Here is a 117,877-nt window from a genome sequence, read left to right on the forward strand (position 1 = left end):
ATGAGTCTAATGGGTTTTGGCAGTAAATGGCATTCATGGATTATGGGATGTTTTTCGATTGACCCTGTCTCTACCTTGGTTAACGAATCTCCCACCAAGTACATTCGTATGAAGAGCGGTCTTAGGCAAGGTTGCCCTCTATCACCAATGCTTTTTGACTTGATCATAGAAACCTTAGTGCCCTTATGTCTAAGGCGATTAATAGGCAACTCATTAAAGGGATTGATGTTGGCCTTGTCAGTATCTTTGTTTCTCATCTTCAATATGTGGATGACACAGTAATTTTCTATGATCCTAACCATCCTTTTCTTTTAAACACTAAAAGGTTATTATGATGCTTCCAGGTAGCTTCTGGACTCAAAATCAATTTCCAGAAAAGTTCTCTATGGAGTAAGGGTGGACCCGAATCTTGTCGCCATTTGGGGTAATATCATCAATTGCAGAGTTGGCAATCTGCCTACTGCTGTTCAATTTTTTACCCACGCAAGTATACGTATCGTAAAGATAATATAGTGATGAGTAGAGTATCGATCCAATAGAGAATTGAATTAATTCTTATTATTAACTACTAAAATTAACACACCTTAATTTTATCTAAACAATTAAAATTAAAATTAAAACTAATAAACTAATAACTAAGCTAAAATATATCAGCAAAATTATTTTATTAACTTCTAGTGGTTACCAGACCTAAGATTATGATATCTCTCAATACTTCATCTGAATATTGTCTTTTTCTCTTAACTCAGTTTAATGGATTAAGTTGTTAACCTAGAGTCCTAAATTATTTACAAGTCTCTATTGAGTTTCTCATAAAAATATCTCTCTCAATTAATTTACTATATGTTTATACAAATTAAATTGAAGAAAGATTTATTAAGTTCGTGCTCTAATTTAGGCTACGTATGGCTTATAGATGTATGTCTACCCTATACGCAAATTAAATCACCTAATCAACTAAGTGCATTCGATCATATGTTATTCTATTCAAGGTCTACCTAAATCTCCTGCATCAAGGTTTAACCTAGTTTTTCAATTTAATTTAATTGGTGGCCAGTTAATTAGAAGTATTAAGAATAAAATAAAATAAACAACTTAAATCCATCTAACATAAGTAAAAGAGAGATAAATATATCAGACTACGTATTGAGTTCCATCATAATCTTAAATTAATAATTTAGTTTCCCATCAAGTCACACATCATCATTAAATAAATTTTAACAGTAAAAACAAAACCAAGAAAATAAGAGAATAGCAAAAAGATAGATAAAACCAAGGATTGTAATCTTGATCTCCAAATCTCCTTGAATCTTTCAAATTCTTCTTAACTTTAATGACTTTGTAGTTTGACTCTCAACTGTCAATCTGGTGTTCCGTTCCCTCCTAAAAGTCTTTTGAAAGTTATTTTTTTAAGGCTTTGAAGTTACGCCAAGTTGGATGAAGAAATAAGTCAATTCCAATAAGGATTTTCTTATCAGACTACGTGGGTTGCGGCCTACTACCTCAAAGTCACGGCCTGGACCATTTAAATAGCATAAATCGTAATTGTTCTAAGACTACTGCAGTGCTCCAACATCGACAAGATTTTTTACCACCTTTCAGGTTAAAATGGGTGAAGTGGTAAACATAAAAGTTGTAACTTTTTCGCTTATCTTTCCAATGGTCTAAGAATCATTTCATCTAGAGCATTGTAGAGAGTTATGGTCAAAATAACGAAACATGTGCAATAGAAGTCTGCACCTTAAAATTGCTCTCCTTCTTCCATTAAAATTCTTTTTTCGTCAAACACCTATACAAGTACAAATAAATCAATAACAACCTATCTTAATCACATTACACCAAATTAAATATAAAATTAACTAAAATTAGATTGACTCACATAAATTAATTAATTTAAAATAATTAAATAAAATCTACTAATTTTTATGGATTACTACAAGAACTAAGCTAAATTATTATCAAAATTAAATCTAAATAACTCTATATTAGAGAGTTATCACTTGCCACCTACCTTGGGCTTCCACTAGGGGCTATTTTCGGGTCCTTTAGTGCATGGCAATCGGTCATCAAAAAAGTTAAATGTAAACTCCCTTCATGGAAAGCTAAAACTCTCTCGATGGGTGGTCGTATTACGCTCCTCAAAACTATTTTAAATAGCCTACATTTATTCCACATGTCGCTGTTCCAGACGTCAGTCAAAGTCAAAACAGCGATCGAAAAAATCCTCAAAAGATTCTTGTGAGGTGGTCTTAACTTGGTTCAAAAACTCCATTATATCAGCTGGGATGCTATTTGCAATCTTGGTGTCTTTGGTGGTTTAGGGCTGGTTGACGTTGGACTGAAAAATAGAGCCTTCTTGAACAAATGGCTATGGCATTACGATAATGAACCAAAGAGCATGTGGAGACGAATTGTTGTTATTAAATCTGGTTTGGATCTAAAAAAAATCCTGCTTGAGCGAGGTGCCCTGTGTAAAGCCTCAAGTATGTGGAAAAACATTACCAAACCTCCTTGTGGCTCCTACGATTATAGTTCTTTTGTGACAGAAGGTATAGGTCTATCGTTAGGTACTGGTTGTCGCATTGACTTTTGGAACAACGAATTGGTTCATGGTGTCATTCTCAAGCGTGACTTTCCCGAATTTATAAACCTGCTTCTGACAAAGATGGTTTCATTGATCAGTTTGGTGGTTGGATTGATAATAAATGGCGTTGGAATATTGAGCTTTGTAGGAATATTTTTGGATGGGAGCGTGATCAGTGGGAGAGCTTTAACAACCTGATCAATGTGCAAACTCTTAATATTAATTTTCAAGATTTGCTTATCTGGAAAGGCAGCCCTTTAGGCAATTATTCTCCCAACTCCTTTTGTCGACAAGTCCTCACATCCCAATCTCATCCTACTGAACATTGGAAACATATTTGGTTTGGCCTGGCACCCCTCAAAATTGAGTGCTTATGTTGGCAAATTCTGCATGGGCGATTGGTTGTGAAAGATGTCCTTACCCGACGTGGTATTATCGGAGTGGATAGTGACGTGCCTTCTCTACTAGGGTGAAATCGAAATGGTGAGTCACCTTTTTTTCAATTGTGGCAAGTCTTGGCTCTTGTGGCAGTATTGGGGTGCCCTTTGGAATATTCATTTGGTGTATCATAATGATCCTCGGATTTGCTTTTTGTCATGGTTAGATGTGGCTGGCTCTCTTAATAATGGGCTGATTTGGCGAATGGCTTGGTATGCAGTCTTATAGACCATATGGACTACCAGAAATGAAGTAATATTCAAAGGTAAAATGTGGGATGATGAGCAGTTTTTTGAGTTAACAAAGCTGTGAGTTGCATGGTGGGCTAATCCAAAATGGCCTAATCACAATATCTCCATTGGTGACTTGGCTAGGTTCCAGAATGTGGGAACTACTCCTGCTAGATGTAAGCAAACCTCAAATACAATATCTTGGTCCAAACCACTAGTGGGGAGTCTCAGTTTTAACATAGATGGAGCTTCTCGAGGTTGTTCGGGAGACTCAGAAATTGGAGGCATCTTGCGCAATGAGCACGGGGATGTCCTTATCCTCTTCTCAAAATCTATTGGGGTGTGCGATTCAAACAAGACTGAGCTAATGGCTGTTAGGGAGGCCGCTCTCATTTACCCTGCATCTAGGTGGTGTACTTCTCATTCCCTTTTTATTGAATCTGATAAACAAAATGTTGTTAATTGGATCACTTCCCCTAACAAGGTGCCATGGAGACTAAGACAGCTGATTGCTCAAACTCTCAATATTCTCGGCAAAATTAAGAAGTGGGACATTAAGCACACCATGGGTTTAGCAAATAATGAAGCAGACACACTGGCTAAAGAAGGCGTTCTCAGGACAGTTGATTTTTCTTTTTTGAGCCTTGATGTTGGATCTGCACAGGAGATTGAGGTAATTAATCCGACTTGATTTTTCCTTGAATATTTCTGCTTTTATTTGTCGGGTACCTCAGGATGTTTGGATTGTTTTGATGGTTGAATGTTTGCCTTTTTATGAGACTGCTGCTCCTCTGGACTACTACTTAAGATCCATCTGTTGATATTTCTTGATTTTCCTCCACTAACTTGCCGAGTGTACGGTTCATGTATAGGTGGATTGTGTTCCCTTGCAACTTTTTGTCTACTGCAAGTTTTTGTAAAAACGTTATGGGATTTCTTGTCCCTTTTATTTAATTATTTCATCTCTTGACTTTAAAAAAAAAAATTCTAAGATTTAGGAAAAAAATATTGTGAGATAGAAAAGAATATAAGTTTTGTGCTCTATAATTTAAAACAGTGAAAAGAATGTTATGAAACGTTTTTTTTGACAAAAAAATTAACACATCATCATATTCAATGCTACATCAATAAAAAAATATTATATTAACATGAATATGAGAAAAATTTTAATACTGTTAATGATTGAACTAACATTATTAATTTAAAAAGTATAAAGATTCAATTTTTACAAATTATTATACATGAACTAAATCTATCACTTTGATAAAGTATAAGGACTAATTTCATAATTTAACCTTCCATATTATACAATGCAAACAATGAACATTCCTCTTGAAGTTTGTATATAAATTGAGTCTGCTTGCCGTAATTTTTGATGGGGTGGAGATGTAACCAATAAGAAAGTTCATATGATGAGTAGGAAAAAGGATTGTAAACCTAAAAATGAAGGTGGCTTGGGTATTAGAAGTTTGAGAAAAATGAATGACGTTTTTATGAGCTTTATGAGAACCAAGTATAATCTAAGTTCCTCTTTTGTTCCTGATGACCTTTTTTGTTTAGGAGCTTTAACTTTATGGACTTTTATATCTCGACTATGGGAAATATTTAGAAGAAATATTCGATGGGTGGTGGGTGATGGCGCCCGTGCGACAAGATTCTAAGAAGATATTTGAATTAGTGATCGTCCTTTAGGTGAGGTTGCCAAGACAATGGGAGTAGACATTACTAATCAGAGTTGTATTAAGGAATTTATTCTTCCCAATGGTCAATAGGATTTCGGTCGAGTTGGTTATGCCTTACCAGTGGAGGAGTTTAATTTAATTTTTAATTGCATTATACCTGGTGCCTCGTCCATGGTTGATGAACCTTATTGGGCGTTATCATCTTTTGGTGAATTCATGGTGGCTTTGGCTTAGGACCTGTTACGGGGCTGTATGGTTATTGATGGTGATGAAAATAGGGGTTTGTGACGCTTAATATGACATTGGCATGGACCATAAAGAGTTAAAACCTTCCTTCTTCATAGCTTGAAAAATGTCTTCTCCCTAATATGGAGAGGGTGCGTAGACATTTGTTTAATGAAGGATTATGTCCTCAATGCAGAACTGGTGATCGAGTCAATGCTTCACGTGTTGAGGGATTGTCCAACGACAGTTGAAACGTGGAACCGAATTGTTCCCCATGGTGAGGTTCCTTGTTTCTTTATTTCATCTAAGGTTGATTGGATTATATACAATCTTGGCAATAACAAGTTGAAATTTAACCATATTCCATGGAACGTTGTGTTTGGAATTGTTTGTTGGTTTATGTGGAAGTGGAGAAACTCATTAGTGTTTGGAAGAAAAATGCTTGCTGCTGCTGGTCGCTTGAATTCGATTATAAGTTTGCCACTATTGTTCATAATGCTAACATGGTTAATTGAGGAGATGTTGCTTTAGCTGCTTTTAGACGTCAGGAAAGTTCTATAGGTTGGTACCTTCCAAGTGATAGCTGGATCGTGTTAAACTAGGATAGTGCTTATAAAATGTCTATGGGACAAGCTACTGATGATGACGTTTTGCGTAATGCTTCAGGTGGCTAGCTTGGTGGTTATACAATGCGGTTAGGTGCTTGTACAACATAAAGAGTTGAGCTCTGAGGAGTGTATAAAGGTTATTGCTTTCATGGGAGTTGGGCTTTAAAAGAATCTTTGTGCAAGTAGATAATTTGTAAGTAGTTCGAGCAATTACTTCTTCTGGTTTACACCCATGTCAAAATTCCAATCTAATCAATGCAATACGTAGCTTGATGGAATGGGAATGGGAGGTTGTCATTAAGCATATCTACAGAGAAGGAAATTGCCTAGCTGATTTTATGGTGAACTTAGGCTTTTCGCTCACTGGATTTACTCTATTTTTAATTCTCCTCCTTTCAAAGCAAGTGATCTTATGATGTATGACATGTTGAGTGTTAGCTTCCCTCGATTAATTAGAGTATAAAGAGTTTATTTTTTCAAAAAAAATAATATTATATTGTAAATTATCTTAATACATTATTTATTTTTGACATGACAGATTTTTTTTAAGGAAAAAAATTTTATTAATTAAATTCTAATTAGACAGGAAAAACATATCCTCAACATATCGTTTATCAGAAAGTTCCTAATATTGAGTGGAGGAATATCATAGAATACATAATCATCTTCTATATCAAAACCCCTGTTAGCCATATAATTGGCTAGGGTATGTCCTTCCCTAAAAATATGTTGCATTCTAACATCCCATTGATGCTGAAATAGTTGTTGAATGGCTTGAATAAGATCGGAGTTAAAACATGGATGACAATTAGACGAAGTGATGGCCCGCAAAGCTAATTTGCTATCCACTTGTAGCTCGATTTTCTGATAACCCCTTTTGTTAAAACCTTTGAATATTCAAAGGATGAAGATGATGAACAGGGGAGAGAATAGTCAAGAGAGAAGAGAGAGAAAAAATATTCTTTACTCAGAAAAACGGCTTCTCCATTACGCTGCATTTTTAACAACCAATATATGCTGTTCAAGGAGAGAGAACATGAAAAAAGGAAATAGCAAACCAGATGAAGCCATCTGGCATTACAAAGACTAAGTGTGCTAGAATGAAAAACTTCCTGGCACAATGACTCGTACACTACCAATACGACACAGCTTCACTAATTCAAGCAGTCAAATTTGACTTTTCAACCAACATAAAATAAACAATAAAAAAACAAACAAATAAAATTGAATCTGACATCTTATTCTTCTTCCTTTTAAGCTTCAAACTCGTGAAATCACCATTAGCTCTTCCTCTGCAGTAGCTTTATTTGCATATAAAAAGACCATCAATATTCAACACACCTCCTTGGTGTTTGAACTGCAAATCCCCAACTCATATCTCAAAAACATGAACTGATCCTTACTTAGACTTTTAGTAAAGATATTTGCTAACTGCAGTGTAGTGCCATAGTGTTGAATATCAACTTCTTCATCTTTCACAGCCCTTCGGATTGCATGAAACTTCACTTTGATGTGTTTTGTCCTGTCATACTACACAGTGTTTTCAGCAATTGAAATAGCAGATTTGTTGTCAATGAATAGCAGTGTACCCTTCTCATAGTTATACCCCAGATCATGAAAGACTTTTCTCAACCAAATCAAATGATTTGTAGCAGCAGCAATATATTCTGCTTCTGCTGAAGATTGAGCCACCACCTCTTGCTTTTTTGAATTCCAACTAAAAACTGCACTGCCAAGTGAAAAACAATAACCAGATGTGCTTTTAAAATCATAAAGACTTCCTGCCCAGTCACTGTTACAATATCTCATAAGAACAAAGCTTTTCTTCTTCTCAAACTTCAAGCCTAAATCTACTGTTCCTTTAATGTACCTCAAAACTCTCTTAGTTGCTGCAAAGTGAGTTTGTGAGGGACTTTGCATAAATCGAGACAGCAAACTAGCAGAGAACATGATATCTGGTCTTGAAGCAGTTAAATAAAGTAGACTTCCAATGATGCTTCTGTACATTAAGCTTTCTGCACTTGGGGTACCATCATCCTTGGTTAATCTATAGTTTGAAGCTAAAGGAGTATCCACAGCTTTACATTTCTCCATGTTAAACTTCTTCAGAATTTCATCTGCATATTTACTTTGATGTATGCAAATATAATCTGACCTTTGAATGAATTGTAACCCCAAAAAATAGTGCATCTCTCCCAAGTCAGTCACTTCAAATTCTTTCATCAACTTGTTCTTAAAATCACTTAAGGAACTAACATTTGAACCAGTAAGCAATAAATCATCAACATATAGAGAGAGAATTACCTTGACTGAAGTTGTAGGGCTGCTCACATACAGTGTAACTTTTGAGCAGAAGCCTAAAATTTAGGGGTCCAAGACTTTTATAAAACGTTTTTGGCGAAAAAAAATGTGAATGAAAAATCCCATTTAGCTTAATTAGATCCATGAATCTACGGGATATCATTTACCACTAACTTATAACGAGATAGATTGAAAGATATCAGGTAATTTATGATAACTCTAATACCATATTTAAAATAAAATTTTGTATTAGATAATTTATACAATCATCTTAATATCGATAATCAAGCTATTAAAAATTATCAAAAAAAAAAAGAAATTCATGTTTAGAATTGTCCTAACTCGTAAGAAATCTAGTTTTGCTGCGGACCATGTCTTCAATCTCGATGGTAAATCCGTTTAGATTTTTGTTAGAGTTCTTTTAGGTAACCTTGATGTCAAATCGGCAATCCAATCAAGAAGAAGAAAGATATCGGTGCTTTGTTTCCTGATATAAATACGAATTCTTTCAATAATTCAATAACTTTCCAAAGTCAACATGTTCATTATTTTTCAACTGCCACTCATCGTCAGGCTGTTTTCAATATTTATATACTTCGCATGAATGCCTCAATTTAGAGGTAACGCATTTTCAAATCGTTTTCTCTCTTTAATCTTTATTTATTTGGTCAATTTGTAAACATAATACTACATAAATTTTTTTGCCTTAAAAATATTGTAAAAGCATATTTCCCTTTCTCCCATATATAAAATTCATTAATTTATCATCTCGGGTCCATATTTGTTAACGTCCATGCTATGATAGGGCTTCATCCATTAACATTAGATATTTTCATATAGCATATCAATCAACATTTAATTTAACCAAAATTTTAAGCGTTGATTTGTTTTTCCACATGTTAATAGTACTTTCTTTTTTTTTTTTCCATAAACTCAAAAAAGAAAAGCTTTGCGTTAACATCTTCCAATCAACTTGATTTTTTTTTTTTTTTTGCATTGAATGATGACAATTTGAGGTTATATTAAAATTGTGATATACAAAATATTTAGCGTTTTTCCCCTGCGTGATGAATTATTATTCTTTTAAAAAATTGAAATTTAAGATTTTAATTCAGATTTTCTTATACTTAAAAAAAAGAAAATTAAGACTATTGACAATATCAATATATCTATAATAAAAATATAAAATTCACAGATGATATCCTTTTATTTATTAAAATTAATTGAATCATTGATAAAGTTTTAATTATCTTTTATCTACTCGAGTGTATATGTGTGTGTGTATATATATATATATATGTTAGAAGATTTTAAAAATCGACAATGGTTAATTCAGTTGTCTTTCTGCAAAAGCAATAGATGTTGTTGTGGCTGTTCTTGCGGCCAAGCGTCCATATGCATGAATCATGCATCTTGCTTTGCTTCCTTCATCCAAAAGAATAAATGAATGAAAGAAAGAAAAAAATCATTAAAAAATTAAGAGGATCCTACATGGAGAAAGCTTCACCTTTGACATATGAAGAGTTGATTAATAGCATGATGTGCCTGCTAGAAAAGGAAAAGAAATGAAAGGGGAAATTAAATCTGGTAGGAAATGTATACTATGTATAGTGCTCCTATTTTTTGTTTGGTATAAAGGAATCACTAAAGAACAAGAGAAATTAAACCTATGTTTAATTTCGCTAAACTCGTGCTGATCCACAAGCATAACCTGCTTTGGGTCGGATTTGTTATAAGCTCGGAGCTGAGTCTGAAATCTATTATTTCATTGAGTAAATAATTAATAAATATTTATATTATCGACTCAATGATCCTGTAAGTTGTTAGAGTACAGGAAAAGCAAAAAGTAAAAGCAATAATTTAAATACTTTCAACAAATGTTTGCTTTGATATATAATTTTGATAGATTTGTTAATTGTTTATATAGCACATAAACAAGTCCATTGCACGTAAATATGTGTTATTAATAACATTTTTTATAATATTTTGAAGTATAATTGTAAGTTTTTATTTTTTTTAATATAAGTAATTCAATAATAGAAAATTCAAGAAGCATACATAGAATAAAATTAAAATTTTATTATCTAGAAAAAAAGAAATTATAAATATTAGGGTTAAATACTAAACGAAAACCCTGAATTATAGTATTTTACGCGAAATGACTATTATTCTTAATTTTATTATACCTAAAAAATCCTTATTGTATGATTTGTACTTATAAAAACCCTTAACCCTAATCTAAAAAATTGACAAACACTATACTCAATGTCAATTGATATTTTTTGTTAACATGATGTATTATGTGGTTATGTGGTAATTGATGTAGCCACGTCAGTTACCATGTGACGAGCTAGCCACATCATTAAGGCATGTCATGTGCCACATACATAGAAAATGTATGTTAGTATTTGGTTTGACTATTGTTAATTTTTTTTTTAAATTAATGGTTTGTGTGGTACAAATTAAAATATAAAAATTTTCTATGTATAATTAAAGAATATGAGCTTTTTCACATAAAATGCAACAATTCAGAAGTTTTTTTATTTTACCATTTAAGCCTAAATATTATAAATAATAGAAACTCACTTTGAATTGGATTAGAAATATATATCTAACTCAAATACTAATTTTAAAATTAATAAGTTTTAGATTTTAAATGCAAATGCTTTTAAATATAAAATTTAAATTGTATATATAAATATTTTTATTATATTTTCAAGCAAGTTTTGATATGCCTTGTTGGAGTTTGGATATAAAATTCAACTATCTTAATGGTTTTTAATCAAAAGTAAGAAGTAAATGAAATTATAGGAATCTTTAACTAATTAAATTAGTCTACATATTTTTTATTATAAAATTAAAATGAAATTTCTCAAATAATGTCTAAAATTACAAGGAACTAAGAAGAAAGAAAGGAAAATTATTGAATATTTTAAAAATAATTTATAATTTATTTAAAATATTCAAAAATTTTAAATATGTTTTTATTGATCTGAATGACTGAAAGATTAATTGAATCAGTAATCCAATAATTTGACATTTTGAACAAATCATTATTCGGTCTAATGCTAATGACTATGGTATAAAGTCACATTTGCCTCTCAAAATATAGGAGAAAGAGCATAAATCACATGAAGAAGCCAATGATGTTAAAACGTCTATCTAACTATTGTTAGAAAATGAGTTTTGTTTGTACATGGAGATGTTTTTCATTGTTTAAGTGGACTCCTATTGCAGGGAAGAAGATAATCACGTGTAAATCTGTCACGAGATTCATTAGTCGATGCGACACCATTTTTAATGTTACAAGTTAATATATAAAATGTATCTCTTTAAAAAAGAATACATTCATTGATTGTATTTGGGTCAAAATGGTACTTTAAATCTCATGTTTCATTTTCCTATTGGTTTAAATTGTTAATTTTTTGTCAAGGATTTTCTCTTTTCCTATTGGTTTAGATTGTTAAATTTTTATCAACAGTTTTCTCTTTATAACTATATGATAACCAATTATTATCTTCTGAAAAAAACAGATTTATGATGAACATAGATATTATGTTATTTTTAGCTTCACTTTCCTTTCTCATTATCTCTTTATCAAAATTTCTGATTTGTTATTAACATAATAAATTTATCAAAAAGCAAAATTTATCAACTATTCTCTTTCCTATTAGCTTCTGTAATGGTCTGTTTTGAATCTGCTTCAATTGCTAACTTGTGAAGCCCGACGATGCCATTTGAATTCCAATTCTCAAAGGCAAATAATTCAGCAGTTGAAGCCCCAAACAAAGAAGGCTGACATGTAACTGCACTAAACATCACCTCACCAAAATGGTCGTGGGCCATCACTCTTAACCTGGCATATAACTGAATCAGAATATCCACACTGATTTACAATACCCTCCATTTGCAGAGTCCACATTGTTTTCTTCCTAGTCTTTTTCTGTGCTGCAGCTCTAGTTCCATGTGCTGTAAAATGTAATCTTGCAGCCATAAGAATGCACATACACTAGCTTTATCAATGGTAAACATTTTCCTCCATGCAAACAATTGTTCCTATTCGTCCGGATCGTCCAAAGCAATAAGTAAAATGAAGTCAAATCACTTGCTAATCTGAACATTGCTCTAAAATGTTTTATCAGGAAACACTGCTTGCCATAACTGTCTACGAACGAAGTCTCATAATGAGAACCACATGCACAACATAGAGTAGTCGATCTGTAGCTCCATACCACATCTCTCTAATGCATCCCGCGTGGTCAAATTATTACACAGTGAGCGCCATTATAATACAGTTTGACTTTGAGAAGACTTGAGCATGCCATATATCCTGCCAACTAATTCCACTTATTGGTTTGCATCAGTTAAGCTTTTCGCTGAATGGTAAGCTGATCCGCAAGCACGACCTTCCTTGGGGTGTGCACTTGTTCAGCTCCATCACCTCAATCAAAATTTATTATTTTATTTTGAGTTAGAGAAAAAGGATTTGAATCTTGTAAGAGATCAAATGTTCAAATGTTAAATTTATTATTTGATTAAATAAATAATTATTACTAATTCATATATCAACTCAATAATGATATAAGTTTATGTAACATAATAGTCTACCACATAAAGTGCAAATTTGAAATAATAATTTAAATTTTTTACAACAAATGTTTTGCTCAGAGATTTAATTTTAATAGATTTATTTGTCAGATAGCACATAATCATGGGCATTACACATAAATATATGTGTTATTAATTACTCTCTGTTAAAATATTTATTTTGAAGTATAAGTGAGTTTTTATTTTTCAATGTAAGTAATTCAATAATAACAAAATCAAGAAGTAGACTTAGAATAAATATAAAATTTTGTTCTCCAGAAGAAAAAGAAATTAAAAAAATTATGAATAATAGAAAATCACTTTGAATATAATTTATCTAACTTAATTGCTAATTTTATATTCATAAGGTTTTTTATATATAATTTTTTACATTGTATAAATAATTTATTTATTATTATATTTCAAGTAAAATTTGATTTGCTTTATTGTAGTTTGGTAGATAAATTCAACTACCTAAATGGTTGACGCCGAGGCGTTGTAAAGACACTTGGACGTTGTGAAAGGCACAAATCGTGACGAGATTGAAAACCCCACTAAGGTGAATCATCAATTTTGGCAAAGTTGAAAACCCGACTAAGGTGAAAAATAGCTAAAATCTCACTTTGACTGGCTAAGCCAAAGATATTAAAATCTCTTATTCTTTAGAAAGAGCTTAGAGAAATAAGCACTCCTTCTTAAAAAAATTTTATTTATTAACTCTTAACTCTGAATATCTCATAACTAAGCCTAAGGGTCCTATTTATAGTATTATAGGCCAAAATCCTAATAAAACTCTACTCTTAGTTGTCTAATACAACTAGAATAATTAATAAGAAATTTAAATAAAATAGTTGTTATATTCTTAAATAGAACATGACTAGCTTAAAATCCTAATACAAATAAAGGAAGAATTTTAATATACCTATAATTCCTAAATCAACTAAAATTAACAAAAATTAAATTAAATAAAATATAATCCTAGACGCTCCTACGTCATTCTCCTCGAGTCATAAGAACTCGGCTCTGAAAAGTAGGCCTTAACATACTCCATGTTTGGATCCACATACTGTCATAGTTCATACCAACTATTTGAATAATTCATCCATTGTTTTGAAGGTTGTTTTTCATTTATCTCCGAGTTGTATTCGAATTTGATGATATCCTTTCTTCAAATCGATCTTTAAAAACACTCTAGAGCCAATGAACATGTCATCCAATCGAGGGATAGGAAAATCATACTTAACTGTAGTCTTGTTAACAGCATGGTTGTCCACAAAGCTTCTCAATAAGTTTCCCGAACTTTGGTTAACCAATTTTGTTTGACCATATATGGGTGAAGATACTTCATTCTCCTTGGAGACTAATAAGAGACATAAATGGTTTGACTCACAATAAGCTTTGTTTAAGCCAGACATAGTGAGAAGTGTTTTATCTTCCTCTTGTCTCTTTGGTCGGTCTTCTAGCTTTAATGGAGTTAACATAATTTTTACTCCATCCTTAATGAAGGAATAAGTATTCTTGTATCCATCATGGTGAGCTTGACGATCATATTGCCATGGGCGTCCTAACAACAAGTGGCATGCGTCCATTATGATATAACATCACACCAGACTTCATTTTCATATTTATTTCCAATAGAGAATTGAACACAACAGTGCTTTGTTACCTTAACTTCGTTTCCTTTTCTCAGCCATTATAACTTGTACGGATGAGGATGTACTTCAGTTGGAAGTTTCAACTTTTCCACCATGTAGTTGACAATAACATTCTTACAGCTTCCACTATCAATAATGACATTACAAACCTTCCCTTGGGATATGCACCTTGTATGGAATATATTATGACAGAGCCAACTTTCATCTTCTGTCATCATAGCAGTGTTAAGGTTACGACATACAACAAGTTTTTCTCCATGGTCAGCAGAAACTTCTTTTATCTCTTCGTTGTTGAATATTTCTAACTCATCATCTACTTCTTCTAGGCTAGATTCTTCCATGACTTCTTCTTCAACTAAAGAGATAATTCCTTGATTCGGACAATCAGAAGCAATATGTCCAAATCCTTGGCATTTGAAGCACTTTTTGTTGACATTAGAAGCACGAGTAGAAGTAGTCTCTTTATCGTTACTACTTGCAGTTTTGGAAGAGTTTACCTTTGGAGGCGGAATGGTTACTGAACTCTGACTTCCATCATTTGAGGTAGATTCTTATTGTCTAGATGAACTCATTGACCTTTTTCTTGATCGTTGTTTTGCAACCTTTAATGCTAATCTGATGACATCATTTAGGTTCCAATATTATTGTAGTTGAACAACATCTGCAATTTCAACATTGAGACCCCCAAGATAACGAGCTATAGTTTGTTCTTCAAGCTCATGGACATCGCACTTCATGAGAAGTTGTTCGAACTCCATTGTATATTCTTCCACCGACATTATTTTTTGCCTCAAGTTATGAAATTTGATAAAAATTTCTTGTCAATAATGTTCAGGAATGAACTTACGCTTGAGTTCTCGACGCATCTTATCCCATGTTCTGATCTTGTTGCGCCCTTCTCTTTCTCGTTGCCTTTTGAGATTTTTTCATCAAATAGAAGCATGCCTCTTCAATTTAATTGCCACAAGTCTCACACGTTTTTCATCGAAAATATCTTTGAGTTTGAAAACTCTTTCCACTGTGTAGAGCCAGTCAAGGAAGTTATCAAGATGAAGTCTTCCTTCAAACTCAAGAATGTCGACTTTGATTCTCAAATCTCTGGTAGCAGCAGTTCTCAAGCAACGAATAGGTATTTCTTCATCAGAGGACGAATTTTGATGAAATGGGTTAGTGTCATTCTCTTCATCACTAGAGCTGTTATTATTGATTTCAGCATCACGTCTTGCGAGTTGCTCTTGTAATTCTTGAATTTGCTGACGTAGTTCTGCAATCTCAATCTCGTGATCATCTCTTTGACGATTTTGAGATCTTGGTGGCATTTTATTGTATGGTGATGACGATGTGGTGGTGTAAAGAAAAAAAATGATGATATAACTATAAAGCAATAAATAAAATTACCCGAACATGGAGTATAGAAACTCGACAGCAATCTTGAACTTATGCAACGAACAATGATCCTCTCGCTTTGATACCAAACTGACGTCGGAGCGTTGTAAAGACACTTGGGTGTTATGAAAGACACCAATCGTGGCGAGGTTGAAAACCCCACTAAGGTGAATCACCAATCTTGGCAAGGTTAAAAATCCGATTAAGGTGAAAAATAACCAAAATCTCACTTTGGCTGGCTAAGCCAAAGATACTAAAACCTCTTACTCTTTAGCAAGAACCTAGAGAAATAAGCACTCCTACTTTAAAAAATATTATTTATTAACTTTCAACTCTAAATATCTCATAACTAAGCCTAAAGGTCCTATTTATAGTATTATAGGTTCAAATCCTAATAAAACTCTACTCCTAGTTGTCTAATACAATTAGAATAATTAATAAGATATTTAAATAAATTAGGTGTTCTATTCCTAAATAGAACATGACTAGCTTAAAATCCTAATACAAGTAAAGGAAGAATTTTAATATACCTATAATTCCTAAATCAACTAAAATTAACAAAAATTAAATTAAATTAAATATAATCCTAGATGCTCTTACGTCAATGGTTTTTAGCCAAAAGGAAGAAGTAAAATGAATTAAGGATCCTAACTCATTAAATCAGTCTACATATATGTTTTTCAAATAAAAAAAATAAAGATGATATTTCATGAGTATGTTTTTTTATTACAGTGAATTTAGGGGGGAAAAAAAGGTAACTTATTGAAAAGTGTCATTTGGAGATGCAAAAATTGTATCGATTGAAGAGCTTTTAAGATAATGTTGTTGTTGTGTTATCCATAGACGATAGATGTTAGTATTACGTACACGCATTTCACAGGTTTCTACTTCTGGCATTCACATTGCTAAGGATTAATTTGTGCAATAATTCTCGTTAAATTTTAAATAATGTTGTCATCTTAATCACAAACATATACCAATTAATCTTCAATATTAATTTGTTACTCCATCCGCAATTTGCACAGTACTCTTCACACTTTGAGCTAAAGCATGGCCACTAACTTCACTGAGCAAGGAACTAACCAAGGAAGTCAGATAAGTCACAGTCCAAAAATCATACAAAGGAAACCCTCTTGTGTTGAATTTTAGATTGACTAGAATTCTAGATCTTATTTGATTAGGATTTTTATTTGTGTACAACATTAAGTAGTTGTATGGTTTTAAACTTCTTATTCCACATCGAGTCCTAATCACATTCTACTTTGCACTTTTATACTATAAAAGTGAATCTCTAGGCTTTAAAATTGCAAGTAGTGTTTTGAGAGCTCTAGAGAGGTTATTGGGACCTTGTAACTCTGTCTTTTGCTCTAGGTGGAGCTAAAGTGGTTTGAGTGAGTGTTCTTGGGAGGTTATTGAGAAAGAGTGTGCGAGGGATCTTGGGTTAGTTTGGGGAACCATAGAGGTTAATTTATTGTACTTTAATTTCTCAATAATAAAAGAACAGTTTCACTCTGTGGAAGTAGGTAAATAAATGCTAAACCATGTAAATTCTTATGTTTTTCTGTTTGCTTGATTTCTCTGAGTTTTATCTTTGTTGTTTTTTGGGTAATTTTTATAATAAACTAGTATTAAAGCTTCGGGGTTCGATAAATTTAAGATTCAACAAAGATGTCGAAAGTTACTAGTTTTATGAATTTTTCAATTGAGAAATTTGATAGGAAGACTAGTTTCACACGTAATGGCAGAGAATGATGAAAGATTTCGTTGTGCAGCAAGGTTTAATACGCCCCTTGCTAGGAAATGAGGATGGGTAACCAAATGACATGAAGGATGTTGAATGGGTAGAGTTGGAGTAAAGGTATGTGAGCACTATTCGGCTTTACATTGGAGATAATGTGTTTAACCATGTTATTGATGAGGATTCTGCTCCAAGGTTGTGGGCAAAGTTAGAGAAGATTTACTTGACGAAAAGTCTTTCCAACAAGTTGCAACTTAGGTGAAAGTTGTATCGCTTAAAGATAAAGGAGAATGGAGACCTCATGAAGAATATGAATGAATTCGATGGGATCATTGATCAGTTGAAGAAGGTTGATGTGAAAGTGGAGGAAGAGGAAAAGGCACTGTTGTTCCTGGCTTCACTTATAAACTCCTATGAGATATTTGTGGAATCTCTTATGTGTGGGATGGATACAATAACGTTAGAACAAGCACAAGCAACGTTAATGTCTCGCGAAGCCTTAAAGAAAAGTAAGGAAGGGGATAGAGATCCAAGTGGCTTGGCATTAGTAACTGAGGTTCGTAGGAGAAAGTCAACCAGTATGGGATTATCCAACAATGTTCAGTGCTTTCAATGCAAAGGGTATGGACATATTAAAATGGATTATCCTACAAAATGAGATAAAACTAACGAGAACAAATGTGAGTGTGCTTTCGTTGTTGAAGGTGATGATTGTGATGTCCTTGTAATCTTAGAAAATATAGATGCAAATTCTGATTGGTATTTAGATTTTGCTACTGCCACTCACGTATGTTATCAAAAAGATTGTTTTGATTTACTTCAAGAAGGGGTGGCTGGGAATTTGACTTTGAGTAATAAGTCAATAGTGAAAGTCATGGGTCTTGGAGTGGTGAAAATCAAAATGTTTAATGGGATTGTGTGCTCTTTGGGTGGTGTGGCCTATGTCTCAGAGATGCGTAAGAATCTAGTATCATTGAGCCTGTTAGACTCCAAAAGGCATGGATATTCTACTTGTGATGGAGTGGTAAAAGTCACACAAGGCAACATGGTCCTAATGAGAGGGAATTTGTATAATGGCTTATATTGTCTAGAATGAAAGGCCTTGAAGGGATGGGAACAATGCACAAGAGATGGTAGCTACCAAAGTGAGATTTCATTTGCTGAGGAGGTGATGAAAGGTTCCCATGGTGTAGACGATGGTGAAAGGACAAAAAATCTTATTAGTAATGAGTTGGAAGGGTCGTCGAGGTCCCTTTTCGAAGTCAATTAGTGCCATTGACTTGATGACTACATAGGTGCATTACCTGTTTTGTGGAATCGAGTGTTGGACCATACTTGATTCGATATGTGTACTCATGGTAATTATAAAGGTCAATGATTTGGAAAGTCTTATTCTTGGAGAGTTGTTCAAGGTGTTGGAAAGTAGGTGGAGTTAGAAAGTTGCAATCAGGTGCGACTGGTGGAAAAGGTTTAAAGAGTTTGAATTCAAGTCAAAGGTGGAGATTTGTTGAGTTTTAAGTTAACTAGAATTCTAAATCTTATTTGACTAGGATTCTTATTTGTGTACATCATTGAGTAGTTGTATGATTTTAAACTTTTTATTCCACATCGAGTCCTAATCACACTTTACTTTGAACTTTTATACTATAAAAGTAGATCTCTAAGTTTTAGAATTGCAAGTAGTACTTTGAGAGCTCTAAAAAGGGGACACCTTGTAACTCTATCTTTTATTCTAGATGGAACTAAAGTGGTTTGAGTGAGTATTCTTGAGAGGTTATTGAGAAAGAGTGTGTGATGGATCTTGGATTGGTTTGGGAACCATAGAGGTTAATTTATTATACTTTAATTTTCCAATAATAGAATAACAGTTTCACTTCATAGACATAGGCTCGCTGAATCACGTAAATTTTTATATTTTTCTATTTACTTGATTTCTTTAAGTTTTATCTTTATTATTTTTTGGGTAATTTTCATAACATCTTGTGATTCGTTAGACTTCGAATCCGTCGAAGTTGCTGGTTCTTATCAGGGCGACGGCTTCAAGGTGTCTTTTTGCCCACTTTTATGTTGTACTAGTGAATAATGAAAGAATAATATGTAATTTTTTTTTTTTTAATTTTTGGGTTTTGATTTAGCGCGGGAAGGATGTGAGCTGGTCTGTGATCTTGAATCCAGCGTTCCAGAGCTTGGGAATTGTATATGGAGATCTTGGGACTTTACCTCTGTACGTTCTTCCCAGCACTTTCAATGATGGAATCAAGCACAGTGATGATATTCTTGGAGTTTATTCATTGATCTTCTATACCATCACTCTCCTCCCTTTGGTCAAGTACATCTTGATTGTCTTACGTGCCACTGATAATGGAGATGGTACGTATATTCCCGAGTTTTGTATCCACAAATAGAATGTAAGTTTATGTAATACATACAATGAGAAAAGGTCGTTCTAGTACAAGAACTAATTACTTATTTAATAATGTAAAACTGGACAGGAGGGACATTTGCTCTGTACTCGCTCATATGACGATCTGCGAAAGTGAGTTTGATCCCAAGTCAACAAGCGGAGGGTCACGATGTTTCCAATTTTCAGATCGAGTTGCCAAGCAGGCGGCTGAAAAGGGCATCAGCACGCAAATCTAAGCTAGAGAAGAGCCAATATGCCAAGTACTTCCTATTGCTTTCCACCATGATTGGAACTTCTATGCTCATTGGGGATGGCATCCTCACACCTTCCATCTCAGGTTTAATAATAATATTTTCCATTCATTGCCTACTATTTCTTTTGTTTGGTGCGCATGGTTTTCTGGCTTTCAAGTCACTCTTTTGCTACGACTTGAATTGTAGTATTATCAGCAGTGGGTGGCATCAAGCAAGCTACACCTGCAATGGCACAAGGTTCTATCCCATTTTGTGTAACATATTGCCAATTCTTGTTTCAACTTACAAATGACTATTTCTTCATTTCTTTATCCCTAAATTTCGTTTCTGGCAGATATGGTTGTTTGGATATCAGCAGCTATCTTGGTGTTCCTCTTCATGATTCAAAGATTTGGGACTGACAAAGTGGATTATAGCTTTGCGCCTATAATGTGCGTATGGTTCATGCTTATTGGTAGGATTGGCGTCTACAACTTCATCAAATTTGATCCACTAATTGTCAAAGCTATCAATCCACAATACATTATAGCCTATTTCAGGAGGAACAAAAAAGCTGCTTGGATTTCCCTTGGTGACATTATCCTTTGCATAATAGGTTCAGATCTTTTGTTCCTTTTTTTATGTTCATGTATGACCTGTTTGTATTGAGAAGGTGAAACTGAAAATTTAAGACTCATATTGTTCGTTTTAATGCAGGAGCTGAGGCATTATTTGCTGATGTTGGGCATTTTACTGTTCTATCCGTACAAATAACCAGATGTACTATTGTCTATCCAACTATTTTGTTGGCGTACACTGGACAAGCCTCCTTCCTTCGCAAGCACCAACACTGTGGTGCTGATGCCTTCTACAAATCTGTACCAGGTGAATAATAATTGCCTATTTGACAGTTTTGTTTTCCTAACAAGTAGACAAAATTTATCTACTGAACATAATTCATAGTTGCAATGCAGGCCCTTTGTATTGGCCAATGTTCGTGGTAGCTGTGTTGGCTGCCATCATTGGGAGTCAATCATTGATTTCAGGGACTTTCTCTGTAATGCAATAGTCACTTTCACTAGGATGTTTCCCTCATGTGAAAGTTATACGCACAACAGCCAAGTACCAGGGACAAGTTTACATTCCTGAAATCAATTACCTTCTTATGCTAGCTTGTGTAGGAATTACTCTTGGCTTCAGGACTACAGACAAGATTGGCAACGCGTATGGTAATCCAATGGCCTTGATAATATTTTATCCTTTCCTCTTCAATGGAGAAAAGATTTGTTGCAGTCGCATCTTGAATTTTGTCAATCTTTTAGTAGTTTGATAATCAACATTGAAACTAATTAATGACTATTTTTGCTACAGGGGTTGCTGTGGTTTCTGTAATGGTACTTGCATCTTCCTTGTTAGTACTGATAATGATAATTATACGGAAACCCAACATTCTTTTCATAATCTCTTATGTTCTTGTCATCGGCCTACTAGAGCTAACCTATTTGAGTTCAGTCCTCTACAAATTCGAAAGTGGAGGGTACTTACCATTAGCTGTGGCAGCAGTTCTAGTGACCGTGATGATTGTTTGGAATAGCGTGCACCGGAAAAGGTACTATTATGAGCTCCAACACAAGATTTCTGTTGCAAAGCTACCAATGATAACCATGGACACAAACTTGTCTAGAATTCCTGGGCTTGCCTTGTTTTACTCGAAGGTTGTTCAGGGTATTCCACCCATCTTCAAGCACTATGTGTCTAATATACCAGCACTGCACTCAGTTCTTGTTTTTGTCTCCATAAAATCAATGCTCATTAGCAAGGTTAGGCCAGAAGAAAGGTTCCTCTTCCGAAGGCTAGAACCGAAGGAGCTTCGCATCTTTCGATGTGTTGTTAGGTATGATTATAAAGATGTACAGGATAAGCAAAAGCCGATTGAGAATCAGTTGGTTGAAAAGCTAAAGGAGTTTATAAGAGAAGACTTTCTGTTATCGCAATCTCAAACAGCGCTGAATGATGGGGACAACCAACGAGGATGGAGAGTTGCAAAGCGAGTTAAGTGGTAAGAAGGAAGAACATGAGAATTTGGCAGCATCAGATCAAGATAAGCTACGAGAGGCTGTGGAAGGAGAAATTGAAGTAGTGAATAGAGCATCGCAAGCTGGGGTTTTCCACTTGATTGGTGAAAATGGGGTGAGTGCTAGCAAAGGAGCAGGTATAGCAAAGAAGATTTTGATAAATTACGCTTACAATTTCTTGAAGAAGTATTTGACGCAAAGCGATAAAGTACTTCAAATTCCCCGTGAGCGGATGCTCAAAATTGGGATGACTTATGAGCTTTAGAGTATGTAACTAGAATTGCCTGCTCAAAAGAGGAATATGAACATAGAACCTGCTCCAAATTCTTAACTCTTTCTTTCCTAGTATTTGTTGAACTGATGATTAGTATAGGACTGAGAGAAGATCGCATGTAATTCTTTTTCTCTTTTTCTGGTTTTCCCTGTTTGTGAAAACGTAGGAGATCTATGTAGTCGATTGATATAGCAATGGAAGGAGGTTATTTTAAGTACAATGGATTACCATTAGCATTGCCGATATTTTCTCTATTCCTGAAACCAAGAGTTGATTCCCACACAAGCTCGCATAAGCAGGCAAATGTATAATCAAGTAGACTTAAATATAACTGCTGCAAGCGAGGACTAGCTCGAAAGAGAGCAGGTCTTGTGACCAGTGATAGGCAGAACCATCCTACGAGGTCCAGGGGGAGAGCCTCTGGCGCTTGAGTGGGAAACATTCTGCACAATGTCCCTTGAATTATACGGTCAATCATAGTGAATGGAACTAACCACTTGGCAAGCATTTTTCTTAAACACCACTAAAAAGAGAATCAGATTAGAAAGATAGAAACCTTTTTATTACTTGAAGCAAAATTGAATCTTTACATCAGAAGAAAAGGGTTGAGAGTTTGTTAAAACATCTTTGGTAAAAGTGTTAAATGAAAGCAGCACCTACATTTACAAAATGTAATACCAAAAAGTGATGAACACAGCAATGCCGCTTAAGATACAAAGTCTGTCTAACCTGCTTTCATTCCTCATTTTCTCCTCTTTTAACTCACTCTGTACTTTAGAGTACAAATGACAGGACTCAAGAACTTCACTGTAATTTTTGCTGCGGTGGCAGCTCAGAGCTTCCTTCAGAATAAGCAAACTGTTTCTTCCATTAACATGTGCACCTTCCATATCTTCCAACTGCATGCTCAGCTCTGTCAATTTGAGAGTTGTCTCTATACCTTCGCCCTCTGTGTGGATGACTCTGAACTTCATGATAAGAATGCACTCTACTACTTGACATGGAAGGACGTCTTTGGCAGGAAGAACAGACCCAAACCTTATCACAAAATCCTTGTCTGTGGGCCAATGCCTCTGTCCACCAAGAGGGCTCCAACTGGCAAGATTAGCAGCTTGCTTAACTTTTCTGTTTACAACAATCCAACTAAGGCGGAGGCCATCTCGGAGCTCCTTCCACAGTTTCCCATCTTTCCGTTCCTTTTCCATAGAGATAATTGGTGGCAGACCATCAGAAACTGAAAGGGTAACCTCACCTTCATTATCATCATCTCTAGCAGCATATGTAAGAAGATCAATCCGAAATGGGCAGTTGTAAAACCAACTATTGGACCCATTTGCATTAGGAATACCCCATAGGACTTTTGAACAGATTGTTTTATCTTTATACCTGATATCTACAATAGAAACAAAATCTAATGGTGAAATACTTTCAACCCCATCGGTGTCACCATAATATTCAGCTTCAGTCCATTCTTCAGGGTACTCAAGATAGTCATTCCACTGATACTCTGTTACTTCCTTATTAACAATAAGTGGGAAACAATCTGCGTAGAACTTTCTGAATCCACCAATCGAAGAAATCAAACTTTTAACATCTTCTCTGTTCGTTGAACGCCACATAGTAGAACAAACATTTTCCCATAGTCTCTCCTCTCTTGAGATTGAACAAAATGTCGCACATGCACATGCTGCAGTGGCCAAAGTTGGGCCATCAAGACGCCTCAATATGTCGTAGAAAAGATCACTACTCAAGGATGCCATGCTCTCAATGGTTGCTACCGACATAGCTCCCAACCTCTAATCTACATCAAAACACATTAAATGGAATTATTGATAATTACTCAGCTATATAAGTTTAGCATTTGAGTATGCACATGACAAGGTTATGTGGCACAGTCCACACTAACCTGCAAAGCATTGATTTGATAATTACTCAACTATATAAGTTTGGCATTTGAGTATGCACATGAGAAGGTTATGTGGCACAGTCCACACTAACCTACTTTAGTTGTAAGTACACAACCAATGTGGGATTCATGGTCTACTATCCTTTGGTTGCAAGTACACAACCTATGTCCAATTCATTTAAGTACACAATGTATGTGGGATTCATTTAAGTACACAATCGATACGGGATTCATGGTCCACTATCCTTCGGTTGTAAGTACACAACCAATGTGGGATTCATGGTCCGATGTCCTTTGGTCCACTGTCCTTCAATTGTGTAAGTACACAACCGATGTGGGATTCACGGTCCAGTGTCCCTGAAAAGGTGCTCTAATACCAACTGTCATGATCCACATCAAGTTTTTTTTTTTTTTGAAAAGTAACAAATTTCATTCAATCAGGGAAGTAAAGCTCCCTTGCCAAGAATAAAAGGAGGATTTAAGGGTGTTGTGCATCTCACTAGCATAACAGCCTAAAAACCTCACCATTCTCTGTACAAGAACAATATCTCTCATGACACAAAATAACTCATCAATCACCAAAAACAAAAAACAAATCCCCCTCCCTCTTACATACAACAGCGTACCCACCCCTTTCAACACAAAGGACACTATTTAAGTCATCAACAAAGCTGAAAACCTGAAGCATCAAAATCTCATCCAACAATCAACAAAGATAGAACCAAGGGATAAAACATAGATAAACTCATAGAAAGCAATAAGTGAGATTCCACTTCCCTCGCCAGTTCCTCCATCCCGATCAAATTCTCCCCATCAGCTTAATCAAAAATGTGAAGGAGCTCCTCTTGTCGGTTAATCCCAGCTTTAGCAAGGTTGTCAGCCATTTGATTTTTCTCTCTATAAATGTGTTTAACCTCCCATGCATTAATTTCCTTCTTTAATCTCTCAATGTCAAGGATCCATTTCCGCAACCTCTAAGGCGCTTCTTCTAGTCTATTAGCCCACTTCACCGCGTTTCTAGAGTCACTTTCCACAATTAATAAATGTGATTAATCCCATTTTGATGCTGAAAACAGAAGGAAAGCTTCTCTAATAGCTCTAATATCAGCAATGGTGGAGTCCCCCACCCCAATAGACATGGAGAATAAAATCTTAACATGCCCATCTTTGTCCGTTAAAACCACTCCAATTCCGGCCTCACCTGAACAGCCTTTGGCTGCCCTGTCGACATTAAATTTCAATTCTCCTTGGCCTGGTTTACTCCATCTTTCAGCCACTCTCTCCTTTTTTGCATTCTTTACAATAGCTCCCAGAGTTGGGTCCCTAAAAGTGTCCAAAACAGTATTGTATTCAAAGTGTCCACACCAATCTACAAGTTGAAATAGTGTGAAAACTTCAATACCCAGTCTCACTTTAGTACATTACAGATATGGGATTTCATAGCTCCCCTCTGGACCTTGACACTATGCTTCCAATTTGGCCTAAAAAACTCCACAATCAAAAATGACCAGATTCCTCATTCCACTCCAAAAAGCATACACTCTAGAGTGCTATTCTAACTCAATGAGTTTTGTACAAAACTCTAGTCATAACTGAAGAAAGAAATACTGTTGCATCCTTTGATCGAAGCAGCAAATAAGTCCAAAAAGAGGCTTACTCAACATTCAAGAAAAGGTTTTATCACTTAACAAAAAAAAAAAAAAAAAGCTTTTCTCTCCAAGATGGCAGTGTTTATTCTATTCAGATAATGTTAGTAATATGGTCCGAAAATATATACGAAGCAAAAAATGAAACAGTCAGGATTAACTTCTCGTTGATTTGAGACATTAACTCGGTGAAACCGAACTCCTCAAGAGCATATAATATGGCTAATGCAATAACATACAAACACCCACAAAAATTATAGAACATCCACATAACAAGTCAAATAAGTAGGCTTCAAAAATGTAAAAGTTATCCCAAAATCAACTCGACTTGCATAACTATACAGGGTAACAATATTACTCAAGTATACAAAAATAAATGAATAAATAAATAAAGACATCTATTTTACACATGTGGAGTAAGAACCCAGATTCCCAAACTCTATTTCAAATGATCAAGACAGATCAATCCACAGATACCAACACATGTAACGAAATCCAATCATAATCACAAAAATTTAACCTTTATTGGGGCAGCTGGGGACCCCCATTAATTTTTTACCCAACCCAGAAAAACAAAAAATACCCAAAACAAAAAATAAAAAGAAACCAAGGAGATTACCTTAAATTGGACGGGGAAATGTATGATACATGATGGTGAAGCAAAACTAGAAAGGGAAGTGACAGACGGAAACAGGAATCAGAAGAGGTTGTTGTTGTTTTGAAGTAGTTGGAACTACGAAACAAGCAAAATAACAGGAAAGAGAAGATCTAAAACGATATGGCGGATTGTGGGCTTATTTGGGTTCTGATTTTATTGTGAGATCAAACGGTTTTGAGGTCATTTTCCGCTCTGCCTTTTTGGAAGCTTGCTTAGGTACTGTGCATGTCTGTACCTTTGAAGTTCGTCACGATTAGGATTTGTTGTCCTTCTTCCTCTGTTTTCTCCGGTTCTCATGATCCGGTTCATTACTTTCCACGCATATCACGCCACGTCATTATCTGATTTTTTTTTTTTATTGGATAGAACCCAAAAAATCATATCTTAGGCGTTAAGGACCAGGTCATCCCATGTCCTGCAAAAACGTTCCATGTCGGTCGTGTAGATACATGCGAATTAAAATTTTTTTGTTTTTTATAAAATTAAAAAATTAATAAGTCATAAAAATATTAATCGAACGAAGTGTTACTTGAAGAATAAAAGGAAGAATCCGTTCGAAAATCTTAAACTATTTTTTTAAACAATAATATGTTGTTTATCTATATTATTTTCTTACATTACATACTCCTTTAATTCTTAGATGATATGGTGGGAAAAATAGAAACTTTTCTTCAATTCTAATTCAGATTTTTTTTTCCTTTTTGTTGATAGTGTAGAGAAATTTAACATTGGTTGTTCATATTATCTTTTCTGATAAACTTCAAATATTTCTGACCTGAGCACCCAATGCAATTCCTGTCCCATAAATGTGTGATCTGAACTTCAAAACCATTAATTTATTCTGTCAATGTGAATTAGATAAAGGCATACTAAAATTTTAGGAGGTTGCTGTAACATAATTAAGAATAAAAACAAGAGGACTGGAAGATAATGCAGAGCTCATTCTGAAACCTTAAAGTGGCAAAACAGTTTATATTTTGGTGTTTCCTATGTCATTGTTAGCAGTTTTCCTTGGACAGCTATGCATCGGCAGGATGTGGATCAAGCAGAGTCGCGGAATTTGCATTCAACCCCATTGGTTCGGCCCTTTTGGACCTTCTAAGAAGGACCCAAATGGGAGAATCTTTGACAGATGATTGCTCCTAAACGGCTAATGAAGCTTGGACGCTTTCTCTTCCTATGTTTATCCTCAAAACTGTTTCCCACAATCTGAATATTTTAACCCAAAATTAGAGTCAAAACATGTGAGTGTATATCTTATTCAAAACCTCTTATAGAATTTGCAGTATTTGTTCCATCAACATCTTTAGTGACATTGTATTATTTTCTGAATTGGCATTACTTTTCATATTTTCACAAGGGCCACCACCACCCTGAAGCAATCTGCATCCTTAATTATTCATCAACACAGGATGGTTATATTGATTACTCCTCCTAAAAGGTTTCTTGGAAGAATACCATTTTGAACATAGGAGGACCTAACGATATTAAAGAAGAAAAAAAAAAAGAAAATCATTGAGCACAAAGATTTCGATTTATGCAATGAAAACGACCACAGGTTTGAACTTTTTAATAATCATTAATGGGGGCTAGTACTAAAATGGAAGACATTACAGGAGTTTGGAAATGAAGCACACCGCCCTGATTTGCGCGATTTTCATCATCGATTATAGTACTGACTGGGAGGAGCCTATTCAAGAAAATGACTCAAAAACAATAAATACCCAGATGAGCTGTAAGGTACGGCTTCTACTTTTTTTGTGAGGTTGGGAATTAAATATATAGGAAAGGAAAGCTGCAGGTAACCTAAATTGGGAGAACTAGCATTAACATAATAGACTGGTCATAGATAAAAAATAAAAAAAGAAACAAATGGCGTAAAAGGGGGATGGTCACTAATTTACTCCACCCCGATGGCCCTGCCTGATGCGGTGCCATTGGCACCTGGCGGTGGAAAAGGACATTCCTATTCCGGGACAATGTCATCTGATTACATTGTTGCATTGTAGCAGTCCACCCATGAAAAATTAGACACATTAACAAATGGTTGCACCTGTCACCATAAATTATAGCAGAAATTCAAACATGTCACGCACTCTAATTAACCGACTTCTGCTTCATCTTCAATGCGCTGTGACTTAAAATTGTAAGGTTGAAAGTTGATTAGCCAGACGTGTAAAAAAACACCGTCCCCAACAAGCGAAGCTAAGGTTTTAGGTGTGGTGTCCATTAACTTGGGCTAGAACCTGCAAACATCACGACAATTATTTATGATCATAATCATGATGGAGAGAGTTTCAGTTCAATTAAAGCAATATTAATCCGAAAATGGAGATTACACCAGTTCTTTATTACTAATCTTTAAAGAATTATCGTTTATTTTTTTTTTTTTTATTTGGTTAAATTCTTCAAGGAGGGAAAGAGGCGACAAGCCGATTACTTGTTATTATTACTAACCTAGAAATCCGAATCCAAAAAATTACTTGCAAACAAATAGGACAATTAAGCGAAAAAGGCCTGTTCACACTTGTCAGAAGTTTAATCTTCCGAACTTTATATTTAGTAGATTTGTAATTTCTTCCATTAATCTTTTTTTTAACTATTACGAATATTTTGTGAATATTTATTTATACTATTTATATCTAAATTTTGATGTGAAATAGATTAGATTAAGATTAGAATTTAATCTATTCATCTAATCACTTAATATTTTTTTCATCTGGTAAATTCTATCTAAATAAGGAGTTATCAGCCTCCTTACTTCATTTATAAATACACATACTTTCTCTTCCTCTAAGTACTTTCTTTTATATCTATCATATAGTTGTTATTTTAAATTATATTTCATAACATGTTATCAAATTTTGATGTCATTTTGTTTTCATCATCTTCTAGCTTTAAAAGAATTTCAATAGTTGGTTTTTGATTTCTGGTTTGAACAAATCAAGTAAATGTTGATATTATTTTATTTTCATCATCTCCAAATGTCAAAAAGATTGCAATAGCTGGTCTTTGATTTTTTATTTTAACAAATCAGGTAAGTGGTCTCTTTGGTGTTTTCATTCCCTGAAAATCAATCTTAAAGTGAATTTTGCTATCATGTAGTATTTTTATTATTGAGCAAAATAACAAGCTACTGATGACAAATTATGAATCTATACATTCTCTAAAGTAAATGTGACATCATTTAATAAGTATGGTCATGGTCATGGTCATTAATCCATCCATTCCCTAAAATGAATATAACATCATAATTTAATAATTATGATCATAGATATGGAAGAGGTTGTCGTAATAATTTACACTATCACTGTTCTAATTTTAATAATAATTTTACCCACTAGAAGTATATGGATAATTTTACTACAAAAAGTGGATAGATACTCACCAGAAGTGCATAGATATCTTAACCCACTAACCCACCAGAAGTGGATAACCCATCAAAAGTGGATGAATACCTGCAATCCATCCAAAATGAATATATACTTTTAACCCATCAGAAGTGGATGAATAATGAAAAGATAAAAATAAATAGAATAAAAAGAATATAGAAAATGTTTTGATGTGATATGAAAGACCATTGATCACATACCTATTGTACGTCAAATTAAAACATCTTGTGATGATTTTAACTATGACCAAGTTGATATAACACATAAGACATTGTTGATTTTCTTATCCACACTCAAAGAGAAATTGATCATTTAATTGGTAATGGAAATATCCAAGAATAAAATTTTTTAATAGTTTATTGATATATTTTAGTATAACTCTATTCTTAAGATACGTTTATATGTTTTCATTATATTTAAATGATATGTTCTTATTATGAGTTTTAATTCTATATTTCATGTTCTTTTATGTTAACTTGAAATGTGTATATATATACATATTATTGAAAAAAAATATTAACATCCATCTTGTTGGATCTAAGATCAATACTGCAAATATGTCTAGCAGACAATGCTACAACACACATTACATTTAAAGGTAAGAAATATTTTTCTACTTCACAATGGAAAAAGCTAATGTCAATATAATATTTGGTAGTCCAGGATTAATTGAAGGTTTCAAAAGAGTGAATATTTTACAACACAGAGGAACAAAGTTTATAATAGAGAATGCATTATTTTCTACTAAGTCTCAAAGAATCTTATTAAATTTTAAAGATATTTGTCTGAATGAATATCATATTTAGACAATGAATGAAAGAGACATTGAATACCTTTATATTATATTTCTTATCTTGCGTAAAAAGTGTGTATTAAAAAAATTACCTGCTTTATCCTCTGAAATGTACTACACAAAAATTAGAATGATTGAAATTTATATTATAGTAAACCAGAAGCTTACTAATGATTTTAATATTTGACATGACCGGTTGGATCATTTTGGATCAATAATGGTGCGAAAAATTGTTGAAAATACATATAGTCATCCATTGAAAAACAAAAAGTTTTTCAATCTAATGAATTCTCTTGTGTTGCTTTCTCTTAAGATAAATTAATTATAAGACCATCACTAGCTAAAGTTGAATCTCTTACATTTTTTAAACATATTCAAGGTGATATATGTAGATTCATACATTCACCATATGGACCATTTAGATATTTTACAATTTTAATTGATGCATCAACTAGATGGTCACATGTTTGTTTATTATCAATTTGCAATTTAGCATTTGCAATCATTTGTTTGCAAGCATATTTTCCTTATTATACAATTAAAACTATTCATCTTGACGATGCTGATAAATTTACATCTCAAGTTTTTAATAAATATTCTATATTAGTTGCAATAACTATTGAAGAACTTGTTACTCATGTTCATACACAAAATGATCTAACAAAATCGTTTATCAAACACTTTCAACTAATTGCAAAGCCATTGCTTATGAAATATAAACTCTCAATTTCTGTTTAGGGGTTGGCCATTTTGGATGCAGTAACACTTGTATACATTTGGCCAACGAGTTATTATAAATTCTCTCTTATACAATTGGTTTATGGTAAAAAACAAAATATTTTTCATCTTAGAATTTTTGAATATGCAATATATGTTCCAATTGCTCCACCACAATACATAAAGATGAGTTCTCAAAAGAAGGTAGGAATATATATTGGATACGAATCTCTATTTATAATTAAATATTTGAAACCATTAATATAAGATTTATTCACTACAAGGTTTGTAGATTATTATTTTGATGGAACAATTTTCCCAACATTAGGGAGAGAAAATAAGCAACTAGAAAAGAAAATTTCTTAGAGCCTGTTTGGCTTGGCTTTTTTCTAACTTAAAAGCTATTATGAAGCTCTTATGAAAAATAATAGCTTTTAAAATTAAGTTAAAGTTGTTTGATAATTTTTTTTATAAGTTTTAATTTTTGTTAAAATTATCATAGAAGGTATTTCTTTTTTTTGATAGGGAAATATTGTAATTATTTTTAACAAATGAGGATATTTTTGGAACAAACATAAAAATTTTCTTGTATTTTTAAAAGAAGAAAAGAAAAAGCTCCTCCTTGGAGCTTTTTTTTAAGCTCTTTTTTTAAAAAAATTTGTTCTTAAAAAAAAAGCTACTTTTTTTTTAAGAGCTTATCAAAAGATCATGTTTGGCTTGATTTTTGCTTTTAAGAGATAAATAAGCTGAAAAGAAAACTAGGCCAAATATGCACTTAGAATGCATTATCATTATCTAGTATTGATCATCGCACAAATCAATCTGAACTTGAAGTTCAAAAGATAATTCATTTGTTAAATATAGCAAATTAGTTGCTAAACGTATTTATTAACCTAAAAAGAATAAGTAAATCTCATAGACCAATTGTAGAAGCTACTATTAGAATTGATGTCTTTGTAGGACAAGGCATGCTAGAAGCATGGAGACCAATTGATTCTAAAGATAAAAATTCTCAAAAAAAAAAGGAGCAAATATTCAAGATGGTCAAAAAAAAGAAATAGAAATTTTAGAAAAGACTCTTGACATAATTAATAAAATTCTATAAGAAATTTAGGTACTTGAAATAATTGAAAATGAAGAGATCTCAATCAATTATTTTATGATGGGAAAATATAAAACCAGAATGAAATAAACGTCCATGATATTTTTGCTTATAATATAAATCTCAATATTATGAAAGAAAATGAAAATCTTGAACTTACATATATTAAAAAATGTAGAAATAGAAAATGATTGGCTAATATGGAAAAACGTAATTAAGGTAGAATTGAATTCACTTGTAAAACATAAAGTTTTTGGATTTGTAATCCGTATACCAAATGGTGTAAAACCAATAGGATATAAATGGGCATTTGTGCAAATATAAAATGGGAAAATTGAAGTTATGAGATATAAAGCATGACTTGTTGTACAAGATTTTACCTAAAGCTTGGTATTGAGTATGAAGAGATATATTCTTTGTAGTAGATGCAATTATAATTTTATATTAATTAGTCTAACAATACATGAAAAAATTGAAATGCGTTTAATAAATGTAACTATAGCTCATTTTATACGGCTCATTAGATAACGATATCTATATGAAAATCCTTGAAGGATTCAAGTTGCTTGAAGTATAAATTCAAATTCTCAAAAAATTTATTCGATTAAATAAAATAAATCTTTATATGAATTAAAACAATCCGGACATATATGATATAATCGCCTTAGTGAATATTTATTGAAAGAATGCTATAAAAATGATCTTATATTCCCATGTGTTTTTATAAATAGATTCAGATCTTAATTTGTCATAATTATCGTTTATGTTGATAACATAAACATTATTGAAACTTTTGAAGAATTATCAAAAGCTGTGGATTACTTAAAAAATAATTTAGATGAAAGATAGTGAAAAATGAATTTTTATTTAAGTCTTCAAATTGAGCGCTTGACAAATAGAATTTTTATCCATAAATTTAATTATATAGCAAAAGTATTAAAATTATTTTATATAAATAAAACATATATATTGAGTTCACCAATGATTGTAAGGTTACTAGACGTGAAAAAATGTCGTTTCTGACCTCGTAAGGATGATGAAGAACTTATTGGTCTTGAAGTACTATGTCTTATTGCATTGGAGTATTAATATATTTTGCTAGCAATACACAACTTGATATATTATTTGTTATAAATATTAACACGATATAATTCTTCTCCAACTCAAAGACATTGAAATGGAATTAAACGTATACTTTGATATCTCCAAGAAACAATAGACATAGATTTATATTACTCAAATGTATCAAAATTACATTTAATTGATTATGCAAATGTACAATATTTATTTGATCCACACAAAGCTTAATCTTAGACATGTTACTTATTCATATGTGGAGCTATGACTATTTCATAGCATTCTGTAAAACAAACTATAGTTACTACTTCTTCTAACCATGCAAAGATTTTAACAATTCATAAAACAAGTCATAAATGTGTTTGGTTAAAATCTGTAACTCAATATATTCAAGAAACATGTAGCTTGTCAACTAAAAATGAAATTCCAATAACATTATACGAGGATAATATTGTTTGCATAGCATAGTTAAAAGAAAGATACATTAAAAATGATAAAACAAAACATAAGTTAGAAAAAAGGTAATGTTAGTGTTCAACAAATTTGTTCAAGTGATAATCTAATTGATTTATTCACCAAAGCCCTTTGTATTGCAACATTTGAAAAGTTGATATAAAAGATCAAAATGCGTCATTTTAAAGATGTCAAACCCTGCTTTGTAAAATAATTATAATGTCATTCACATGCTCGATAGAATGTTTCTATATTTAGGAAGTTCGAGAAATCGTTAAAAGACAATATTGCCCCTAATGGTATCATTATGTCGATTAAGCCTCGAACTATTCAAATAGGAATTTTAAGGTGAAATTAAGAGTTTCACAGTTCAAGGATGACTCAAAACGTTAATTAGGAGTTCGGGGATCAATTCGGAGTCAAACCGAAATTTTCACTATCTAGGGGCAAAATTATAATTTTTCCACTCGCGGACAAAATTTGAGATTTTAAGAGAATTTAGATCACATTTGACAAATTGGAGAATGGTATGAGTATAAGGGATGAAAAATATGTCTATGGGCAATTTTTCAGTTTTTGGGGTAAAAATGTAATTTTTCACTTTACGGGGGTAAAAGTGTAATTTTTAAAAATTTGCTCCACCAAAACTTTGAAAAAGTCTAGAAATTTCATGGACATGGATAAGTGAAGAGGATTGAGTGGTAGAAAAAGAAAGTAAAAAAGATTGCTAGAAAAAAATAAAATAATAAAATATTCAAAAGGTAAATAAAATAATAATATTTTATTAAGCCTATTAAAAGGCTTGAAAGTTCCAGAATTCTTCATTGGGATGGTCAGCCAAAACCAGCAAGAGAGAGAGAGAAATAAGAACAAACCCTAGAGTGAGAAAATTCAAAGAAAAAATATGATTTTTCAAGGAATCAAGTGTTTAAAGGTATGATTTTTCAAGCTTAGCTTAAGATTTATCATTTCCATGCATTTCTCATCATTTTCCATGGTTGAATCATGTGATTTGAGGATGAATTCAATTCTGAAAAAATGAGTTAGGAGAGAGAAACTTGTTAGATTAATTTGATTCTAAGTTATGTTAGTGTTTTAAGTTAGTTTAGCATATTTAGAAACAAAACAACAAGAAAAGAATTCATTTTCCTCCATTACCATTATTGGCTGAATTTTTTAGGGGAATATTGGCTGATGATCTTGATGTTTATTTGAGGAATTATGATGAATAATGATGAATTATGAGTCTAGAAAAATAATGAAAATTTTCGAAGCAAAAATATGAATTTTTACCCATTAGGGGTATTTTCGTAATTTCCTATCGAGACTGATAATTTGCTCCACACTGAGGAACATTAAGTCAATTTGGGTGCAATTGAGGTATAGAAACTGAAAAAAATTAATTTAAGATTAAATTGGACGCGTTAGTAATTTAATCGGGTAATAGGCCGAATTAGGTCAGCACCGCATTTAAGCGGTAGTCGGATAAGTTGCATGTCATATCATGCATATATATCGAGCCTGAATTGATTTTATAATGGTCAAGCATTGATGTGGTGAATTATGTATTGTACATTGTGGATAGGTGGTGAGCAAATTACACTGGTAAAAGTATCAAAATTGTGCTTGAAGACTGGGATTAGGAGTACATCGACTGCTAAAACTGTGAGTGGACAATTTATTGTCTTAAATATCTAGAGTAATTATACTTGTTTGATCCTTTTATTGAATGGTGAGTTTAAATTATAAAATATTATGTTTTCCAATTAAAATGTTTTTTAATAAAAATGAGATTTATACTAGTTTTGAAATCAAATATTATTTTGGGAAAATTGAGTATATGGAGACTGTGTTGAAATTTATGATTTTATATGTTATTGAAATTGTGGCTTATGACACTATGGTAGCATGATGGCTAAATTTTTTTGGGTTGGCATGAATATATGAACAGTTTTGGATTGGTCTCAGTAGACTGAATTACATTTTATTCGCCATATTATGCTACTGAAATTTTTATGGGTTTGGTGGTATATTAAACAGTCACTACAGTGGTGGGGGTTTTCGTGGACTGCCTATGAGAGGGGCACGGTAACCCAATTATATATTTACCTCCGGGGAGAGATGTTGGATGAAGTATCTCCTGAGGTAAGATTTGAATGCACCTCACGGTCACTGCAGTGGTGGGGGTTTCCGTGGACTGCCTATGAGAGGGGCACGGTAACTCAATTATATATTTACCTCCGGGGGGAGATGTTGGGTGAAGTATCTCCTGAGGTATGATTTGAGTGCACCTCACGTTCGGGCCACCACGTGAGAGTGAGACTCAGCCAACGCCAAGGAACGGCTGTGTGTTAGATGTGAAAACATGTTTATGGGTATGGGTCATTGAACAGCCTTGGCGGTCTTAGTGGGATACCTTGACGAAGGTACCTGCGAGAATGATTTTGGTAGGGGCCAAGTTTAAGAAATTCATAAGCCGAGAAATTTTGATGAAAAGAAATTGTTTGGTATAGATTGAAACGAGTTTTGTGTTATGAACATTATTGAGATATAACGTTTTTATATTGTCTCCATCTACTCGGCTTTAGATGCTTTTGATGGTAATTGTTTACTCACTGAGATTATTTAATCTCACCCCTCTTCCTATCCATTTTTCAGGCTCAGGACAGTTTGTTGATAGTTGATTAAGACGAGAATTAATCTCGAAGTTGCATCATAGGAAGTAAGGGTTCGTAGCTCTATACTTTCTTAGTTAGTTGGGGGTCCACGTGTCACTGTAAACGAAATTTCATACTTTAATTATCTTTATTACTATATGAATAAATTTATTTTACTCTTACGCTACAAAAGTTATTTTAGGAAGACTTTGAAAATATTGTGTTTTAAGAAAATAGAATATTTTATTTAATATTTTTATTATATTCAAATAGCTATAATTTTACTTTAAACGAATGTTTTAGACTTCAAAATTTAATTTAAATCATGAAATATGTGTTTCTACTTACATATTACATTTTTTCGGATTTCAAAATTTTTAAAAAAAATTAACGAAAATGCCCCTGTGAGTTAGAAAATAATATTTTATTGTTTTGAGTTGGAACCAACTTATGTTTTCTTGAAATGCGAGATTTAATAACTATCGCTCACCGGGGAGATGCGGAAGTTGATGCTAAGCCTTGTGGGGTTTCGATCGGCATTCGGGGTAATGAGTGCTTATCGGGACGTCGCGGCGGTTGTCACTGGCTCGATGAGAGTTTCGGGTCGTGACAAAAGATCTCTATAATGCAATCATCAGGAGAAGTAAAATATATACTGTGCTTTTTTCCTTCATTAAGGTTTTTCCCACTAAGTTTTCTTGATAAAGTTTTTAATGAGGTAGTATTTCAAAAACGTATTTTTAAAAAGAATTATGTACTTTTTTTCCTTCACTCGAATTTTTTTCCTATGAGATTTTTTCCTAGTAAAATTTTAACAAAGCATCTTCTTAATACAATAGATATTAAAAGAGTGTTATGAATATTTTTATGAATATCCATTTATATTATGTATATCTAGATTTTAATGTACAATAGATTGTAGTAAGATTAAAATTTAATCCATCTATTTAATCCCTAACTATTATCTTCATATTTTATATTCTATTTAATATAAGGAATTATTAACCTATAAATAGGCTCATCACTTCATTTATAAATACACACTTGAATAAAATTTTACTCCTCTAAATACTTACTCTCCCTTCAAATACTTTCTTTTATAGTTGTTACTTCAAGTTATTTTTCATAACAAATTTTAATTTATTATCACATATTTTATATGTGATATTTATTTTTAAATAACAATTTATATAAAATATAAAGTTAATTGTTTATAAATAAAAATAATTTTAAAAGACAACTATATATAAAGACAATTAATATTTTAGAATTATGAAAAATATATTATGTATTTAGCTTGACATCTATAATCTTGTTGACTTGAATATTGGGTAGATTATCAGATTAGCATTGAAGTACTAACCCCATTCGGATGGATTAACCTCCAGTTGAGACTTGTAATCTGCTATCTTTTACGAAGACGGAAATAGAATCAAGTCTAAGATGTAAAACCGTAATGGTCAAGTTGATGGAATTTGAGATGAATTTATTCATATGAAGATCTTGTGGATTTTTAGCTATTCCATTTCCAAATAAATGAAACACTTTCTATCAATGGCAGAGCTAGAGCATTTTCAAAGAGGCGGCCAAACAGAAAAAGACATTAACAGTTAAATAGAATTTTATATATAATTTAATTATCATATATATAAAAAATTAAATAAAATTCATAAGACATTAAACATACAAAAAAATTCAAATTAATAATAATGATGGTATCATTTATATATATGATTGAATGGAATTATAAACGGAATCATTCTCACACTTTGCGCACTTGACTGAAAGAAAATAATTTTTTAAACTTAAATAAATTACTTCTTTACTTTGTGTGTCTTAACTCACCTCTTATTTTCTAATTGCCTCTTAAATTGCTAATTAACATATTGAGTTATTGAATTGAACTATTAAGATATAATATGTTATGATAAACTATTAGGTTAGACTGTTAAAATATAATAGATTATAATAACTTTATATTTATATTAAAACTTAATAGGTTTAGAGTAGTAGACTCACTTTTATTTTTTTGTAAATTTGATAGGCTTAACATATTAGTTTAGAATTTATTTATTAAGCTTAACTAGCAATATGCTAATAATAATGACTCTTATTTTATCAAGTAGTTTGAAGAATAAAACTAATTATTAAATAAAAAATTATTTTGAGAGCCATTAAAAATAAATATAATAAATAAAATTGTATTGACAGAAATATAATTATTTCATTCTATCAATTTTTTTAATGGGAGGAAGGAAAATTCAAACCTTGCTTTTTAAGCAAGAGATCATACACCAACTAATAAGTCAAATGCTCAGGTGTATATTCTATCAATTTATATGTATATTTTTGTTATTTAAAATTTACAACATATATGCTAGAATACATTAGTTATTCTTAATAAAAAATAATATATAAATGAAATTTTAAGCAACAATACAATATTACAACTTGTATTTGAGAATTACATAATAATTTATTTATTTTTAAAAATTAAAATTATAAAAAAATAAAATCTACATAACAAAAAAAAAAGAAAAACATGACAAGTAGAAGATAAAATTCACATATGACATAATAAAAAAAAATATGATTGATGGTTCATATAAATTTATGAAAGAAAATTTATACAAATTTAAAACATATGAGTAAATAGAATAAAAATAAATAATAATAATAATAATAACATAAATTGAAAATACTTAAAAATTAAGTCAAACATACGAAATCATTTTATTATTTTTTATTTATATTAATTATTAAATAAAAATTTATTTTAGAGGTTCTACTAAAAAAATTTATAAAAAATTAAAAAATTATTTAATATGTAAAAAAATTTTAAAATTTTGGGAGGCCATGATCCCCATTCCATTAGGAGGCTCTGCCCCTGCTTTCTATCTAATAAAGCCTAATATGAATTTATATATATGAAGAATTTGGAGTCAGAACCAAACTATATATCAACTTTCCTTTATCTCTGGGAACATGTTATTCAAAATGGATTTTAAAAAGAAAAACACACAACAACCGAACAAGACACCTGTTGTTATCGATTATCTAAAATAAGAATGGTAATGAGTACTCTTTAATTGAATATTTTCGAATATTTGTAAAATATGAATATTTTATATTTAGATTTAACACGAGTTTGAAAAACAAGTATATACTTGAAAATTTGAAATTCAAAAATTTGATGTTTCTATCTAATTTTTCAAAAATAAAAGAAAACAATCCATAAGATTTAGACAAAATAAAAAAATACAGTAGTGGCAGAAAAAGCAGGAATCAAATACTAACATACTATTAACTTAAAAATATCTTTAAGCAAAAAGTAGAAGCAAGCAATTCGAAATTGAAAATACGTCTACGATCACATTAATAATTTCACTAATCCTAAAACATCCAAAGGTACTTTAATTACTTCGACAAAACCCCAAAGATCTTGTTCCTAAGCTGCACCTTACTGTTAGGATTATGCCAGTGGTGAGTTCTTGGCGACGGCATCAGCATAAGAAGTAGGCCTCCTACAAGGAGATTCATCCCCCCCCTTCACGACATCGTCGCTTTCGCGATCAGAAGCGTTGTTGCGCACGGCGATATCGTCGGGATCGCGATCCGGGTCGGACTTGTCCATGGCGGCACGAGCCTTGTCCAGGATAGGCTTAAATGCCATCTCTATGGCCAGCCACCCAAACGCTAGCGCCCCGAAAACCACCGCCGCTTGCTTCATAGCCGTTGATTTTCCCATTTTCCTTTCTCTTCCGACTTGGCTGCTGTTCTGATTTAATTAATTTGGCTTTGCTATTGCCAGTCCTCTATAACTTTTAGTTTGCTCCATGTCAAATTGTCAATGAAGGAAAGGGGCTAAGGAACCATGTGGGACCCACTAAACAAAGTTGTCCCTGATGAACGGTCAAGATTCAAAATTAGGGGATTATTGGAAATATTGATTCAAAACGCGCCAGTTAGCCGCTAGTAAAAACAAACTGAAATTTAAAAATTTTTCGATCAAATTTATTAAATAAAAGAAGACAAAAAACAAAGTGATATGAAGGGGCATTCCCTGGGTTTCACTCGGGAAATAAAATATTTTTATTTTAAAAAATTAATACTATTAAAACAAATAGTTTTGATACGAGAAATCAAATAAATTTGTTTATCTTCCAATCAGGAAAGAGAACAACTAATCATATGCCCAATTCCCACTGATAACAAGCAGCATACATCTATCAAAAATGTTCACAAAGCTTAGGAAAACCAAAATATCCCAATCAAAATCTGTCAGTCCAGGATTGTCAAGATCAGCTCCTGCACTCCAAGCACAATTTTGGACACAAGAAATTCTCCTCAAATTCAACAGACAATTTCATCCTCCAGCCTTAACTTCATCCTTTAACTCTGAAATCACACACACGTATTCTTCATTAAAATTTATCACATGCCATGGAGGTGGATAAAGGAGGGTGATTATGGAGGTTCTAATCTGGTATGGCTTGAGGTTGGGATAGATAACTTACATTACAATTATGGAAAAGGGGGAGACGTGTGGTCGGAAAGAAGATTGAAAGAGGACATGGAGATTATGGAGCTAGTGACGAGTATCGGATGGTAGAAGGTTTGGATTAGTGGGTTTTCACTCTGAACGGGTTGGGTTGTTTATGCTTAGCCAAAGACATCGTCTTTCGGTTTGAAAAAAGGGCATACAATTTCCTTACTTTTTGCCTTGATTTTCAGTTGACTAGCAAGATCTTTTCCTTTGACCATATTCATAAACACCAGAAAATAAGAAAAATTAGCTTCCGTAAGCCAATTTCCTGATTAACAGATACAGCCTTGATTTTTTTTCCCTGTTCACTTGGACCTGATGGATAGAACAAAACCTGAGAGACTAGGATTACGACAATATCATAAGAGTACTAACACTAGCAATCATCTAAGTAGCAGGCTCAACTTCAAGACTAGGTTTATGACAATCCATGTCCGCGTTCCTATTTTTACTATTTCTCTTTTTCAAAAGCAACAAGTGGACAAAGGAATAGATCATATGCTCAGCTATCAGCTTTAGATCAAGTTATCCGATGGTTGTAATCCCAGAATTCACGATTAAGCCACCCAAACAAAGGATAATAATCACACAGAAAAGTAAAATACCAATACAACTTTAATATCCATTAGCATCAACGGCCAATTCTCCCTACAACAAAGGTGTCTACGCATCCAGCTGTCCCAAAAATTTGAAAGGAGGGCAACATATTTAACGGCCTCGACCACGTCCACGTCCACGCCCACGACCCCGACCGCGTCCCAAAGGCCTCCCTGAATTTGGAAAAGCATTTGAAAGATAAATACCAACAATACTTCATGAAAACAAGCTTATATAAGTAGGACATTCAAATAGGAAAATGGCATACCAGCTGTTGGCTTCTTGGGTTTCACCCTAGGTGTCTCTTCAACCAGCAATGTCTCAAGATTTAAGCTATCAGGTAGGATATAGTAGCGAATATTGTTACCCCTCACACTAAGGTGATCCAAGCTCACTGGATTTTTTCCCTTCAATGTAAGTTTCACTGTTTTCAGATGCGTGTTCATACTGATATCCACACCTAAAACAAACCAGCAAATCAATCAGTCAGAAAGTTGCATGCCAACAAGTGTATCTTGACTCACAAAATCACCCAAAGTCTATTTAGTCAACCTTAAACTCTAATATACATGTGTCAAACATGTAAAGAAGCTTCGAAACATGTAGACAAACTTTTGATGATAAAATTAAGATATACGAAAGAATGAGAGACATAGCACACACAAGTGACCAAGCACTCCAGCAAAGTAGACAACTAAGTCTGTTACTGCCACGTGTTATAAAAGGGGACCTAGACCAAAAGTTCAAGCTAAAATAGGCAAACATGTCTATGTGTCTGTCTATCCATGTACGTGCTCTTTGAAATTAATGTTTCCTCTTTGTGAGATAACATCACTATATCTCCACCTATAGAAACCATCATGAGCTTAAAGTGCCTTAAGTGGTGATCAGTTTAGAAAAACAAAACCTTTGTATCTTTCACAGATGGAGATCTGAGTTCAGAGTTTGCGTCATTATCAACAGAAAGAACAGTAACTATACCGTTCTCATAACGTAAAAGGCAAAAGTAGATTCCTAATATGAGATTATGAGGTGGTAATTGGTAAGAAGCTAATCACTCACCCCCTCCCCCAAACAGAACAAATTTCCCAATCCACTTGTTCATTGAACTAGGAAAGCAAGCATAAATCAATCAATGCAATGTAATACAAATAGACAGGGTGTAAATGTCCAAGAAGAATTTGGTTTCATATAACCCTTCCATTACTCAGCAAACCACAGGGTAGAAAACAAGAACTCAATGAGAATAACCATTTTCTTTATTGAAGGCACACAAAGTCATCCAATAATAACAAGATGAATAGGAATTGCAGGCATACTAATTGTTTTACAACATAAAAACAGGTTCACAAATAACCTTAGCTGATCTAGCATGAGGAACTAATTCAAAATAAGATATTATATATGCAATTGTTCAATAAAATGAATAATTGAACGATTGTGTAAGCTGCCTTTCAGAAATGTTTCACAGTCAAACAGCACACTAAGTCCAAAACCAGTTTATCTTAAAAGGTAATAACAAGTAATATCGTGCAATGCATCATCAATTTTAAAATTAAGAATTTAACCAGAAGGTTACCGAGTGAATACACATTTGGGGTGGGAATTATGAATATAGTTGGCATAACTCATTTTAGGGACAAACGAGAAAAAAAGAAACCGATAAAACAATAAACCCTAATAACTACATAACAATTACAAGAAATCTTTGGGAAATGGTCCTTAAGCTCTTATAACTTGGCTAAACGGAGGGCTAGGGTTTAGCAAAACCCTAAATGTTGGGGAAAAAGAAGCAGAGATGGGAAAGAGAGGAACCTGTGATGGTGCCGTGAACAACGGTTCCGTTCTTGAGCTCAATCGACACCGTCTCGTTGTTCAACTTCATCAAAAACCTGCTCATTATGTTTCAAATCAAAACCATTAAATGAAAATCCAAAACATTTTTCCCACATCACCTATCAAACACAAAGAGGAGAAAATAGATTTTCCTATCAAATAGTTAAGAGGGAAGAGAGAAACAAAAACTGACCTGACGAGCTTCATGTTGAGAAGGGGGAAGCGAGGTAGGGCTAGAAGCAAGCAAAGGCGAGAGAGCCAGTCGGAAGGAAGCGGGTGGAGAGGTACCCGTTTGTTGCCAGTGCCAGGGTTGCTGTGGAGGGGTTTTAGGGATCGGGCCGCTGCTAAAAAGGCCCTTTTTAAGTTTATGAGTTTACGAAAACGACGACGTAGCTGCACTGGTTGTAGTACACTTGGGCCAATCCGAGCACTTCTCCTCCAACTAATATTTAGTCCAAGAGGCTAATGTACTGATAATGTAATAAATTTACTTTCTTTTCATTAATTTGAGAATGGAATAATCAAAATATATTTCATAATTATAGCGAAATGAAGATTCCACTTTACCCACTAAGCTAACGTGGTGAAGCTTATTTGATGTTCATCGTGAAAGTACTTTTTGTACAACTACCAACTAAATTTCAACTCAATCATTTCTCTTCTAAATTTATCAATTCTTCTATAATTTTATTATGATGTACTAATGTAAGATGTCATAATTTCTTCGAAATATATCAAATTAAATTATATTAAAATATTTATTTTGAAATAAATGAACGTAATAAAAGATTACACCGTAATCACATTACTATCAATAACTATAAAGTAATTGCATTAAAAAATCAATGTAATATTATATTACAACTTAATTTGCAATGTTGATTTTGATATTTTCACTTTTTTTAATAAATAAAATTTTAAAACTTAATTTTTATCATTTTAAAAAAATTTAAAAAATTATAAAATATTTTCAAATTTTTGAAAAAAAATCTATGAATTTTGAAAAACATAAAAATAATTTTTTAATTTTTAAAAATTCTAAAAAGTGAAAGAAACCAAAAATAATTTTTAATTATCCAAAAATTCTAGAACAATGAAAAATAGAAATAATTTTTATTTTTAAGAAATTAGAAAATATTTAAAATCCATAAAATAAAAAATATATTTAGAATTTTTTTAAAAATAGAAGATATTATTTTTTATGCTCATAATTTTTTAAAACTATAAAAATTATTTCTTTTTACTTTCAATTTTTTTTAAAAAAAATCCTTTGGTTTTTTATTTTTTTATTTTTTCTAAAAAGAATTATTTCCATTTTTGATGTTTTAAGAATACTTCAAAATAATAATAACAATATATTTTAAAATTTTCAAAATTACTAACAAATAAAAAGTTATGTTCTAATTAATATTAAAATAGATTTGCTCGATACTTGGTTATTTATTGAAAAATTTATTTAAGAGATAATATCATATAAAAATTTACAATAAAAAATATAAGTTTATTAAACTTCCATTTTAATGCATAGAAGTAATTTTGAAAATTAATATTATATTTTTAATAAAGTGTTTGTAAAGCAAACGGTGTAATGTTATATTATCGATATTTTAATCATACTTTCCTTAGTACATCAAACGTTACAATATTATTTTACCTTGCAATCACATTCTTTGTAATGTAATTGCATTGTGAGGTGCCAAATGCAATTAATCCATTTTCTTGTTTCCATTGATCCAATCTGTTTATGTATTTTAATCCATTTTTTTCCTTTCCATGAATGGACCGCAAAATTTTAAGTGAAATTGATAGCCGTTTCTATGTGTTTGGAAAGATTAGTTCCTTTCTTTCCTTTTTCAGAAGCTGTGAATACATTTGTCTCCTGTGTTTGGTTAAATATTAGGACAAGAAAGCAGCAAGCAGTGCAAATGTAGAAAGAATGGCGAAGTTGGAATTGATCTCCACATTTTATTAATGAAAGAAAAGGCGATTATCTTTCATCTTCCTCAAAGAGAAAGAAGTAGAGCATTTCATGGATGGACAAGTCAATAAGTCATGACATGCTTTATTATGAGATTGTAAGTTACTAATTTGATACGGCTGCAATTGAAAGTTCTCACTCAAACCGTTTACAGTGACATTCAGACGCTAAACCCAAATTAACAATTTCAAACGGTTGAAGTACGTCTCCCTGGCACCCCCCCGGCTTTGATCCCCTGCCACCTCTGCAACACGGGGACTTAATTTCTACTCTCTGGCTGCGAGAACCGCTGTTCCTTCCACCTGAAAAATTAATTACAACCTTCACATAATTTAAGCAGTTAAAACAATATGGAACTGAAGAGTTGCTCTATCTGGAGCTTGATTTGGCAAGTTCCTTATGTTCCTATCCTACATGGCTAGACCTAGATAGGTTTAAGTTGAACCATAGGCAGGCAGGACATCTTGAGGGTGATTCTTGTTCATAAAATCTTATGGGTCAGTTAATTAAGTTGCTTACTCCACTCCAAAAGTGTCAACTAGCAATGTTGTTTATCTGGTAAGTTTAAAGACTCAATTAAATAGCAAATGCCAAATTTGTTACCTTGAATGTTGCATCCCATACCTCTTCCTCAGCTGCAGGAATGGCAGTGATCTTGTTCTTCGGATTCTCATAGCTTATTAACCCGCCTACTGCAGTTGAGAAGAAGCACCCTGTAGACCATTGGAAGCATCCGTATCAAACAATAATGTCATTACTGTTAAATAAATAGCTTTTTCTAAACTATCAAAAATTGCGACACAAGTGTAATTATTAACGAAACTTAGCAATCATTTTCTGAGGGTTTTGTGGACAATTGGCTATTCTCTAATAAGGAATTTCAAAAAAGAGTGGAACTATTGTGGCATCTGGGGTAGATAATCTATTGTAGCGTTAAAACACCAAAAAGGGGGAAAATGATTATACCCTTAGGAAAAGAAGCAAGTGACATGCCACATGCACCTTTGAGCATCTCTGCATCATCAGAAAATGCCACAAATCCGTCAGCAGTAACGCCCCAGTACAGGGGAACCCTGCCAGACCGATCCTGTCGAATTATTAACCATGTTAAACAGACGGATGAGTCAGTAATTGAGGCAACATGCGAGCAAACCTACTCGTTTTCACCAGGCATTTATATACCAATTACCAAAATAACTTACAGAAGCCGCGAACAAAGTGGATGTGGTCTTGTCAAATACTACAAACGCAAAATTGCCAGCAAGGTGGCCAATCACATGGCTCGGAGGGTAAGGGGCTCGGTCACGCAACGCTTTGTAAGCTTCAATCACCAACATCACCCCATCTGCAGACTTGGCTAGACCATATTCTTGTCTTAGGCTACCTAAGTTATCAAGCATCCCTTGAAACAAGCAGAATATATCATCTTTGACTCCAAGTGATCTGCACCCATTATAATCCCTCCAAGGTGATCAAAAACATTTTTATTAATTTATCGTGAATGATGAATCTGACCACAACGATCAAAATTCATGCAGTCATTTTTATGTTTGAGGGAACTAATTAATTTATACGGTTTATGATTTTTTGCGTTTGTTGTATGAGTTGATGTTGTATCTTACCTTGGCTGTAGAAGAGACTCATTCTGGCGAGAGTAAGCCAAGTTAACTTGGTCACCAATCTGTATGGAAACCGAAGAGAGGTTACACTTGATGAAACGTTTGAGCAAAGCCAAGGCGGTGGTTCTTGGGGATGGACTCCGGTTTCCTGCAGCCACCAGCTCCTCCGGTGGCGTGACAATCTCACGGCTAAAGACACCTAGCATGGTATCTACTTCTCTCTCTGGAGTTATGCAAATGCAAATTGCTAGGAATGAGGGCTGGTAATAGGGAAGTGGCGTTGTCAATTATCATGCCACCATTTATAAGAAAAAAAGTAGACAAGGTTAGAACTGTATTTTCAGGAAATTGTCCTTTCTAAGCTAGTTGATTCCTTTTAGGCTGCTGGTTAAATTAATTAGGCCTAAGTTGCCGTGAGAAATGGCAGCAAATTTAAGATGATTAAACTTCATTTATGATCCAATTCCCAAGTCGTATTCAGAGTTTACGTTTTTAACTGAGAACCAATTTGTAATTTCATTTCAAGTCTGTATATTTATGTACTTTGGTTCCTTCAAGGAGGTAATTGCCATTAAAATTTCAAGCGCTTGGTGCAAACAAAAGATAGGCTTTCCATGGATCAGTGTCATTACAGAAAAATAAAAGTAACATAAAGAATGAAAGAAAGTGTAAGCAAAGTGGGAATCTGATCAGGAATATACAGAATCTAATTAAACTATCTCAAAAGGAAAATGGAATCTAATCTGAAAGGGCCAGAGAGCGACATCCCCATTACGTGTATCAGCCGGCTGAACATGTAGATAATGCACTTGTCCTGGGAGGTGAGAGGATTCCTCTCAGGTATTTGAACAAAAATGCTTTATCTATGGAGCCATTTCTATCTGCAACATTAGGTTAATGAATTTCGCCATGGGATCCACGTATACATTTTATAGTTAAAGCGATTCTTTTGGTTTTTTGACATCTTTTAGCATTATGACAAATTCTCTCATGTAAACCTCAAGGATCCTACCTTGATTAACTTGCCTAAACATGGTTAACTATATATACATCATTGTAACGTAAGAAGATTGAAATTTTTGGTTGACCCGGTCTGTATTTTGCATAAATAAATCAAGATCATTGCTCATCTGCCAATGAAGATTTTATCTCCTCTATTCATGATTTGATATGTTTCACAGTCCGTTAAACAGGAAGATATAATTGAGGCTTTACATTAAATGCAATCCAATACCCATGTGCATTTAATCAAAACGGTTGTTCATCCAATCTCATGAGCAAAATGGTTTAGGGTTTTTTTAAAGCATATTTTTAATGTACATATACATACAAAAAAAAAAAGCACCTTACTTTTAATTTGCACTTGTTTCTTCTTCACCTTCTTCTTCCTTTTTTGTCCTTTGACATTTTCCATTAAACCAAGTATTTCCAAAATTTATTGACCAAAACCTTTTACTAGTTGAGAGAGGCTAGAAGGTATTGTTGGATTTATCTTTTTCTTTTTTTTTTTATGTGAGAAACTTCTATTTTTACCAAAATAATCTTATATCATAGGTTTTTAATGCCAATTATTAATTAAAATAATGTGAAAAGTGATAAATTATAGAGCAAACCTTTCTAGTCTTTCCAGCCAACTTGGCAAATAGCCCACCTTTTTTGATAATTAAAATATATAGCTAGTGTTAAGAATATTTATGTATGAACTAAGAGTTCAGATCTAGTCAAACAATCCAATATATTAGACACAAGAAATGTAATTTTATTTGATTATGTATATCTAGATTTGATATAGATTACATTAGATTAAGATTAGGATTTGAGAGGTTATTAGCTTATAAATATGTTTCTTACTTCATTTGTAAATACATACTCTCAAACAAGCCCTTCTTACTTTATTAATACTTTTCTCTTATAGTTGTTCTTTGTCTTTATATTTTATAACACATTATCAGCGCGATTCTCTAACCTCTCAAGTTTTTATATTATTTAGTTTTCATGAGCATCTCAAAATCGAAGTTTCAGTTATTTCAAGCTTCAAAAGGATTTCATTAGTTGTTTTTTTTTTTTATTTAAACGAATAAAGTAAGTGACTTGATATATTTTTATGTTTTCATCCCTAAAAAATTAACTTTAATGTGAATTTGCTATTATGTAATATGCAATATATTTTGTGTCTTGATTTATTAAATTAGAATATGAATTGGCAATTATGTAATATGTATCATATTTTTTTTTAATTTATTAAACGAATTGAACATGCAAATATATATAATTATATACAATCTCTTTATTTTGGTATTGAAATATGATTTGTTCAATATATGATTTATTTGTTGAATTTCGACTATAGTCTTGCTTAACATATGTAAATATATCTTTGATATTATGAGAGTTTGCATAAGACATTTTTGAATTGAACATATGAAATTGACTTTATATGATATCTGATTTTGTGTGATATTTATTTTGTAACAAGTAAAAAATACTATAGTTTGGATAATCTGAAAATATATTTTGTTTTAGATTTCATGACTTTTTGTGATTGAGCAAAATAACAAGCTATTAATGAAAAATCATAAACCTTGTCCATTCATTGAAGTAAATGCGATATCATTTAATAATTTATGGTCATGAACGTGAAAAAAGTCTCCATAATTATTACAATTGTGATGGTTACACTAATAACTATTCTAATAATAATAATAATAATATCTTTATTCACTAGAAGTGGATAGATATTTTTAATTAGTAAAAGTGGATAGATACTTTTACCCATCAAAGTTAGATAGATACATTTACCTACTAAAAATGGATAGATACTTTTACCCACTAAAAATGAATGGATACTTTTACCCACTAAAAATAAACGAATGGATACTTTTACTCATAAAAAATAGATAAATACTTTTATCCATTAAAAATGGATGAGTAGTGAAAAGATATAAAAATAAATAAAAATGGACAAAATAAAAAAAATAAAAAAAATATTTGTATTGATGTGGCATGAAAGGCCATTGGTCGAGTACTTGTTGTACGTAAAAACATTTTGTTAAACTTTATCAAGCATTACTGAAAGACAAAATAAAAAAAAATCAAAATAAATTTGTTCAAGATGATTTTAACTATGGCCAAGTTGATATAACACATTTAGATGTTTTTTCCTGTCCACCTTAAAAGAGGAATTGATTATGTTTTTGGTGATTAAAATATACAAGAATAAAATTTCTTAAATAATTTATTAGTATGTTTTTGTATAATTTTATCATGAAATGTTTTTATATATTCTCATTATATTTAAATGATATGTTTTTACTATATGTTTTAATAGTAAATTATATATCACTATAAAAAAAGAACCTATTTCCAACGGAATTTTCTGTTGGAAAAAAAGCTAATTTTCATTGGAAATACTTTTTTTCAACGAATTTTCAACGGAAAAATCCGTTGAAAATTCCATCGATAATACTTTCCGTTGGAAAAAATATGATTTATGTTGGTTATCCCATTGAAATTACGTTGAAAATAATTCCGTAGGAAATGAATTTCCAATGAAATTTTCTGTTGAAAATGCTTTTCTTATGAAAAAAATATTGAAATTCCGTTGGAAAAAAAATTCAAAAGGAAAATTTCATTGAAAATTTCCAATGAAATTTTCTATTGAAAAAACATTTCCCATAAAAAATTCAATTAGAAATAATTCCGTAGGAAATTAAGTTCTAACGGAATTTCGTTAGAAATTTTCAATAAAAATTCCATCAAAAATGCTCTTCCAATGTAAAATTGCGTTGGAAAAGCATTTCCAACGGTGCATTCTTAATTTCTTCACGTATGCATCACTAAGGCATTTGAATCAGCAATAAGACTAAATTGCTAGCGGGAAGAAAGTCACCAAATTCTTGATATCTATCGAATTGCTTGCTGATAGATTGATGCAGATCCTCAAAGAAGTACAACAATTTCATGTTTGCACTCATCGAAATTTTGAGTGAAAAGTTCAGGTCTTTCTTTGTTTAGAAAACAAAATAGTTATAATATCACATAGAAAATCAACAAAAAAATTCCTAGTTAACAGAATTATATGTATAGCATAAAATGTTAATAACAAAACAACCATACAAAGTTGCATCTAAGCTAATTTTATCAGTTTCAAGGTATTTCAATCTGATTAAAAATACAAGTTACACAAACCTCTGCTTCTTCGATAGCGTCTTCTCCAATGCCCCATGAGATACCATCAGCAAGAGATGCTTCTGCCCTTGCTCGACGAACTGAAGCTTCCTGATCTAACATCTCTTCTCAGATCTTAGCTTCTCTCATGATTTTTCAAGTCTTTTTCCTACAACAAAAAACCATTAGAAATTACAGCAATCAAAAACAATAAATACAATTGCATCAAAAAAGAAAAACCAAAATTCTAATGACTGACAAAAAATATCATTTACGGGACACAATTGTGAGATAGTTAAGGCATGAGTAGCTTAACCATAATCAGGGGAAAAAGACAAAGCAAGACATTGAATATTAGATACAATGCCTAATTTGGACAACAGTTACCATTCAGTAAATATCAAGTCTTTTTTATCAAAGGCAAAAAGCTGACAAACCCTATAATTCATCTTTGGACAAGAAAACTCATACACTTACTAATTTTCTAATTTGTAATTTAAACAAAAGCATTGCTCCAGTCCACCCAGCATCATATTATCAACTATCAAGAATGTGAAATCTTGTAATTTAGATGATAACATTATAATTTTTATTATTTCAGAATCCAGTAGTTCAAATATTTTCTTAGACATGCAGCCATCAGGCAATTAATAGGCATATATAAAATCAATTAATAAAGAGGCACACAAAGATGACAGAAATTTTCTCGATAATGTAAAATTAGATAAAATCACACCTCATCATTTAAAGCAGCGTAAACTGTGCTTAAACTATCAGCCTGTGCTAAAAAGTCATCGAAACCTCTATTTCCATGGAGAGAGGAAAATATAGAATGGCGAACAGTAACATCAGCATCTGCAACAGCTGCAATGAGAATCTTCTCCACAAGCTACAGAAACCCAATATCAATTTATGAGCAAGCATAAAGCATCAGAAAGATTCTGACACAGGTAAAATCCAATACATTAATCTCATCACAACACTTAATAACTAATAATTAAAAAACAAACAAACAAACCTCCTCAACAAGATGCCTTCATTTTCCTCCAGCTCGGTTTGACCGACTGGAACTAAATTGCATGCACACAATACCGGAAAAAGAATTTGTAACTAATTTGCAACAGCATAAGGCAACATCTTTTCGTGTGGCTCCATCCTCATCATCAAGATACACAACAACTGATTCTCTTGCAAACTCAAGGAGTTCATGTCCCTAAACCATAGAATAGATTTAGTGCTCCATTACAGTTTTCATCATACATCCAGTATAATAGAGGTACACACACCCTGAAATTAAACCGAGCAAGAGTCTGCAAAGCAAGTTGAACCAGGGCTGAACCACTAAGCTCAGACACTGGCTGAGGAATATTTGCAGCAGTGCCTTGAACCAAGGCAGCAGCTGGCCTTGCTTGAAAATATGGGGACTTTGAAAGAACCAAGGATATGGAATCAAGAAGTCGATCTTGAATAGTGGGTAGCAAAGATGGAATGCTGAAACAGAACCAAGAATTTGTGAAATTAACACCCCTCAATTAGTCTCTAAAAGCATCTAAATACAAAGTCATGATTGCCCACATACCTCATAGTTATTTGCTCAAGTGCTTCAACAAGAGTAGGAGAAAGACCAGCAGAAAACATAACATCAAGGAGACAACGGACATGGGACTCCATTGCAGGTCCCATGGCTCTTGCAATGTTTCCAACACAAGCCAAAGCTTCAAGTGAGGGTCTACCTCTGCGTGGAGTAATCTGCAAATAAAAAAATATATATGCAAACAGTTAGACACCTTGTTCTTTAATAAATAAAAATAGCAGAAACTTCAAATTAAAATATCCAAACCACAGAAAATACAACTTAAAAAGGGAAATAATGAGACTTATGAGACTCAAAACAAAAGAGAAAAAAAGGTGACGTAATGTACAATGTTGGGGTTCTCGTGAGGACCTGTTTTATACATTTCAACGTATTTGCCCTTTATAAAAAGGAAGCGAAAATGGCAATACTCGTGGCCGATCAAGTTGACTCCTATATGATACACCCACCTTAAATATTCAAAAATCCCCTTCTCGTCCCCGCCATAGCTGATGCTTCGGCTATACCCATGTTTACGATCGTCGTTATTGTTGTCATTAATGTTGTTTCCAGTGCTGCCATTCGACCCTTCTTCCTCGTGTCCTCCCTTGCCTCCCGTCTCCTTCAACGACCCAAATAGAAGCCTTTTTTCCTTAAATCATAAAATTAGATTTCTTTTGATTTGATTGAGAGCAGATCTAAGGGAGGGAAAGATAAGCAGAGAGAGACCAGGAAGAGGGAGGAAGTAAAGGCAAGGCAGGGCAAGGGGCGGCAAGGCATAGGGGATGAGACTAGGGCGGGAAAGATTAAAAATTTGGGAAAAGATTTGGGGAAAGAGTTGGGCATGTAGGCCTAGTTATATAGTATTTGATATGGGTTTTTTATTAGATAGTTAATTATTTATAAAAATTATTGGTAAAGTTGGTAGATTTTTAGAATTTTCATTTTCAATGTTTGAGTTCGATTCTTATCACAATCAGTTGATATATATATATACATATATATATATATATATATATATATATGTATATATATATATATATATGTATATATATATATATATATATGTATATATATATATATATATATGTATATATATATATATATATGTATGTATATATTATTTAATGCACTATTAGTATTAATATACTTATTATATATTAATTAATATTATCAAATATATAATATTATTTTGTTGTTTATATAATATATATTGTTTATTAGTTATTAAATAAGTATATTATTTGTTAAATGTAAATTACTTCAATATCAATATATATAAGTTATATATTTATATTACATAGTATATTATTTAATTTAAATTTACTATCAATTCTTCTTAATTTATATTAATTAATATTAATATACAACTTTAAAAAAAAACTAATATTAGTATACATCAAGTATTATTATTTTTGTATACCTTATATGATTATATATTATATAGTACTCATCAATTCAATTATTAAAATTATAATATGAAACTAATCGTAAAGAATGAGGCACTTACTCCAATTTAGAATTATCTTACATGAATATAATCAATGTGAAGCATAATGTTATATTACTTTATTATATACATATTAATGATACAAATTATATGTTATAATATTATATATATTACAAAGTTTGTATAACTAATAACTAATTGCAAACAATATGTTATAAAAATTAAACTAATAATTACTAATAAAGTTATTAAATGTAATCATATAAATAAAATTTATTATAAGCTAACATACAAAATATAAGTGTAATAATTATAACATATTAATATATATGTAGGATATTTAATATCTCATATATATATATATATAAACTTATAAAGTTATATAATTTAAAATAGATAACAGTTAATTTCATATTAATACAGGTTTATATGTAGTTAGATATATATATAATTTGTATACATATAATAAACTAATATATTTTAAATATATTATACTAATTATAAGTTTATTATATATATAAGTCTTCTTATAATTTATATTAACTAATATTAGTATGTTTCTAAACTATTATTAGTTTTTGTTTAATATATTTTTGGATTTTATCATCTATTTTTATAAAATTAAAAATTTATTATGTAATTTTTATAAACATTTTAATTTTATAACATTAATGAATTTGGAGCAATTAATTTATTTTTATTATTTTTTGATTAATTTATTATTCTATCTTATCATGTATTTTTATAAAATGAAAAAATTTATTTTGTTCTTTTTATCAATTTTTTAATGTTATAAAATTAATGAATTTGAAATTATTAATTTATAATTTATGATTCAATAAAGTTTTCAAAATGTAAAAAAAAAAAGCAAATGAAAACATATTTAAACATTTAAATATTATAAACTTCAATACATATATATATTTACTTTTATTAATATTTTATATAGAGGATTAATAAAATTTATAAGAAGTTTAAAATATTTGAGGACAAAAAATGCAATTTTACTATTTCCAATGAAATTTTCCAATGGAATGTTCTGTTGGAAAATTTTCGTTGGTAACAGCATTTTCCAATGAAAAATTTCGTTGGAAACTTTAACGGGCTTTCAAAATTTTCAAGTCTTTAAACTTTCCGACGGATTTCCAATAGATAATTTTTCGTTGGAAAATTCCAACGAAAATCCGTTGGAAATTCCGTCGAAAAATTTGGTGGGAGAAATTTTTTTTTGTGCTAAAAAATTTTCCGACGGATTTTCAATGGAAATATTCTGTTGGTATATTTCCGTTGAAAATCCGTCGAAAATCTGTTGGAAAAAGTAACAACATTTTTTTGTTACAAATCCGTTGGAAATTTCCAACGGCATTTTTTCTATCAGAAAAAATCTGTTTTCTTGTGGTGTATTTAATGTTATCTTATGTTAACTTGCAAGTTTCTTACTATATATGTATCTTATTTATTAAAGATAAATACGGATATTCATCTGAATGGTATTACACAAGTATTAGAATGATTGAAATTCATGCTATAATAAACCATAAGTTTACTAATGATTTTAATGTTTGGCATAACTAATTAGGTTATCTCAAATCAATAATATGTGAAAAATTATTGAAAATTCATGCGGTCATCCATTGAAAAATCAAAAGATTTTTCAATTTGATGAATTCTCATGTGTTGAGTGCTCTAGGGGTAAAATAATTATAAGGTCATTACCAGCTAAACTTAAGATTGAATTCCTTACGTTTTTGAAACGTAATCTAGGTGACACATATGGATCCATACATCCACCATATCGATCATTTAGATATTTTATTATTTCAATTGATAGATCAGCTAGATGGTCACATGTATACTTATTATTAACTTACAATTTGACATTTGTATGATTACTCGCCTAAATCATTCATTTGCAAGCACATTTTCCTAATTATGTAATCAAGAGTATTCATCTTAATGATGATGGTAAATTTACACCTCAAGCCTTTAATGAATATTGCATATTAGTTGAAATTAAGGGTGATTACGATTCGGTTTGGTTGATTCTCAGTTCGGTGTTCACTAGAATTGTCCAAAAAAAAAAAAGTGCTCTCTAATCAACCAAATTGAATCAAACAAGGGTCAGTTTTAGCCAACCAAAACCGACCTCAATTTAGTCAGTTTTGATCGATTTTTTCCAATCGGGCTTAAATTATTTCAAGTGGGCTAATAGTTGGGCTTGGACTTAGAATATTTTATGTATAGCTTGGGCTTTTTTATGTAGCCCTTTGCAAATGGCTACTTTGGGTCTATTATATCTAAATATATATGTAGCCCTTTGGGTCCATTTATTTTTTTAAATGACTAATAATATTAATCTTCATATAATAAATAAACATTAATCTTTATACAATAAATAAACATTCGTTTTAAAAGTTATGTAAGTTTAAGTCAATTAATTAAATATGATCACAAAGTAATTAACATTAATCTTCATACAATAAATAAACAAAGAAGAGATATCCTTCATGATTTTGATTTTGGATTAAAAGTTACACAACTCAAAGTTCCACAACATAAATTACTAAATTTCAAAAGATGGACCTCTAACTCCAATTCAACGATTTTGCAGAACATGCCCCTAAAAAGGTTAAAAGTAAATATATAATTAATGTAAATTATTGCGGTAATATAACCTAAATAAATTATAAATGTAATGCAAATATGCATAATACCTAATGATAACATTACCTAAAAAGTGCAAATAGCCAATAGAAATAACACGTTAGTCTGACTCAAGCTTAAACTCAGCTATTGTCTCTAATGCAATATTTGTCAAATCTAAAAAGTAAAATAAAAAATATGGCAAACTGATATTTAAACATATGCAATATTTGACAAATCTAATAAATTAAGTTACAAATAAAACTATAAAATAATTACCGAAATCACATTTATCGAGCTCATCCAAATCATCCTCAATCAAATCCGGATCACCATGTGCCAATCCATGTAACCAATCTTGAGCACAAATAAGTACTTGACCAACCTTAGGAGTCAAAGAACTCCTATATGCATCAAGCACACGTCCATCGATACTAAAAACAGATTCCAAAGCAATCGTTGATACGAAAACTACCAATACCTCACGAGTAATAGTGGCAAGGATAAGAAACCTAAATTGATTGAGTTGCCACCACATGAGAACATCAAACTCATCATCATCATAACCCTCATCATCCATTAGCTTAGATAAATATTTTTCCAATTTCGTTTTCAACTCATTTGCCCAAGTGTTTAACGTGTGCTTCTTAAACCTATCCAATATTTTCTTAGCATGTTTTGTGCCCTTACCAATCAAAGTTGAAGCAACATTATCACTACAACCACCATTAGTGCCTTGTCCCATGAACGTTGGGCACTCTTGACCACTTTCACCAACATGATATAGAGGTTGTAACATATTTTTATAACAACAAAACAACTCATCCATTATTTGCCTTACCAAAGAAAACATCATTAAAGGTTATGTAGGAGGATACATTTCTTGCAAAGTAAATTCAACATAAGAAAGCTTTTTCCTCGGATCAAGTATAACGGCAATGAACAACACCAAATTCATTTTGTCTACGTTCTCCCAATACTAGTCAAATATCTTTTCCATTTTAATTGCCATAGACCGTAAATCAATATCATCACCATTTTTTCATTTAATCAAAGTGGTATCCACATCAAAAATGGAATCAAGAAAATAATTAGTAGTTATGTAAGATATGCTTGAAACACTCAAGGTTAAATCATAAAATTCTCTCAAGAAATGAAAAATACTCTTAACATTTGCCCAATCTTTGTCATCGGCACCCTATCTCCCAACCTCAGTGGCTCAGGAATGTAGTTATTATTACATAACTCAAATGATGCAAAAGCCCTCTGAAATTTCAAAACTGTATCTAACATAAAAAAAATAAAATTTCATCTAGTGCTCACATCCAAACACAATAAGCACTTGTTTTATACTCTCGCACTAGCAGCACACTCATTAAACTTGACTAATCTAGCATGGGATTGTCAAACATATCTCACTGCCCTTTTAACAAGAGCAATTGAGGTTTCAATATCCTTCAATCCATCAAACACCACAAAATTAATAATATGAGCAATGCATCTCACATGAAAAAAGTTACCTTTTAAAATACTAGTTCCGGAAGCATTAAATTTTTTCTTCAAATGTCCTATTGCAACATCATTTGAACTAACATTGTCAACAATGATGGAAAAAATCTTTTGGATCCCTCAATCAAGCAAACATTTACCAATTACCTTCCCAATGGCTTCATCTTTGTGAATAATAATAGGACAAAAGTTTAAAATCCTTTTTTCCAACTTCAAATCATTATCAATAAAATGGGCAGTCAAACACGTATAATTAATTCTTTGTACCGAAGTCCATATGTCAATGGTGAAACTCATTCTACTAAGACATGATTTTAATAATCTTCTCATCCGAGTTTTTTCATTAGTATAAATCTTATAACAATCTCTAGCAATAGTCAATTCTGATGATATACGAAATCTAGAACATGCTTTGTTTATATGTTTCCTATATCCTTAATTTTCCAAAAACTTAAAAGGCAAATCATCTAAAATGATTATCTCGGCTAAACTCCTCTTAATTGCCTCTTGATCAAACTTCAAACTACCCAAACCATCTTCTCCTGAAGCAAAAACTAATTCCATTGACTTGTTCTCCTCACTAGCACGGACAAATTTCAACTTTGAACAAACTTTAATATGATTATTTGATAACTATATTTTGTAGAGTTATTTGGTCTTAATTTTTAATATATTTTATCTAAGTTCTAGAGATTTAGCTTAAGTATTAATTATTTTTAGTTGTTTTTAATTATTTATTTATTTTAGTTAACTATTATGGGTTCGATTGCATTAGGCTATTTTATGTTATTTTGATTTAATTTTAACTATTATTTAAGTTAGTTATGTTTTTGTAGGTGTGCTTTAAAAAGAAAGCCTATTTTGTGAAGGAGATGCATTTTAGGTGCAGACTTTAACTGCTCATGTTTTAGTATTTTGAGCATATCTTTCACTACAGAAGTCTAATTGACATAATTTTTAGACCATTGGAAAGATAAAAGGTAAAGTTACAACTTTTATGTTTATCACTTTACCCCATCAGCATCGAAGTAGGATAAAATGGCTTCCGAAGTGTGAGACATTTCACTACAAACTCTGCTATGTCTCGTTTCATACCCGGCCACCAATAACTTTCCTTAATAGTCCGATACATCTTGATGCTTCCGGGATGTAAAGCGTAGGCAAAAGAATGAGCTTCCTCCAAAATAGCTCGTCTCAACTGATCATCCTTAGGGACACAAATTCGGTCTCTAAACATCAGAGTACCATCATCACTGAGTCTAAACTCACTAGTTCCTCCATCTTGCAGCTTTTGAACTTCCTATTTTAACTCATCATCAGATTTCTGCAATTCTCTGATTTGATCCAACATTGAAGGTCTCACAACGAAACTAGCAAGTAGGGTTCCATCCTCGCCATTATTCAACTGGATCCCTAGAGATTTCATTTCCAGTAACATCGAAAAATAAGAACTTCGAAGTGTTGCTAACGACGATGAGGATTTGCGACTTAAGGCATCCGCTACAACATTAGCCTTCCCCAGATGATAATCAATCACCAAGTCGTAATCCTTAATCAACTCCAACCATCGTCTCTGTCTCAAGTTAAGCTCTTTCTGGGTGAGCAAATACTTCAAACTCTTATGATCAGTAAAAATTCGACAACGCTCACCATGTAAATAATGTCTCCAAATCTTTAATGCGAAGACCACTGCTGCTAACTCCAAGTCATGAGTAGGGTAATTCGTCTCATGCTTCTTTAACTGTCGGGAAGCATAAGCTATTACTTTCTCATCCTGCATCAATACACACCCTAATCCCAACTTAGATGCATCATTGTATACCACAAATTCTTTTCTATTAACAGGAAGTGTTAAAACTGGAGTAGAGGTTAACTGATTCTTTAGCTTCTGAAATCGATTCTCACAAACATCATCCCATTCAAACTTAACTCCTTTACGAGTCAAACGAGTTAGATAAGCTGCTATCAATGAAAATCCCTGAACAAATCTCCGATAATAACCAGCTAAGCTAAGAAAATTACGAATTTCAGTTACCGTTCTTGGTTGCTCCCATTGTAAGATTGCCTCAATCTTCTTGGGATCGACATAAATTCCAGCTCCAGACACAACATGTCCCAAGAAAACCACTTCCTTCAATCAGAACTCACATTTAGAGAACTTGGCATAGAGTTGTCTCTCGCGCAAAGTTTGCAACACAATGCGCAATTGCTTAGCATGTTCATCATCATCCCTTGAGTACACCAGGATATCATCTATGAACATTATCGCAAACTTATCCAAGTGCGGATGAAACACCCTATTCATAAGATCCATAAAAGCTGTCGGGGCATTAGTCAAACCAAACGACATCACCAGAAACTCATAATGCCCATAACGCGTCCTGAAAGCAGTCTTGGGTACATCCTGCTCCTTAATCTTCAACTGATAATACCCAAACCTCAAATCAATCTTAGAGAACACCATAGAACCTCGTAATTGATCAAAAAGATCATCAATCCAGGGTAAAAGATATTTATTTTTGATGGTCACTTGGTTCAGTTGACGGTAATCGATACACAATCGAAGAGTGCCATCCTTCTTCTTTACAAATAGGATTGGTGCTCCCCAAGGAGAAGTGCTAGGGCGGATGAAACCCTTATCCACCAACTCTTGTAACTGAACTTTCAGTTCTTTCAACTTTGCTGGAGCCATTCTATATGGAGGGATAGAAATAGGTGCGGTACTTGAAAGTAGCTCAATAGGGAACTCAAGCTCTCGATCAGGAGGTAGTCTCGGTAACTCATCAGAAAATACATCAGGAAACTCACTAACTATTGGGACATCCTCTAACTTAGGTTTCCTTTTTGAAGTATCAATCATGTGAGCCAAATAAGCTGGATACCCCTTCTGCACTAGTTTCAAAGCTTTAATGGCCGAGATTACACAAGACGGTAATACTCGATGTTTCCCTGCAAACACAGTCTGTACTCCCTCTGAATTTCGAAGAACAACTTCTTTCTTAAAACAATCCACATTCGCTCGAGGTGTAGCTAACTAGTCCATAAAGGTGATAGATTTTTATCAAAGAAAGATGCAAATGCCGTGCTCACATAAGATCTATCTGAACCAGAATCAATTAAAACATGAGCTTCTCTGTCAAATACAAACATAGCACTTGTCACAACACTAGGTCGAACTCGGGCTTCTTCCTTAGTCACTGCAAAAACTCTCGTTGGAGTATGAGCTTGTGGTCTAGAGGATGGACGTGCCAGGGTATTACTCCCCACGTCAGATCGTATCACAACACCCTGTCGTGGCTGTGACCCAGAAAAATCTCTTCTCTATGTATCGGTACGAACCGGAGGAGATGAAATAGCTGTAGTAGCTCGCACTAACTATGGACAAGCACTCCTTTTGTGACCTTATTGTCCACGTTGAAAACATCGTACAGGTTCTCTGCACAGTCCGAGATGAACTTTTCTACAATTTCGACATTTGTCAAAACTTTCAAAGCTCTTCCCAAGAGCACTCGTGGCTGACCTACTGAATCTAAAAGGCTTCTGTTGCAACTGCTGAGATGGGGGTCTGGTAGATGCTACTGAAATCGTGGTGGTACTCCCCGAAGTAAATAAATCCCTACCCTTCTTCGAGGGTTGACCGAAATATATATTCGGATTCCTCTTTTTGACAAACTCAGCCCGGATTTGCCTGTTCTCAGTTGCAAGTTTCTCAGCCAGCAGAGCCATCTGCACAACCTCTTTATACGGCTCCTTACCTGTCACTGTCATCCGGTCTCGAATTTCATTCCGGAGCCCTTCCTCAAAATAAGTAGCCTAATCATGCTCAGTCCTCACCAGATCGGGCACATAAGACATTAGCTCGTTAAAACGAGCTTCATACTCTTCTATCGTCGAGCTCCCTTGTTTCAGGCTTAAGAATTCCCACTTCTTTTCTTTTTGATGAAAATGAGTATAATACTGATCGTAAAACTCTCGCAGAAAATCTGACCAGGTCGGAGGAGTAGTAAAACGAGACTTCACTGAGTTCCACCAAGTACGGCCCTTTTCTTAAGCAATCTAGTGACCACCATCAATTTTATATCATCATCTAGTCTCATATCATTAAGTGTCTCCGATACCTGAATGATCCAATCTTTAGCTGCGGTTGCGTCCAGATCACCCGTAAAAGAAATACAACCGAGTTGCCTAACCTTCTTAAGTTTCTTAGAAATGGAGACATCGGGTACCTGTGGTGGGACAGGAGGTGGAGGTGGTGGTACTGAAGGAGCAGTCGGAGAAACAACAGGAGGAACTTGACTAGCTTGGGCCTGGCCAGTAATAGTAGTAAGAAAAGTCGTCAATGCCTGTACTACCTTAGGAGACATGGCAGGGACACTAGGAATATTGGTAGGTGGTGGAGGATGTGGAGGAGTCTCAGTTGGTTCAGCAGCAGGTGCTGCACGAATAGTAGACGCAGTCGATTTCCCCTCTACAAGATCTGGCTGATTATGTGGAGGGCGACCTCTTTCCCTCCCGACTGGTCTAGAGAGAGGTGGGCATCCACGTCGAGGAGGCATGATGATCTATAAGAAAAGACAGAACAAACTTAGATGACTTTAAGTTCTATATGCAACTATATGCATTTATCTTAATCTAATCTACCTTGGGGCCACATTGACATTATAGTTTTTAAAATAACTTTAAAACCAAAAGCTCTGATACCACATGAATTGTCACGACCCGACACTCCCTTCGAGCCCGTGACAACCGCCGCAAAGTCTCGATAAATATCCATTACCCGGTATGTCAACTGAAACCTCACAAGGCTCTTGCATCAGTTTTCCACTTTCCCTGTGAGCAATAGTTACTAAATATCGAGGTTTAAGAGAATATAAACTATTTTATATCGAAAACAATCAAAACAAAATTTTGACCACACAGGGGTATTTTGGTCATTTTTACCTAAAAATTTCGAAACCTGATAAAAATACAACGTATGGTAGAAAGATATTCATTTCCAATTAAAAATAAATTTTTGTAATCTAAATCATCCATTTGGAGTGAAAAGTTGGCTAATTATACTAAATAAAAATATTCGATAATATATTTCATTTTCTTATAAAACAATTTTTATAGAACTATGTATAAATAATTTTTGTAGCGTGAGAACAAAATAAATTCATACACATAGTGATACAGTAAACCAGGTATTCAAAATTATCCTACAGTGGCATATGGGCCCCGAGATAACCAAAAGTGTGTAAGAAGGTAGACCTACGATTTTCAAGGAAGTAAGTCCAAAAGAAATCCTTGATGAAATCGACTGCCTACAGACTATCCTGAACCTGAAATGGTTAAAAAGAAAGGGTGAGTTTTCATAAACTCAGTGAGTAAACAAAGTCCGTCATTAACTTCTAAAGCCGAGTAAATGGAGACAGTTAACTTTTCATCATACCATAATCCACAACATTTTGTATTTGTTTCAAATCATATATATATATAAAACAACACATTTTATTATAATACACATCTCGACTTATAATTTTCTCAAAAACTTGGCTCGTGCCAAAAATCATACTCGGTGATACCTTGGCCGAGGCATTCAATCGGGTCTGCCAAGGTTATTAAGTTAACAACTACTCATAAAAACATAATTTAGCCATCCCTTGGCGTTGACAGAGTTCATCCTCAAGTGGTGGTTCAACATGAAGTGAACTCTATCGTACCTTAGGAGATATCCTCTGCGCCTTTCATACTAAGGTAAATATAACGGGGTTTACCGTGCCCCTCTAATAGGCTGGTCCACAAAAACCCGCCTACTGTAGTGGCTAATTAAATAACCCACCAATCAATAAAATTTTGACAGCATAACGTGGCTAACGTAATAGTACCCAGCCTGTCAAAAGGAAAACAACAGTTTATACATTTTACAACTCAAAAACCAAGCCACATATGTCATCACGTATCAGTTCATAAATCATCAATTCCAAACATTGATACGTAAACTTAAATATATAGGCAACATCAAAGGTTGGTCTCCACATACTCTCATTTTCAAAAACATTATTGAATTGTAAAATAATTCATAAACCTTATTCCTTAAATCGATTACTAGTCATAGAACATAAAATTCATTTAGGTTCAATATTCTTAAAATTATAAAATCGATTGTAAAAATACTTTAGATAGATAAGATGAACAATGGTTACTCACTTTGATGGGAATTTACAACACTCCTAGTCTCGATCCTCGGGTGCAATACCTTTGCCCTTATCTGAGGGCTCACCACCTATACATAATGTGCAACAGAAAATTTAATATACTTATGCTAAATCGTCACAAAACTATTCTATGTTCTATATGAATGCATGTAATGAAATGGGAAGTGTTTGACCTATCGCGCACTATACACTATTTAATCAGTTTAAACATCCAATTCGATTCAAATTAATTTATAGCACTCTCAATACTCCCCAAAATTCCACACACTTCAATAAAAATCTATTCTAAGTGCAATTACCAAAATATCCCTCATTATGGTGTAAATTGCTAACTAACGCGAGTAAAATTTTTCGGTACCCGTTTTCGATTTTCGGTATTCCTAAGCACCAAATACATCTAAATGGCATGAAAAACAACCAAATTCATCATCAATCCTCACCCATAAAATTCAGCCAAGATAGGTTCTATAATAGGCATGTGGATTTTTTGCTTAATTTTCATACTAAATGTTACTAAACACCTAAAAACACTAAATTACTTTGAAATTCAACTAAATTCATCACCAACTTTCTCTCTCTAAATCTGGACAGCATATTGCCCCTCATTAAAACTTTAATTTAATTCATGGAAAATGGAAAAGAATGCATGGGCAAGATGAATTTCAAGTTTAATATTAAAAATCTTAACTTTAGTCACCAATTTCTTGAAAATTCAACAAATTTTCCTTAGTTTTTCCTCCCTAGGGTTTTTCTTTTCTTTTCTTCTCTTTTCCGCAGGTGCTGGTCGGCCTTGAAATGCTGAGTGGAAGAGTGTGGGCTGGTTTTTAAATGGCAATATAAAAATATTAAAATTTTGACACATGTCACCTTTTTATTGGTCCACTTGTTTTAACTTAATTTTTAAGCCTTTTCTCACCACCACAAATGCTCTAATATTTATCCATAGCATAAAATAATAATAGGTAGAATTCTGGAGCTTGAAAAATATCATGGTGGTGTAAAATTATAATTTTGCCACTGGGGTGGTAAAATTACCATTTTACCCCTATGCTTTGAAAAATACCGAAATTACAATTTTTTTTTTCACTTCTTAACCTCAAATCATACTCCAATACTCAAATCATACTCTAATAAGTCAAATAGAGTCAAAAAATCTTTTCTAAAAATTCTCATTTTGTCCTCAAATGGCAAATGACCATTTTACCCCTGGATAGTAAAACTTTTGGTTTAACTCCAAATTGATCTTCGAACTCCAAATCACCATATTAAACCATTATGGTACTTTAATATCCTTAATTTCATCTCAAATTCTCTATTTGACCTAGTTCGAGGCTTAAATCAACTTTGTTGTACCTCTAGGTACAATACCTATTTTTGTAAATTTTTTGAGACTCTCCTAGCATGCAATCATGCTATCATCACATGTATGTCATGACAAGTATTTTATAAGGTCGGGCTTTACAAATGCAACGGCTGATCACGAAGAAAATAAATCATTATGAGAATATACAATACCTCTCATTTAAAGCTTTTATTCTAGCATCTGTAAACCTACCATCCAAGCCAACAATTTTGAAATCAAGCCAACAATCATTCAAATGATTCAAATTTCTGTTTAGTTTAGGATTGCCGAATAATGATCTTAATGCATAGATTGTGAATTTCTTAGAGATTTGCGATGCTTTCAAAAATAATGGTGTTACTAATGATGCCATTAGATTGAGACTTTTCCTGTTTTTACTAAAAGATAAAGCTAAGAGTTGGTTAAATTTGCTTCCAGCTAGTTCAATTAGTACATTGAATGATTTAGCTCATAAATTCTTGACAAAACTTTTTTCATCTGCTAAAACAGCAAAGATGAGTAATAATATCACCTCTTTTGTGCAACTTGATTTGTAAACATTGTATGAGGCTTGGGAGAGGTATATGAATTTGCTAAGGAGATGTCCTCATCATGGGTTACCTAAATGGTTGCAAGTTCAGACTTTTTATAATGGTTTGCTAAGACCAATTAGAACAATAATTGATTTTGTAGTTAAAGGTGCACTTATAAGTGAATCCATTGATGAGGCTTATAATTTGTTAGAGGAAATGGCTTCAAATAATTACCAATGGTCATCTAAAAGATTGGGTCCAAGAAAAATTGCTGGTATTTATGAGCTTGATGTAATTAATGCCTTGACTTCACAATTGGCTACTCTCACTAGGAAAATTGATACTTTGGGTGTCAATGTTATTTAGAGTCATTTTTCGACATGTGAGTTATGTGGAGATAAGCATCATGGTGATCAGTGTCCTATTACTATTGAATTTACACAGTTTGTTGGAAATTTTAATAAGCAGCAGAATAATCCGCATTCCAATAACTACAATCTTTGTTGGAGGATTTATCTTAATTTCTCTTGGAGCAACAACCAAGAATTTACATCAGCACCTAAACTAAACTTTCCTCCTAATTTTCCACCACAAGCTAAAACTCCTCTGCCTGAGAAAAAGCTGACTCTGGAAAAGACATTTATGCAATATATGGCTAAGAATGATGCTATCATTCAAAGTCAAGCAACCATTATTCAAAGTCAAGTGGCATCAATTAGAAATCTTGAGACACAATTAGGTTAGTTAGCTAATGCCATCAACAATAAACCTCAAGGTACTTTACTTAGACCCAATTCAAGAAGAGAAGGTAAGAAACATTATGTTGGAATGAGCCCTGCATCCAATTAAGATTGGTCAAGGCTTAGTTCCAATTTTGCAATCATATCATTCATATTAAATGATTAAAGGTTTTTATTCATCAATAAGACATCAATTATAAAGGTTATAAGTTAATTGGATGAAGTTCATGATGTTAATACGCCTTGCAAAAGGAATTGTAATGGGTTACAATTATGAGGTATTTATGAATTAGAATAGAATCTTTAAATGTTCTTAGTCGATGTATCATTGAGATTGGACATCAATGATGTCTAAAGATTGGTACATTTTATCTTTCTTACTTAGAAAGTAAGCAATCGATCTCATAAATTGAAGTATGAAGATACTTGAAACTAAAATGTAGGTGCCTGTTATTTAAACAAGTTCATTGAACTTGACCCATCATGAGAAATGCATTTTGTATCTCACTCTATTGTCTATGCAAATATTTCTCATGTGTCAATCGGATAAATACTCCTTGGACCTGAGACACCAGGTTATCTTATATGTGGAGTGCTATATATTTGATCATATCTCTACAGGTCCTACTAAGGATGCCAAATCAAGTTATGGTTGGTTGTAGAATAAAACATGTGAAGCCAAATGAGTGGTCAAGATAGGAATCATCACTCTAAGTGATTTATGCGACATATCCTAACAGTTTTTTGTTGATATTATCTTATTTAAGTCTTTGGCCAAGACGACTGAGAGATTATGAAAGGAGTTTCATAAGTCTCTATAAAACTAATGATCTAACTTCAAGAACGAATATGGAGATCAATAAGAGTTAATATTGCACATGTTCTTATCATCTCTAAAATATATGATGAGGGAATGAATTACACAGAAAGGGTGAGTCAAACCATCTTGACTCTTCTAATATTTTGATGGCTATGATGGATTGCTAGATCCCGATCTTGATCTATGAACTCTAAGTAGTTGATTGATCAATGATAAATTTAAAGTAGTTTAAATTTATCTAATTCTAAGTTTAACTTAAGAATTATATCTTAAGTTCATTGCCAATATGTTAAAAGCCAAATGGGTCACACACTTAAAATGAATGTTGAAAATAAAATGGGAAAGGTGATTAAGTTGGACTTAATCAAATTTGAAGTTATGAGCATCTTAAGGACTTGATTAAAATTGTTTAATTAAGTTGCTGAGTTTAATTAATTAAATTGTTTAATTAAGTCATTGGGCCTAATTAATTAAATTGTTTAATTAAGTTGTTGGGCTTAGTTGATTAAATTAAACAATTAAGTTAATTGAGCTTCTTAAGGACTTGATTAAAGTTTTTAATTAAATTATTGGATTAATTGGCAATTACATAATAGCTATGTAATTACGGTTTAAAATTAATCTAAGGTATTGTAAAGGGTCCTTTTGGTTAGGGAGAGAGGATGTATTGCAATGAATGAATCGAGATGCGCTAGAGGCGGCAAAGTGGAAGACTGAAGTAGTCCTAGAAGCGTAAGTGGTTTGGATGGCAAGTGGTGAGGGATGAGAAAAGGTGGAAGAGGCGGTGGATAACAGCGAAGGCTGAATAGAAAGAATGCTTTGAGGAATCTAGCAAGAGCTTTTCAAAGTAATCTCTGCTGGGTCTCCCCCTCAAAAAAGATCCCCTCTTACCTTCCAAGTTCTCATATTTATACTAAGTAGGAACGTTTTCTTAGGAGTTGTTTAGAAGAGCACGTTCAATCATGGGAGAACGTGCTTGTCATGGAAAAACAGTTAAAGAACGGTTTACAAGATATTAAAAGAATGATCACGTAAATAGGTAGTGGGTGTAAGTTCTAGGTAAATGGAGCAGTAGCATTTGATAGTGCGTCACATGTATTTTTAAGGAGTAAGGAAAGAGAAATGGGTAAAGCTCTTGTACTTTAAGGAAAGGTTAAGAGGAAGTCCTCTTAACTATCTCCATATCTGAGCCACCAAGCTAAACTCTCTAGAACATCCCAAACGTGAAGGTAACTCGTGAACCCTGCCACTTATTCTGAGTTACTTTCACTTTCCCATACAAATAGCTATTCTATGCTTGTTCTTGTGTGCTCGTAACGCTCTTTGGGCGCTTCTACGCTTGTAACGCCCTGGCCGCTTCTGTGCTTGGAAGTTTAATTTTGTCCAGAAATGTTTTAGCCTCTTTTAATCTTATTTTAATTTATTCAAACCATGTGTAAAACTTACCTATGTATGTTTTACATTGTGCAAAGGAAGCACAAGAAAAAGGAACACCAAGAAGGACGGTTTTGGAGGTTGTCTTGGAAGGCAGCACACACACAGTTTTAGGAGTAGAATTTTGCTTTTATTGGTACTTAATTTTCAGCAAATAAAATATGAAATTGTTACAAATTTATTGCTGCATATGTGGACAGCAAAATCAAGAAATGTTCATGATTATAAGGTTCATTTTAAGCAAGAAATTGGAGCAAAAATTGCAAGTGTCAAGCTCATTGTTTTGACATGAGATTCGGTATTAATTGACAAGAAAATCTTAAAAATTAATTCTGAAAAATTCCAGAATTAAATCTACATTTGAAATGTTCATTAAGAAATATTTCTAGCAATTTTCATGGTTAAATAAGCAGAATCAAGCAATTAATTGATGAAGATATGAAATTAGTTCAGTGCACAATTATAGCTTAAGATTCAGTTGGCATGATAATCTAGCAATCTTAATTCTAAAAAATTTTAGAATATTATCCTTATTTGGAGTATTCAATTAAAGGATTAGTTCTAAATTTGAATTAATTTTTAAATGGTTGAACACTTAGCAAAATTGAATGAATGTCCTTCACATTGCAAACACCCATGACAAAGGTTGTCTATGGAGCCACCACATATGGCTGTCGCACCTCTCCTTTGAAATGGCCACCACCAAATTATTAAATTAGGTTGTGTGCTAGAAAAATGAGCATGCAATGATTAAGAAGAAATCTTTCCTCAGCTGATCATTGACTCCCTAAATGTTGGAGATACATGCCTAAAATAAAAGAGTTTGAATCTTTGATGGAATCAATCAGTTTTGAATTGATTGAAATATCAAATCTCTAAATAAATTAAGTCTTCCTCATTTAATGAGGACTCCTTAAATTAAGGGATTATGATTTAAATTTATCAACATCTAATTAGGTTAAATAAGTTTAATTAAAATGGAAAGTCAACTTGAGTAAATGACATCCTAATCCGATTAGGAAATATTTTAATTAAAATAAATTTACTAATAAATTATGACTTCCTATAATGATTAGAACTCTAAAATTAGTAAATGGATATTACAAGATTAAAAGGTGGATAAGGACCTTTCTAAAATATTTAGGACAAGTTTATGAATTTAGAAAATTTCCTAAAATGCTTAGGACATATTTGTAATTTCTTAAAATATTTAGTACACATTATCAGGATCATGAAGACACCAAGTTGTCTTATATGTGGAGTATTATATATTTGATCATATCCTTATGGGTCCTACCAAAGATGTCAAATCAAGTTATGGTTGGTTGTAGTATAAAACATGTGAAGGTAAATGAGTGGTCAAGATAAGAATCATCACTCCAAGTGATTTAGGCGACATATCCTAACAGGTTTTGGTTGATATTAGCTTATTAAAATCCTTGGCCAAGGCGACTTATAGATTATGAAAAGAATTTCATAAGTCTCTATAAAACTAATAATCTAACTTCAAAAATGAATATGCAGATCAATAAGAGTTGACACTGCACCATACTCTTATCATCTCTAGGATATATGATGAGAGAATGAATTATATTGAAAGGTTGAGTCAAACCATCTTAACTCTTCTAACATTTGGATGACTATGATAGATTGCTAGATCCCAATCTTGGTCTATGAACTCTAAGTAATTGATTTGATTAATGATAAATTTAAAGTAGTTCAAATTTATTTAATTTTAAGTTTAACTTAAGAATTATATCTTAAGTTCATTGCCAACATGTTAGAAACCTAATGGGTCACACATCTAAAATGAATGTTGAAAATAAAATGGAAAAGTTGATTAAGTTGGACTTAATTAAATTTGAAGTTATGAACTTGGACTTGATTAAAATTGTTTAATTAAGTTGTTGGGTTTAATTAATTAAATCATTGGGCTTAATTAATTAAATTGTTTAATTAAGTTATTGGGCCTAATTGATTAAATTAAACAATTAAGTTAATTGGACTTCTTATGAAATTGATTAAATTGTTTAATTAAATTATTTGATTAATTGGTAATTACATAATAACTATGTAATTAGGGTTTAAAATTAATCTAAGGTATAAATACTTTGCTATAACCTCCAAACAAAATGAGTGAGTGGTTGAAAATTAGAAGAATGACATGCTTGAAATTCTTTTTGCCTTGCTGCCTCTTTTGTGAAGGAAGAAATAGTTTTCATTCACTTGATTTCTTTTGTGTGTTCAATCTTAAATTTTTGTGTGGATTTTAAGTTTTTAAAACTTATCTTTGCTAACACATTGTCAAGGCATAGCACTTTCAATCCTTAGAAAAAGATTTCCTAATTTATTGGTATGAATTACCGTTAAAAGCTACTCAATGATTCCTCAAACAGTTTTAGTTTGCAATAACCAAGTTGAGGTGATTGAACTTTTTGAAGGTTGTTTTGTTGGTTTAACAAAAGATTTATCATCTTTTGTTAATTAGGTAAAGTGATATGATCGTATATTTTATTTATTAGTTTAATTTTGTACTTAATTTGACATGGAAGAGATCTTAACTGCATGTTTGGTACAGGGAATAGCTAAGCTATTCCCTATCTATTCCCAAGGGAATAGCTTACCTCCGTTTGGTATGGCAATATCACAAAGAATAGCTATTACTTAGTAATAGTTATTCTCTCAAAAGGAGTAAAACTCAGGCATAGTTAAACCCGAGGTTCCCCATGGTTTTTGCTATTCTGTGACCATGGGAATAGCTCTGAATTATGATATGACTAAAATGTCCCTTATCATTTAAAAATATTACAACCCTAGACCTATATATATATATTTTTCTCATTTTCCCTTTTTTCTTTCTCTCTCTTCTCATGTTCTTTCCTATCTTATTCTCTCTCTAAGTGGCATCAACGCCGGAGATGATGTTAGTGGCGGCGGCGACGGAAGCGGCTACGACGGCGATTTTATGACCGAATATGGTCGGACAAGATTCAAACGGAGATTCAGCCAGATCTGGCACTCAACGACCAGATCTGGCAGTGGGAAGCACCGGATCTGGTGCTTCCCGACCAGATCCCACGGTTGGATCTGGCACTCCACGGCCAGATCCAGCCGCGGGGAAGCGCCGATCTGGCGCCGTAGTGGCCAGATCCGGCCACATGGTGCGCCAGATCAGCGTTTTGTTACACCGGTCGCCTTTTCGGCGACCGGCCCATGAAAAAGAAAAAAAGAAAAAGGGAAAAAATAAAATAAAAGAATAAATTATTTATAAAATTTAAAATATTAATATTTTATATATAATTTAAACATTATTAATATTAATATGATTAAAATATTAAATATTAATATTTTAAAACTATTAATGTTTTATTTATTAAATTATTAATATATTAAATTTTTAATGAATATAAAAATACAAATTATTATTATTTTAATAATAATATTAAATTATAAATAAAATATTATTAATTAAAATATTAGTAATTAAATTATATTAAAATATTGATATTTAAATTATTAATTATTAATATTTTAATTAATTATAAATTATTAATATTTAAAAAATAAAATAAAAAATAATTAAATATAATAAAGGGTATTTTTGTCTTTTTATTTTCTATTCCTTTCCTATTCTAAAGTTATTGTTACCAACCAAACACTGTAATAAGTCATAATAATTATTCCTACTCTATTCCATTCATCATACCAAACTACATAATACTTATTCTATTCTATTCCCACCTCATTCTATTCTCACGTAATAACTATTCTATTCCATTCCTATCTATTACGCGAACCAAACGTGCCATAAGAGGATAAAGCACAATTCAATTCGTTAATTTTATTTTCGATGTATTTTATTTGTGTATGATGCATAATTTGTTCACCAAAACCCTTCCTATAATAACATTTGAAAAATTGGTACAAAAAATTAAAACGTGTGATTTTAAAAATCTTAAATAATATAATCATCATGTGAGTAAAATACGTGTTATATTCTTTTCCTTCATCAAGGTTTTTTAACCTTTTGAACTCTTATTTTCTGTTTTACAATTCATTTTCAATTCACAAACCAATTCCTCATTTTAGTCGTTGTGTTTGGTAATAGCCCACTATAAAGTCAATAATTTTTGACGAAAAGTTGTCCAAATGAATTGATCGTGACAGACTATGAGCACAAGATATTTGGTAGGCATCGACAAATAAAAGGTCGCTCACCTTGATAATTCCCTTGCACAGAAGCTATTCAATTAAGGTTGGGCTCCTCCTGTTGATCCTGAAGCCATGATAATGGCAAAACTTGAGAACCTCATCGGTTCTTTGATAGACAAGAGGGAAAAGGACCAGAGAAAGAAGATGGAAAAAAAATAAACAAATATTGTCTTGGGCAATTTGATAATTATGATGTTTCTATTACCTTCGTCAACTGCTTTTGAAACGAGATGCGAAATTAGTATATTTATGTTGAATTATGATCAAATTTTAAGACATATTTGGTTTAAGAAATAGAATAAAATGAAATAAAATAAATAATTATTGAAAATATTATTATTTAATTTGGTTGATGCAATAGAATAGAGTAAAAATTACTATTATAACTTATTGTTATGTTTAGTTGGTAAAAATAATTTTAAAATAACAAAAAATTAAGTAATGATAAAACAACAATATCATTTATTATAATGATATGATTATTTTATTTTAACAATTCATAATTAATAATTTTTAATTTTTAATTTTTAATTTAAATATTATTATGATTAAAATATTACTAATTTTAATTAATTTTTAAATTTAAAATATTATTCTTTATAATATATAATTAAAAACTTAAACTCTTCATCATAATAAGATTTATTTTCACTAAGAACAAAAATACTCTTTGTATAATTTAGTAAAATTTATACCAAAAGACAAAATTAAGTAATTTTTTTTAATCATTTAATTTTTATTTTCATGAAAACTTTAAAATTGTAATAATTTAATAATTTATTATTAAAGTATTAGTATAATTTTTATTTTTTTATTTTTTTCTTTGTTTGTATTTTTCATTTTTTTAATTTATATTTTTACAAAATAATTTAAAAATTAATATTTTATTTTTAATTTAAATATTATTATAATTAAAATATTAAATAATTAATAATTTTTTAATTTAAAATATTAATTTTATAAATATAGATTTGTAATATTTGAAAATAAGTTTAAAATGTTTTAGGCTCTATTCTCATGGGTGTAAATTAACTAATGCCATGAAAAAGATGATATTAGCCCTTTCAAGATTTTACAAAGTTTTGAAAAATAGAGGAGTGGTTAGCCATTCTCCAACCATAAATGTTTAGGATTTTTCTGTGTAATACACTGCAGCAAAAAAACACAAGCAATTGGCTTTTTAGACACCGAATGAAACAAAGGAAAACCAAATTGAAAAGATAGATCTTGCCTTTTCTCTATGAAAGATGAAAAGATGAGGCGTGCCACTGCCCCACAACAAGCATCCAACCACATCTTTATATTTAATACTTCCCGCACATGGCCTCTTCACTCATCTCAGCTCTTCAACACTCTCTGGCTAAGCTCAGTCACCCAGAAAAACCATGCCCTTCCATTCCTTCTCCTTCCTCCTCTTCTTTTTACTCTCTATCTTCTCCGTTCCTTCTCCAGCTCATGCCATATCATTCGTAGCACCCATCGGCAAGGACAATTCCACCCTCCTATACTCCCTCACTCTCTACCTCAAAACCCCACTCCAACCAACTCGGCTTCACCTCGACCTCGGCTCATCTTTCACTTGGGTGGACTGCGACACAGACTACAATTCCTCCACTTACCAACACATTCCCTGCGGCTCCCCTCTGTGCAGTTCCCTCGGTCACAACCTCTCTTGCTCCAACTGTTTCAACCCTCCAAGCCCCTCCTGCGCTAACAACACCTGCTCCCTCTTCCCCGAAAATTCCATTACCCGAAAAACCGCCATCTCAACCGCCTTAACCGACTCGCTCGCGTTGCCCACTTCGGACGGGTCGACTCACGGCCCGCCGCTTCTCATCTCTGCCTACATTTTCTCTTGTTCTCCGCCTTCACTTCTCGAGGGCCTAGCTAAGAATGTAACTGGATTGGCAGCGTTCGGGAGGTCGAACTATTCGCTACCGGTGCAGGTTAGCGACACTTTCTCCATTCCTCGTTGTTTTGCGCTGTGTCTCCCTGGGTCTACGGCGGATCCAGGCGTGGTTCTTGTTGGATCCCTTGGGCCTTACTATTTCTCGTCTCAAAAGATCGACCTCTCCAAATCGCTTATTTACACTCCCCTGATTTTAAACCCCGTTGGGAGCACCGTTATAACCTACGTCGGCCAACCGTCCGATGAGTATTACATCAATTTGACTGCCATCAACGTGAATGGGAAACCCATTCAGATCAACGGCTCGTCTTTAAACGTTGATAAGAACGGATTCGGTGGGACAAAGCTAAGCACGAGTACAACTTACACCGTTTTAGAGACTTCTATTTACAATGCTCTAACCGACGCGTTCGTGAACGAATCCTCTGCATTGAATCTCACGGTAACCAACGCGGTGAAACCATTCAGCGTGTGTTATTCCGCGGCTGATATAATCGTCACGCGCGTGGGACCGGGCGTGCCGACCGTAGATCTGGTGATGCAAAGCGATGATGTGTTTTGGAGGGTGTTTGGGTCGAATTCGATGGTGAAGATTGCGGGAGATGGTGGGGATGTTTGGTGCTTGGGATTTGTGGATGGTGGGGTCAACCCGAGGACATCGGTGGTGATTGGTGGGCATCAGATGGAGGATAATTTGCTGCAGTTTGATCTCGAGTCCAACAGATTAGGCTTCACATCCTCTGTTCTGCTAAAGGGTACCACGTGTGCTGATTTCAACTTTGGCTATCAAGGACACTTTTAATATGCAAACTTTTTTCTTGTTCTTGTTTCACAGAATCATTTACCAAGTGTAAAGGCAAATTTAAGATGCAACTTGTCGTATTTTCGTGATTGATATACTAGTAATGTCCCGTGTAGGTGTAGCGTCCCACAATTTTAATGTCCAATTTGGATGACATTTTCAATTAACTTCAAATGCATATAAGGAATCTAAATCATTACGGATTTCTTTTGTTAAATTGGATTGAAAATGAAAAAAAAAAATGTCGATATCATTCATGAATTTGGATTTTCTTCTCAATTTACCTTAGTAAAAGAAATATTCTATTCACCCAAGATGAAAAATGCATAATATAAGGTCCAGTAACATTCTTTAAAGTGATATCTAATTAGAAGCAAAGGAGAAAAGAAGCCTAGAACCTGAAGCCTAGCTTAAAGGATTTTTAGTCGCATCTCGCTGCAAGCACCATGGTCACGACCCTACACATTGTAGGACGATGGATTTGTTGCATGCATAGGTGGCTCTCGATGAACATAGTAGGTTGGCGGTGGAGCGAAGGGTTGAACGTAAGGAGTTGGTGGCGGAGCACAGTAAGGGACTGGCCTCATTGGCTCCTCCACATTTCTGATGCCACAGGGCCCTCCTCTACAAGTAAACTTGACTTCAGGGCCGTCATTGCGGCAATGGACTGAACCACCACCAGCACATCACCACATTAATGATTTTTGAGGGGCAGCGAAGGTGAAGAACATATCGATGTTCCTAGATTGGTTTAACTCCACTTGTTTCAAACCTGGCATCTTAGCAAATTCTTCCAGTTGAGCTTAGTTGAGATTTTTTATTGTCGCAGTCCATAACATTAGCATTATTCGGAGTAAATTGTATCTTCTAGCTTCGGTGCTCCGCCTGGTTGTGCTTGTTCATCAACTGGGATTTAGCAGGCTCCCAGAAAAGTTCTGCTCTTTTCCCTGCTCTTGCGAGCATGGCTATAAACAGGCCACCTTGTCATCATTCGCATCTGTGTTGATCGAATAAATATAGAATAGAATCGGAAACTCTGGCATTAAGTTACGCATCAAGTTCTTTGATGAGATAGCTACAATACATATTTAACGTATGTCGTGTGCAATATTACAAAAGCTGAAAATGAGTAATTACCATGAATCTTCTGCTACATTTTCTTCACCTTCTTTTGGCAACTCTCACATCTGATGTTCATTTTCAGAACACACAAGTCTATACCAACAAAATAGAAACAGAAAAAAATATAAGCCAACAATATTCATTTTCATGAGCGTGGCAAAAATGTCAGTCAAAACTGATTACCAGCAAAATATAAGAGCAGTTTGGCTGGGAACTTATGATGGCTACCCAAAGTAACGGCACAGTCCACCCCCTGTATGTTGAACAATTTCTCGTGATCTAAAAGAGAAATGCAAGCACCTGAATCGGAGAGCAAGCTATATGTCTTGCTACCTCGAAAATGATTGAAGGCTTTAGCTAGCCTTCTTGCAACAAGGCCGACCTTGAGAATCAAGAAATTTTAAATTCGTCATGCGAGTTATTGGAAATAAAGCTGCCTGAATTAAGTATATCAATGTGGACAAAATTGCTGATTCTTTTTTATTTATGAAATTTTAGAAACGTTGCAAGCAAACCTACCTCAATAATTTATTGAAGGTGTGATTATTTTTGTATATTCATTGATGGTGTTAAGGACAACAAATGCCTGTTGAGATTGCAGTCAAACAAGGATATAGGCTACTGATATTAGCCTCTACTTTGTTCATGAAACAGAGTTTACATAAAAAACCATCAGAACTATCTCATTTCATTGTTTTCAACATATATATTTACAGAACAGTTAACATGCACATAGAAACATCATCAACACTTGTCAAACTAAACAAACAAGTGTAAAGCATCAGTTACAAGGTACATGCATAACACCACGTATGGTGTTCTTTGTACAGCACAACAAAAATAATTTCCTGCACAGCATTTAAATAACAAAAAACCATGTCACTGTCTTTACTTAGACACTTGCAAGCATTACATTCAATATTCCCCCTTAATGCTTGCTTGGTGCACCATTAATTTGTTTCTCTGAAACTCAAACATTGGCTTCCTGAGTGCTTTAGTCATAATATCAGCAAGTTGATCTTCATAAGGACAGTATTGGATGCAAATTTCACCATTCTTTTCAGCATCCCTTAGAGCATGATATTTCACACTGATATGTTTAGTTTTTCCATGGAAGACAGGGTTTTTGGCCATAGCTATAGCAGATTTATTATCAAGCCACAAATCAGTAGCTTCAAGCTGAGGCATAGTGAGATCATGAAGAACCTTCCTCACCCAAATTGCATGATTTGCTGCTGAAGCTGCAGCCACATACTCAGCTTCCACAGAAGATTGAGCAACCGTGTCTTGCTTGTGGGAGCTCCAAGAAAATGAGCCATTTCCAAGAGTGAATACATACCCGGAAGTGCTCTTTGCATCATCTAGAGATCCAGCCCAGTCACTATCAGAAAATCCTGATAGTTTAACAGCCTTTGTATGAGTGAACTTCAAACCATAAGCTGCTGTACCTTTTAAATACCTGAGTATTCTTTTTGCAGCAACAAAATGACAGCTTCTTGGTTTTTGCATAAAACGAGATAAATAGCTGACAGCAAACATAACATCAAGCCTTGTTGCACATAGGTACAGAAGACAACCGATAAGACTTCTATATTGAGAAGGATTTTCCAGTTCAAAACCAGATTGGGAAGATAACTTCTCATTAACTACCAGAGGTGAAGCAGTGGTTTTGCATTCATTCATCTGAAACTTTTTAAGCATTTCAAGCACATATTTGTGTTGAGAAACATGTATTCCACTATCAATCCTTTTGATTTCCAACCCCAAAAAATAACTCATATCTCCCAAATCAGACATATAAAATTCCTTCTCCATATTCTGTTTGAATTTTCTAACAGCATCTTCACTTCCCCCTGTCACCAGTAAGTCATCCACATACAAGGATAGGATTAGTGGAGCTTCATTGCTGTGTTTTAACATAAAAAGAGTAGCTTCATTAGGACTCTTTTGGAATCCTTGATCAAGCAGGTAAGTGTTAATCCTGCTGTACTAAGCACGGGGTGCTTGTTTTAATCCATAAAGAGCCTTGTGAAGTCTGTACACCTTTCCTTGTCCAGAACAGAGTTCAAATCTTCGTGGTTGCTCCACATAAATTTCTTCATCAAGCTTCCCATTTAAAAATGCTGATTTAACATCCAAGTGAAAGAGTTTCCACTGGAATGCAGCAGCCAAAGCTATAAGCAATCTAATAGTGTCCAATCGAGCCACTGGTGCAAATGTTTCTTGGAAATCAATACCAGGTATTTGAGAATAGCCCTTCACTACTAGTCTTGCCTTGTACCTGTTTAAAGTGCCATCAGGATTAAGCTTTCTTTTAAAAATCCATTTGACCCCAATTACTTGTCGATCCTTAGGCCTATCCACCAGAGACCAAGTTTTGTTTTTGACTATCATATTCAGTTCTTCCTTCATAGCTATAACCCAATGCTCATGAATTGCAGCATCTTCATAAGAGTTAAGTTCTGTGATAGCCATATGACATCTCTCATAAATGTTTTGAATAGACCTTACTCCTCTAATTGGAGCTTCATCAACAAGAATTTGAGAATCAGGATGTTGATATTTTGATACATCAATAAATTCATTCGAATCTGCAGCTTGGCTTTGCTCCCAATTCCAGCTCCTATTCTCATCAAATACAACATTCCTGCTAACAGAAATTCTACCAAATTCAACCTGAAATATTCTATATGCTTTGGACTTCAAGCTGTATCCAATCAGAACCCCAATCTGAGCCTTTGGTTGAAGTTTGTCTCTCTGTTCCTCAGGTATATGTTGATAACAAAGACTTCCAAACACTCGCAAATGATCTAAAGGCCTGGTCCCATACCACGCTTCATATGGAGTGATATTTTGTTTTGCTCGAGTAAAAATAATATTGAGCAAGTATACTGCTGTCGAGGCTGCTTCTGCCCAAAATCTTTTGGGCATATTTTTCTCAAGCATCAAGCACCTGCACATCTCAAGTACTGTGCGATTTTTCCTTTCACTTACCCCATTTTGTTGGGGGCAATATGGAGCTGTTAGCTGGTGAAAGATCCCTTCTCTAAAAATTGAGAAAATTCTTGAGATGTGTACTCACCACCATTATCTGATTTGAGTACCTTGATCTTCATACCAGACTCTAACTCAGCTCGAGCTTTAAATTTCTGGAACCAACTGAAAGTTTCTAACTTCTGTTTCATAAAGAATATCCAGCAGAACCTGGTCAGATCATCTATAAATGTAACAAAGTACCTGCTTTCATTTAATGACTCTTCACTTAGAGAACCTCTAACATCTGAATGGATAAGATTAAGCTTATCCTTTGATTTGCTAAAACCGGCAGTGGGATAAGGCTTTCGAGTTATTTTTCCAAGCTGATAAGTTTGGCAAATAGGGCCACATTCTGATAATTTGGGAAGCTTATCTGCAAGACCTGAATTAATCAACTGTATCAATGACTTATAATTGCAGTGACCAAATCTCTTGTGCCACAGAGAAGTCAAATTTGAGTGAACTTCTGTTGCCTGCAAACATGCATCTTTCCAGTTCACTGGGAAACAATTTTGTTTCATAGAGATGTTTATCATATAATCACCATTAGGAGCATAAATAGTGCAAGCCATATCTTTAAACAATAAGACATAATTATGCTTAAGCATTTGTCCTACACTTAATAGATTTTTAGTGATTTCTGGCACTAAGAGAACTTCAAACTCATACCTGGCACCATAAGAAGTTTGAATTGGCACTAACCCTTTTCCTGTTGCTTGCAAATAAACACCATTCCCAATCTCAACTTTCGAACGGTATTGATCATCTATTTCAACAAATAGCTTCACATTTGGAGTCATGTGATTTGAAGCTCCACTGTCCAAAAGCCAAAGGCTTGCATCACCAGTTTTTAAATTTCCAGTTTGAGCCATAAACAAATGCTCTTCAGCTGTTTCAACTTTCTCAACTGGTTCATCAGCCTTACCTTGAGTCTCGACTTTGTTTTTGCAAACTCTCTGTACATGCCCCAATTGGTTACAATTTCTGCACCTCACATTTGGTCTAAACCAACAACTAGCCTCAGCATGACCCTTTCTCTTGTAGTGAGAACATATATGAGCCTTGCCTTTTTTTGTTGATTTCTGTATACAGATTGAACCCCTTTATCTTTCTCTTTCTGTTCAACAGGACCTTTTCTTGTGCTTGTCTCTCCCACTATTTTTCCTTTTATTTTTGCAAATAGGACATTTTCAGTTACACTCTCACTTCTCATAACTCTCCTGTGTTCAGCAGCTTGGAGAGCATATGCAACATCTGATAGTGACATTTTGGAGAGTTCCCTTTCCAGAGAAGCAACTGTTGCTTCAAATCTTTCTGGTATAGATACAAAAGCCTTTTGAACAACTCTTCTTTCTGAAATATCCTCTCCCGAGAGTCTGAGTTGATTAACAACTCTCATAAGTCTGCTGATGAAGTCTTTTGCATTTTCAGAATCCTTCATTCTCATTGTATCAAACTCCCTAGTCAAGTTCATAATTTGCATTTCTTTGGTTCTTTCAGAACCTTCAAACTGAACTTTCAGTCTTTCCCAAGCACCTTTGGCAGTTTTACACCCCATAATTCTTACAAACATAGCATTTGTAAGAGCTCCCTGGATGTAAGACAAGGCTCGAAATCGTTTAGCCACTTCCTCGTGGTGCTGCTTGACTTGAGCAGGGGTTGCATTATCCATCAAAGCTAGAACTACAGCTCCTGATTCAACAGCATCCTAGAGGTCCAGACCCCTAAGATATGACTCCATTTTCTCATACCAAATTAGATAATTTTCTCCATTGAACACTGGAGGTGATTGAAAGCTGAATGCAGTATTTGATGGAGAAGGAGAGGCCATAGTTTTTCAAGTGAGTGTATGGTTTATTTCAGAGAAAGTGTTACTTGGATTCAACTGTCTATACGGTCCCTTAAGAGCTTAATTCAACTCTGATACCATGTTGAGATTGCAGTCAAATAAGGATATAGGCTACTGATATTAGCCTCTACTTTGTTCATGAAACAGAGTTTACATAAAAAACCATTAGAACTATCTCATTTCATTGTTTTCAACATATATATTTACAGAACAGTTAACATGCACATAGAAACATCATCAACATTGGTCAAACTAAACAAACAAGTGTAAAGCATCAGTTACAAGGTACATGCATAACACCACGTATGGTGTTCTTTGTACAGTACAACAAAAATAATTTCCTGCACAACATTTAAATAACAAAAAACCATGTCGCTGTCTTTACTTAGACACTTGCAAGCATTACATTCAATAATGCCGAGATAAGTTTAAGGTCATGCGCACAGATTAAACACTCATGTGGACGTTACAACTTTCACTAGGGAAAAGACAGCAAGAAAACCCTCCAAAAAACTGGAAAACAGGAAAATTGTTCAATCATTCCCCCTTCAAACCAGCATGAACTCCCCCGTTTCCTGTTTCATTCAAAAAGTCACCTAATCTGTTATGGCATACACAAAAAAACGCAGCTGCCTATGCTCCTTTCCCATCCTTCTCAGGTGACAAACGCGTGGAAAAAAGTGCACATCCATGGCCTGTAACCGTAGAAGGGAGCTGGAACCTGGAAGCTTCCAGCCCCTGTTTCCATTCCGTAGGCATTTCAATCACACCTGGTCGAGTCCCCAATTGCCTCAATTTCCACCCTACCCGAGACGTCAATCAAAACAGCTGTCTTTCCTATCATTTTTGGCCTTCATCCGACCCATTCAGGCTTAATAAGTCTGATCAGAATCCCCCACATCACATGCAGCCCCCCTTCCATCAGCCTCTCCAAATACACTCAAGAGTGTTGAAGATAATGCCTAACCAAGTGATGTGTTTTTCAGTTTGAATATATATAGTTATTGTGTGTCTGCTGTCTCTTTCTCTAAACCGTAATTAAGTCATGGGATCATGGATGTTTTATGTTTAGTTTATTAACTAATATTTGTAAACCACATTTCAGCAGGTGGTTATGTTTTTTTTTAGTTCTAAGCTATATGTGATATTTATTGGCTTTTTCAATGAAGTTTTATGTGTGAGCTTTCTATCCTCCGTTCATCTCTGTTTTATTGATTGCATAACAGAGTCATTTTACATCAGCCATTTGTTCTCAAAATCATTCCACTAACATGGTATCAGAGCTCCATTAAGATCTTAAGGGATCACGATAAGGCTTCATCACTTATAAACCTTGTTTAAAACATCCTGCAAACTAATAAATTTCATTTTACTTGTTGCCTAACACTATTTAAATGGCTACAAGTTCTTCCTTCTCTCACCAGGCACCTCCTATATTTGATGGGAGTAATTATCCCATCTAGGCCATCAAAATGAAGGCTTATTTGAGGGCTAACAATTTGTGGGATGTTATTCAAAATGGTACTTTACCTCCACAGTTAAGAGAAAATGTTACATTGGCTCAAATCAAACAACATGATAAAGAGGTGGCAAAACATTACAGAGCTTTGTCATATCTGCATGCTGTTGTAACAGAAGTGGTGTTTACCAGGATCATGGCTTGTGACACGGCAAAAGAAGCATGGAGCAAGTTGGAGGAAGAATTTCAAGGGTCTGATAGTACCAGGCAGATGCAAGTTCTCAATTTATTAAAAGAATTTGAGGTTTTAAGGATGAAAGATGCTGACTTTGTCAAAGACTATTTTGATAGGGTAATGAAGGTGGTGAAGCAATTGAGGTTATTGGTTGAAACCATGCCTGACAAACGGGTGGTTGAAAAAGTTTTGGGTAGCATCCTTGAACGCTTTGAATCAAAGATTTCTTCCTTGGAAGGGTCTAAGGATTTGTCCAAACTTTCTCTTACAGAACTTGTAAATGCTCTCTAGGTTTCAGAACATAGGAGGGCAATACGTTTGGATGATAACACTGAGCATGCTTTGGTGACTAAGTTCAAGGGAAAGATAATTGCAGATACTAGAAAGAAGGGACACAACCAGTCAAAAGAAAAAGGAGGCACTCATCACAACAAAACACCCAACAAAAGGAGCAAATTTCCAATATGTCCACATTGTAAAAAAAGAAACCATACGGAGGCATATTGTTGGTTCAGACCTAGTGTGAGATGTCATGCTTGCAATCAGTATGGTCATATTGAGAAAGTTTGTAAAAACAAATAAGAAAAGCGAGACAATTCACCCAAAAAATTGAGAAGGCTGAGGTGGTAGAAGAACAATTGTTTATGACATTGAGCAAGAACAAGGTTGCTGATCCAAGCCAGTGGTTATTGGACAGTGGATGTTCAAGCCATATGACTCAAGTGCAGAACTCTTCACTGAACCTGATCATCAACATAGGTCAAATGTTGAAATAGGCAATGGAGATTTTCTTCATGTAATAGGGAAAGGTACTGTGGGAATTCAAACTACATCAGGTAACAAGTTTGTTTTTGGAGTTCTACTTGTGCCTGAAATTTCCCAAAATTTGCTTAGCGTTGGGCAAATTGTTGATAATGGTTATGTCTTATTATTTAAAGACAAATCCTGCACTATAGTTGATCCCAAAGGAGAGTTTGTTATGACTGTTCTTATGAAAAAAAGGTGTTTTCCTTTGAATTGGAATGATGTGTGTTGTCAAGCATTTGAGAATAGTTTGAACTCTACCTCTCTGTGGCATAAACGTTTAGGACACTGCAATTTTTCCTCATTGATTCATGCTAACAAGTTGAGTTTAATGGAAAATCTACCATCTTTGACTGAATCAAATAAATTGTGCGGCATTTGTTAATTTGGGAAGCCAACTAAAAAACCCTTTCCTACAACTAGTTCGAGCAGAGCCACTGAGAAGCTAGATCTGATTCATACTGACATTGCAGGACCTATGAGTGAATTATCACTCAATGGAAGTAAATTCTTCTTAATTTTTATTGATGATGTTATCAGAATGTGCTGGATTTTCTTCCTCAAAAATAAATCAGAAGTGTTTGACTGTTTTCTGAAATTCAAGGCAAGAGTTGAAAAAGAATCAGGAAGAAGAATTAAAATTCTCATATTAGACAATGGTGGAGAATACAAGTCTTTGGCATTTTCTAAATATCTTGAAAAGGAAGGCATTCAACATCAGCTCACTACTCCATACTCTCCTCAGCAAAATGGAGTTAGTGAGAGGAAAAATCGAACCATAATGGAGATGACCAGGTGCTTATTGATGGAGAAGGGATTACCCAAGAACTTTTGGGCAGGAGCAACCGACACTGCTATGTATCTACTAAATCTTCTTCCTACAAAAGCCTTGAAAGATATGACTCCACATGAAGCTTGGTTCGAGAACAGGCCATCAGTAAGTCATTTACGTATTTTTGGATGTTTGTGTTATGTGCATGTTCCTGCAGAACTGAGAAATAAATTGCAACCTAAAGCACAAAAAGGAATATTTGTCGGCTACAGCTTGGAGTCAAAAGCCTACAGAGTTTATCTGATCGATTCTAGTAAGATTTCCATAAGCAGAGATGTTATTTTTTATGAAGATCACGAGTGGGATTCAGAAGAACCGCAACAAAAAAAATCTGATGACCAAAATGCTGTTCCAAGTGAACTTGATCTTGACCAGATTATTGATTAAGCCCCAATGAGAGATACACGTCCTATTCAAGATATTTATGATAGATGTCAAGTTGTTATCTCCAAACCTGACTCTTTTGATGAAGCTATACTCTATGATGAATGGAAAGCTGCTATGAAGGAAGAGATTACTATGATTGAAAAGAACAAGACATGGACACTTGTTGACAGACCAAAACACAGACAAGTGATAGGAGTCAAATGGGTCTTCAAGAAAAAATTAAATTTTGATGGGTCTTTGAATAAGTATAAAGCAAGGCTCGTTGCTAAAGGGTTTTCTCAATTGCCAGGGGTGGATTATTTTGACACCTTTGCTCCCGTGGCAAGGTTAGATATAATTAGGCTACTTATAGCACTTTTTGCAGCATTTGGCTAGAAACTATTCCATCTTGATATTAAGTTTGCCTTCTTAAATGGTAGACTAACAGAGGAAATTTATGTTGAACAACCTAAAGGGTTTGAAGCTGAAGTTGGCAAAGACAAAGTGTATAGGCTTCATAAAGCCTTATATGGCTTAAAGCAAGCACCACGTGCTTGGAATGCTAGAATTGACTCTTATCTGTAAAGTCAAGGATTTCAGAAAAGCTTGAATGATGCAACTTTGTATGTCTTAAAAGGAGGTAACGGTGTCTCTTTAATTGTATCATTATATGTAGATGATATTCTGATAACTGGTGCTTATTGTCACAAAGTTGACAAATTCAAAGCAGATTTGCAGAAAGAGTTTGATATGTCTGATTTGGGGTTGATGAGGTATTTTTTGGGACTTGAAGTATCACAAACCAGGAATGGTATTCATTTAACACAACAGAAATATATTCTTGATGTCCTGAAAAGATTCAAAATGAACAACTGCAAGGCAATAGCTACTCCTCTTGTCGCCAATGAAAAATTACCTACTGATGCAAGTGATAAACTCAGTAATCCTGGTGAATATTGAAGTCTTATTGGCTGTCTTTTGTATATATGTTCAACTAGACCTGAGATCATGTTCTCGGTTAGTTATTTGTCAAGATTTATGCAGCAGCCATGCAAGTCATACTTCACTGCTGCAAAAAGATTACTGAGGTATCTAAAGGGCACTTCAAGCTATGGTGTCAAGTTTACACGATCCGATGTTGTTGATCTTGTAGCATTCTCAAATAGCGATTAGGGAGGCTGTATTGATGATGCTAAGAGTACTTCTGGGTACATATTCACTCTTGGTAATGGTGTTTTCTCATGGAATTCACACAAGCAAGAATCTGTAGCCCAATCCTCAGCTGAAGCTGAGTATGTGGCAGTTGCTGATGCTGCAAATCAAGCTCTTTGGTTAAGAAAGGTGCTGATTGATCTTGGTATACCTTAGACTAAACCAACCAAGCTGTTTGTGGATAATAAGTCAGCTATATCCATCTCTCAAAATCTTATTTTTCACGGAAGAACTAAACACATTCACGTGAAATATCATGCCTTGAGAGACGCACAGAAAAAAGGTGAAATTTTGGTTCAATGTTGCTGCTCGGCTGATCAAGTTGCAGATATCATGACCAAGGCACTTCACAAAGCAAAATTTGAACTCAACCGAGGAATGCTGATGGTTAAAGATGCAAGCATTAAGGAAAGGTGTTGAAGATAATGCTTGACCAAGTGACATGTGTTTTTTCAGTGTGGATATATATAGTTATTGTGTGTCTGCTGTCTCTTTCTCTAAACCGTAACTAAGTCATGGGATCATGGATGTTTTATGTTTAGTTTATTAATTGATATTTGTAAACCACGTTTCAGCAGGTGGTTATGTTTTTTTTTAGTTCTAAGCTGTATGTAATATTTATTGGCTTTTTCAATGAAGTTTTATGTGTGAGCTTTGTATCCTCTGTTCATCTCTATTTTATTGATTGCATAACAGAGTCATTTTACAGCAGCCATTTGTTCTCAAAATCATTCCACTAACAAAGAGGCTTTCACCCACTTGTTAAAATATGTTAAAATAAGAAGTGTAATAAATATGTTAAAACAAAAATATGATATATGGGCTTAGTTTAAGTGATAGAAATATGTAGCATTTGATTATAAATTTATGTAGACTGAAATCCCAATTTCCATTGTTGTACTATTAAAAACCTGGTTATGATAATAAACTAAAAATAAGTTAAAAGAAAAAAAAGATTAAACCATAATTCAAAATGTTTTTCCTGCTTCTTTATATTATAGCCAAACGTTCTCAGCTCTCCAGCGTCCAGTCTCCTCTAAGGAGACCACGTAATGAAGTGGGAGGGACAGTACATATAATGATTTTGGCCTTTAAGAACACTAAAATCAATTGAAAGGAGACAATCCCCAAACATTCCTCGCAGAACCACTCTCTCATTCCGTTCACAATATTTCAGAACTTAATAAGCCTTGGCGATTGAAAAAATAATGGGATGGATTACTTGTGGACATTAAAGCATGTGATGGAGGTTTAATGTATTAATGGGCAAGGCAATCAAACATAATCCACAACATTTAAAGTTCGTCATATAATTCAAAACAACAATACAACACGGCACAGATAACAGGTGCTAAATATATTAAAGTACAATTACAAATCCCAGCTGCATAGGCACTGCATAAAGTTTTTGCTAATGAGCATTTTTATTTCAGTTCTAATGATACACGTATGACAGAAATTAACTCCGAATTCTAAACCATAAGAGTGCCTTCCATCACAGTGACAGCTTTTCCCCGCAGAAGCACTCTCTGATTCTTCTCATCTAAATGAAGGCTCAGTATCCCACCTCTGGCTGATGCCTGTGCAATGGAATTGCAACTTAATCATTATGGATTAGGTGAGCAACACTGTATAGTTTCATACTTTCATTTTAGTTATGATAGAAAGGCAGGGTTAAAAGAGGAAGAGGAGTACCTGATATGCAATGAAATCACATTTTCCCAGCTTTTGGCTCCAATAGGGTGCCAGGGCGCAATGTGCACTCCCCGTAACAGGATCCTGATAGATATGAGATTTGAACAAGTGATCCACTATATGACGTATGTGTGTACTACTTTAATCTAATCTTTTCTGACAGATGCTGTATATTCCTGTCCTCTACAGTTATAATGATCTGCCAAAGAAGGGTCAGATACAAAATATCTTCAAACATGCCTTGAATATAAATGCATGTTTCTCTCCTATCAAAATGAATATTGGTCATTTTTGACAAAACCCTCCTAGGGTGATGACTTCTTAGGTTGTTACTGATTCATATGTCTTTTCAGTTGTGACAAGAGGGCATGAAACACAAATATAAATTCACTAATGCTAAAGTTGCTTGTAAAGAGATAATAAATGGTTTGGGATCAAATGACAACATATTACCTCATCTATACCATCTTTTGGAAAGAAGCATCGACTAGCAAAATCAAATCCAGACTCTGGAGGAGCAGCCCCTGAAACAATTATGCCTTCTCCAGTACATTTACGTATGTCATCAATCTGTGGCTGTAATTCTGTAACGGATTTGGAGGATGAGAGCACAACCTGCAAAAGTCAAGGAGGTTTACTCACTCTGTCGTGCTTACAGTAAAACAACAAATAAGTTGACCAAAAGCATAAGCTTAAAACAGACACACCCAGAAGAGTCCCAAGTTAAAATTTATCATAAAATTGTTTATTTCTATTGAGTTGCTTATGAGATCCAACTTGTTACTGGAAGACATCAAGAATATGATCTTATTCAGTACTAATAAATTATCCGTCTCAAAAAGAATACGGTTAGAAAAATGATACAATGCATATGTAAAAGCAAACAAGAGAAAGGCAAGAGAAGTTGAGGAATTACGAGGAGTTCATCAAATGGAGTTGTCCTCTTAATGTCAATAATAGCAGCACCATTCAATGCTTTGGAGATTGCTGAAACCTCGGTAGAATTGAATTCAGTGTTGGGAACTGTAGGAAAATCTAACTCAACTGAAAAGCAATGTTGATGCTCTTCACCATTCTGAATCTGGGGGACCTCAGTTGGCGCCTTGAAATCTGGATCCTTTTTAGCAGTAAGAATTCCCGATAGTGTATCAAATTCAATTATGTTTGAATTCACTAACCCCGCTGTGAAAAGAGTATATGCAGATGCTAATGTTGCATGACCACAAAGCTTAACCTGCCAAAATGTTTTAACCGTTGAACGGTAAAAAATTGAAGGGTAATAAATAAATACAAATTCCAACTAGAAAAACTGACCTCAGAAACAGGAGTGAACCATCTAAGACGAAACCTGGGAGTATCGGAGGAGGAGTCACTGATCCGAGTCAAGTAACAAGTCTCAGAAAGATTAAACTCAGCAGCCACAGCTTGCAACCACTGTTCATCTCTGTCTTCCTCCAACAAACAAACCGCGGCTGGGTTTCCCTTGAAAGCCGACTCAGTAAACGCATCAACCTGTTCAACACTCAAAACTTAGAAACTCACTCGAAGGCAACGCAGTTTCAAGCATGCCTGCCAACACATATACTACTTTTAACACACGAAGAGACAGAAACAGAGATAGTTACCACATAGTATTTGACGGGTGTTCTGGCCATTTTATGGAGAAAGAAAGATCTGATCAACTTGTGAAGAAGAGTTCCGCTTTTGTAGAAGATGACTCAGGCTTGAAGAAGAAGCAATCAGATTGAAACATTAATTTAAAATGTTAAAGGCAAGACAGAGGTGGATGACTTTAGAAGTCGAAAGTTTCGAAGAAAGAGGTGGGTTGTTGTGATGTGTTGTTTCCAGTTAACTATCAATTTGTATTTTCAATTTTTCCCTCATCTAGTTTAACAGCACATGGTTGGCGTGGCTCCATGCCTCCGTTGATTGCCATTGCATTGGTCAGTAATATGCGGTAAAGCGGAAAAGGAGAATAAAACAGAGATAGAGAGGGAAAGAGAGTAGAAAGATGAAAAGGAGAAGTGACCGGTAAGCAGTGCAATTGTACTATAAATTGTAGCTTGTTGCTTTAGATCAATGTCAAAGATTGCTAGCCAAAACTCTTCATAGTTTGGAAACCGTGAGCGAAGTTTAATGACAAAATTGTAAAGGAAATGGGGGCCTCAGAGATCCCTCTATTATTTACTTTCATTCCTGAAATGATTAGGTATTGAAATTCAATGACATCTCATCACATTTGGTGCCATATTTAGCAGAAATGAAAGGGTGATATCTTATTATATAGCATGTTTCCCAAGAAAAGGTAATAAACCAGAACACAGTCTGTTCATTAAATTACAGGGAATTGTTGCACCCAATTACTGTTGTTACAATCTGCAATTCACCATACACCCTAAACAGAAATTAACTCCGATTCTAGACCAAAAGAGAGCCTTCCATCACAGTAACAGCTTTTCCTCGCAGAAGCACTCTCTGGTTCTGCTCATCTAAATGGATCTTCACTATTCCACCTCTGGGTGATGCCTGAGCAAAGTAAACAACACAATCAATATGATAATAAGTGATAATACGGATGGTTTCAGTGAATGATTCAGAGGAAAAGAAGAGGAGAGATACCGCATGTGCAACGAAATCACACTTTCCCAGCTTTTGGCTCCAATAGGGTGCCAGGGCACAATGTGCACTCCCACAAACAGGATCCTGATAGATATGAGAAAGAGATAACAACAAGTGGCATAATATAAGCATGTCTGCACTAGTTTTATCATGGCAGCACCTGCATCACCCATCTTCTAGACAAATAATGATTTATCAGCGAACAGTCAGAAAGAAATATCTTCCAGGCAATCTATAGATGCCTTGAACATATATGCATGTATCTCAGTATCATGCCTCTACCAGACACTTTTTACATTCACAAACTTACAATGGTTTTGCTAGAAACTTGAGATAAATTGGCTTATGTTGTTTATTTTTGCAATAAAGCACCTTCATTTCTTTTTCCAGGCTTTGATACTCATCTAATACAGCAGACCAATTTGATAACTAATGTCAAAAAGTTCTTTCTAGGTACATGATTTCTTAGAGTGACGCTTCTTATTAGATGTTCCCACTCACGAATTGGAATATGCTCCAGTTTCAACAAAAGGGCATACAACATGAGTAAATTAATCAAAATAAATGCTTAGAAGAAATAACAATTGTTTGAGACTAAGTGTAATATTTTACCTCATTAATACCATATTTTGGGCAAAAGAATCGACTGATAAAATCAAATTCAGAATCAGGAGGAGCAACCCCTGAAACAATTAAGCCTCGTCCAGGACATTTCAGGATGTCATCAAACCGTGGCTCTATCTCAATAACAGATTTTCCAGATGCGAGCACAACCTGCAGTCAATAATCTTTTCAGAAAAGACTAAAGAGATCTAATTACAAATCCTTCTGTCACCTAATAAGCCACCAAATATATACCATCCCTCTTTCATTATGTTACTCAAACACTGTACTTGAAGAACCGGTAACAGCATACATGCATACAAATTTCAAATCATAAATTGACAGCAATAAGAGGGGCTCTTTTTTTTTTTTTGGGGTACTAACAAAAGATGCTCTTTGCTTATGCAAGAAATATCAACAAATAAATAAATAAAGGAAAGCAGGATTATAATTCATGCCACTTCTTTTAATCCTACTACTATTTCAAAAGTTACTTTTATCTGTCTCAAAGAAAATGGAAGAAAATCGATCCAATTTATAGTAAAAGTAAAAGACAGGCTAAGAAGAGAAATCAAGAAATAATAGATTAAAGAAATTACAAAGAGATCAGATGCGGTAGTTGTCCTCTTGACATCAATGAGAGGAGCACCATTCAAGGCTTTGGTAATAGCTGAAACCTCAGTAGAATTGAATTCAGTGATGGGAACGGTAGGAAAATTCAGTTCAATTAGAAAGCAGTCATGTGCTCCACCATTCTGAACTCGGGAGACATCGGTGGGATTAACATCTGCATCCTTTTTAGCAGTGAGGATTCCGGATAGTGTGTCAAATTCAATTATGTTTGAATTTACCAAACCAGTTGTAAAGAGAGCGTGCGCAGATGCTAAGGTTGCATGACCACATAGCTTAACCTGCCAAAAAAGGCAGAGTACGATTATCCAACACACAATTGTGTAAAAGAAAGAATAATCTAATGCACATTCCAAGTAGGAATGATTGCATTGTGCCCTGTCATTTCCTATATTACCACTTACAACCGAGTCAAATTCCTAAGTTCAATCAAGAATACTTGAACTATTGAACAAGCAATCAGCCCATGAAGCATTTAATAGGAGAATGTGAAATTATCGTGAAACTATTAATGACGGTGTAGAGAATCGAGAAAAACTGACCTCAGCAACCGGGGTGAACCATCTAAGTCGAAACCTGGGGTTTGGAGAGGCCGGGTTAGTGATCCGGGTCAAGTAACAAGTCTGAGAGACATTAAACTCAGCAGCCACTGCTTGCAGCCATTTTTCATCTCTCTCTTCCTCCAACAAACAAACCGCTGCTGGGTTTCCCTTGAAGGCTGAGTCAGTGAATGCGTCAACCTGTTCAAGAATCAAGAATCAAGATTCAAACCCACTTAAGACTCGACCCGACTCATTCTTTTGAAGGTAAGGATGAGCACATAAAGAAGCAAACAAAGAGAGATTACCACATAGTATTTGACGGGTGTTTTAGCCATGTTGTTCATACAAAGATTTGAGTTTGAGAAAAGAGAAGACTTTTACTTTTGTTGGAGTTGCAACAAGAGATGCCAGCAGTTTGGGGGTAATTATAAACAAGTGTACATCGACATGTTCATTATGTTACAGTAGGATAAATGGAGTTTAAATATTGTCAAGGACAAAAATGGCAACATAATTACTTTCGTTACACTTGTTTGCTCAAAATCTTGAGTCTTGACCCCATTACGCCCCATCAGTGTTTAGGAAGAGAGCAAGGGGCACTGCTCTCCTCTAGTCTTCTTTCTTCCCATTTTTTATCCTTTTCTCCGAGGTCTAATAATATAATAAATAGTAACATCAACTGCTAAATTACTTGGGTACCACTAGCTGCCAGCCTTCATTTTCTTCATTTTCTATCATTTTCTCCGAACTAACTGACAGGTAAAAGTTAAAAGAATTGTATTTCTCTCTGGTCTTTTCCTTTCTAAATTACTTGGGCTCTACGTTTCTCTAATCTTCTTTCTTTGCTTTTTCTCTTCTTTTTTCAGAGAACAAGTACTAACGACTGATTAATAAAAGTCAAAGAACCGTATTTCTCTTTTCTTTTTCTTTTTCTTTTTTCCAAATTACTTGGGCACTACTCTCTCCCTTCAAGCCTTCTTTCTTTCCATCGTCATTCCTTTTCTGCGAGTATTATAAGAAATAATTGGTAAAAGTCAAAGAACTGTGTTTCTCTCATTCCTCTTTCTTTCTAAAACACTTGGGATCCATCCTTTTCTCAGAGGGATAAAAGACAAAAAGTACTCTGTTTCTTTCTTTCCACTTTTTACAGTCAAAACTGGAACCTAACATTTCCTTTATAAAGCTCACCACAACCTCATATTAATTATTCCTTGCATTTGGTAAAGCTTGAGTTAGGCTATGTCCACGAACAAAAGGAATTTACCAATTTTAATCTAATACTTCGTCAGAGAAGGGATTTCTAAAAGGCTGTTGAAATTGTTGAGCAAGAAATGTTTAGGCAGTGAGAGGCTTTTCCCCCCAATTGGTCAGCATTCTTTGGAGCATCCTTGGATGGCACCAAAAATCAAACATAAGCAAAATTTACTTAATAGGAATTGGAAAAAGGAAAACAGCAGCCTATAATTATATCCCTTTTTCGGATTTTCTTCCCACTCTAAATTTTAACCATAATAACTTGAATATGACTTGTGGTCTTAAAAGCCACAAATATCATGGGCCATTTCAGCCGTAAAATAAACACTCAAACACAGAAAAGTGGTAGCTGTTGATAAGGAATAGAAATACGAGACTATCCATATAAAGTACAACAAGAGTTTGAAGGAATCACGTTTCTTAACTAGACCCTAAACTTGCAATCAACCAGTTTTGTTGACTGGAAGAAATTATAAATTTAGCCACCCTAGCTTTGTACAGGTGATGACTAAAGGCAAATGAATTACTTCATCAAGATACATTAAGTTAGAATGCAGCATTGCAAACTAATTTTTATTTATCAACATGGATGAGAATTCCTGCCCATAGAACTACCAAATGCCCTCCTTTGACATTCTCAGGAAATGGGACAACGTGATATTCGGAAGCTCAACCACACCCGTCTTCTTCCTCTTTATCCTTGTCACCTTCAGTGACTTTGCATCCTTTGACTGTGTAACTGTTACTGAGACCAAGTTGTAGAACTGTCCAAGGAAAGAATTAGTAAACTTTCACCATGTAAGAAAATCCTTCTACAACAATAAATGCACTGGTTATGGGGGGCATCTAAAGCAGATAATGCAAGAATCAAACGCAAAGCTCTTTTCTAGACAATATTTTCCATTTAATAGGAATGGCTCACATCCAGTTTGGACCAACTCAGCATTTTTGCAAACCTGATTGCTTAATTAGCATTTAATGAAGCCTCCACATTTAAAAACAAAAAAAAAAAGATGGGATGGATTACCTCACAGACACCATGCAGCAATAATCTATGGAAAGGATCTTGGACCTGTAATTCAAGGACATCTCCATCTCCACTTTCCTTGATGAAGGTTCTTATGCAATCCTGAAAATAAAAATAAAGTTTATTCCTCCTAAAAGTAGAGAATTAAGTATTTAAACTGGGTTATACAAACACACAATTATATGTGAAGTTGCATAATAACAAGCCAACTCAGCCTTTAACATTTACACCTAAGCCAAAGCCTAAATACTACTTGAACTTGGGTTGGTCATATGTCAAATTACATTTCACGCTTGTACATTAGTTGTTTACTTATTTTTGTAGTCAATGACATAAAATTTTCAACCACAAATCTGCTCTCTAGCCTTTCAAGCATATACATTTCAACATTCCAGCTCTCATGGGTGATGGAACACGTCTGGAGCCTAGAGTGCTACTAAGCAAAGCTAACCCCACTAAGCCTGTCTTAACCAATATTTAGGCCTTTGATTATCGCACAAATATTTAGCTGGGATCTATAGCATAGTGACATTAATCTAGCCAGTACTATCCCACTTGCACATGAAAAAGGCAAACAAATTAGAAAGATCTTTTGCAAACAAATTAAAAGCAAAGCTCAAGAGAAGACCCACTAACAATAATCATTCCTGCATAAGCAAAAGCAAAATCATGTACCTCATAGCCTGCAATAAGCTCTGAAAGAAAGCTACGTCGTAGTGCCTCCCTTGTTCGACAATCAATTCTTTGCCATGCATTCAAGACAGCCATCTTATCACCATCACCATGAAATTTCTTCTTCGTAGATAAGTTACTTAAGGCACCAATAATATTTGCCTAAGAAGAGGAAGAGACAATAGCTTTAGCATGTTGCCCATTACATGCCAATCCCACACCATAATCTAGCTAGATTATTAACAATAAATTCAACTTACAATCTAAATGACGTTAAATGAGGCATTAAGTACTCATGCAGAAAAAAGGCAAGCAAAGAATGCAACTTTCTTATTATACACTTACCTTCAGTGATAATTTCCAAATACTGGAAATTGGTTAAGTTCATCTTCTTCAATTACAGAAACTTTTAAAGAGATTGAAAAAGTTTTCATGAACAAGAGAAGCAAAATGACCTCTTTATCCATGTCTATATTCCTAAACTTGTCCCATTCTCCAATATTAGTCATGCAAAATGCTGATGGTGGCACATCATCACCTGTAAATGAACTCACAAATTTGTATTAATATCATAGACTCTGGAGTAATTTGCTAAAGAAACTACTGTGGTGGACTGCTTGTGATTTCAATGGACAAAACAAATCATCATGAGTAAAATGAGACACCAAGACCATTAAGTATACTAGACAACAATAATGTTTTCATCCCTTCGGCTATCATGAATTACCTATTAAGTTACTATTGTACCCATTTCACTTAGGTATCAACAGTAATGGAGATTTAGTGGTTACAACACAGTGCATACAGTGAAATGAGAGTTCTTCAGTAGGATATATCATTACCCCATGGTGGCGGAGCAAATAAGCCTCTGATTTCTTCTGCACTCAAGCGGGGAACAAGTTCCATCAACAAACGATCATTTAGCCATCTTCGAGAACGTCGATTTGTAACCTGCAGCAAAAAAATAATCATTTGGAGGAATGGATAGCTTCTTCTAGAAATATCCAAAACAAATACAGAAATGAAACCATTAACTCAAGCAGCATAAAACAAGGCTCGCAAGAGAAATGAGCTAGTTGAAAAGTAAAATCAAAGAGACCAATATTTCAATTGGAAGGATCACATTTCAAATGTTCTGGAGATTTGCAAAAACAGGTCAAATAAATCCAACACCAACCACCAAACTAATGAAATTTTAATCAGTTCATTTGCTGATATTGATACCACAATGTGGATCTCATAATCGATATATCAAATGAGAAATTAGTCTGAAATGGGCCCATTAGGCAGTGATAAAGAACGTTACTTTTCCGGTCAAGGTCTCGAGAAGCTCAATCTTCTTCTCAATCATGAGCCCACGGGATCTTCCATTTTCTCCTGCCGAAAATGTAAAACAAACATCACCGAATTTTCCCAGAAGGGAAAGCTTTGAATTTTCTCAAAAGGGCATAATTTTATCCACATGACACTGTAACAATTAAAAGACCAGATGAACAAAAATTAACGCTAAAAAGGATCTGGTTTTTCATCATCAACACAAAAAACATAATTAATTGAAATACAGAGATAAAAGTTTTACCTTTACGAAGCTCAATCAAGGGAGATGAAAGGAGAAGGTCGGCTTCTCTTTGCAGAAACTCTGGACTCGCCATGACTGCGATTGATTCCTTCGATAATTGACTGATTTAGCTGACGATCAGATCTGCAATTGATGGATATTTTCCTGACGTTTTTATGGAGGAAACAGAGATGAGAAAGCTAATAACTTCGAACCCAAAAGCGGCCTTACCCAAATTATGAACTGGGAAACAAAGGAATATGCCCTTTTCTGACAACTTGTGAATCTGTGATGCTAGTGAAATGTTGATTTGATCTTCTCAGATTGAGCTTATCCTAAGCCAAAATAAGTAAAAAAGCTTGATTGCTAAAAGCCTGCTTCCTCCGTTGCACGTTTAGCACGAGATTGCCCGGTTTGGTGTTGACGCGTGAAGAATTGTTCCAACGTACAATTTGACGTAGCTGGGAATGGCCGGGGTCGTTGCTAGACACGTGTGATTTTAGGTGAGAGAGGGAAAGGAAACCACCGAGTAATATATTTCGTATGATTCTCTCTATACTCTTCCTCACATGTCGTTTGTATTTTGATAACTTAAAATTGTAGCATTTCTTTTGAAAGGTGTAGTGGTTGGAATAAGTCCAAATTAACCCCTCAAATTTTTTTTCCTTTTCACTTTGGTCATTGGGATAAATCAAGTTCTTCCGTTTCTATATTGACATCAATTAATTCTCTTTACCCTTTCCATTTTCATTCCTCTTCTCTTTAACCTTTCTATCTCTCCTTATCTTCATTATTTTTCGAGTTGAGTTTATATCGTGTCAAACTCGAAAACTTTACGTAACTTTTTATATTAAATTGAAATTATTTAATTCGTGATATTAAATTCAATCAAATACATTATAAGATTTTTTTAAAAAAATTTGAACTTTCAACGTTTTTATAAGTACAATATTTGTTTAAAATTTTTTAAAAACAGTTCATTTACTCTTTTAAAGAATATTATGAGAATTTCAATTTTAGACACTATCTTATTATAATTTGACCGATTTACCTCCTTTTTTAATCAAAATAAAAAAATAAATATTACGAAGATCAAATTTTAGAAACGAGGAAGGGGAATAAGTCTCCAAAATTTTGAGCCCGATAAGGCCCGCCAGGCTCGGCCGTGGTTCTCTCCCTTTTAGGCCCAAATTAACGAGAGAGTTGAGAGTAGTGTAGGGGTAAAATAGTAATTTCAGTAGATCTTTCACCACCTCTGCAATGATCTGTCACAAAAATGTACGTACCAATCCCCCAAGCAAGGGTGACGGCCAAAGACGCTTCCCTGCCCGGTGCCCATTTCTCTTCTCTCTCTCTCTCTCCCTCTTCCCTTAAACCCTAGATTTGTAAAACCCAACCTTTTATCAACAATGTAAGTTCCTCTTACTTTGATATATGATTTAAGAGTACATGAATATAAGTTACACTTGCAGATGCATGCTGCATTTTGTTTATAGCAGCGTTGCCTTGACCAAAGCATTCTTCAACTTTGAAGCCAAGGTTTTGCTTGTTTGTATTCATTTCTTCTGTTGCCATATATTTGTTTAACATGGGTTTTTTTATATCTTCAAAATAGTAGGAACTTTGTTGTGTTTTACTGAGTTTTGTGTTCTTGACTTGTAGCGTGAATTTCTTTCTTGTTTAGATATGGTTGCATATGAGCTGTTTGTCATTGTTTGCTGGGGTTTCTTTGCTTTGGCCTGTTGAGGTTTTAAGATAATTTTCCCCTTGAATGTTGTATTATTTTGATGGGCTGTGAACAAAAGATTGAGAAGATGATAGCAAACTCATGGTTTTTACCTTTATAGTAATTTTCTACATCCAAGTTTTGTTTTTTCCCCTCTGTAGGTTCCTCTTGCTCTGTTGAGTATTGACAGTTCTTTAATGCTACTTCTACAACTCTTTCTTGACATAAACTTGTCTCTCATGAGCTAAGATATTTATAATATGTTCTTTTAATGCTAAAATTTGAAATATTCATGTTATTGCGCTAAATTATTTTCTCAAAGCTCTTTTTCAACTAAGTTAACTGGGTAACATGTTCTTGCCTTTTGAGTATAATCAGTCATTGTCAGTGTTAAATCTTTGATTGAATAGTACTACTAGATAGAACTTTGCTGGTTGCATTTCATTATAAATTCTTTTATCTGTTTCACCGTCTTTGTTTCCACTGCCCGCATCCCCACTTTTTGTTTAGCAGTCTCCAATTATCCTTATAGTTTCTTCAAATGCTGATTAAATTGTAATCATGGTAGTCCAAGTGCCTCCTGAACATTTGGCCATGCATTATGTTTTTACTTGTACTTCAGTTCCAAGAGATGGAACTGTTAACAATATCCTTTTGGGTATTGGTTGTTGCTTTGGTATTCATGTTATATTTAACTAAGCAAGCCCTGGTTATAGGATAAATTAATCCATATGCTCCAGTTTTTCTCTTTTCACTGGGAGTAACCTCATTTTTCATGCTAATTGCTGCAATATGTTGATCGGTTAGTTATAAATATTTTTTTTTATTTTAGTAGTAATTGATTTATTCTTTATTTTTTACTAGTTAAGAATCGAGTGAGTTTACTTCTGGGAATATGGATGTACAACAAGGTCATGGGAACCCTCTGATGTCATTGAATTCTGGTGGGGGTGCCAGTGATTTCTCTTATGACTATGTAAATGATTCAAACCCACACTTTCCTATGGCAGCTGGAAGGAGTGAGAACCAGCTTAGTCCCCAGTCATTATCTCAGTGGATTGATTGTCCCAAAACACCTCACAGTTATGTTGAATTTCTAACAGAAAATCTTGAAAAGGTTCCTACTGCAGATGTCTTAGAGCGCATTGGTTCTCCAGTTGGTGGTGTCCATGCCCTTGATGGGATCTCCGAAATTCAAAGAGAATTGCTGCATAACAATGCAGGAAGGGTTTTCAGCTCTCGACTTGACGACTATTCCCTTGAGTCAGAGCATGAGAAGTTAAAGCTATCTGCCTACGCTACCAACAGCAACAATTGTGAAGCTTCAGCAAGCGTATAAGAAAACTGCCTCATAAATTTGATTGTTCTCATCTTTCTTTCTTGTAGGGTTAATTCCTGATAAATTTTTTTGCTATTAATTTCAAGACTGATTATGTTTGTATCTGACAGGAAAGATTTTTGAGGCCACATGATAGACTATCTGTGAGCAGATTTTCAAGCTCAGAATATAAGTCCCATGCACAGGTCAAGTTCTTCTTTCTCCATCTTCAAATTATGTTGCATCCATCCGACACTGTTGCCACAAGAACCTGTTCAAACTTGGAATTAGTAGAATGCTGACAATGCAACATCATGTCTTTCAGCAAACTCGTACTTTCTGGATGCAAGAACCAAATGAAGACAATTGTAATGTTTTTCAACTTCAACCAAAAGAAACCATTTCTGCATTTAGTTTCCTGTCCCAACCACATTACAGTGTACCCAAATTGAGAGCTTCTGGAAGTGATCGTGTAAGCAAATCATCTTTCCTAGCCTTTAAACATACTAGTTTTACTGTGAATCTGAACATGTACGCATTGATGGTTATTACACTTGCATTCTGGATATAGATGAATCCGGAATCTGGATGTTGTCTCATTGTTTAGTTGGATTCTTAAAAAAATTTTAGATGGATGCATTTTTAATTTTATTTTAAATTCCTTTTCTATAATACAGCAACGCAGGCTACGAATTGCTGAAAGTATCAGAGCATTGCAGGAACTGCTTCCAAATCCTGCAGAGGTAATTTATATCTATATGGACAAGCATAAAATGTATCATTAGGAAGCTTAATCAGTTTATAACCTCATTTCCCCTGTATTCTCAAAAAGCCCTTCTCATTCAACTTCCTTTGCATTTTACTCATATTAACCTATAAATTAGCTGCTTTTGTGTTTAAGTTGCATAAAAAATGCATAAAACTCTATAGAAGGAGCCATGGAAGAGGTAAGAAGCAAAATTGCATCACCAAATGTTCTTTTATTATACGGAGGAACTTTGGTTCTTCTTCTTCTGTTTTTTTTAGTAGGAAATGCGTTCATCCACTGATTTGTCACATTTTACTTTTGTAGCGCGGTCAAGCAACTGCACTGGATGATATTATTGACCATGTCAAGTTTCTGCAGTTGCAAATGAAGGTAGTTGTTCATCTGATTTTGTTAGTGTATCATGCTTCATGCGCATTCATAAGCATATCCTTTCTTTCTTTTTTTTTTTATGAAAAATGCATACATGTATATTTATCTGTTTACACTTCCACACCATTGCATTACAATCATATGCAACAGAGGAAAAGTTGGATGCAGTTTGCTTGAGCAGTCAATCTTCACTCTTTGGTTACATTCTTTGCTTACTGTTATAGATACTATAGGCTTTCACCCATCATTTTATAAAGACATATTGTAGAATATCTCTTTAAGTTAATTGAAATGTTTAACTGATGATATTTGTGGGTTAACAAAACCTAGGGATGTGCTGACCTGAAATTATGAGCTGCAATCAATCCTCTATTCTTTCTAGATTGTACTTTTTTTCCTTAATTATGTTCGGCCAACATGCTAGTCCTAAGCATCATTATCATTTTGACAAGATTAAGTTATTCCTTCTTCATCTGATGGATGGCTAAGATGCCAACCATGGTGCTAACTATTTTCATAATATACAAACAATGGGCACTTTTCAATTGAAGATAGAACAGTAGTCTGTAAGCCTATACTATTTTTTTTCTATTTTCAAGAGAAAAATAGTGATCCTTGAATTACATTTATCTTATCCCTGATATGGCCAATACTAGCTTCATCAAAGTAACACACTCCTAACATTTTGATCTAAATTACTCTATAGTTTTATTGCAATGATATCAAGCATGCTGTTGATTTTAGATTTATTCATCTCTCCATGAAAATATATATATTGGTAGCACTGTTTTCAAGTGGAAATTCTATTGTGCAGGAATTAAGTCGAAGCAGGTTGGGAGGCGAACCAACGTCTAATCCTTTCGTTTTTCTTGAGGTTTTAGCCTCATGCCCTTACTATATAAAATAGTTATAAAAATGAATCTGGGAAATGTTTCTTTGAATGAAGTAAACCTGCGTTTTGAATTCGCAGGGATATGGTCACTATGCTCTCCATGAACAGATGATGAACGAACCTCTTGAAGAGATGATGGGGAAGTTACTAGAGATAAATCCGCCAGCAGCAACTCAGCTGTTAGAGAGCAGAGGCCTTTTCATGATGCCCAGAGCACTGGTTGATGGCTTGCACAGAGTCACGTAGATAGTCCATACTCCACTGCCCTACATGCTTACTATAGTTGTTACTTTTCCATTGCTTTAACGGTGAAATATACAGGGTAACTGCGCCAACTAAAGACTATCATCCAAGTTCCGTTTCTTTTGTAGAAAATAGAGCCAAACTAGTACTAGTAGTTTCCAAAATATTTTTGCAGAACAACGGCTGATGTTGATGTTTTTACGCTTGCATGTTTGCTTCTGATAGAAAGGGACATCTGACTTACAAGTGGGAGTAAAATTAACATTGATTGGAGCACGAATCTGATTCTGAAATGGGTTATCTTTTCTTTTGGGTCAGGGGTCGTCAAGAGTGGAGCATGAGCCTCTCTACCCAAATACAAAATCTCATGATTGTTGGTCTGCATTTAGACTGTGCTATTTGGGCCAAACTTTTGGCCCGGACACGTTGCATTGCCTCGTTCATCAAGATTGTTCTTCCAAGTCTTAATATCTAAGTTTGATTGCATTTTTGTTGTTCAATATATTTACAAATAATTTGTAAATTAATAACTTTAAATGTATCCGTATATTATCAACTTAATTTAATCAGTAAATTCATTTATGAAGTATGGATTTGTAGTTAATAATAATTAAATTGCATATCTTCAAAAGTAAGTTCACGTATCTTCTCAATTGCAATGTAGGATCCTTAGGAACCATTGTTTTTCAAGATTTAATGATTACTAACCTCCAAATTAATGGTTTTCCTACATATGGAATAATCAAGCTCCTAGGAATTAGATTTTCAAAATGAGCATAGATTAGACCCTTATGATAGGGGGCGACCAAATTAACGTTATACAAGCCGTAACGTCAATCAGTAGTGGTGCAAAAATGATTAAAATGGCTGCCACTTACAAAGATGATGAGATGAATTTGGTAGCATGTGTTATCCGAGCAGGATGCAGTCCACAATGCCTCAAATGATAAGCCCTGGCTAGGTCCTATAGCTCGTAATTAAGCACCAGGCGCTGCCGCAAATAATTGAATATGTCTCCTACATATAGGATAGCTGCTACTTAAGGCTATGGCTTGGGTTCATGCATTTTTAATTTGTCAATTCCGCAGCGCAAGTTTTCATGAGACGAAATATTGCCTACTTTGTGTAGTGGGTGTAGGTATATATCATTCTTCACGCAGTAGCGATTCTCTTAATTTATCTCCATGACCATATCCTCAGGATCATTGGTATTTAGCCAAAAAGTCATAGCAGCCCGCCACACAACCGCATATAAGATTACAATTGCTTACGCCATTTTCATGTATTTATATTATTAGAAATTAATGAAGCAGCCAAGCCAGCATTGATTAATTGATGGGATGCGATCCAATCCGTCGTCTTTACATGGAAAATTTCTCCCAACTCAATGATTGAATCGTTACCTTTTTGCTGCTTTTCTAGAGTCCCGATTTCCATAACTCCGTCGGCATGATCTTATCGCATTGGATACAACCAAGGGAAGAGAAGACGTGAATTAAAATTTCCATTTAGTCATGTTGATTGATTAATGATAACGCAAAGCAACGGGCCAACTGCACCAGCTTGATAAGTTGACAAGATAGCACTTGCATGAAAGTTTATCTCATACGAAATCCTCCTATCCTTGGTAATTTAGAGATTATCTTACCTTTTTTAGGTCATTTTTTTTCCTTCTTATGCTTTGCTTGCTTCTCAAGAAATGGATCCAGCATGTCTTCCTACAGTTTTGAGCTCAATCTTTTTGACTCATTAAAATTAACTCTTGGTGAAAAAACAAACGGAAATAACATTGAACATTTTGAAGCACCAAAAACTAGAGCACTGGGATCAGTGGGGCTGGTGCTTGCATAAGCTAGTCGACCACTCTAGGCCGCCTTTTTGCTGCGTTAGAGTTGGTGGCTTTGGAGCTTTAGGGTTCCAAGTTGCACTAAATTTCGTGCTTCTAGAAACTCCTAAACCTAGTGCTCTAGCGTCTCCAACTTTAGTTTTGGACAGACTCCATTTCTATCACTTAAATCATGATATGTACCTGAATATCACAAATTCAATTATAATGAACATTATCCAAAAGTTTACCTTAAAAATATCACCTTTTTTGAGCATTCAATAGTAAATTTGATCATGATGATGATCCAAAAAAAATACATATACCAATCCTGGCTTGAAAAGCAAAATCTCAACCAACTTATCAAACAAAGGAGCTAATGGTGAAGAGCTAACCACTAGCTAGATGTAAAAAGGTCATTAATTAAGATGGACATTATTGTGATAGTCTTGAATTCTAGCTTGATTAGTGTATTTTAATTCTAGTTAGACTAAGATTACTTGTTCATATTCTTTTTAATTTTACCTAAATTAGGATACTAAATAGTAAATAGACTAAGATAAGACATTTGCACTCAGTCCTATAAAAAGGTCATATGGGCTTAAAGAATATCATTAAATCAAGAGAGAGTTTAGTGAGCACCTAGATCTAGAAAGAGAGATTTAGGTGTAAGTTGGACAAGAGTTATGAGATTGAGACTGAACTTGCAAACTCTTGATTTTTCTTAGTGAATATTTCTTTGCCGCTATGTCATGGACGTAAGTTGTCAAAAAATCGAACCATATAAATTTTTTATGTTCTTGTGAGTGTCTTTGATTTTTTTTATTATTATATTGATTGTGTAAGATCCTGGGTGACTTTTTGAGATTATTCCACTATGTTCACAATAAATTGGTATTAGAGCATCAAAATCTTAGGTTAATCTGAATCTCAAGATGATAGCTTCATTCACCAAGTACAAGATTGAAAAGTTCAAAAGAATAAATGATTTTAGTCTATGATGTGTTAAGATGTGCACATTGTTAGTACAATAAGGATTATTTAAGGCATTAAAGGGAAGAGATCATCTTCTCTCGAATCTGTATGATGGTGTAAAAAATGATATAAGAGAAAGCAAATAATGTTCTTATAGAGAAAGCCCATAATGCTATTTTACTAGCTCTATCTCATGATGTGCTAAGAGAAGTCACAGATAAAAAATCTGCTATTATAGTGATGCTTAAACTCGAGAACATTTATATGTTCAAGTCTCTGATGAATTGGCTTTATGTAAAGCAACTATAGTATACTCCTAAAATGCGTGAAGGTATATTTGTTAATACTTATATTGATATATTTCTTAATTTAAAGAATATTAACGTTAAAATTGATGATGAGGACCAAGCCTTTACCTACATCGTATGAAAAATTTGCAGACACTATGCTATATGGTTGAAACACCTTCATTTTTGAGGATGTTAGGCCGTTTCTAAACTCTAAAAAATTAAAAAAGAAGAAGAAGATGGGAACGAAATGAAAATCAAGCAGTAAACTTGATTATGAATTAAAGGAGAGGCAAAGAAAAGAGTCTAAACAAAAAAAGGTAGGAAGACTTGTTGGAATTATGGTAAGAAAGGACATTACCTTCAAGATTACACCAAATTCAAGGATGATGAAAAGATAAAAGAGCCTGAAAATGTTGAAAACGTGGTAAAAGACAAATTAGATACTTTTTAAGAAATTGATAGTGTTTTTACGGTTACCAATGATAACCTAACTAATATATGGATCATGGATTCAGGTGGTTGTTTTCACATATGTCCCAAGTGTGATTAGTTTATAATCTATCAATATGTTGATATGAGTAATGTACAATTAGAGATGACTACTCTCTCCCAATAATTGGGATTGGCATTATCTGGTTCAAAATGTTTGATGATATGATATGGACACTTAAGGTGAAACATGTCTTTAACATTAAACAGAACCCAATATCCTTGCATTTGTTAAATAAAATGGGTAGCAAATTTAGTGACCAGAATGGTGTCTTAGAGTTGTCTAGAGGTGCCCTTATTATCTTGAAGGGTAAATTGTTTTGGGACCTTTATCGTCTATTGAGAAGAATCGTTATTGAAACTATTTCTATAGTCTTATCCAATAATCTTGATGACAATGTCAAGCATTTATGACATATGAGATTGGGTCATATAAGTAAGAAAGGAATAACAAAACTGAGTAAGTGTGGTTTATCATGTGGTTAAAAAATTGGGAAGCTAGATTTTTATGAGTACTGCATCTATGGCAAACAGTGTTGAGTGAAATTTAGCTCTGCAACTCATCGAACCAAAAATAAAGTAGACAACATTAATTAAAATTTGTGATATCCTTCTCCAGTGGCATCAAAATGAGGATCATTGTACATGTTGACCTTTATTGATGACATTCATTGATGAGTTTTTAAGGAATGTGTGGATGTATTTTATGAAAGAGAGTAAAATGTTTACCACCTTTCTACAATGGAAGGCATTGATCAAAAAGCAAATTAAGAAGAGGAGCAAGCAACTTTGAACACACAATGGTTTGGAAGCAAATGTGAGTTTAATCTATTCTGTAAGATTGAAAAGATCATTAGATATCGTACTATTTTTCGAACACCACAACAAAACAGTGTTGCATAGTAGATGAATTAAACACTTCTGGAGAGAGCAAGATGCATGCTTTCTAATGTCGATCTACCCAAAATATTCTAAATAGAAACTACCAACATTACTTGCTACTTGGTGAATTGGTCCCCATAAACTACAATTGAATTAAAGACTCCCAATAAAGTTTGGTCAATTAAACTCATTGATTACTCTATATTAAAAGTATTTAATTACTCTGTATAGTTTTGAATTCTAGTTAGACTATTCTTTAATTATAGCTAGACTAGGATATCATATCTTAATTAGATTAGGATAACACTCTTGTACTTTATATATAAAAAGGTCACATGCACTTTAAGAATATCATTAAGCCAAAGAGTGAGAGATTTGCGTATAAGTGAAATAAAAGTTGTGAGTTTGAAATTGATTTTGTATTCTCTTGATTTTTCTTAGTGAATATTTCTCTAGTGTACCCATGAATGTAAATAATTAAAAGATTGAATTACATAAATTTCTTATGTTCTTGTGAATTTTATTGATTGTGTGAGATTTTTGATAATTTTTAAAATTATTTTACTATTTTCACAACCGGCATAATTAGTAGTTTGGGAATAAATGAAAGAGTAAGAATTTTTATACTATGTCATTAGGACATCTTTCAAAAAAATTGACTACATTTCACTAATTTGCGTTGATAATCTTAATTACTTTTCTCACAATAAAAAATATCAAATGGTATGAAATTCTATTATTTTTTCAAGCTTTAGATTTTTTTTTTTTAAGATTTCTAACTCATGGGAATCGCGCAATAAATTTTGCTCTTAAAATGCCCTTATACTACTAATAGCATGTTTGGAATGAGGAATAGTTAAGCTATTCTTCCTCTATTCCTATGTTTTCCTTTTTCGCTCGTTTGGTTAGCAATAGTCTCAATGAATGGCTATTCTTTAATATTAACTATTCCTCAAAATAAGCCAAAAGTCATGCTTAACTAAACCCAACACCCCATAGTATTTACTATTTCATGGTAGGGGGAATAGCTTTAAAAATTAAAAATGCTAAAATATTCTTTATAAATGTAAAAAATTATAACCCTAAACATATAAATACTATATAATTATATTTTTATTCTATTCTTACCTTATTCTCGAGTCAACTTTTGGTTGAAGCCACCCAAGCAAGGGCCTTAGGCCCTCAATTTGGAGAGATCTCAAATTTGGAAAGGCCTTTATAATTTTATAATAATTATAAAATAATTAATTATATTAAAAATATATAAAAATTAAAAAAATATAAAAGTAAAAAATAATTAATAAAATTACTTATTCTGTCACTTTTCTAATTATGTGCCTAATAAATCTCAATTTTTTATCACTTCTTAATTTTTAAAATGCTATTAATTCTCAACTAAATTCTCATATTTCTAATTAACTAACAGTTATATATATTTAACCATCTCCAACAACTATTTTTTTCTCACTCATTTCTCTTATTTCAAATCAACGTATTTAATAATTTTAAATAGTTATTTATTTTCTTATATATAAAATTAAATTTTTAATGTATAATATCTACTTTTAAATTTTTCTTTTCTCATAATAAATATTTGAATATGTCAAATCAAAAATATGAATCTGGTTATTCAAAGGTTAAAAAAATCTGGTTATTAATATGAGTTCTTGGATTCATTTAGAAATGAGATTATTAAAAAATAAAACAATTGATAAAAGTGTTCAAGAACAAACAAAAAGAGACGAAGAACATTGGAAAAAAAATATTAACAATAATTCTTGCTGCAGTAAAAACTAGGATAAAGGAATTATTATTTTTTTAATAATTTTTTTAATTTTAATAAAAAAATTATTTAAATATTTCGTTTTATACTTTTAAACTTATTAAGTCGTTTCTATTTATTATACTCTCACAAAATATTTATTTTATTTTTTTTTATTTTATTTAACGAATCAAACGTGTTGTAAGAGTGAGTTTATAGTACTTTTTTCCTATCATTTTCTTTTGTTTTTTTTTTAATTATTTACAAAAAATAAAATAAAATAAAATAAAATAAAATAGTATCTAAAGTCAATTAACAAAATAAATAATAAAAATTGTAGTCGTAGTTGTTCGTCACACTTTCGTATATTATATGGATTACATCTAAACCCAACCCCACTGAAAAGCAGACTTCCTATTAACACACGGATGGGGCATAGGATGAGATTACAGTAACAGTAAGTTTGAGGTTCAGTCAGACGGGACAGCTACCTGAAACTTGACCATGAGACGACCATCCGTTGGGTCGTTCTCCAGCTGGAATGGAAGATAAACACACGTCAAGATTATAAATCGACACGTGTGAATGTAATGAGGGATTCAAACGGATTCTGCAGTTTACAGGAACAATGTCGACTGATGATCCAATCTTTAAATTAGGTGCGGGCGATCCATCACCTGATTTTGCCCAACAGGTACGGAGAGAAGACTTTTTTGCACAAATTGAATTATTGATATCCGAAATATTATATACATCGATCTCCCGAATCAAGTAAAAGACTTTCATACTTTCACATCTATGCCATTCTAAATGGATTTCTTTGCTTTAAGAATCAAGTATATATATATATATATAATCGAAGTAATTATTTTGCTTTCAACATAACTAGGAAGAAAAAGCTTTTTAATTGTTAGATATCAATCTCTCAGTGCTGTTTTTTCCTCTTAATTCTAATCCAAATAAAATAAAGAAAATAGATTCATGTTAATCATTTTTTGTTATAGGTCAAACCATGATCGTGAATTTTTCATGTTAATAGTCAAATCATGTTTAAGTAAATTATCTTTTTGGTCAATTGATGTTTTAAAATATTTTTATATTGATCACTCAATTTTAAAAAATATGATTTTAAATATCAATATTTATAAGCATTATTATTTATATCATTCAATCATTAAAGACTAACAATACATCTATATCATTAAATGATATATTCACATTAGTTGCTCTGTCATGTGATAATATTTAAAAAAAAAATGAATTTGATTTTATTAAAAAATTGTTATTATAATATTGTCGTAAAAATATCTTCTGATAAAAGGAAATACTTTGTTTTAAGTAAATCATCACAAAATTTTGCAGCTCATTGACCTGAAAGGCAAAAATGTTTGTCGTTGGAAAGTCCGATCCCGGGGATTCTTTATGATAACCTTACACTTTTTATTTTGGAATCCAAACCCTTATTCTGCAACTCTTTTGACATTTTTGCCTGCTCAAAAAAAAAAAAGGATCAAAACGTGGACGGCTACATTTTTAATTATGTTTTTTGAGAAAGTAACCACATGATTAGTATTTACTTGAATAAATTTAATTTGTCAAAAAATTTGATTTTTCTCTCACATTCATCAATCGGCTAGACACATTAGAAAGAGTTTACACACTAAACTCAATTGTTTTCTTCTAAACGGCATGATTGTGACACTCGGAAAGAAAGTGAGGTGACTTCTTGCACGGTTTGATGCCAAATCCGCGGCCATATATACCACTTGGAGGAGGAATCATATGTTTCGCCAAGGGAAAGCGCCATTTGCAGTAGAGTACAGCTACAACCAGGTTAACATTCCCTTGTCACTGTAAGAATCTGTTAAAGTTTGCTGCAGATCATGGTCAACTTTAAGGTTCAAGTACACATCTGCCATTTGATTGTTGCGTTATTGCTAATGACTTTGTTACTTGCTAAATACGCTGGGAGGGAAAAAGGTGTAAAAAGTCATACGTATATATATATATATATTTTTTCTGGCTTTTCTTCCTCTTTCTATTTATTCCAGGAAAATCTCAACGACTTATTACCAAATTTTAAAAGCTAAAATCGAAAGTGCAAAGCATGATCAGGAATGTAATCTGCACATATCTAAATTCTGGGTCAGAGTTTTTTAATCCTATCTTCTTCAATGGCAGGCGTGGAAAGCTAGGCACTTAAGATTATGACCATATATTGTGATGCAGGACAACAATTCGGGACGAAAATCCTACTTAAAAACCATTTTCTTCTACAATTTGGTAGTACTATAACCATATATAGAAATATCAAATCACCAAAAGAGAACCATTTTTTGAGTGCTTTTTGGTACAGTGTGCCTTTCCACGTTATCGGAGGGTCCAATCTTAATATAAATACGACAGAGCTTAAAAATTTAAAGAGCTAGACTATAACCAAAGCAATTGAACTTGAGAAGGAATATCAATAAACCCACTTTTTCTTTGACTAGAGGGATAGATTAGAAAAGGAGACTGCAAGTTGACCCCTTTGGCATTGCCTATAAATTGGTAGTTTGCTCCAGCTTGTTATGACTCGTGGAGTTGGTTTGAGCTTAGAAGAGAATCATAATTGTCTTTGCTACTTCCTTCACACTCTTTATTTGCTGCACGCGCATAGAATTTTCCCGTCCCAAGAAAATCTTCGTTGGTATTTTCTAAGGCCTTGTACGATCATTCTTTGGACGGTCATACTGGAACCTTCTTCAAGTGCTGCACAGGCTTAAAAAGGTAAGGTTTCCAAAAGAACAACTGTTCGCATGTTCATTTATTGTTCACGGTATTCCTAAGCCGAGGTACAATATAATTGAAATGAGAGTTTTTAACTTTTCACTTAAAATGTTGCTGTTTCCTGATAGGTAAATCATGATGAGAATTTCCCTGTCTATGTGCAAACAAACAGTGGTTTTACCGGACGGAGCTTCCGGGATGCTGAATTTGGTGGACTTCTTTAGTCCTAGGCGACAAAAAGAGAAGGTTGTGATCCTACTGGGAGCAACAGGAACCGGCAAGTCAAGACTCTCCATTGACCTTGCAACCCGATTTCCAGCAGAAATTATCAACTCAGATAAAATACAAGCACACGAGGGACTTGACATAGCCACCAACAAAATCACTGAGGAAGAGCGATGCGGAATTCCACACCATTTGCTAGGTGTAATAAATCCCAACACAGATTTTACAGCAACAAATTTTGTTGACATGGCTACACATGCCATGGATTCAATTTTGTTTCGCAGCCAGCTTCCAATTATAGCTGGAGGCTCCAATTCATACATTGAGGCCTTAGTTGATGACAAAGACTATAGATTCCGATCAAAATATGAATGTTGTTTCCTTTGGGTGGATGTAGCAATGCCAGTGCTCCATCATTATGTATCAGAGCGAGTAGATAAGATGGTTGAAAATGGAATGGTTGATGAGGTGAGGAAGTATTTTGATTCCAATGCAAATTATACACGGGGGATTAGGAAAGCCATCGGAGTTCCTGAATTTGATCGCTACTTTAGAGCTGAACCATTTTTGGACAAACAAAGCCGAGCTAAGCTGCTGCAAGAAGCAATACAAGAAATCAAAAGGAATACGTGCAAATTGGCTTCTCGCCAATTGGAGAAGATTCACCGGCTTAGGAATAAGAAGAATTGGAAGATACACAGGCTTGATGCCACTGGAGTTTTTCTCAGGCGTGGCAAAGAAGCTGATGAGGCATGGGAAGAGTTTGTAGCTGGTCCGAGTACGGAGATGGTGGCAGAATTTCTATACAATGTCAGCTCTGAGGCTCTGGTCACTAAAGCTGCCCTTAGAGAATGCATTGCTCAGTGCCTTGTGGCCTAATGCTGTAAAATCGTATCTGACCCAGGAATAACTAGTGAAGTGATACATTTCAGTGTTAAAATAATGGAGATGTGCTACTTAATGGAAGTCACTTTTGGATTTCATGGCCCCTTCCATTTAATGATATGAAAGCATTTTTTCCTTTTTTTTCTTTTTGGTGTCCCATCAGTTGAGATACCATTTTTTTCTTTCTGATATATATCAGAAAGTAGTGTAAGACTACTTTATCTTGCCACTTGAACTGCAAGACACAACCAAGTGATGCAATTGTTTAATCTGGTTACTGGGATTTTAAACTGCAATGCAAATTTTGGGAGAAAGGACCCATGTAAATGTAAGTTTCTTTTCTTTTTCTTTTTTTTCTTCTCTTTGGGCAAGACATGCTACTGTTAAGTTCATTGTTGCGAGAGTAGAACAATTTTATCAAAAACGTCAACTTTTTCACAACACTTGGAACAGTCAAACAGCAGCAAACACAACAGAAATGTATGTACTTGATTAAGTGGCCGTGCAGTTGGAAAGCAACTTAAAAACCGGTGCAATTGCTCGCTGACTTGCTCATAATTTTTAGTGCGGAGAGTTTGGCTGTTGAAGCACACGCCTGCTGCTCATGCGCATTGCTAGCTGGTAGCCGCTCAAGATTCTCTAAAGCCACTTGTCAAAAAGAAAAGACTAAAAAAAAAAATTGCTATTAACAAACATATATACATGAGAAACTGAGAAAGAGGAAGACTACCACCAATTAGTATATAGTGATGGTTTGATACTGATATTCGCCACTAACTATGAATGTTTGATTGAGTTCATATATAAATATATTACAATTACATTTCTTTAAAAAAACAAAATTATCCATGAAACAAAAGAATAGTTTAAAATGTTATTTGAGCCTTGACTAGCTTTTTTAATTCTTAATTCTTGCATACTAAATGGTAAGGGAGGACCAAATATATGTACAAACAACAAGTTGTCCGTCCTTTAGTCCTTCTCGCATATATACTAGATTCGAGCCGTCTACACTTTCATATCACGACGGCATAAACAGACTCAAAATAAAAAAATTAAAATTAAAAAAAAAAAAAAGTGCTCATGGACCCACAATAGAGCAAACCAAACAAAGAAATGAATATCTCCTTTTAGCTTAAAAGTTTAAAAGGTTCTGCAAAAAAAAGTAAAAAAAAAAAGGAAAAATGATAAGTATCAACTCTCTTTCTCTCTTTGTTCTTTCGGTAAATAACAAAACAAAAAAAAAAAAACTACCTTATCATCAGAGACGGAATAAATTTGGACTCCTCTTGTGTTTTCTTTCGTCCATTTTTATATACCGTTAACAGTAAAATGATTAAAACATTTTTTACTTTATTAAATTAATATTAATAATAAAAAAAACTTTAAAAATTCTTAAAAATAAGTTAACGGTGTGACGTAAAAACCTAACAAAAATAAAACATATTTTAACTTAAATCCACATAGTGTTAAGAAAACATAGATATAAGTACTAAGGTTTGTGTTTTATGAGCATCAATGGTTGTAAATTGTTTGTTTGTTTGTTTGGGTAGAGAAATATAAGAAAACATGAAGGTGAAAAAGAGAACGTGAAATTAACGTAGGAACAATCAGTTTCAAATTAGAACCTAGATAAAATGCTTCAGAGGGGATGTGATACAGTCCTTTAAGAATGGGGTGATAAACTGATGACCAGACAACTAGAGGCGTTGAGCTTTGACATTAAAATATATATTAATATGTGTGCTGATAGATTCTTAATTTAGCACCAAAGAAAAAGAGAGTGGAGGGTTTCTCTCCTACATACAAAGTTGCAGTGTGGTCCAATTGGTTTTCGCGGTCGATTATTTTAAAGCAGACAAAAGGTTCAGCGGTGTGGAATGAATATGGAGCAACATGAAACCTACTAGCATAACCAAACTGTAAACCACTTATTCTGTTTTTGGGAATCCAAAGCTAAGCCAGGAATAAACTTTTTTTCAATTTATCACTCTCCGTGATTTTCATTCGGGTTGGGTGCTCTTCTTTGTCCTTTTGTCAAGGTGTAGAAAAATATTCTCCTGCGGATATGATGGTAACACTGGTATCCAATCCCGAGAACTACAACCTATGATGACCACTTTTGCGCGTGTTGCCTTCGGAATGAGTTTGAATCATTTTGATGATATAAATTGGATTGCAACGGCTGCTTATCCTCTGCCTCAACTGGGCTCGACTCTTTTGAGTAACCTCTGATTCTTAAGTGTAGTCAAGTTTACTAATAAACCATAGCTTTGTTTCATTGAGTTGGAAGATCCAAAAACAAGAATATTTCTCGATATAATGTATGTTCCATATCGATACGAAAAAGACAATTGAAAGCCAAGTAAATGTTGATAAGATTCGGGCAATAATCTGAAAGGCTTGAAACAATAAACAATTGTATGCCCTCTCATTATGTCATGAGGAGAACTTATGAACCAGAGTAACTCATAGCTTTTATTGTTATCTTGGTCGTTGCAGGCACAGCTACAAATTCTTATTAGACATCTGCTGTCTAAACGGGGTAAGCACTATTTAAAGAAGTGGCCGCAACTTATATATGATGAACAAACTAAATTATTTTAAGCGAGAGTATAGCTTAGCCAACAATCAAACTATAGAAACAAGTTGAAAATGAAAAAAAAAAAAAAAACACGCACACATACACACATATAGCAATATATGGTTGCATCAAACTCGAAATTAAAAGCAGATATAGCCATAATTCAATATTCTATAGAATAGTTAAACTAAGTCAGATGAAAATGAGCTGCATCATGGTCTTATTATTCGCCCTCCACATGTGAAGGTGTGGCTGCAGGTTTCATCAACAATTACAGTGTAGTCATGGTTAGGCCTGGAAAGGAAGACGGGCAAGTGAACCAGAACTTCACATACACACTCATGATCCACCTCCTTCAACCATCGACAACAGTTATGTAGATCAGGTGTCTCATGGGGCACATGCCTATGCCTATGCCTGTGACCGTGTCTATGCTCGTGTTTTTGTCCTTCTGGGGAGGGAGGGGATGGAGGAGGTGGGGGAGGTGTTCGAGGTGGCAATGGGAAAAATGACACTCTGGCACATGCATAGTTCACCAGGGCGAATTGGGTTGCGCAAAGTGGACGGGGTGGTGGTATTGACCTTGGCAGTTGGGAAAGTGTCTTAGGCAGGGCTACCAAGAAAATAGTGAAGAGAAATAATGTAGGGATCCCGAGCTTCACCATTCCTATCTCAATCTTTTTCAGCTACTATGCACCAAAAAAACGGGGAAAGATAAGAGGGGATTTTGGTACCTCAGGCCATGGTTTCTGTTTCAATTTATACTCGTTCATTCATAAACTTCTTGCTTTCTTCAGTTAAATTATCTTCTGAAGGCAATTAAGAATATAAAAACAGGGATGACCAAGAGAGTGAGGGGATGGTTTGTTGATGTTATGGAAGAATTCAGGTTGCGAACACATTTTCTTTTTTGTTTTTTTCCATTCATTTAGTGTGAAGACTTTGTTAGGTGCCATATTGTTCTCAATGGGAGACAAGATACATGCCTACCTCAAATCATTCCTCAAGAAAAATACCTCAGACTGCAATTTTGTTGGCGATGTTGTCCAAAGTAGTTTGACAAACTTTTGTTTTTGATGCCAGAAAGCATGTCCGGGGCGAAGGGAAATTGGTACTCCGTTCTGCAAAACACTCCCATCCAAAAGAAAATTAACCATGAATATTTGGGGGCACAATTTCTATAACCAGAAAGTCGAAGTGACAAAAGGAAAGCCAGATGCCTTAAAATGCTCTGCATTATTGCATCAGGTAGAAGAGCAGCATAACATTAACAATTACCAGCACAAATGGAGGAGACAAACCCCAGCCATTTCCAAAAGAACACATTGGTGATGTAAACAGCAACGTAAAACCCGAAATAATTGGATCACCCATCAAAAGTATTGTTAGCTAAATCCACAGGTACAGCCAACTCAAGTAAATAAATGAACTTCAGTCCGATAAAAGAAGGAACTTGTTCCTAGTCCATTGTACCATCTCCTAGCCAAATAAATAAAAGAATTCATTCTTAAACTAATTGGGAAAGACAAGTTGACTGATTCGAGCTGGGCATTTTTGTTTCAGAAACAGGCAAGAAAACAATCCAAAAATGGAAATTATTGAGAAATATAGCCATTGAAATTGCTAGA

At 33.7% G+C, this 117,877-nt stretch overlaps 13 protein-coding genes, 1 long non-coding RNA gene, 1 other non-coding gene and 2 pseudogenes across 24 annotated transcripts; 6 read left to right on the plus strand and 11 right to left on the minus strand.

Moving 5' to 3' along the window:
- The first annotated feature begins 2,946 nt into the window (after positions 1-2,946).
- Positions 2,947-6,166, plus strand: LOC148764769 (uncharacterized). Its single transcript, XR_016024153.1, has 3 exons — positions 2,947-3,925; positions 5,356-5,720; positions 5,826-6,166. It is a non-coding gene; the product is annotated as an uncharacterized LOC148764769 (long non-coding RNA).
- Positions 6,167-7,297: 1,131 nt separating this feature from the next.
- Positions 7,298-7,861, minus strand: LOC18613378 (secreted RxLR effector protein 161 pseudogene; annotated as a pseudogene).
- Positions 7,862-17,744: 9,883 nt separating this feature from the next.
- On the plus strand, positions 17,745-22,697 carry LOC18613379 (potassium transporter 5-like; annotated as a pseudogene). Its single transcript, XR_016028655.1, has 9 exons — positions 17,745-18,012; positions 18,139-18,458; positions 19,570-19,804; positions 19,957-20,175; positions 20,279-20,329; positions 20,427-20,687; positions 20,789-20,956; positions 21,046-21,300; positions 21,443-22,697. The product of XR_016028655.1 is annotated as a potassium transporter 5-like (transcript).
- Positions 22,698-22,960: 263 nt separating this feature from the next.
- Positions 22,961-26,895, minus strand: LOC18613380 (F-box protein At2g27310-like). Of its 2 annotated transcripts, none has more exons than XM_018114408.2 (2): positions 26,592-26,895; positions 22,961-24,216 (listed from the first exon to the last, which is right to left on the minus strand). In XM_018114408.2, exon 2 carries the CDS (start codon positions 24,202-24,204, stop codon positions 23,083-23,085), a length of 1,122 nt encoding a protein of 373 aa, XP_017969897.1. In that variant the 5' UTR covers positions 24,205-24,216; positions 26,592-26,895; the 3' UTR covers positions 22,961-23,082. The 2 variants fall into 2 exon arrangements, with proteins under 2 accessions (XP_017969897.1, XP_007050649.1); XM_007050587.3 differs by having other exon boundaries at positions 22,961-24,221; positions 26,592-26,894.
- A 13,207-nt stretch (positions 26,896-40,102) lies between these two features.
- LOC18613381 (outer envelope membrane protein 7-like) lies at positions 40,103-40,656 on the minus strand. The gene has a single exon (XM_018120052.2). The coding sequence runs from the start codon at positions 40,567-40,569 to the stop codon at positions 40,294-40,296; it is 276 nt and encodes a 91-aa protein (XP_017975541.2). The 5' UTR covers positions 40,570-40,656; the 3' UTR covers positions 40,103-40,293.
- A 1,189-nt stretch (positions 40,657-41,845) lies between these two features.
- Positions 41,846-44,133, minus strand: LOC18613382 (small nuclear ribonucleoprotein SmD1a-like). Its single transcript, XM_007050589.3, has 4 exons — positions 43,994-44,133; positions 43,780-43,856; positions 42,233-42,424; positions 41,846-42,137 (listed from the first exon to the last, which is right to left on the minus strand). Exons 1-4 carry the CDS (start codon positions 44,005-44,007, stop codon positions 42,076-42,078), a joined length of 345 nt encoding a protein of 114 aa, XP_007050651.2. The 5' UTR covers positions 44,008-44,133; the 3' UTR covers positions 41,846-42,075.
- Positions 44,134-45,834: 1,701 nt separating this feature from the next.
- On the minus strand, positions 45,835-47,674 carry LOC18613383 (stem-specific protein TSJT1-like). Of its 3 annotated transcripts, none has more exons than XM_007050590.3 (5): positions 47,401-47,674; positions 46,981-47,221; positions 46,745-46,865; positions 46,382-46,491; positions 45,835-46,080 (listed from the first exon to the last, which is right to left on the minus strand). In XM_007050590.3, exons 1-5 carry the CDS (start codon positions 47,601-47,603, stop codon positions 46,045-46,047), a joined length of 711 nt encoding a protein of 236 aa, XP_007050652.3. In that variant the 5' UTR covers positions 47,604-47,674; the 3' UTR covers positions 45,835-46,044. The 3 variants fall into 3 exon arrangements, with proteins under 3 accessions (XP_007050652.3, XP_088665543.1, XP_088665537.1); XM_088809417.1 differs by having other exon boundaries at positions 46,403-46,491; positions 46,981-47,239; positions 47,401-47,653; XM_088809411.1 differs by having other exon boundaries at positions 46,981-47,239; positions 47,401-47,653.
- Positions 47,675-51,510: 3,836 nt separating this feature from the next.
- On the minus strand, positions 51,511-53,945 carry LOC18613384 (serine/threonine-protein kinase TOR-like). Of its 3 annotated transcripts, none has more exons than XR_001927714.2 (6): positions 53,608-53,945; positions 53,144-53,313; positions 52,851-53,055; positions 52,583-52,777; positions 52,301-52,453; positions 51,511-51,733 (listed from the first exon to the last, which is right to left on the minus strand). XR_001927714.2 is itself a non-coding variant. In XM_088810710.1 (5 exons), exons 2-4 carry the CDS (start codon positions 53,245-53,247, stop codon positions 52,601-52,603), a joined length of 486 nt encoding a protein of 161 aa, XP_088666836.1. In that variant the 5' UTR covers positions 53,248-53,313; positions 53,608-53,945; the 3' UTR covers positions 51,511-51,733; positions 52,583-52,600. The 3 variants fall into 3 exon arrangements, 1 of the variants encoding a protein (XP_088666836.1); XR_016028883.1 differs by having other exon boundaries at positions 53,510-53,945; XM_088810710.1 differs by lacking the exon at positions 52,301-52,453.
- A 12,848-nt stretch (positions 53,946-66,793) lies between these two features.
- Positions 66,794-66,900, minus strand: LOC148764770 (small nucleolar RNA R71). The gene has a single exon (XR_016024305.1). It is a non-coding gene; the product is annotated as a small nucleolar RNA R71 (small nucleolar RNA).
- Positions 66,901-75,172: 8,272 nt separating this feature from the next.
- LOC18613385 (putative aspartic proteinase GIP1) lies at positions 75,173-76,863 on the plus strand. Its single transcript, XM_007050592.3, has one exon. It carries the CDS (start codon positions 75,406-75,408, stop codon positions 76,729-76,731), a length of 1,326 nt encoding a protein of 441 aa, XP_007050654.3. The 5' UTR covers positions 75,173-75,405; the 3' UTR covers positions 76,732-76,863.
- A 7,347-nt stretch (positions 76,864-84,210) lies between these two features.
- On the plus strand, positions 84,211-86,455 carry LOC148764771 (uncharacterized). Its single transcript, XM_088810486.1, has 3 exons — positions 84,211-84,708; positions 85,130-85,349; positions 85,710-86,455. The coding sequence occupies exons 1-3, from the start codon at positions 84,211-84,213 to the stop codon at positions 86,453-86,455; spliced, it is 1,464 nt and encodes a 487-aa protein (XP_088666612.1).
- A 2,473-nt stretch (positions 86,456-88,928) lies between these two features.
- On the minus strand, positions 88,929-91,238 carry LOC18613387 (Phenazine biosynthesis PhzC/PhzF protein). Its single transcript, XM_007050594.3, has 6 exons — positions 90,967-91,238; positions 90,656-90,853; positions 90,258-90,575; positions 89,795-89,956; positions 89,342-89,425; positions 88,929-89,226 (listed from the first exon to the last, which is right to left on the minus strand). The coding sequence occupies exons 1-6, from the start codon at positions 90,994-90,996 to the stop codon at positions 89,119-89,121; spliced, it is 900 nt and encodes a 299-aa protein (XP_007050656.3). The 5' UTR covers positions 90,997-91,238; the 3' UTR covers positions 88,929-89,118.
- Positions 91,239-91,591: 353 nt separating this feature from the next.
- Positions 91,592-94,227, minus strand: LOC18613388 (uncharacterized). Of its 2 annotated transcripts, XM_007050596.3 has the most exons (6): positions 94,041-94,227; positions 93,736-93,933; positions 93,163-93,474; positions 92,573-92,734; positions 91,961-92,044; positions 91,592-91,867 (listed from the first exon to the last, which is right to left on the minus strand). In XM_007050596.3, the coding sequence occupies exons 1-6, from the start codon at positions 94,077-94,079 to the stop codon at positions 91,760-91,762; spliced, it is 903 nt and encodes a 300-aa protein (XP_007050658.3). In that variant the 5' UTR covers positions 94,080-94,227; the 3' UTR covers positions 91,592-91,759. The 2 variants fall into 2 exon arrangements, with proteins under 2 accessions (XP_007050658.3, XP_017979978.2); XM_018124489.2 differs by having other exon boundaries at positions 91,592-92,044.
- A 1,114-nt stretch (positions 94,228-95,341) lies between these two features.
- LOC18613389 (R3H domain protein) lies at positions 95,342-98,813 on the minus strand. Of its 2 annotated transcripts, XM_007050597.3 has the most exons (8): positions 98,478-98,813; positions 98,268-98,390; positions 97,995-98,065; positions 97,531-97,639; positions 97,144-97,226; positions 96,692-96,850; positions 96,017-96,118; positions 95,342-95,753 (listed from the first exon to the last, which is right to left on the minus strand). In XM_007050597.3, the coding sequence occupies exons 2-8, from the start codon at positions 98,338-98,340 to the stop codon at positions 95,601-95,603; spliced, it is 750 nt and encodes a 249-aa protein (XP_007050659.3). In that variant the 5' UTR covers positions 98,341-98,390; positions 98,478-98,813; the 3' UTR covers positions 95,342-95,600. The 2 variants fall into 2 exon arrangements, with proteins under 2 accessions (XP_007050659.3, XP_007050660.3); XM_007050598.3 differs by lacking the exon at positions 98,478-98,813 and having other exon boundaries at positions 97,995-98,156; positions 98,268-98,397.
- Positions 98,814-99,560: 747 nt separating this feature from the next.
- On the plus strand, positions 99,561-103,843 carry LOC18613390 (transcription factor). Of its 2 annotated transcripts, XR_016023831.1 has the most exons (9): positions 99,561-99,657; positions 100,837-101,305; positions 101,422-101,496; positions 101,616-101,762; positions 101,968-102,033; positions 102,363-102,428; positions 103,243-103,302; positions 103,399-103,642; positions 103,789-103,843. XR_016023831.1 is itself a non-coding variant. In XM_007050600.3 (8 exons), the coding sequence occupies exons 2-8, from the start codon at positions 100,868-100,870 to the stop codon at positions 103,564-103,566; spliced, it is 1,020 nt and encodes a 339-aa protein (XP_007050662.3). In that variant the 5' UTR covers positions 99,561-99,657; positions 100,837-100,867; the 3' UTR covers positions 103,567-103,843. The 2 variants fall into 2 exon arrangements, 1 of the variants encoding a protein (XP_007050662.3); XM_007050600.3 differs by having other exon boundaries at positions 103,399-103,843.
- An 8,369-nt stretch (positions 103,844-112,212) lies between these two features.
- Positions 112,213-114,017, plus strand: IPT3 (isopentenyltransferase 3). Its single transcript, XM_007050601.3, is given in 3 exon segments — positions 112,213-112,555; positions 112,684-113,632; positions 113,635-114,017. Coding segments are annotated over 2 exon segments (975 nt in total). The 5' UTR covers positions 112,213-112,555; positions 112,684-112,690; the 3' UTR covers positions 113,668-114,017.
- A 2,424-nt stretch (positions 114,018-116,441) lies between these two features.
- Positions 116,442-117,007, minus strand: LOC18613392 (Tetratricopeptide repeat (TPR)-like superfamily protein). Its single transcript, XM_018121201.2, has one exon. It carries the CDS (start codon positions 116,912-116,914, stop codon positions 116,462-116,464), a length of 453 nt encoding a protein of 150 aa, XP_017976690.2. The 5' UTR covers positions 116,915-117,007; the 3' UTR covers positions 116,442-116,461.
- Positions 117,008-117,877: the final 870 nt, after the last annotated feature.

This window comes from Theobroma cacao, chromosome 1, assembly GCF_053813885.1.
Source record: "Theobroma cacao isolate CCN51 chromosome 1, ASM5381388v1, whole genome shotgun sequence".
NCBI classification, from domain to species: Eukaryota; Viridiplantae; Streptophyta; class Magnoliopsida; order Malvales; family Malvaceae; genus Theobroma; species Theobroma cacao.

Excerpts from the sequence above, each read along its gene's own strand:
- LOC18613380 (XM_018114408.2), bottom strand. The coding sequence starts at position 24,204 with ATGTCGGTAGCAACCATTGAGAGCATGGCATCCTTGAGTAGTGATCTT.
- LOC18613381 (XM_018120052.2), bottom strand. The coding sequence starts at position 40,569 with ATGGGAAAATCAACGGCTATGAAGCAAGCGGCGGTGGTTTTCGGGGCG.
- LOC18613382 (XM_007050589.3), bottom strand. Across the intron at positions 42,425-43,779 it reads TGTTCACGGCACCATCACAG|GTGTGGATATCAGTATGAAC; the intron begins GTTCCTCTCTTT and ends GGTTTGTTTTAG. Across the intron at positions 42,138-42,232 it reads ACCCAAGAAGCCAACAGCTG|GGAGGCCTTTGGGACGCGGT; the intron begins GTATGCCATTTT and ends TTCCAAATTCAG.
- LOC18613383 (XM_088809411.1), bottom strand. The coding sequence starts at position 47,603 with ATGCTAGGTGTCTTTAGCCGTGAGATTGTCACGCCACCGGAGGAGCTG. Across the intron at positions 47,240-47,400 it reads GAGTCTCTTCTACAGCCAAG|GGATTATAATGGGTGCAGAT; the intron begins GTAAGATACAAC and ends ATCACCTTGGAG. Across the intron at positions 46,866-46,980 it reads CCACTTTGTTCGCGGCTTCT|GATCGGTCTGGCAGGGTTCC; the intron begins GTAAGTTATTTT and ends ATAATTCGACAG.
- LOC18613384 (XM_088810710.1), bottom strand. The coding sequence starts at position 53,247 with ATGGGACCTGCAATGGAGTCCCATGTCCGTTGTCTCCTTGATGTTATG. Across the intron at positions 53,056-53,143 it reads CTTGAGCAAATAACTATGAG|CATTCCATCTTTGCTACCCA; the intron begins GTATGTGGGCAA and ends GTTCTGTTTCAG. Across the intron at positions 52,778-52,850 it reads TTGCTCGGTTTAATTTCAGG|GGACATGAACTCCTTGAGTT; the intron begins GTGTGTGTACCT and ends TCTATGGTTTAG.
- LOC18613385 (XM_007050592.3), top strand. The coding sequence starts at position 75,406 with ATGCCCTTCCATTCCTTCTCCTTCCTCCTCTTCTTTTTACTCTCTATC.
- LOC148764771 (XM_088810486.1), top strand. The coding sequence starts at position 84,211 with ATGAAGGCTTATTTGAGGGCTAACAATTTGTGGGATGTTATTCAAAAT. Across the intron at positions 84,709-85,129 it reads AACTTTCTCTTACAGAACTT|TGGATGTTCAAGCCATATGA; the intron begins GTAAATGCTCTC and ends GTTATTGGACAG. Across the intron at positions 85,350-85,709 it reads TGGGCAAATTGTTGATAATG|GACCTATGAGTGAATTATCA; the intron begins GTTATGTCTTAT and ends CTGACATTGCAG.
- LOC18613387 (XM_007050594.3), bottom strand. The coding sequence starts at position 90,996 with ATGGCCAGAACACCCGTCAAATACTATGTG. Across the intron at positions 89,957-90,257 it reads CTCCATTTGATGAACTCCTC|GTTGTGCTCTCATCCTCCAA; the intron begins GTAATTCCTCAA and ends TGACTTTTGCAG. Across the intron at positions 89,227-89,341 it reads GTGATTTCATTGCATATCAG|GCATCAGCCAGAGGTGGGAT; the intron begins GTACTCCTCTTC and ends TCCATTGCACAG.
- LOC18613388 (XM_018124489.2), bottom strand. The coding sequence starts at position 94,079 with ATGAACAACATGGCTAAAACACCCGTCAAATACTATGTG. Across the intron at positions 93,934-94,040 it reads CACCCGTCAAATACTATGTG|GTTGACGCATTCACTGACTC; the intron begins GTAATCTCTCTT and ends ATTCTTGAACAG. Across the intron at positions 93,475-93,735 it reads GGTTCACCCCGGTTGCTGAG|GTTAAGCTATGTGGTCATGC; the intron begins GTCAGTTTTTCT and ends CTTTTTTGGCAG.
- LOC18613389 (XM_007050597.3), bottom strand. The coding sequence starts at position 98,340 with ATGGCGAGTCCAGAGTTTCTGCAAAGAGAAGCCGACCTTCTCCTTTCA. Across the intron at positions 96,119-96,691 it reads AGCTTATTGCAGGCTATGAG|GATTGCATAAGAACCTTCAT; the intron begins GTACATGATTTT and ends TTTTATTTTCAG. Across the intron at positions 95,754-96,016 it reads TGCTGCATGGTGTCTGTGAG|TTCTACAACTTGGTCTCAGT; the intron begins GTAATCCATCCC and ends TTCCTTGGACAG.
- LOC18613390 (XM_007050600.3), top strand. The coding sequence starts at position 100,868 with ATGGATGTACAACAAGGTCATGGGAACCCTCTGATGTCATTGAATTCT. Across the intron at positions 101,306-101,421 it reads ATTGTGAAGCTTCAGCAAGC|GAAAGATTTTTGAGGCCACA; the intron begins GTATAAGAAAAC and ends TGTATCTGACAG. Across the intron at positions 103,303-103,398 it reads ATCCTTTCGTTTTTCTTGAG|GGATATGGTCACTATGCTCT; the intron begins GTTTTAGCCTCA and ends TTGAATTCGCAG.
- LOC18613392 (XM_018121201.2), bottom strand. The coding sequence starts at position 116,914 with ATGGTGAAGCTCGGGATCCCTACATTATTTCTCTTCACTATTTTCTTG.